Here is a 144179-nt window from a genome sequence, read left to right as displayed (position 1 = left end):
AAGACAACAGGTGTCTGTCACAGCATCGAGTCATGTCCATTGTGCATTCCGGCGGACTCGGACAATTCCAGCAGGATAATGCGACACCGCACACATCCAGAATTTCTACAGAGTGGCTCCAGGAGCAAAAAGTTTAAACACTTCCGCTGGCCATCAAACTCCACAGACATGAACATTATTGAGCATATCTGGGATGCCTTACAACGTGCTGTTCAGAAGAGATCTCCACCTACTCGCACTCTTACGGATTTTAGGGCAGCCCTGCAGGATTCATGGTGTCAGTTCCCTCCAAGACTGCTTCAGACATTATTCGAGTCCGTGCCACTTCGTGTTGCGGCACTTCTGCGTGCTCGCGTGGGCCCTACACGATATTAGGCAGGTGTACCAGTGGCTTTGGCTCATATGTCTCACCTAACTCAGCCACCTCAAATATCTGTGGAACAACAATAGATACTCAAAAAAATGGTTCAAATGGCTCTGAGCACTATGGGGCTTAACATCAGTGGTTATCAGTCCCCTAGAACTTAGAACTACTTAAACCTAACTAACCTAAGGACATCACACACATCCATGCCCGAGGCAGGATTCGAACCTGCGACCGTAGCGGTCGCGCGGCTCTGGACTGAGCGCCTAGAACCACGAAACCACCGCGGCAGGCTAATAGATACTCAAAAACGGTTTTCACCAGCATGAACGTACGGCAGGGGCTTAGGAAACCAAATACTATAAGAAATTTTAAAACGTAAACATATACTATTTCCAGCACAAACTTGTGTATTTTTAAACGAGCACCACCTATTACTTCGTATGAAATCAATAGCAAGAAAAATTACAAAAATAGTGGCGTTGATTGCATCGCAATACGTCAATTACGTCCCGAGAAATTGCGAAGCGAAGTTGACGCTTGAAATAAATGAAGCGCACAGCTAGGGTACGTCCTGAGACTCAAGCGTGGACGGTATGCTCAATCCACAAAAACAAACAAGTAACACGACCAACGCCAAGTTACGTTTTTCAAATCGTAAATGTATGTTTATTCTGGCGAAATGACAGCTAGAGCTACAATTAGGGATAACACACTTGAATTCACTTTGCTAAAGGCATTTACTAGCACCCTTTCGCCCACAGAAACCGTACTGTCCTCCACTACATCCAACATAGAAAATACACACACGTCTTGACAAACGAAACTGTGTCACGTCAACATATGTTCGAAGTACCCTCCATTTGCATCAATACAAGGCTGCAGACGGGTAACGAGAGAGTGATGCACAGATTGTAGAGTTTCTAGAGATATTGCCGCACGCGCCACAGTAACACTATGTTGCATATCCTCTACCGCCTTTGGGGATTCTTGATACACTCTGTCTCTCACTGTCCCCCCAGAGAAAGAAGTCCAATAGCGTCAAGTCGGGGGATCGTGCTGGCCATCGCACAGTACCTCCCCGCCCCATCCACCTATTTGGAAATGTCACATCTAGGACGTCTCTGGCAACTTTTGCTTTGTGTGTGGGACATCCATCATGTTGGAACCACATTGATAGACGAGTTTCCAATCCTAGATCCTCCATGAGGAGCGCTAGTGTGTGTTGAAGAAATGATGCATATAGCTGTCCACTCAATGTTCCACAGTAAAAATAGGGACCTACAATACAGTTAGCAATTGTATCGCACCAAAGATTGACACTCCACTGTCGCTGATGAGCATCTTGGCGAATCCAGTGGGGATTTTGCACGGACCAGTAGTGCATGTTCCGCAGATTCACATTACCATGATTTGTAAATGAACCCTCGTCCGTAAACAACGTATTGCTTAGGAATACTGGATCACCTTGCAACTGCTGAAGTGCAAAACGACAGAATGCAATGCGGGATTCAAAGTCATTCCCGAACAGTTCTTGGTGCAGTGAGATGTGGAACGGATGAAACCGATGCCGATGCAAGATTCTGCACGCACTGCTGTGGTTTATTCCTACACCTCGTGCAATTTCTCGTACACCCACCTGAGGAATGTGCGCTGCAGCAGCCAGAACAGCAATTTCGTTTCCATTGGCAGTCGTTGGCGTTGTACGTCGACGTTTTGTCGGAGCCCAGCTTTCTGTTTCCGTGAGTGTCTTGCAGATGTTGCTAGTGGTTCGACGTGACGGACACTGCGGATCTGGGTAGCGTTCAGCATGCAGTGTCACAGCCGCGGTTGCATTTCTGTCACATTCGCCATAAATTAAAATGATATATAGTTTTTCTTCATTACTGAAGGCCAGCACATCGACCAGATGACGGCAAATGTAACAAGCCACAAGAAAACATGTTTTAATGTGGCAACTTATGTGAATTACGTTACAGTATGAGAGCAGTTCAGCAGTCCAGATTAGGAGACTCTTGTGCACTGAAGGCAGAGCGGGCCGTGGTGATATTGGTATGTTTACGCCAGTGCAGACAAACCCTGCTCTGAGCACAGTACTACATGCGATGGATTGCGTCAAAAACTGTGACGCCACGGCTATCCTTTACAAGACATATATTGCAGAACTTACGAGGTTTAGAAACGTCAAACAAAGCGTGTTACCACAAATTGTACCTCTAGTTGTCATTTCGCAACAATAAACATTATGAACAGGACATTCATCATTCTGATACCGCATTATTTGACACATTATACAAGGTGGACCGGTTCAAGTAAGGTAAGCTCAAGAAGGGGCTAAACTGTCCCCTTTTAGGAGTGCAATCAATGAAATATGGGCCAGTGATGTGTTTTCAAACAATACCACACAATAAATTAAAATTGCACTGACGTAGTACGTCAATCACATCACGATTACCGGCAGCGCTAGGTGCACGCTCGAGTCTCAGGACTTCCTCTAGCTGTGCGCTTCATTTATTTCAAGTGTCAACTTCGCTTCGCAATTTCTCGAGATGTAATTGACGTATTGCGACGCAACCAACGCCATTATTTTTGTGATTTTTCATGCTATTGATTGCATACGAAATAATAGGGGGTGTCCATTTAAAAATACACAATTTTGTGTTGAAAATAGTATATGTTTACGTTTCAAAATTTCTTATAGTATTTGGTTTCCTAAGCCCCTGCCGTACGTCCATGCCGGTGAAAACCGCTTTTGAATATCTATTGTTGTTCCAGAGACATTTGAGGTGGGCCGGCCATTGCGACCGAGCAGTTCTAGGCACTTCAGTCCGGAACCGCGCTGCTGCTGCGGCCGCAGGTTCGAATCCTGCCTCGGGCATGGATGTCTGCGATGTCCTTAGGTTAGTTAGGTTTAAGTAGTTCTAAGTTCTAAGGGACTGATGACCTCAGATGTTAAGTCCCATAGTGTTCAGAACCATTTGAATTTGAGGTGGCAGAGTTAGGTGAGGCAACAGTTCATCCATCCTGGGAATCGAGAATCTCAACGATTTTCGCCTCTGTTCGATATAGATACTGGCAAGATACAGGTCCTAGGAATTCCAAGACCGTGTCAGAATCTCTACAGCAGTTCCTCAGACTAACTTGGACATATAAAAGGAAGAGAAGAAGGACTTTATTTATGTAGATGTGGAAGATCTAATGCAATATTTTTATTTACTTACAAAGACATGATTACAATTTAAATTTTGTGTTTGCATGCAGTAATGTTCGTCTATTACGCTTTTGACGGATGACTAGTGCAATGTATGTTGTAATTGGAAAAAGATATTTTTTATGTGATATAGTTACAATTTAACAATTTTCAATTTTTTCGTTTACCGTACCTGTAACGCGAAACCTTGCTTCTTGCCAAATTTCATGATTGTAGCGGAAGTATCCTGTAGGTTTTGATGAGTGAGTTTACCAGTATCGAAATATGCGACATAAATGGCCGTATCTTTTGACTGAATAGACTCAGAAGCTTAAAAGTTTTACACTGCCAAGGGACCATAGACCTTAATACGTGGCATAAACTTGAACTTGATATGTCCACTCCTTCTTGAGAAAAAGGGCGGACAGACAGACAGGCAAACGGGCGGACAACAAAGCCATCCTGTGAGGCAGTGGTCGTCAAACTGTGGATCAAGCATTCGTGCGGCCCGCGATCCACAGCCGCCTTTTATAATAATATGCATCTAGCAAATAATAGCCGTATCTCAGATCGTCAACCAACGTTAAGAGCCTCGTAAGACTGTAGTTTTCCTGCTCAGCAGGGTCAGTAATACTTCCTTAATTTTAATTGACGTTGGTGAGTTCGGACCTGAGCAGAAGGGTAAGTAGCACGACCAATGCGGTACTAGAGGATGTGAGAGAGGGAACGTTTTCTTATTTGACATGCAGTGCTGGCAACTCAAAGGCGTGTGTGTCTCGTATCGATCAGCTGCTATGGTATAAACTTCAAACAGAAAACACCTAAATGCGCGTTATAGAGACAGCCCCTTCAATTGCGGTACATATTTCGAGAAAGGAACTACGAAATTAAATTAAGACTGGTGTAATACAATAACAAAAGTGACAGTCGAAACATTTAAAAATCATTCTGATCGTGCCTCATATTGCATAACGATTTAAATATAAGTGCAATTATTGTTGTTAATCAATTAATGACACCCTCACAGAGAAACACTCCACCACTTCACCAGGCAATTATCGGGTCAGAACTTTGGGGTCGGTCGGGGGCAGCAACGTGAAACAGTCGGCAAGAGCTGTTCTGAATGGTGGCGACTTTTAACGATCAGTACTTGGGGGTCGGCAGCCACCATATCGCGCCCTTGTTGTAGCTAGTCTGTTGGGCGCCTACAATATACTATTTTCTGCAGATTATCAATGAATAGTGAGATCGGTATATGCGCGGGCTGGGACACCGCTCCGCAATGTGAGTATAGACTCCTGAGCTAAAAATTTTGAGAACCACTACTGTAAGGGTTCCGTTTTCACAGATTGAGGCATGGAACCCTAAGAAAAATGTAATGCATAAGATGTTTTCTTTCAAGAAAAATGGTGTAAAAGTCGGTATTGCGTACCTTTTTAACAGGGTCGTAACAGGAACTTTTTTGTTGTTGTTGTGGTCTTCACTCCTGAGACTGGTTTGATGCAGCTCTCCATGCTACTCTATCCTGTGCAAGCTTCTTCATCTCCCAGTACCTACTGCAGCCTACATCCTTCTGAATCTGCTTAGTGTATTCATCTCTTGGTCTCCCTCTACGATTTTTACCCTCCACGCTGCCCTCTAATGCTAAATTTGTGATCATTTGATGCCTCAGAACATGTCCTACCAACCGGTCCCTTCTTTTTGTCAAGTTGAGACACAAACTCCTTTTCTCCCCAATTCTATTCAATACCTCCTCATTAGTTATGTGATCTACCCATCATTCTTCTGTAGCACCACATTTCGAAAGCTTCTATTCTCTTCTTGTCCAAACTATTTATCGTCCATGTTTCACTTCCATACATGGCTACACTCCATACAAATACTTTCAGAAACGATTCCTGACACTTAAATCTATACTCGATGTTAACAAATTTCTCTTCTTCAGAAACGCTTTCCTTGCCATTGCCAGTCTACATTTTATATCCTCTCTACTTCGACCATCATCAGTTATTTTACTCCCCAAATAGCAAAACTCCTTTACTACTTTAAGTGTATCATTTCCTAATCTAATTCCCTCAGCATCACCCGATTTAATTTGACTACATTCCATTATCCTCGTTTTGCTTTTGTTGATGTTCATCTTATATCCTCCTTTCACGACACTTCCCATTCCGTTCAACTGCTCTTCCAAGTCCTTTGCTGTCTCTGACAGAATTACAATGTCATCGGCGAACCTTAAAGTTTTTATTTTTTCTCCATGGACTTTAATACCAATTTTTCTTTTGTTTCCTTTACTGCTTGCTCAATATACAGATTGAATAACATCGAGGAAAGGCTACAACCCTGTCTCACTCCATTCCCAACCACCGCTTCCCTTTCATACCCCTCGACTCTTATAACTGCTATCTGGTTTCTGTACAAATTCTAAATAGCCTTTCGCTCCCTGTATTTTACCCCTGCCACCTTCAGAATTTGTAAGAGAGTATTGCAGTTAACAATGTCAAAAGCTTTCTCTAAGTCTACAAATGCTAGAAACGTAGGTTTGCCTTTTCTTAATCTTTCTTCTAAGATAAGTCGTAAGGTTAGTATTGCCTCACGTGCTCCAACATTTCTACGGAATCCAAACTGATCTTCCCCCGAGGACCGCTTCTACCAGTTTTTCCATTCGTCTGTAAAGAATTCGCGTTATTAATTTGCAGCTGTGACTTATTAAACTGATTGTCCGGTAATTTTCACATCTGTCAACACCTGCTTTCTTTGGGATTGGAATTATTATTTCTTGAAGTCTGAGGGTATTTCGCCGGTCTCATACATCTTGCTCACCAGATGGTAGAGTTTTGTCAGGACTGGCTCTCCCAAGGCTGTCAGTAGTTCTAAAGGAATGTTGTCAACTCCCGGGGCCTTGTCTCGACTCAGGTCTTTCAGTGCTCTGTCAAACTCTTCACGCAGTATCTTATCTCCCATTTCGTCTTCATCTACTTCCTCTTCCATTTCCATAATATTGTCCTCTAGTACATCGCCCTTGTATAAACCCTCTATATACTCCTTCAACCTTTCTGCTTTCCCTTCTTTGCTTAGAACTGGGTTTCCATCTGAGCCCTTAATAGTCATACAAGTGGTTCTCTTCTCTCCAAGGGTCTCTTTAATTTTCCTGTAGGCAGTATCTATCTTACCCCTCGTGAGATAAGCCTCTACATCCTTACATTTGTCCTCTAGCCATCCCTGCTTAGCCATTTTGCACTTCCTGTCGATCTCATTTTTGAGACGTTTGTATTCCTTTTTGCCTACTTCATTTACTGTGTGTTTATGTTTTCTCCTTTCATCCATTAAATTGAATATTTCTTCTGTTACGCAAGTATTTCTAGCAGCCCTCGTCTTTTTACCTACTTGATCGTCTGCTGCCTTCACTACTTCATCCCTCAGAGCTACCCATTCTTCTTCTACTGTATTTTTTTCCCCCATTCCTGTCCCTTGTGCTCTCCCTGAAACTCTCTACAACCTCTGGTTTAGTCAGTTTATCAAGGTCCCATCTCCTTAAATTAGCACCTTTTTGCAGTTTCTTCAGTTATAATCTACAGTTCATAACCAATAGATTGTGGTCAGAGTCCACATCTGCCCCTGGAAATGTCTTACAATTTAAGACCTGGTTCCTAAATCTATGTCTTACCATTATATAATCTATCTGATACCTTCTAGTATCTCCAGAATTCTTCCATGTATACAACTTTCTTTTATGATTCTTGAACCAAGTGTTAGCTATGATTAAGTTATGCTCTGTGCAAAATTCTACCAGACGGCTTCCTCTTTCATTTCTTCCCCCCAATTCATATTCACCTACTATGTTTCCCTCTCTCCCTTTTCCTACTGACGAATTCCAGTCACCCATGACTATTAAATTCTCGTCTCCCTTCACTACCTGAATAATTTCTTTTATCTCATCATACATTTCATCAATTTCTTCATCATCTGCAGAGCTAGTTGGCATATAAACTTGTACTACTGTAGTAGGCGTGGGCTTTGTGTCTATCTTGGCCACAATAATGCGTTCACTATGCTGTTTGTAGTAGCTTACCCGCACTCCTATTTTTTTATTCATTATTAAACCTACTCCTGCATTACCCCTATTTGATTTTGTGTTTATAACCCTGTAGTCACCTGACCAGAAGTCTTGTTCCTCCTGCCACCGAACTTCACTAATTCCCACTATATCTAACTTCAACCTATCCATTTCCCTTTTTAAATTTTCTAACCTACCTGCCCGATTAAGGGATCTGACATTCCAAGCTCCGATCCGTAGAACGCCAGTTTTCTTTCTCCTGATAACGACATCCTCTTGAGTAGTCCCCGCCCGGAGATCCGAATGTGGGACTATTTTACCTCCAGAATATTTTACCCAAGAGGACGTCATCATCATTTAATCATACAGTAAAGCTGCATGCCCTCGGGAAAAATTACGGCTGTAGTTTCCCCTTGCTTTCAGCCTTTCGCAGTACCAGCACAGCAAGGCCGTTTTGGTTAGTGTTACAAGGCCAGATCAGTCAATCATCCAGACTGTTGCCCTTGCAACTACTGAAAAGGCTGCTGCCCCTCTTCAGGAACCACACGTTTGTCTGGCCTCTCAACAGATACCCCTCCGTTGTGGTTGCACCTACGGTACGGCCATCTGTATCGCCGAGGCACGCAAGCCTCCCCACCAACGGCAAGGTCCATGGTTCATGTGGGGGGGGGGGGGGGGGAGAGGGGAACTTTTTTATGGCTACTTAAAAGTCGCCGCCGGCCGGTGCGGCCGAGCAGTTCTAAGCGCTTCAGTCTGGAACCGCGCGACCGCTACGGTCGCAGATTCGAATCCTGCTTCGGGCGTGGATGTGTGTGATGTCCTTAGGTTAGTTAGGTTTAAGTAGTTCTAAGTTCTAGGGGACTGATGACCTCAGATGTTAAGTCGCATAGTGCTCAGAGTCATTTGAACCATTTAAAAGTCGCCATTCGTCTTCCAAACTATTACAAATACTCTGTACCCCTGGGTTTAGCCTCGCCATCCCCCCCCCCCTCCCCCCCCCCCCACACACACACAAAACTACCGTATGGACGCCCTCAGATAGTTCTCTAACCTTGTGATGTGTCCGTGTGCCATTTCCTCTACATGTTTGCATTGCTCTTTCCCTGGGATAATTTTCAACTCATAACTGATAATGAAAGAAATTTATTTGCGTTTGCTTCTTGGACCGCTTGCTCTGTGTTAATACGAAATGAAAGCATGCCATTACAAGTCTCCGGAAGGACTGTATTGTTGATCGTATCCACAGTTGTTTTAGCCATCGACAGCTCAGTAATAACGTAGATTCTAAAATGGGGCAATGAGAATAAGTGAACCTACGGTATATCACCTTTCTCGCTGTTACGAAAGGTTTACGTTATCTAGGAAGGTGACAGATACGCGCAAAACATGTCATTGGTTTTTTTAATTAGTGGCATTTCACTTTGCAACCAATTCAGCAGTTTTGCAGCACTCATATTAAAATGTTCTAACGACCGGAAAGAATTTACAAGTTACACGTAATTTAGAAAATGATGAATCTGCAATAAAACTTCCTCAGTATTGTGGAACAGGCATACATACTGGGAATTAAACTTTGCAATCCAAGCTGACATAGAAGCAGGATCGTCACGGCGTAAGTGCCTGAAAACTTCAGCTTTGCGACACTGTATGAAGTACTACACTTGTTTCCGTGAGGGTCCAATGTTAATACACAAGCCAGGAGAGTTCCACATAACTATGAAGGCCGAAGAAAAGTGTAACATTTCATCAGCTTTTTCTTCCTTTATTGTTCTTTCAGTTGGGATAAAACCGCGCTTCAGGATGACTAACCCAATTTAAACATCGCTACGGGACTTGAGAAATTGCGAGAAACTTAGTGGTAAAAGAAAAACAGCTGAGGGTTTTTGCAATGAATTCTTTAGTTATGTTGAACAGAACAATTTTCTCTCAGGAATAGATTTACAACGGTAATGAAACTGGACTGTAGTTGATGTGTACGGCCATTTTTACCTTAGTCTTTCGGACTGAAGCGCAATTTAATTTTGAATTATCCTTATTTTTCAGTTTATCCGCATGAACTTGAATAATAGGGAGCTTGTTGTAATTCAGAAGTCGCGCTCTTTTCGGAAAGAAAGAAAGAAGGAGTGAGGGGGGGGGGGGGGATTGTGGAAGGTGGGAGAGGGGTAACTCACTGTACATACTGAGAATGTAAGTGGGCCCATTGCTGTACTCTCTGGATATAACCATGTGTTAGTGATCAGAGCATGGATGAGAAATCACTTGGGGCGGCGTTTCTTCTACAGGATCAGCCCGTGGTAGAAGCGAATCATAGGCAGATCAACAAACCTTTGGAAGCCCTTATCTGCTGTGCACAAACACCCAGCAGCAGCTTGTTTCCTGCTACAATTCCTGATGCACCGCAGTTGTCGATGCCTTTGTGCTGCTAGAACTTCTTATCTGGATCGCCCTTTGGACGATCTTGTCGCTTGCCATCAAGTACCGCGCTTTCGAGTTGTCCACCGGCCTGGACAATGATATTTGCTACTAACTTGAAGTAAAATTGCATTTCCGCGCAGACGTATGACGTCACATGTTTAGAGCGCAATTGACCGTTGTCGGTTCTGTCATCCGCTGTTGCTGTCACCCTATGGGGGAAGTCTGGTGTACATCTTTTTGAGCACCAGAATCCACGTACCATTTATACCTTTCTCCTTTCGATTAAAATTATTAGGATGGTTAGTAACTTCTATGGGCTCTCCGTATAGTACCTGTTTGTGGTTGCCGGTACCCTAGTCTTACCCAGTCGTAGTTGGTGGTCTCCTGGTTGCAGAGCACGTTCCACAACAGCTCTGTCGCCTTCGTGCTCTGCTAATCGTTTTCCGACCGCTCTTTTAGTAGTAACCACGTACACGTCTTCACAACTGCACGGTATCCTGCAAATTCTTGCTTTTTTTCAGCAGTTTACAAGCATCCTTGTCTGACTTTAGGTGCACCTGTATTTTCCGTGCGCGTTTTAGATCACAGCGATATTCCGATTCGTCAATACCTTTCCTATCTGGTCAGTAGTGTCTTTAATAAAAGGCAGGAAAATCTTGGATTTTGCAGACACCCGCAGATCGCTATTATCTTATTGTGTCGTCTTAACGCTCTTTTTATCTCAGTAGAGGTGGTCGACGTGCAACTGGAATGTGTCACTCATCTTCCGCTGAAGAATGGATATTCTTCCTCTCAGCAAAAACATGTCCTCCGCAGACGGGGACGAAATGCTGGGTTTCGTCAGACCAGTACAGGATAGCCCGGAAAACTCTTAATAAGCGTGACATTTCCGGCCATGAAGGTTTACATTTTATAGTCGTGTGGGTTGCCTACCGAAACATTGGCGACGAGATTTTTCAAGTAAATCCGGTGCCTGTCAGTGATAAAGCTTTTGCAACAGCAATTGGCCCAGCAACAACATCTGCCCAAATCGCCGCGCGCAAAGCATCAGGAGCAGCTACAAGGATTTCGAAATGTTGCAGGATCGACGTCAAGAACAGTCGGAGCTCTTTTTCGCTCGATTTCAGCAGCATGGAGCACCGCCGTCGGTCCTGCGCTTTGGATGAGGGCACGAATGAGTGGGACGTGTGTAGCCTTCACAGTCGTTTTTGACGTTCCAAGTAACCTGCCGTAGCAATGTGTCCTCCGTGTTCTTATACTCATTTTCTTTGTTTATTGAGTGAACTAGATCCTTTTCGGAGCCTGTGTCTTTTAGATTTTTGTGATGAGTAAACGGCTCGTTGTGCTCGTAAGTTGCACATCGTTATCGCTAGGGAGGAATTACTGCAGTATTGTAGCTTCAGTCGCAGTCGTATAAAGCATGAGTTAAGGATTTAAAAACCACTGCTGTCGATTCGGTTGGTGCCTACAGGTCGCCGCGCCCACAGCTCTCCTCATCCTCTTCCTCCTCCTCCCCCCCCCCCCCCCAACCACCCACTCACCAGCAGTTTCTTAATTTTGTCACGGACCGTGGACAATAACACGCTTACTAACAAATTTTTTGGGAGGTTTCTCGTAATGGGGTTGGGTTCTTTTTGGGGGAAGAGACCAAACAGCGAGGTCATCGGTCTCATCGGATTAGGAAAGGAAGTCGGCCGTCCCCTTTCAAAGGAACCATCCCAGCATTTGCCTGGAGTGATTTAGGGAAATCACGGAAAACCTAAATCAGGATGACCGGACCCGGGATTGAACCGTCGTCCTCCCGAATGCGAGTCCAGTGTGCTACCACTGCGCCACCTCGCTCGGTTCCTCGTAATGGCTTGGCGGTTAACAGGTAATAACTCTGCTCCACTCCCGGCTAATTGGAATACTAGGCTGAAAAATAACGAACAGCTCGTACTGCACTACCGAGTAGCGAATAAAGATACAGTAAAAGTGCTCAGTTCCAAACTGCTTACAATCGTATGCTAATACAATAACACGCAGCCTTCAACATTCTATCAGTTTTTAGGGCTTCCTCCAGTTCCGTCACATACAGAGCGAGAGAAGAATGATCGGTTAAACGCCCCTGCACGTGCTGCAATCAGTATACGGGAGCGAGGCGTAGCAGTTTTTGGTATATTCCTCGATTCATCCCACTTGGTCCTCGAAACTTTGTTAAGTTGCCGTCCATGGAATAATTTGCGTCTACCTTCACTAGTTCATTTTATTCAGCATCTCCCATGTGCCAAACAACCCTGCGACCGTTCTTAACGCTCCTTCGTATACGATCCACGTACCCTGTTCTATTTGGTGCGGATCCAACACTCTTGAGCGATATTCTAGGATGGATCGTACGAATGTTGTATTGGTAATCTCCTTTGTAAATTCAGAATGAGATTTTCACTCTGCAGCGGAGTGTGCGCTGATATGAAACTTCCTGGCAGATTAAAACTGTGTGCCCGACCGAGACTCGAACTCGGGACCTTTGCCTTTCGCGGGCAAGTGCTCTACCATCTGAGCTACCGAAGCACGACTCACGCCCGGTCCTCACAGCTTTACTTCTGCCAGTGGTGCCAGATGGTAGAGCACTTGCCCGCGAAAGGCAAAGGTCCCGAGTTCGAGTCTCGGTCGGGCACACAGTTTTAATCTGCCAGGAAGTTTCCTTTGTAAATTGACTGTGTTTCTCTGTGAACCGTTATCTGGCACCTGCTTTACTAACCACTGAAACTACACCGACGGAAAAAAATCGCAACCCCAAGAAGGAGTTATTCGACGTAAATGAAAGTTGGCAACAGTGTTTCTATGTACTAGCTCAGGTGGCCAGAATGAAGCAGGCCAATACTCCGCAAAGCAGTTTGGGGCAGGACACTTATCACACCCTCCAGATGTCCCCGTTTTGATATCCGTATGGATGTATTACGTAAGCCACAGGTGCCCAATGGCTTGGTGCTGCAGGACACTGTTGTATAAGGAGACACTGAAAACCGTATTGCCATTGCCCAGGCATGTCAGTTGTGTGTTGACTGAAACCATTACATTTCCTGCAACTGTGCCATCCCTAGCACATAGTATATGAGGGTATCCGAGTAAAACCATTAGCCCCTATGTAGGATATTTCCAACTCTCAGTGAAAACGGAAGGATGCCCTGCAGTAGTCTTTTTCTGCTTCACTTTGCTGGTTGGCACATCAGGCAGCTGGACAAAACTTGCAGAACCAGTGGTCACCGTACATGTTGGTCAGTGGACTGACAGTACCTGTGGCACAAAGGAGCACAAGCCATTGTCCCCATGATAATACTGCTCCACTGTGATGGACTCCAACAACCAGTGGTGTGGCCTTCACGAAGCCTGCATAGTTGACACCACACCCTCTATTCACCAAGAGTCTCCACTCAAAATGACCCCTAAGCTGTGGCTACTCCATTCTTCTGTCATATAATCTTTTCCAGGGGTGCTGGTCTAGCAAGATATGCAGGAGAGCTATGAAGTTTAGAAAGTAGGGGATAGGTATTAGCAAGACTGAAACTGCTAGTACAGGCCACAATTTTTGTAGCTGAGGCTGGGGAGTCAAGCAAGCAGTAATTTCTGATCATACTCAGTATTTAGCTTAGTTTCTCACGTGCTTCTGCGAAGAAAAGAATTATATCTCTGTATTCTACATCTACATCTACATCTATACTCCGCGAGCCACCTTACGGTGTGTGGCGGAGGGTACTTATTGTACCACTATCTGATCCCCCCTTCCCTGTTCCATTCACGAATTGTGCGTGGGAAGAACGACTGCTTGTAAGTCTCCGTATTTGCTCTAATTTCTCGGATCTTTTCGTTGTGATCATTACGCGAGATATATGTGGGCGGTAGTAATATGTTGCCCATCTCTTCCCGGAATGTGCTCTCTCGTAATTTCGATAATAAACCTCTCCGTATTGCGTAACGCCTTTCTTGAAGTGTCCGCCACTGGAGCTTGTTCAGCATCTCCGTAACGCTCTCGCGCTGACTAAATGTCCCCATGACGAATCGCGCTGCTTTTCGCTGGATCATGTCTATCTCTTCTATTAATCCAACCTGGTAAGGGTCCCATACTGATGAGCAATACTCAAGAATCGGACGAACAAGCGTTTTGTAAGCTACTTCTTTCGTCGATGAGTCACATTTTCTTAGAATTCTTCCTATGAATCTCAACCTGGCGCCTGCTTTTCCCACTATTTGTTTTATGTGATCATTCCACTTCAGATCGCTCCGGATAGTAACTCCTAAGTATTTTACGGTCGTTACCGCTTCCAATGATTTACCACCTATGGCATAATCGTACTGGAATGGATTTCTGCCCCTATGTATGCGCATTATATTACATTTATCTACGTTTAGGGAAAGCTGCCAGCTGTCGCACCATGCATTAATCCTCTGCAGGTCCTCCTGGAGTACGTACGAGTCTTCTGATGTTGCTACTTTCTTGTAGACAACCGTGTCATCTGCAAATAGCCTCACGGAGCTACCGATGTTGTCAACTAAGTCATTTATGTATATTGTAAACAATAAAGGTCCTATCACGCTTCCCTGCGGTACTCCCGAAATTACCTCTACATCTGCAGATTTTGAACCGTTATGAATGACATGTTGTGTTCTTTCTTCTAGAAAATCCTGAATCCAATCACAAACCTGGTCCGATATTCCGTAAGCTCGTATTTTTTTTCACTAAACGTAAGTGCGGAACCGTATCAAATGCCTTCCTGAAGTCCAGGAATACGGCATCAATCTGCTCGCCAGTGTCTACGGCACTGTGAATTTCTTGGGCAAATAGGGCGAGCTGAGTTTCACATGATCTCTGTTTGCGGAATCCATGTTGGTTATGATGAAGGAGATTTATATTATCTAAGAACGTCATAATACGAGAACACAAAACATGTTCCATTATTCTACAACAGATTGACGTAAGCGAAATAGGCCTATAATTATTCGCATCTGATTTATGACCCTTCTTGAAAATGGGAACGACCTGCGCTTTCTTCCAGTCGCTAGGTACTTTACGTTCTTCCAGCGATCTACGATAAATTGCTGATAGAAAGGGGGCAAGTTCTTTAGCATAATCACTGTAGAATCTTAAGGGTATCTCGTCTGGTCCGGATGCTTTTCCGCTACTAAGTGATAGCAGTTGTTTTTCAATTCCGATATCGTTTATTTCAATATTTTCCATTTTGGCGTCCGTGCGACGGCTGAAGTCAGGGACCGTGTTACGATTTTCCGCAGTGAAACAGTTTCGGAACACTGAATTCAGTATTTCTGCCTTTCTTCGGTCATCCTCTGTTTCGGTGCCATCGTGGTCAACGAGTGACTGAATAGGGGATTTAGATCCGCTTACCGATTTTACATATGACCAAAACTTTTTAGGGTTCTTGTTTAGATTGTTTGCCAATGTTTTATGTTCGAATTCGTTGAATGCTTCTCTCATTGCTCTCTTTACGCTCTTTTTCGCTTCGTTCAGCTTTTCCTTATCAGCTATGATTCGACTACTCTTAAACCTATGATGAAGCTTTCTTTGTTTCCGTAGTACCTTTCGTACATGATTGTTATACCACGGTGGATCTTTCCCCTCGCTTTGGACCTTAGTCGGTACGAACTTATCTAAGGCGTACTGGACGATGTTCCTGAATTTTTTCCATTTTTGTTCCACATCCTCTTCCTCAGAAATGAACGTTTGATGGTGGTCACTCAGATATTCTGCGATTTGTGCCCTATCACTCTTGTTAAGCAAATATATTTTCCTTCCTTTCTTGGCATTTCTTATTACACTTGTAGTCATTGATGCAACCACTGACTTATGATCACTGATACCCTCTTCTACGTTCACGGAGTCGAAAAGTTCCGGTCTATTTGTTGCTATGAGGTCTAAAACGTTAGCTTCACGAGTTGGTTCTCTAACTATCTGCTCGAAGTAATTCTCGGACAAGGCAGTCAGGATAATGTCACAAGAGTCTCTGTCCCTGGCTCCAGTTCTGATTGTGTGACTATCCCATTCTATACCTGGTAGATTGAAGTCTCCCCCTATTACAATAGTATGATCACGAAACTTCTTCACGACGTTCTGCAGGTTCTCTCTGAGGCGCTCAACTACTACGGTTGCTGATGCAGGTGGTCTATAGAAGCATCCGACTATCATATCTGACCCACCTTTGATACTTAACTTAACCCAGATTATTTCACATTCGCATTCGCTAATAACTTCACTGGATATTACTGTGTTGACTAGTGTATGCTAATTACTCTAAGTTTTTGTGTAAATTTTAGTGCATCTGCACTGTGTGAGCTTATTTTAGAGTGTATTAGGAACCAATAGACTTGTACCAGCAGTACTTAGATTTCTTCCGGTGACTGCTTGTGTTACTGTTACATTCCTTGTGATATAGATTGATTAAAGATGGAAAGAGAATGTGCTTGCTGTGTGCGGGTGCAGAGGAAATTCGCCAATATCCATAAGCAGTTAACTCCAACTTGGCCACAGTTGACAGGCTTCATGCTGCTACCTGTGCTGCAGTGGTGTGGGGTCACTTGAGTCAAATGCTTTGGGTTTGGCTTGTGTTGGCATGAAACGAGCCTGACACCTGGGTTGAGAGGCCATTCTCGATTCACACAAGTGGCTGGTTGTTTTCGCAAAGAAAGCTGGCCTCAACATGGGTTGGAAGCACAGCTACCAGTTTACAGCATTGTTTGCATAACAAATTGCGATCCTCTGGTTTGGAGCCAAGTGAAAAGTTTAAACCAGAGACTCAGATGACACTGTGACAACTTTGGATGCAGGTGGAGAATTGTAGGACACCCCTTAAAAGCGGAGGCATGTACTACATGCAGGAAATGGCTACTTCAGCAGCAGAGTACACGTGAGTTTTGTGGGATAGAGAAATCCTTCCACAGGCCCAATGCAACACACATTATGATTTCAGACTGTGAAGAGTACTATCTCCATTAATCACAGAAGGTACCATTCATCACGGTATAGCGGAGAAAGAAAACATTAATATAGCATTAGCTAGCTGCAGGAGTGTCCATCGAAAGGTTTCACAACTAGCCTTGCTCATAAACAGTAACAAAGAGCACTAAGAATAAAAAGCTAGCTGGAACCATATGTCAACCGCACAGAAATTCTAAATTTCAACTGGAATACATATAACAAAAAGATAGGCAGAACTCAGGTCATGGAGGCATGTTTATCGCTGTAACCTAAAGAGATCTCTGCATATTCCAAATGCAAAATAATTTGGGTGATGATAAGTGTTGAAGGAGGATCAACCATGGCCATTGGATGCTTTTATACACCCCATACCTCACAACCAGTAGTGCTGCAACATTTGCGAGGAAATTTGGACAACAATTTAGTAAATTTCCCAGTCACATTATAGTATTACGTGGGGGTTTGTACCTACCAGTTACAGTCAAAGTCACCCACATTTTTAAAAAACTATAGTGTGTTACCCACTTTTGTTCAAATAACTTTGATTTCCTCACATGCAGATCTTTGGGGAGGCCGAAGAGAAACACAGCCCCAAAATGTGGCACATAAGTTGACCTCATGTCTCTTTTTGTGTCTCTCAGTCAGGAACTCAAAGTAATTTAGTGCTTTCTGGAAATTGCATGACAGTCAAAGGTTCCCTCAATTGAAAGAACTAAGGCAATATCTTTTTAGCATCTGTGTGTAATGCTGACCACACTCTTACTTAACAGATTGTAAGTGCCAAGCAAAGTTATGAGGGATGGAAAAGATCTGTTTGCTACAGATTCACTGTGAACCTGAGTGTGACCAAGGCCTTACAGATGACCAAAAACCGTATGAAACCAAAATCCACATAAGGAGAGCCATGTGCAAAGCTTTCAATGAATTCGAAAATAAAATTCTATCTACCAACTTGGCAGAAAATCCTAGGACACTTTGGTCTTATGTTAAATCAGTAAATGGATGGAAGCCGTATGTCCAGACACTGTGACCATAATGGCATCAAAATATAAGATAACAGAGAGAAGGCCACAATACTATATGACTTTTTCCACTACTGATAACTGAGGAAGATTGTACTGTGTTTTCACATTTAAATTGTAGCAAAAATGTCAAAACGACAGGTACTGAAAAATTAGAGACCACGGGAAAGGGAAGCACATGAAACCACTCAACAGAGGAAAAATTACTGGACCTGATGGGGCACCAATATGATTCCTCATAGAGTATATTAAATACATTGCTGCTCTTCCAGCAGCAGTGTACCTTAAATCATCTGAGAAGTGAAGTATTCCTAGCAACTGGAATAAGGCACAGATCTTTCCCATTTTCAGGAAGGGTCATAAAAACAGAAACACAAAACTATAGACTTATATCTTACACCATAGGCATGCTCTGTTCTTGATTTCTTGGTCACCAAGTTGAAGACAGCAGGGTGGAGGGCTTCTGGAACCCAGTCTGTAAAAGTTATATCGAGTTTGGTACAGTGGGTTCACAGGGACACGGGAAGTACCATAAGGATTTCCATGGGAAAGACAAAGCTGCAGGATAAGCAGTTGTGACAGTACTGACAAGATTTGTTTTGTGATGATTAACTGCTATGGTAAAAACTTTATGTACAGTCGCTTTGCTCAGTGAGCACTTCCCATAACAAGTAATTCACATAACAAGGGGAGCAAACTATAAAAAACTGACCACATCTGCTTAGTTTTTTTGTTTTGTTTTTAATAACCATTTCAAAAACCACCTTTTAAACTAGATCAGTCTCTTTGGCTGCTATGAATGGACTAGACATATACTCTCCTATGGCATACTGCTTTGTAAGGCAGAATCTCCAAAAAATGCCATGTTCAGCTATACTGGTCACAAGGCAGCTCTCATCTCAATTGTTGTATCTGTTACCACCACTGTGGCCTCCACTACAATGTTGCAAGTTCTTTGCAACTTCTCCTCACCTCAACAGCTTCTGTTAATCAACTGCCTTGTGATATTTATGAGTTCCAATTCTGATTTGTTGCCAACTAATACAAATGCTATTTTGTACAGCAGTAACAGCGACAAAAAATGATTTTAAAAGAAAATCTAGTGTGAGCCATCAGCATGTTTTTCTGTAATTTATTACCCAAACTGAGTAGTTACATTTTCATAACAACTTTTCTTTTAAATAAGATTTTTGAATCACTACAAAAGAATATGGAATGGTAAATTCTTAATTAGCAAATAACACCATGTTGCACAAAAAAATACATATACTATGTGAATTGGCATTATAAGGAACCAGAATTACAGGGACCTTTGATCAATAGAAGATTACAATACTAACTTCGTTTGATGAAATTTACGATTCCATTCTTTTTTCAGCTATGTTTCACCTAAAATTGCAAGTCTGAAATATAAGAACATAACGAGGTGAGCCTATGGGATTGGTGCACTGTATGGAAATATTTATTTAAATTTCACACTTTTCCAAGTTTTCTGTAATACTTTGGAACATTATTTTAATTTCTGATTTTAAGAGAAGTTCATTATCCCATAAATCCCATGTTCTATTTGACAATGAACAGCATATACTTCACACTTTACAGCAGTTTGGTTACAAAATTTCTCATAACATTTTATTGTTTATTACTGCAAGAACTGTTATAACTTTTTTAAAAGGAAACTCAAACTTTCAGGAAAACAGTGATATGAAAGAAAATATAAAATACTTACTATTTTGGTTATGTGGCATCCACTGTGATTTAAACAAAAAACTGTTTCAAGATTATGTACAATAACATATAATCATTTTATTCTCATAAATTTTACTAACCTCAAGAGGCTTATTTTCTTTGTAACTGTTCACCAATGTACACAGAAAACTACAAATATTAATTTGACCAACTGCTGGTTCTGAAAAAATCTAGAATTTCATGCTGTAATATATCATTTTTCATACAGCCAAAAGAAATTAGTCTTTGTAAATACTTGAGTGGAATAGTCCTTTTTTAGGCACAGAGTTGTAAGTTAGTCTTTGTGCTGTGGACAGAATGTGCACAAAGTATAACTTTTTATGTTGGAAACTGTAATTTCTATTGAAAATACATTTGTAATGTTTTACAAATTTGTTGATTGAGGACAGTGGTCAATAAGAAATCTGAAGACTCTCTTTAGCAATGTGCAGAAAACTTCTGCATAAATTTCATTATTTTGCCATGCCTGGATGCTAAATAAAAGAAAATGTGAATAAGTATTTGCACTAATTTTTGACAAACCTGGACCTTTACATCATCCGTCATAAAATTTTTGCTCCTTACGTCATTCAATTCAGAACTGTTTTTTAACATTGCTGTTTCCCTATCATTTAATTACACATTTACACAGCTGTGTGGCTTGCTGAAAAAATGGAATTACTATCATCAGTTTTGTAACAATGATTTTTAAATGGACATACAGAGCAGCATTGTTACAGCAGCTAGTTAAAATTAGTGATTTATACATAAAAAGTTGTAATTTGTTCAATAACACTTCCAAAAACAATGTTTAAATAAAATACTTTGAGTGCTTAAACAGCTGACAATATTTTCCATATTTTCAAAATTATAATGGGAAATAAAAATTTGTGATCTATGTTAAAGGAGACATACATTTTTAAAAAAAGGTAATTACAAGCTCCTGAACACTGTTGTAATAATTTGTAGAGTACCCAAGAATTTAACAACATTTTTTGAATGTTTGACAATTAAAGAGTATGCCTTTTCTTGTACAGACAAATAGTGAAAAAACTACAATTTTACACCTTTCTAATCTCACAGCTAGCACCATGTGGGCAGCCATGCTTGCACCTTTCAAAGTTATTGGAGGTACTGGAAGTGACAGAAATATGTGATGATTTTTGAACAAAAATAATTCCACTGTTTTGCATGTTTATTATTTATTATGACTTGCAAAAGATGGCAATTAATAAAAAACATTGCAAAAACATAAATGTAATCTTTTACAAACACAAAAATCACAAAACATTAGGGCTACATTATTTAAAGATCTCATTTAAGTGGTGGCCCTTCGTCACCATGCATTCCTCAAGTCTTACAGCAAAGTTGTCAAGCACTTTACTCAACATTTCATTTGATAGATGCAGTCACTTGGCTTGTAGCATCTCTCTCTACTAGTGTACAAAATTTGTTTGCATACACTTTCGATTTGAGGTAAATCCAAAGGAAACAGTCACGAACACTGAGGTCAGGGAACTGAGCAGGCCAAGCAATGTCACCATGCGAGAGATGATGCGGCTATGAAACTTTCTCCTCAAGGAACTCACTGTGACTTTGGATCTATGCAGGGGATGCTCGTGTAACTCTTGTTGGTTTTTGTCTGACCAATAGCAAAAATTTTGTTTGTTAGCATATCCCTGATGATTAGTGTATTCATGAGGCTTAAGCTTTTGAACAACTGCACTTTTATCTGGGTGAAAGTGTAGCTCCTCATGCAGTATTCTTCTCATTGAGCAGTTGGACATTCGAAAAGCAGCAGGTTGTCTATGCAAAGGTCTGTGCAGGCTAGTCAGCACAGCCTGTCTCATATACTCAACATCGTCCGGTGTTCTGACTTACCTTGGATGTCTTTCAGGCTTTTGTTTTAATGCTGAACCAGCTGATCTCAAGTTATTGACCCACAAGTTAATTGTGTTATGGAACGGAATCTGTATACTACTACTCACATGAAAATGTCTGCGAAACTGACATTGTGTGACAACAACAGACTCATTACCTTTAAAATACATCAAAACAATGAATGCGCGATTCTCACTGGACCACTGCTCCCTGGCAACTGAAACTGCCTCAAGTAGCCTTGGGAACAGCTCACTCACTCACTCACTCACTCACTCACCACCACCACCACCACCACCACCACCACCACCACCACCATGCGACTCCTATACTGTGCATAAATGAAAACGGTCAGGTATTTCTGCACCGCTCCCTGTTTCATGAATCAAACTTGCTGTGTAGAGTGCTAGTCAGCTATGCTGACCACTAGACTATGGGGATGGACACAACCAGCAACTGATATTGAAAATAATAATTCCACAATTGGGAAAGCCAGACATATTGTAGAATAGTTCATAAGTTTTGCAACTCATAACCTCATTTTTTAACATACTCTTCATGGAAATTACTAATATTTTTCAGGTTCATTTTGGCAACAGTTTAAAATCAAAGAATTAATTCTAGCAAAAAAGTTATAAGTAGACAGAGTTACTTACAAAATAGTCACCTGTACATCAATTCAATTCTTTCCAGGAACAAGACATCGTAAAACAGGGGTTTGCTCTTTAGAGGGATAAGGGATTGCTTCTCTATGCAAATTAAACTTAACCCACCCAATCTTTCCTGTGACTGTGTGGTAATTAGATAAGTGTTGACTGTTTTAAGAGCTGAAGAAGATCATTTGACTGAAAATGTAGTACCAGAAATATCATTATCAAATCTGAAAATGTAGGAAAAGAAAGACTGCTACTTAATGTAAAGAACACACATTAAGTTGCAGACAGGCACAATTAAAAGACGCTTAAATAAAAATTTTGGCCACAGCCTTCATCAGCAAAAGAGAAACACACACCAGTCATACAAACAAGCATGCACACCTCATTCACACATAACCACCAACTAAAATGCTGGAGTTGGCGGTCACGTGTAAATGAGTCGTGCTTGCTTGTGTGTATGAATGGTGTGTGTTTCTTTTTTGCTGATGATGGCTGTGGCTGATAGCTTTATGTAAGTATCCTTTAATTGTACCTGTCTGCAACTTAACGTGTATTCTTTACAGTAAGTAGCAATCTGTCTTTTCTCGCATTGTTGATATTCGTATCTGGAGCTTCCATTGTTTGATTTCATTATCAAAGTTGATAACTTAGACACTTCAATAAGCCCTGAAATCAGGACACACTCACTCAATAATGAAAACACCTGAGACATTCTTTGAAGAGAACTTGGATGAAATGTACTGTACACTTTTGTTTTTCAAAGCAACATTATGAGTGGTTCATAAATTGATGACAGTTTGTATAAAAGATAGTCAGGATATTTTAATTTATAATTTTCTCAGTGATAATAGAAAAGCAATCAAAAAATTGCAGAAACTTCCTGGCAGATTTCATTCTAAAAAATTCCAGCTTTATCAACAGAAAAGAACATTTTTTCTACCTACAACAGAATGTGATCAACTTTTTCAAAATAGAGATGACGATAAATGTCTATTTCTGTTTCTTCTGAACACATTCTCTTCACTCTCTGTTTGGAATTTGTATTGTAGGTTTAAGTCAATGACAATTTTCAAAAAATATCAGAAGTGTTTTCTCTGTCAAACTGCAGATGTTCTGAAATCTCCACAATCTTCTTGCTGCAAATACATGACATAGTTTTTCATCTGCAGTGTCTTATACAAGACATCTGTGTAAGCGAACAGCTTAAAAAATGTTACCAGCAAGAAAATTGACTAAAATTACTCAAGAAACCAGGAAAACCCTGAGACATCACCACTTCATTGCTGTCCCAATTATCACTGCTATAGAGAACAGTTATCGAGAATACTGTGAAAGAATTGTAGCAGTTTTACTCTGTGTTCTTTAACTGTGTGGACTACACTGGATGAGGACTTCCAACTAGTTTCCAAAAGTGATGGAACATTCTTTGAACATATTCCTGTAATGTGTAAATTCTTTTAGAAGACTTGGAAAAAATGAAGAAAGACCACTCGGAGTTACGACAAATATTTTACATGCTTTTATACTAGAGATGTTTTGTTGCAAAACCAAATTTAATACATGGGCATAGCAGAGAGTGAAGAGAGCCTTCAGATATCTTGACAAAACCTTACTTGGCAGGCCATTAATACGACCACTCATTACTGATGCTCCATCATAATTCTGGCCAACAAACTTCTGAGCAATGGCCAATTCATCAACTAAGCCATTCAGCATGAAAAATCGAAGAATTAGCATTGAGAAAACAAATCATTAGTACCTCTATCTGCACTGACATCAGTACAATAAAAGAATCTTTCATTCACAATGCCTTCTTGAACATAACACAGGACTGTTGACAGTTGTGATTTACACCATATGTTAGAAGTTTGTTCAAGCATAATGTCTACAAACTCTGCCCATTTTATTTCCTGTTTTGGTGATTCCTTGATACTACAGAAACAGCTTTAATAATGTCATTTCATATAACTGTGGAACTTATTCAAAATACCGTAGCTGTATTAAAGTTTGCCTCTAATAAGGGATCATATTTTTTCAAAACATTTATTAATGCCAGGTGATTTCTTTTTTTATCAGAAGCATCTGACTTATGATGTCCTCGAAATGGGAGCTTCATTTAGCTAAATAACATAATGTACCAATGTGTCTTTTACAAATTTATCTATTCCTTTTTACTTGTTTGTTGTGCTGGCTAGTATTACTTTGATGCTGTTCATTTACCAAGATGTCCACTCCGTTCTTCTCAAACATTTTTAACTGATTGAATGTGATTTTGCACTTACAAATGTCGATGATGACTAATTGATGTGTACTTTAATCTGAAACTAAGTTACATAATGGTGGCTTTGGGCTACCTTTTCTAACTACTTCCAATTACTCTTGAAGTGTTCTCATAAAAAAAGTATTAGCTAGCATCTCAAAGTTGCATTTACTTCCTTCACCAATTCTGAATTGGAAAGATAACACTAAAAACTATTTTACTTTTGTAAACAAAACTCATCACTGTATTTTAGATGATTACAAACATCTACAGTTAAAAGAAAACCAATAACACCTTAGGGAACATGTTTAGAATACATAACACCCACATGCTAAAGCATCCTTACTGATCAAAGTGAACAGGCAGGTATTTTCATTGTACACTATAAAGGAAGTGAAGTCACACCCCGTCCGGAAAACTGAACGTGCGTGCACTGTTCTGTCTTTCACCTCCTCCCCACATTTTCTCAACAATGTGTGGCCTTGACATTGCACACTTCCCCCTCCACAAGGCTCAGCCTATCTGCTGGTGGACAATGTTTCCATGCAGCATGTAGAGTGCATGTCTGGGTTTGTTTACTGCCACAGGTCACAGTCAGTCATACTTGTGTCCAGTAAAAGAACAGAACAAACTGTTGTTCCTGTCCCTCTGCTAATTGTCTTCCTAAGATTTCATAAATAGAAGTACTCATAAAATAGATCAATTTTTATGGGCATGCAGCACAGACCTACCACACACTGAATATATGCCCCTGCTTTGACATCAATACATTGTACAATTTTGGAACATGTTTTACACTCACATTATGACATATTTGGAGAAAGACATATGCTCCATAGGAATCAACATGTGTTCTGAAAACAACAATTGTGTGAAACCCAATTTTATCCGTTCATTCGTGAGACCCAGAAGGCATTAGATACCTATACTCTGGTTGTTCCCACATTCCTTGACTACATCCACATGGCTACTCTGCAAACCACTCTTAAGTTCCTCGTACAAGGTTCACTGAACCACCTTCACACTAATTCTCTATTATTCCATTCTCAAACAACGCAAAGAAAAACAAACGCCTATATTTTTCTGAGAACTCTGGTTTCCCTTATTTTATTATGATGATCATTTCTGCCTACTTAGGTTGATGTCAACAAAATATTTTCACATTTGGAGGTGAAAGTTGGTGATTGAAATTTCATGAAAATATCTCGCCACAATGAAAAATGCCTTTGTTTTAAGGATTTCCACCCTACATATGGTATCATATCCATGACACACTTTCTCCTGTTTCTCGATAATACAAAATGTGCTGCCCTTCTATGAAGCATCTTGATCTTCTTTATTAATCTTACCTGGTAACGATCCCACACCACGCAGCGGTATTGCAAAATAGGATGGACAAGTGTAGTTTAGACATTCTCTTTAGTAGATCTGTTGGATATTCTAACTATTCTGCCAATAAAACAAAGCATTCGTTCTGCCTTCTCCATAACATTTTCTTTGTGTTCTTTCAAATTTTAGGTTGTTCGTAATTTTAATTCCTAGATATTCCATTAAATTTACAGCCTTTAGATTTAATTGATTTATTGTGTAATTGAAGTTTAATGGATTCCTTTTATCACTCATGTGGATGATCTCACTATTTACATTATTTATGATCAATTGCCAAATTTCACACCATACAGATATCTTGACTTCCAGAAGGAGTTCAATATACAGCTCCATACTGCTGCCATACGAACAAAATACAAGTGTACGTAATTTCAGACTGGCTGTGAGATTGGATTCAAGAGTTTCTAGCAAACAGAACACAGTATGTCATTCTCAATGGAGAGAAACCTTCAGACATAAAAATAACCTCGTGTACACCCCAAGGAGTGTGATGGGACCATTACATTTCACAACAAAGACATATGACCTAGTGCATAACATCAGAAGTTCCATGAGGCTGTTTGCGGATGATGGTGTTGTATACAGAGAAGTCACAATGCTAGGAGAGTGTAGGGAAATACAACATGATCTGCAGAAGATGGATGCTTGGTGAAGGTATTGGCAGGTGACCCTCACCTCAAACAAATGTAACATACTGTGCACAAACTGGCAAAAAGACCCATCTTTGTATTATTACACAATTGCGGAATAATCACTGGAATCTGCCATATCCATGAAATATCTAGCAGTATGCATACGGGGTGATTTACAGTAGAATGACCACATAAAACTAATCACAAGCTTTAGCCCTCGTCACCAGTTTTGTAAACCCTCATCACCAGTTCTCCAAAGGTCTCACCAGTATTGCAGTGGAGGCTGAGTTTCCACTGTTGTTACAGTAGGCTGAGTTTGTGAGTTGGTGAAACAGTTTCTGGTGCAGTACACCACAATGACAATTTTGCCCTGCCACTGTTACACAGCTATATCCCACCAAGGTCAAGTAATAGGACAGGAGAACGAATGTTCTACAACACTCCCAACAAATTAGTAACAAAGACACACAAATGAGTTAAAAAGGTTTACTTATCTTTGTGAGTTGTTGAATAATGAAGTCTTCAACACTGCATGTAATGTAACACAAAGAAGGCCCTCAATGTCTAACTGCAAATAATCATACATAAAGTTCACAGTACCTAGCAATCCAATTCACAACAACTGTCTGTTCACTTTGAAGAGTTCACTTAATGACATTCGCTGTCGAAGTCAGCCCTGGATGATGACCTCTAACCAAGTGGGCAAGAGCTGCTCTTCTATCTTCCTAGTAGGATTTATCCGTTGTAGTCCAGTCATTGGCAGACTGTACTCAGCCAGCTATCGGCTGAGGCGAAGTCAATATCTGCATTCTCAGCATCACCCATGGCACTGGTGGAACTCACGCAATTGGACAGTCCCTATGGCACTGGCACCAGCTCGCATCTTTGTGCCTGTGGTGCTTTTGCCCTGGCTGTGTCTTTTTCAGATGACACAGCAGCAAGTAAGGCAGGTTCATTGGAAGAGGCCTCAGGACATTTAGTCCACCCACAGAGGAGATACCTTATGAAACCTTCATTCGACAAATAATGCTCGACAGTCTGGGATCCTTACCATGTAGCACTAATAAAGGAAATAGAGAAGATTTGAAGAATTGCAGCATGTTTCATTCTGCATTAGTGTGTGGTTTACTGTTAAAATTTCGAGCACATACATCCCTTGAAGAGTCAAGCAATATATTGCTTCCTGCTGTGTATATCTCGAGAAAAGTTCATGAACATATAATCAGAGAGATTCCAGCTCACACAGAAGCTTAACTACAATCATTTTTCCCATGAAATATTTGCAAATGGAAAAGGAAAAGGTGGAAGTGACTGAGGTACAGAAAGTACCCTCCCACTGGAGATGGCTTGGCAGAGCGAAGACACAGATGTACGACTTAGTCCATAAGAATACCGTGTATGAATCACAAGGTTCCAATTTCATGTTCTGGTTCAGCACTCTGTTTTAAACTACCAGGAAATTATAAAACAGCACAAACTTTGCAAAAGAATGAAAGATTTTTTTGTGGGTTATCTAGTTTTGTGGAAAGAACAAGCCACAAGATAATAAAACAAAAGTGAAGGAAGTGATACATTACGATGGACATGAGCCTGGGATACTTAGTGGCAACATAGTATTACCCACAGACGGCATGAACTGAATGAACAACATTCAGGAGAACGGCATACCAATGGGCTGGCTAAATGAAAGAAGATGAGCTAAGAGAACTTTCTATATCATGCATAAAACAGGAGACTGCCAAATGATTGCCTCACTGCAATCCTAAAAATTCAGCAAGCAATGAATATCAGTCTAATTTCTCACATTTGGACAAAAGTGGTGGATTACTAGAATAGAGGACTGAATCAGTCTTAGTTAAAGACTCGATTCATTTAAGGAAAGAATGTGTAACCAGAAATTTGACTCTAGTGGTGGCAAACATCTTCAAGAGAATGATAACAGAAGAGAAAGAGATGCGTGTGTTTTACTGATTCGTTTGTCATTGACAGAAGAGACAATAAGATCATTCTCATTCTTGGTCTGTGACAAAAAGTAAATATTGTGTGTACTGCGGGACAGAGATAAATTGACAGCGGCTCCATTACGCTATGGGGAACATCCACATGGGCACCCATGGGTTCAGTGGAGTTCGTGTAAGGCACCATTTGTTTTGTTTTAGGGTGCAAGAACAACTAAGGTTACGAGCCCATGTCAAAACTGTGAAACACGAAAACAAAGAGAGGAGTTAAAAACGACTACAGATCATTCCCAATTGATGGAATAGAAGACAGCTAAAAACAGGGGCACAAAGAAAGATCTATAAAATACGCCATATTGAAACAGAGGTCCAGAACTAAAATTTAAATGGCCTTTGCCATATTGCTACGATGGATAAAAAGTAAAATGTGGTCGATAGCCCACGCGTTGTTTGCTAAATGGCCAATGACTCAGACGGCAGACCCAAGTGGGAATGTAAATGGTTAAAAAATGGGCATTCCATCAAGAAATGCAAGGCACCATGATGGCCAAGGAGTATTTTACACTGGCTTCAGACCACATACACCACTTCATGACAATCATGTTTGCCAACGGCAGTGGCATTTTTCAACAAGATAATGTGCCATGTCACAAGGCCAGGAGTGTGATGGAGTGGTTCGAGAAACACATTGGCAATTTCCAACTGATGTGCTGGCCCCCAACTCACCAGACCAGAACCCTACTGAACATGTCTGGGATGTGATTGAATGTGGTGTCAGAGTTCATCACCCCCTCCCCAGAATGTACAGGAAATAGGTGCCTTGCATGTGCAGATGTGGTGTCAACTCCATCCACCAAGGCCTCATTGCTTCCATGCCATAACACATCGCCACCGTTATCCACGCCAAAGGTGGACATATTGCCTATTACGTAAAGTTAAAAATAATGAAAACATTCAATTCTGAAAGACTACAGCAGATAGGGCAGTAATAAGTAAAAGAATTACAAAAGAGACAGAAATGCGGAAGAAACTTCAAATAACTGAACAAAAAAGTATAAAGATTTTTTAGTTTTAAATTTGACAAGTGTTAACACATTTAAATTAAATAAATTCTGTGGAAGGAAGGTGTAGGTATATTACAAATGAGACACATAATTATGTTAAATTGAAAATCAAAATACAATGGTTGATTTAATTAGTACTATATGAACAACAAAACATGTAGATTGCAGAAAATGGTGTCAACAGATATTTTATTAGTGTACAACAAATTACAATGACAAATGTTAAAATGTCTTTACATCTACCTCCTAAATACAGTCATAGGTGGTACTAACAGGCTTAAACAGCACCAAACAAGTAAACGAAAAAGCTTGAAACTATGTCTTCAGTGCATACAAAGCACTTTAAATTGACTGCTGGAGCAGGTAACCAGAGTCATACCAGTGTCACTTTGTACATGTTTTGTGCTAAACTTTAACACGCATATTATTTGAACTTGATACGCACACTCTAGACAACTCCACAAAGGAAGGAAGGTTACTGTTCATGATGAGAGCCTCAGAGATGAAGCACAAGCTCAGGATGAAGAAGGAAACTGGCCATGTTCTTTTGAAACTAACCATTTCAACATCTGCCTTAAGAGTTAAAACCTATATTTCAATGATTTGATAGGGATTTGAACAGTCATTCTACTGAAGGGAAGTCAAGTGCCTTACCACAGTGCCATGTTGCTTCGGAGAGAGAACTCCAGCAATAATACAGAGAGTAATATTGGTACCCTCAACAGGCATGAGAGCTTTGTCAGCTATCAGGAAACTATACAAATTCAAACTGAAGCAGTATAGCAGTAATAACTACACCGCAATTTTTTTATAAGAAAGACTCAACATATCTTTATTTAGCTCCAACCGCAGAACAGGCAATTAATCATTTAACAAGCAGTAATAACATTAAAATATCTTTATTTTTATTTTACAATCTTATGCACAATCAACATTTTCTTTTTTTCTTCAAAAATTTAATAGATGTGTTATGCTGACTTTGATGCTTCTTCAAACTCCTAAACAAATTTAAATGATTAGAATCTTGAGAAGAAATATAACCCACTAACTGCAATGCACAAAATATAACAAACAATATCTTTCACTCAAAATTGTTGTTTCTTAATCCTCTGTTTGATTCAATGTTTATCTTCCTTCACATATCTTGCATCATTTACCAAGTCTCTGACTGTATGCAGTAGTTTCTCCAAACCTTGAAAACAAAATATTAAAGAAATCTGCTCTTTAAAAGTTTCTTGGTAAAAGAAAAAGTGAAGATGTGCCAAAATGAAATTGATAATGGTGAGTATGAAGACAGACCCTCTCCCACTCGAGCATGTGTACTAACAATCATCAATCCAGTTTCATGTGACAAAATCATTGTGCAAAACATTCTTGTTTCACTTGTCACTTCATATCTACGTAAAATCTCAGGACTTCAGTGAAATCATCTATAGTCTTCATCAGGAACAAGTGATGAAGACACTGGAGGATTTCATCAAAAGCTTGAGAATTTACCCAGATATAACACAAGTAAACCGACAATGTTTTATACAATCACTAACCCACTTTTTCATCCACACAACAAAATTTAAATGCTATTTTTGGGTATAGAACAAATTAAATCACACACTATGTGGTTCCTACAATACAGTAAAACACTTAGAAAATATAAGATAAATGAATATATCTTGGTATATAAAATTTCATTAATAAAAATGAAAATTCAATACAGAAAACTGTTAAAATCCTAGGGAGACAGAAAGACTGAATAGTGCTTACCTACAGGAGCAAACGTTCACAAAACTGCCAACAGAAACACACAAAAATAGATCAAAACACTGCTGCACCCCCCCCCCCCCCCCCCCACGGGGGCAGTGGGAGCAGAGTAAGGCACTCAAAACAAAGGGTAAGAGGGATCACATGTTATTTCCTAGTGACACAATACCGGCAGTACAAAGCTTTAAGTAAGTTGAGAAAGTTTATACTCCGCACAGTGAGAGAAGAGTTCTGACAGTTGAAGTGGCATTGGCACATGTGCTTTGCACATCCATGACGGACAACCAGACCGAGAGATTTTGTTTATGGTACTATTGCAACGCCATAGTGGTAGGTGACCCCCGGTTTCAGTCATTTTGTGAGTTTCTTGCCGTGAGAGTAGAAAATGGCTTCCTGTAGTGCAGAGAAGAGGACTTTTGAAAATGGAGCTATGCTGAAATCTTTAGTGTGCAAATTTATATACAGATTATGTGTTTAGTTTGAAAGGGGCAGGGACAATGGTGGGTCTTTGATACCAGTGCCTAAAATGATTGTCAGGGTGGTAGAGCCATTGAACATCTCTACAGCGCCAGTTAATAAGAGGGTCACAAACCAAAAAGAGGTTGCCAACTCAGATTGAAGTCCGATTATTGTGACACCTGGAAAGTTAAGAAAGAGATAGTGTCATGTGACTGAAACAGACAACTTTGACGAAAGTGATATCAGCAACATAGATATGCATACTAGAAGTGGAAGGAGTACCCGACACTTAAAATGTTGATGGTGTCACTGTTGGATAGCAGTTTGTTTACACGCAGAATGACAAGTTCCTCCATTGTAAAAAAAAAAAAAAAAAAAAAAAAAAAACACTTGCCCTCCAGTGGTTCTCAGTACGAAAGGTACTAATGGAATGCAGAGACACTGTAGCAAGGAGATGTTATTTCCTGTGCGAGTTGCTAGCAGTGAATCCGGAGAATGTAAGATGGGTTGTTGAAACATGGGTCAATGCGCATCATGCACGATACATCATGTGGACAGATGACATGTGCCAAGAGACTATGAGTGAGTCAGCTGTTATGGAGGGGTGACTAATTCTTGTTCATGCTGGCTCCACAAACAGTTTTGTTCCTGGTGCTATGGTAATGTTTCAATAAAAAAAATATAAATAAAAAAAAGAGAAAGAAAGGCAAAAACACGTCGATTGCCAAGAGGAAATGAACACAGATATATTCAAAGACTGGTTCGTTACTTGCTTGCTACCAAATGTCATTTCTGTTAGTGTTTTTGTAATGAACTCCATACCATTTGTACAATTAAATAAGGTACCAATGGCTGCTGCAAGGAGAGATAAAATAGTTAGATGGTTGAAAGACAATAAAACATGCTTTGAACACAATATGTGAAAAGTGGAACTTCTGGAAGTAGTGAAATGATACAAGCCACAGAAGATGCAGTGTGTAGCTGATACATTAGCAGAGAACAACAGCCATAAAGTTATATCTCTTCCACTGTACCAACGCCACTGAACTTGCCCAATTAAAAGCAGATGTCATGGAGCGAAATAAAACCTTTATGTTGCAGAGACAGAGAGGCTGCTAAATGAGGCTGTCACACAAATAATGTCAGAAAATTAAGATAATTTCACAAATCACATGTGGAAAGAGATTTCAAGCTTTAACACAAAAGGCGTAACAGAAGAATTCGTACAAAATTTTGTAATTTCTTTATCATACGATGACGACAGCAGCAGAAAAAGTATTGTAGTCTGTGTGTTTGTGACAATAGATGATCAATCTGATGACAATGCTCTTGTGGTTTCTGTTCTCCCACATGTAAAATTAAGATAACATCTTTATTCGATATTTTACATGTAACATTTGTACATTTTTCTGTACCTGTATTGTTGAATATATATTTGTGAGTGTTTGTGTAAAGAGGCAAACACTGCTAGGGGATGAGAAAAAACTTGTGATAAAGAAACACATCATTCAGTAGCATGCTGCCAACAAGAAAGCTGTAATGAATTCTGTGGCATTGTTAGGCTCTGAAGTTATGGCTGCCATGGGGCTGAATGGCAGGAGGGGACGGTCAATCACCCCACTCCCTGCCCCACCAATCACTTGCCCACTGCACTACCACATCAAATACCGGCAACTGTGCTACCAGCTGTCTGAGCTCTTCGCTTGCCATATGGAGTGTAGATGACATTAGATGCAGAAGGTGAATATAAGGGCAATCAAAAAGTTTCTGTTTGAGGGCACTGCTGCAGCATTATGCGATGTGGCATGACTCTGATGCTGGTGTGTAAGAACCAACACATAGGCAAGGGATTAGTGTGGCATTTGTGCCTTTCTGACTTGTGTCGAAACAGTCAAGCACCCACCCTGCAGTCCTGATCTCTCCCCATGCACTTACGGTGCCTTCGGTCCCTTAAACAAGGCTGTGAAGAGACGACGATTCTTGTTGGATGAGGCTGTGCAGCAGGTATTTACGGACTTCTTAACACTGCAGGACACGGTGTTTCACCAAACAGGCATCTTCAATCTGGAGTGTCGGTGGAATGATTGGCTCAATGCTCATGGTGATTTTGCCTGATTGGCAAATAGATTCTGAACTCTACAGCCTTTGAATGGAAATATTTTGATTGCCCATTACATAAAGGTTGAATTACAGTACAGTACAAGGTTTTAATTTTTTGAGGAGTTTCATATTAGTATATACTCTGCTGCAGAGTGAAAGTTTTTACGATTTCTGAGTCTCTAAATCCATTTCTGCCACTCTTCTGTACAAATAATCTCTTAATCATGAACATATGAGATCTGCACCTACTTACACTTTTAAGAGTCTTTTGAAATTTCAGAAATGGTGTTATAATTACCTCCTTTCATTATTCACATTCTTGGCCTGATGGTAAGTAACTCTTATAAAGAAAAATTCCTTCTCTCTACTGAAGATCCATTATTCGGAAGTTTAGGTTACTAATGTCATAGGGACAAGAATCGTGAGTGTTGAGTGGCAATGGCAATGGCAGCCAATATAAAAGAGAGACCCAGTCAGTAGTGTACGCCTAAGTAAAAATGACCCAGTGTAATATCAGTGCACAGAATAGCAAGAAAATGTTGCCCTCAGTGGAGAATGTAATTTGATACCTGCAGAAATAGCTACAACAGACGAGTACTGCACGCAAACGAAACTTCTGAACAGTACTTCCTGGAGATGGCACAGTAATCAAATAGTAGACTGTAATCTCCTTTTCAAAACTCTTTATTTTCAGTATCAGGTGGTAGCATACTCTCAACAAACAAAAACTCACAGAAACAATTACACTGAATACCTAAAGTGCCCTCAGATAATAGATGAGAAGACTAATTGGAGCAAAGTATCTAGGCCTTTAAAATGTTATGTAGATACAATCAAATATGAAACATTTAACTTTTGCAAATGGATAGAAATTGTCTGTCATAAAGTAAATGCACTACAGACTAAAAGAAAAACTAGTGCAAAATGGCAACTTGTCTCATTTCTTACAAACTGTTAAACAATTTAATTGTTTTAATTTGAGTTTCATATTTAGACTTCACTACTTACCTCTCATTCAATCAACTTTGTAGATATGTTTCATAGAGCTTCAAGAGCGACGGAGGAGTTCTAGGTGTGACTATCTGAAGAGCCGCCTGGAAATGTTTATGTGCAACGACATCTGTTTCCAAATCATCTTCTAGAGCTTTAAGTGCTGCCTCATGGCACACTGCAAGAACCTGTGAGAATAATTTTAAAGATATTTATTCAAAGGTTTTGTAGTTCATGCATTTAACTGTTGTGGCTATCATTTGTTTCCTGTGTATCTTATTTACAACAACAAAATGCACTTTGAAAAAAAAATAGTGGATTGGAAATTGGTTAATTTGCCTCATAATCCAGTGCACTACAATATGACTAGTGGTGACATGTATTTTGAACTTATTCTTTTAATAAATGAAACACACGCATGGATAAAATAAGTTTTGTGTTAATCCCAAAAAAAAAAAAAAAAAAAAAAACCAAACCTGTGTGTGACAGAAATTCTAACCTGTAAAATGGTAACTATACACTGATGAACTAGCTATTATGGACACTGGCTTAACAGCATAGTGGTCCACACAATGCGGCAGTGATTTTGCATGGCATGGATTTGACAACTTCTTGGTAGGTTTCCAGAGGTACGTGGCACCAGATGCCTGCACAAGACCATGCAGTTCCCACAAATTATGGCTTGGAGGTTCGTGGGTGCAGAGATGCCGCCCAGTTGTATTTCAGGTTCAGATCAGGCAAATTTGGTGGCCAAGACATCAACGTGAGTCCACTAACATGCTCCTTAAACCACTGTAGCATGATTCTAGCCTTTTGATATGGGCAGTTACCCTGCTGGAAGAGGACGCTATTCCCAGGAAAGACATCCAGCATGAAGGGATGCAGGTGGTCCAGAACTATGTTCAGGGACCATAAAAATTTGCATTTTGTTATAAATGCAAAACAGATGTGAATTCTGCCTCGCAATGCAAAAATGTGAAATTACTTAACAGACACTATCTTGTAGTCAACTGTATCCAGATGAACCATTTTATCAGAAATAGTTTGAAATAGCTTTATTTTGTGCATATGAATGTAAAAAACGTAACCAATTTTCAGTTACTGTATTGCACATCATCTGGCAAAGCCCAGTTTAGAAAGATAATGTGGATAAGATTCTGTTTGCAAAATAAAAGGTATATGAACACAACGACATACCAATGCACTTCATGATCTGGTGCCATGCCAATAGTGAGCAGCTGAATGGCCTATTTAAGATAAAAGCTGCATAATCCAATATACGTAGTATCAGCTGTGGGGCCTAACATTTTATAATACAGAAACACGTATGTTTATTCACTAGCTAAAGCTCAAAATATGGTAATGTGCGCACTTTTAACATGGAAAATTAGGTGAGACAGATGTTTTGAATTGTGGTTGCATCGAATACTGCTAGAGGGCAGCCCTGAACTATGTCATTAACAATACTCTGCTAATCTCAACAAACAACTGCACAGTAACTGTTTCCGAGGGCTTTGTGTTGTGAATTGCTCGTTTCCTTTTCTTATTTTGAAATAAGTGAAGCAACTAATCGTGGTCCACCACAGAGTTCAATTACAACTCTTTCAACACCAGAAGAGATCGACGAACCCTGTGACAATGTGTCATTTCTGCTATAGGTTGCTGCCCTACAAAAGGAAGGTGGAGTTTGTTTCCCCACACCACTCATCTCCCTCTGGTGGTCAAAATTCTAATTTATTTATGCTCATGGCCATCTGCCACTTTAGCCTACAGTGACCACACTATAGCAATTGGAAAACAAAACCTGTAATGTTTTTTCAACTGCATAGAAATTCTAACGTTAAAATAGAGTTACCCCCATTTTGTTCTACTTCTACACCAACTATCTTGTCAATTCTATCTGTAGCATAGTCAAGCACGGGTCACTTGGCTACGAATGCCCATGAAAAGTCAAACTATCAGTTTGTAGATTTTGTAATCACTGAATTAGGCAGGAAAAGAAAAATGATGTCCAAAACACCTTAAATCAGAGATGCTTTTAGTTCACTGGTGGGAAAATGTTACTGCTTTTTGACAGAACAGTCATTTTTGAAAGCTAAGATACAGCCAAAAGAAGAAAACAAAGGCCATTTTGGAAAAAAAAAGCTGTTGAAGTTTTCGCAAAAGCAAACTTTCCAGTCAAAGAGATCCCAATCAGCACTTTTTTCTAACAGCCAATTTCAAAAAAGTAAGGCTTTGTTTATCTTCACTTTTAAATTTGTAAGTCTAGTCAGAAAGAGAGAGAGAGAGAGAGAGAGAGAGAGACAGGCAAATTTTGACAAAAATATATGCAAATATTGCAAAAGATAGCTGTGAATTTTGTCAAAAATGGATGCTACATTTTCCGGTCCCTAATTATATCCAAAGCCCACAGTTATCATGGTGCCTTCAATTACCATGAAAACCCCCATAGCACAACACAGCCCCCCATTGGCATGTGTGCACAGCATTGACCATGCTTGAAGCTACCATTTGCCTGAATTATGGGCATATATGGACTTGACCATTGTTCTGCTGTAACAAGAAACATGAACCATGGACCTTGCCGTTGGTGGGGAGGCTTGCGTGCCTCAGCGATACAGATAGCCATACCGTAGGTGCAACCACAACGGAGGGGTATCTGTTGAGAGGCCAGACAAACGTGTGGTTCCTGAAGAGGGGCAGCAGCCTTTTCAGTAGTTGCAAGGGCAACAGTCTGGATGATTGACTGATCTGGCCTTGTAACAATAACCAAAACGGCCTTGCTGTGCTGGTACTGCGAACGGCTGAAAGCAAGGGGAAACTACAGCCGTAATTTTTCCCGAGGGCATGCAGCTTTACTGTATGATTACATGATGATGGCGTCCTCTTGGGTAAAATATTCCGGAGGTAAAATAGTCCCCCATTCGGATCTCCGGGCGGGGACTACTCAAGAGGATGTCGTTATCAGGAGAAAGAAAACTGGCGTTCTACGGATCGGAGCGTGGAATGTCAGATCCCTTAATCGGGCAGGTAGGTTAGAAAATTTAAAAAGGGAAATGGATAGGTTGAAGTTAGATATAGTGGGAATTAGTGAAGTTCGGTGGCAGGAGGAACAAGACTTCTGGTCAGGTGACTACAGGGTTATAAACACAAAGTCAAATAGGGGTAATGCAGGAGTAGGTTTAATAATGAATAGGAAAATAGGAATGCGGGTAAGCTACTACAAACAGCATAGTGAACGCATTATTGTGGCCAAGATAGATACGAAGCCCACAACTACTACAGTAGTACAAGTTTATATGCCAACTAGCTCTGCAGATGACGAAGAAATTGAAGAAATGTATGATGAAATAAAAGAAATTATTCAGATTGTGAAGGGAGACGAAAATTTAATAGTCATGGGTGACTGGAATTCGAGTGTAGGAAAAGGGAGAGAAGGAAACATAGCAGGTGAATATGGATTGGGGGGAAGGAATGAAAGAGGAAGCCGCCTTGTAGAATTTTGCACAGAGCACAACTTAATCATAGCTAACACTTCGTTCAAGAATAATAAAAGAAGGCTGTATACCTGGAAGAATCCTGGAGATACTAAAAGGTATCAGATAGATTATATAATGGTAAGACAGAGATTTAGGAACCAGGTTTTAAATTGTAAGACATTTCCAGGGGCAGATGTGGACTCTGACCACAATCTATTGCTTATGACCTGTAGATTAAAACTGAAGAAACTGCAAAAAGGTGGGAATTTAAGGAGATGGGACTTGGATAAACTAAAAGAACCAGAGGTTGTACAGAGATTCAGGGAGAGCATAAGGGAGCAATTGACAGGAATGGGGGAAATAAATACAGTAGAAGAAGAATGGGTAGCTTTGAGGGATGAAGTAGTGAAGACAGCAGAGGATCAAGTAGGTAAAAAGACGAGGGCTAGTAGAAATCCTTGGGTAACAGAAGAAATATTGAATTTAATTGATGAAAGGAGAAAATATAAAAATGCAGTAAGTGAAACAGGCAAAAAGGAATACAAACGTCTCAAAAATGAGATCGACAGGAAGTGCAAAATGGCTAAGCAGGGATGGCTAGAGGACAAATGTAAGGATGTAGAGGCCTATCTCACTAGGGGTAAGATAGATACCGCCTACAGGAAAATTAAAGAGACCTTTGGAGATAAGAGAACGACTTATATGAATATCAAGAGCTCAGATGGAAACCCAGTTCTAAGCAAAGAAGGGAAAGCAGAAAGGTGGAAGGAGTATATAGAGGGTCTATACAAGGGCGATGTACTTGAGGACAATATTATGGAAATGGAAGAGGATGTAGATGAAGATGAAATGGGAGATATGATACTGCGTGAAGAGTTTGACAGAGCACTGAAAGACCTGAGTCGAAATAAGGCCCCCGGAGTAGACAATATTCCATTGGAACTACTGACGGCCGTGGGAGAGCCAGTCCTGACAAAACTTTACCATCTGGTGAGCAAGATGTATGAAACAGGCGAAATACCCTCAGACTTCAAGAAGAATATAATAATTCCAATCCCAAAGAAAGCAGGTGTTGACAGATGTGAAAATTACCGAACTATCAGCTTAATAAGTCACAGCTGCAAAATACTAACACGAATTCTTTACAGACGAATGGAAAAACTAGTAGAAGCCAACCTCGGGGAAGATCAGTTTGGATTCCGTAGAAACACTGGAACACATGAGGCAATACTGACCTTACGACTTATCTTAGAAGAAAGATTAAGGAAAGGCAAACCTACGTTTCTAGCATTTGTAGACTTAGAGAAAGCTTTTGACAATGTTGACTGGAATACTCTCTTTCAAATTCTAAAGGTGGCAGGGGTAAAATACAGGGAGCGAAAGGCTATTTACAATTTGTACAGAAACCAGATGGCAGTTATAAGAGTCGAGGGACATGAAAGGGAAGCAGTGGTTGGGAAGGGAGTAAGACAGGGTTGTAGCCTCTCCCCGATGTTGTTCAATCTGTATATTGAGCAAGCAGTAAAGGAAACAAAAGAAAAATTTGGAGTAGGTATTAAAATCCATGGAGAAGAAATAAAAACTTTGAGGTTCGCCGATGACATTGTAATTCTGTCAGAGACAGCAAAGGACTTGGAAGAGCAGTTGAATGGAATGGACAGTGTCTTGAAAGGAGGATATAAGATGAACATCAACAAAAGCAAAACAAGGATAATGGAATGTAGTCTAGTTAAGTCGGGTGATGCTGAGGGAATTAGATTAGGAAATGAGGCACTTAAAGTAGTAAAGGAGTTTTGCTATTTGGGGAGCAAAATAACTGATGATGGTCGAAGTAGAGAGGATATAAAATGTAGGCTGGCAATGGCAAGGAAAGCGTTTCTGAAGAAGAGAAATTTGTTAACATCCAGTATTGATTTAAGTGTCAGGAAGTCATTTCTGAAAGTATTTGTATGGAGTGTAGCCATGTATGGAAGTGAAACATGGACGATAAATAGTTTGGACAAGAATAGAATAGAAGCTTTTGAAATGTGGTGCTACAGAAGAATGCTGAAGATTAAATGGGTAGATCACATAACTAATGAGGAAGTATTGAATAGGATTGGGGAGAAGAGAAGTTTGTGGCACAACTTGACCAGAAGAAGGGATCGGTTGGTAGGACATGTTCTGAGGCATCAAGGGATCACCAATTTAGTATTGGAGGGCAGCGTGGAGGGTAAAAATCGTAGAGGGAGACCAAGAGATGAATACACTAAGCAGATTCAGAAGGCTGTAGGTTGCAGTAGGTACTGGGAGATTAAAAAGCTTGCACAGGATAGATTAGCATGGAGAGCTGCATCAAACCAGTCTCAGGACTGAAGACCACAACAACAACAACATGAACTTGACCATTGTTCTGCTGTAACAAGAAATATTATTTATTGGACAAGGTGACAGGTTTCCACTGATCCACAGTACAATTTAATCCTGTGCCCACTGCTATTGTAACAGACAATGTCATTGGGTCAACATAAGAACACATAGGAGTCACCTGCTGCGGGCTGTCATGTTCAACAATGTGCAGTGAACAGTGTGTGCTCCAAAACACTTGTACTTGCATCAGTGCTGTACTCCGTCGCCACATCTGCCACTGTTACAGAGTGAGTAATTGTCTGACAACCTCGTTCTGTGATGAGGTTTGCACATCCAACACCTGGCCAACTACTCATGGTTTTATTGTTGTCGAGCCACTTTCCTTAGATGCTCACAACAGCAGCATGCAAACAGCCAACCCGCTTTCCAAGATGCTGGTTCCCAGGTGCCAGACTATAACAGTCTGTCCCCCCAAAATTGGTCATCTCAGTGGATTTCCCCATTTACAGCATGTATCATCAGTAGAACAAATCCCCTTCCATTTCTGCTTCATTTAAATACTTTCCTTAATGTCTTATGTGCCTGCAACACCACTAGGCTGTATTCAGTCTTTTGTGGACAGTTAGCATAGTGTTGTGGCTTATCAGTGTATATGGGCGTGCATTATTACCTCAGCTCCAGAATATCCTTCAGTGCTTTGAACAAGTTCTTCAACATTTACATCGGAGGCAACTGGTGTTCGACGTCCAAGTTGAAGCATGAATATCTCACGCCGAGTGTCAGCATCAGGCAGTGGAACATAAATAATACGATCGAGACGTCCAGGACGCAAGAGAGCCTACAGTCAGACATCAAGATATTAAGTACTATTGAATAAATGGAAGTGATACAGTACAGTTGTTGCAGAAATAATGGGAAAATCATAAATTAATTTTTTAAATATATTTGTTTTTAACATAATACTAAATTCTCATCTTCACACATTTTAAATCACACAGGCTCCCCATAATATTTTCTCCAGCAGTCACTTTATGCTTGGCAACACTGTTTGTCATATAAAAATAACAACAACAACAATAACAATCATAATAATATCTACATACGCTGTATTTCCAAGTCTACTGCATCTAAGTACTAGGTACAAACTTTATACATATGAATTGGAGCATATCTGAATTAGAAAAAATAACCTATCTTCAGGTTTTTAACCGCCTTTGGGACTTTTTCCGCATACTACGTCCCGATTACTGCAATTATCTCCTTGTGAGGAACACAATAGTTAAAAAGAAAAGACAAATATATCCACATCTATAGCTGAAATCAAGTTTGTTTCATTAGTAAATTAGGTGATACCAAAGACTTGTCCTATGTCATTTTGGTAGAAATTGTGCTAATTGTCTACAAAACATAAAACTCATGAGAGTAAAACTCACATGTGTTTCTATTCAAGGATAATCCTGTACAGCTTAAGTGAAGTGCAGGAGTAGGTCTTTTCTGGAACTACTTGTAAATGACTATGTCTTGATTAACACAAATAATGTTATAATTTTTATTATTGGTTCGCTAAAGTGTGCTTTTCCTACAGTTGGATTTTTTTCAAGATGCGCTATGAAGGCATGCGGTTAGAGATGGGAACCAAAATCGTACATCAAGCAGATGAACACCCACAGGTGCGAACAGCTTCACAACACATAACAGTTTACAATACTGAGTATAGCTATGTTCGGATCATTAAACTGAAGAGGTGTGGAGTGTTATGCTTTTGAAATTGATAGAGAATGACAAAGACAATCTTGCTGAGAGCACAAAGCAGTAATTAATTAATTACAAATCATTACAGTGTAAACAGTGGAAGCAGATATTCTCAAATTAATTAATTAACATATTAACCTACCACAATTTTTGGACTACAGCACATGCACCCTCATAACAGCCGGGTCATTTTGTGACTTGACTGGTACATCATACTGCAATGTTTTGACACCTGTAACAATGCTATTCTCAGAGTGAGGTGAACTTCCTGCCATGATTTAGCATTTATTTGCACCACAAGATGAAGATGTGCATTAAATTCTTAGTCAGTGATTAACACCAACAATACGAGAAGCTCATTCACTATTATATGATCTTGTAGATTGGTGTGGACAGAATGCACAGGCAGGTCCAAGAATTAGTCTCAGGTACTATGATACACACTTATGTTATTCCACTAGTAAACACAATGTAACAAAACTTTCTTCAGTGATAATTCATCAGATGGGAAGCACCCTTGAGGACAAAATTAACACTCTGAAATTACTTGAACCACCTAAATATAGAAGAATGACAAAAACATTTAGTCAGTTATAAGGAGGCCACTAGTTGAATGTGTTCTCTAAACCATGCTACAACCTGCCATTTTTCACATATATACATAATGGCAAGAGGTGAAAGAAATAAATGATGGAACAAACCCCAAGAGGATTAAAGCCTGGGCCTCTAGATTTGTGGAATGACATCCACCAGGTCACACTGAGGGTGGGGAAAGTGGTGTTGGCAGTGGGGGACACTATATAGATTTTATGTGAACAGTTGGCTCAAACAGATAATATCCCCCCCATGTCCTGAACATGAAGTTTCAAGAACAGATAATAACATTGGGGATTAAAGCCTGGGCCTCTAGATTTGTGGCATGACATCCACCAGGTCACACTGAGGGTGGGGAAAGTGGTGTTGGCAGTGGGGGACACTATATAGATTTTATGTGAACAGTTGGCTCAAACAGATAATATCCCCCCCCATGTCCTGAACATGAAGTTTCAAGAACAGATAATAACATTGGGGATTAAAGCCTGGGCCTCTAGATTTGTGGCATGACATCCACCAGGTCACACTGAGGGTGGGGAAAGTGGTGTTGGCAGTGGGGGACACTATATAGATTTTATGTGAACAGTTGGCTCAAACAGATAATATCCCCCCATGTCCTGAACATGAAGTTTCAAGAACAGATAATAACATTGTTTTCTTACAATGGGTAGGCATAATATTAAAACATTTAACATTATAGTGGAATGCCTTGAATGGAATGCAAACAATGTAGTGAGTAAAGCTAACAACTGACTGTTACGCATACAAGCAGGTAGTGTAGCACTATACACCAGACAGGTCACAGGCCCAAAATAATGACGTATGGGATTATTTTTTGGGGTGCACCTCATCAAACTGAGCAAAATCAAGTAATGCAAGTGTTAGTATAATCTGGCTTCTGGAACAAATTCACAGCAGTAATCAATCATTGTAATTAAGTGGTGTAAAATGTTATTTTTCTTGATGTGTGGCTACAAATAGCCTATGAGTTACATAATATGCATTTCATTGAACTGAACATTTTTTTTTTTTTTTTTTTTTTTGACAAGTTATGTATTACCTTTTACATGAAAACATGTTTAAGATTTTTTCTACCCACAGCCTTGAGGACCATTTCGCTTGGATCTATGAAAGGTACATTAGCATATGTGCCTTTCTTTGTAATTATTTATTGTTTATTCTTGTTTTTCTGACATGTTTTACATCCTGGATGATCTCCTCATTATGGATCTACTGGAACGGAAAGTACATCTAATCTAATCTATGTTGTTACATATCATCATCGTTATCACCACCACCACCACCACCACCAACACAGTTGTCATAAACTTTACTCCAATTACGTGAATCCATGTTGCATCTGAATATTTTCTATCATCATCTACCCACTTCCCATTATCTCATCACCTCAGTCTCTTATTGGCTCTTGGAAGCTTGAAAAGCACTTCATAATAGCAATAATTATTCCGCACCAAGGTGCTGCCTGATCCATTATTTTGTTTTCCTGTCTCTCCAGGTTATTTCCGATAAGTATCTCTCTGTTGCTTGATGAGCTACTTCAGTTTTCAAAAGGTTCTCTCATTACAAGTGCATTTCTCACTGCCATCACTTAAAATTAACAACACACTTTAATTGTAAGCCTTCCTTTTTACAGTGTTCATTGTAGTTTAATTTATCCTTATTGTGAATGATTTTCAAACCTACTTTTAAATTTGCACTAGGCAGTTTTTCTACTCATTGTTGTTGTATATCTGCACCAGAGGCAAACTTCTGAGAAATTCCTTGTGTGCAGTAGTTTTTAGGGATATTAATCCTTTTTAAGCTTTATTACAATTCCAAATTTGACTACTCTGGTGAAGTACAATGCATGCTGCAGCATTGATATGCAAATTCTTCAAGATACTAGCATTAAGTTAAATCAATGCTTTGTTCCTTGGGTCCTGTCAGTAGAGATTTCATTTATGAATCTCAAACAAAGGGACAATTCATATTCATTCCTACATTCTACAATTTAATTCACAATATTCAAATGGTGCTTTTCAGTTCTACAGCCAGCTTGCTGCTTTGCTTGATGACAATCTAATGTTTTTTTCTATGTGGTTGGCAATAATTTTAGTGAATATGTTGCACATACCAGAAAGCTGACTAATAAGTCTACAGAATTTTATGTCATTTCAGTTTCTTTTGCTATGAAGGACAATAAGTACAATATTGTTCCAGTTTTTGGGCAATCCTCTTTCCCCCCCCCCCCCCCCCCCCCCCACAGGAATTCTGCAAACAATTTTGTAATTTTGTTCTGTACAACTTTTCCTACAACTTAAATAACTGAAGCACCAGGTGCCTTCGCTTCCTTCCTTTGGCTTTGTACCTCTACATCTCTTCCAGTACTAAACTGAGAATGTCATTATTTTCAAGATAAATTATGTATGTTTCTTTTTCATCTTTTGCACAATATTTAAAGATATCTAAGAATGTTTGTACAGTTTTCTCTCTGTGTTAGTTACTGGCCATCATCCATTTTAAATGATAAAATATTGTGTCTAAAAACCAAAATTTCCTTTTTTGTATTCTTCGTAGTTTTATTTTTTCTACTATTTCTCTTATCACAGTTTTATTGCATCTTCTCTCACATTGTGTCAAACACACTTATGATTAGTTCTGTTTAAATCAACAAATTTTATCACGTCACATTTATCATTTGCCTGAAACTCGGACCTCAGTTTGTTTAGCTGCCTTGTTCTACTTCAGACTTTTTGTCTTTTGTACCTGCAACATCCTTTGCTGTTTGCAAAACTTCCTTTGTTAAATAACTGTAATACTATTTACAATAGATTACTACTTAGCACAGAGGAGGTGTTTAACTGCAAATAGACACTTTTAACAGACTTTTTTACTTATTACAGTGCGTCTCTGGACAGACAAACAAACAAACAAACAAACACACACACACACACACACACACACTCACACACATGGCCACTCTCATCTTCAGGTGTTGTAGCTCCACTGGGGAAAATGGTGATCTCAGCTGGCAGCTAGAGTGGGTAGTGGGGTACAGAAGAGGTGTGGGGTGGGAAGAGGGAGGGACAGAAGTGCAGGCATTTGGGAAGATACTCTAGCGCTGTCTGTGGGAGTACGCAGACATGGTGACGACAGGATGGTGGGTTATTAGGTACAGCATCGAGTGAGCATAGCATGGTGGGGCAGGGGAATGGAGAGCAGAGAAACACAGAGGATTTTGCAAGTGAGCTGGAGTGAGAGCAGGGAAGGGAATGAGGCTAACAAAGGTTGAGGCCAGGGGAGTTACAGGAAGCATCCAGATAACCTGGGCTGTGAAGCAGTCAACTAAGTAATACATATTAAGTTCTGTGGCATGCTTGGAAAATGGGGGATCCAGCTTTCTCTTGGCCATCCTTCTGCAACAGTAATTCATGCAGACAGACAGCCTGTTACTGATCATGCACACCTAGTATGCCATATAGAGACAGGTTGCTTTTACAGGTGACACTGACTTTGACAAAGTGAGAAATGCATGTGACAGGACTTGAGTAGGGGGTATTGTATTGTACATTACTGGGGGCCCAGAAATGACAGAGAGGATCTATCCCCACCGCAGCCACAGTGGTCCACAACCCCACGACGATTACCGCAGTCCACTTCACACCTCCGCCGCCCCATACCGAACCACTCTTTCAGGGTTATTGTGCAGTTCGGCCCCCAGTTGATCCCCCCCATCCACAGAGAATGTCTCACGCCAGACGAGTGCAACCCCTGTGTTTGCATGGTAGAGTAATAGTGGTGTACATGTACGTGGAGAACTAGTTTGCGCAGCAATTGCCAACATAATGTAGCTGAGGCGGAATTAGGGGAAACAGCCCGCATTCGCTGAGGCAGATGGAAAACCGCCTAAAAACCATCCACAGACTGGCCGGCTCACCAGACCTCGACACAAGTCCGCCAGGCAGATTCGTGCTGGGGACCAAGCGCTCCTTCCCACCCGGAAAGCCGTGCCGTCTAACGCACAGCTAACTGGGTGGACTAGAGTAGGGGGTAGTGGAAGAATGTACAGCACATGTCTTGCATCTAGGCCTTTTAAGGGGATAGGAGCCATGGGGCAAGGGGTAGGGAGCATGGGTGAGTGGCAATATATCCTAATTTATACTGTTATTCCATCTTGGATTTTACACTGTTTGTTAAGTTTATACTCCTTTTGTCTGTATCTATTAACCTTCACTTTCCAAGATGCTGAACTTCTTACTTAATTTAATCTTCTAAAGCAACCTACTTTTAAATACACTCTTTCTTCTGGAGAAGAGTGTGAAGGAAAAACATAACTGTTCTCAGCACATTCTACTAACATATATAGCTCAATCATTTCTGATATCATATCCAAAGTTTCTCAGTGAGGAACTTGTTCTGTACACAGTCTTTGTCCTACTCTGACATTAAAATCCTCTGATATCATTTCATAATGGGATTTGCTGTCATTTAACAGTTTCTGCGTTACTTTGCAGAGATCTTCTAGCTCCTCATCAGAATCTGAGCATGCTGATCCATGTACTTGAATGATCTCTATGGTTTATTTGTTATTCTGCATGAAATTCCTTCAGTATCATTACTAATGTTTTTAACTGTCTTGTTTACAATAAAGCTTGTCTATACAAAAGTTAAAAAACAAAGCATATTGGAATTTAATGTCTCATTGATATTGAAGCACTTTTCAACTGCAGAAGAAAGTGGGATGAATCCAGCTATTCTCTTATTGATAAAAAGGAAGTCATCACAGGTGGAGCCAAGCTTGGGTGGTACAAGAATTGGAAAAGAAGTCAACTGTGTCCTTTTCAAAAGAACCATCCCAGTATTCACAGAACCATTTAATCGTTCACTTTAATCTTGTAAAATATAAATCTAGATGGATGTGATTTCAACACCGAGCTTTCCGAATGTGAGTCCAATGCCATAATCTGTTTGACAGAATCATGTTTAATCTAAAGTGATGCATGTAAATCTCACAAAACCAGTCTTAAGATTATCAGACGTGAATTTAGGCACCTCCCAAATGTGTGCCCATTGTCATGAAATGACTAGGTCAGTCATGCATACTACACCACAGATCACGCACTGTGCACAGTACACGGACTTCTCAAGTACCTTCCTCCTCAGTAAGAGAGAAATGCCAACACAAAGAACAACTTTTTTATGGTTGCTGTCGATTCATATTGCTAAAATTTGATATATATAACTTCAAGTGCTAAAATTTTTGACTCAGTGATATTACTCACCTTGTCAATCCTGTCAGGGCGATTTGTAGCACCAACAACTGTCACATTGCCCAGAGGAGTTACACCATCCATCTCAGTTAACAGTTGTGCGAGAACACGTTCCTGTACATTGTTGCTGCCGCCACCATCTCCTCTCACACCACCCAAGGCATCCAACTCATCAAAAAACACAATCGCAGGCGCTACTAGTCGTGCTCTGCGGAAGACTTCACGAACTGCTCGTTCAGATTCTCCTACCCACTTGCTAAACAGCTCTGGTCCCTAAGGTAAGTTATAAATACAAAAGTATAATTAATCCTTTAGCAAGCCTCACACCATGTTCAATAATTGTATGCAGATATGAAGTTAAATTAATTCCTCATCACAAATCATTACAAAACCCTTTAATACAATAAACAGATTCAGAAGAATGGTGACAAAATTTCAAAAGTGAAACAAAATTATACACAAGCTGTACCTCTGGTGGACTATTTAGCAACATCATTGTACACTACAGAAATTAGAAGGCAACATTCTTAGATGGTATTGACAAAAAGTTAGTTAATTATAGGGGGAAAGCTAGTACATTACAGCATTCTGAACTCTGTAAATATGTGCTGGCAGCAAATGTATTAAAAACTGGAGGAAAGGCCAAGGTAATGTAAAAACACAAGGAAGGTACAGACATTAACTGTAATAAATACAGAGGTTTAAGTCTGCTTGATGCTTCTTAATATTTATACATCCAGAACTTTTAATGATGGACTAAAAAGAATATAATCATTAAGTAACAGATGGGTGTAAGACAAGGATTTTCCACCATGGAATCTCCATTTGATATCAACTTGTTGAATAGCAAAGGGAAGTTAATCAAGAAATACATTAGGTTTCCTGGACCAAGAAAGAGTTTCACTTTGTTAGTAGAGAAATGTAAGGGATCTAATGAAATGCAAAGGAGATCACTTAGGAATTTTACTGGCCGCCAAACATATTTATGAAAACATGACAACTGTGATAGATACTGATGGGAAATTTGAAGAAGCAATATGCAAACCCTCAAGGGCGGCATTCAGCAGCACCAGTCTACAATATGTGCATACTGGATTGTTGTAGTGTAGTGATTCATTTGTCATGGTCATCAGAGACCAGATGTCACCCACAAGATCTGTCTGTGAGGCCTGTTTTGACTCTGTAGAAAGTAAAAGTGCTGAGTTTAGAGGTAAACAGCATTTGCAACATTCATTCTATGATACAACCATGCCTCAACAATGAGTACATACTCCTATTGAACAACCTCAGCCACTTATAGAGGGTCGCACTGGCGGCCTGCAGGAATCTGGATGGAGGTATCGACGACTGCAACATGTGTTGAGAACAATGTATTGTATTGTGTGTTGCTGTTTTCATCAGTGGTCTTCGGGACATCCCACAACCGTAGACCAGGTTCCAGATGTCCAAGTAGTACAGACACATTTCAAGATTGATGTGTTGTGCAACCAACAGTGGCCAATGAATATAATCCAGGGAAATGTTGCACCTGCTGTGTCACCATGGACAATTCAGAGCTGTCTGCTTGCAGCAGGATTAAGATCATGGTTGCTACTGGCCAGGTTACCACTAACACCACAGTATTTGTAACCATGGCTACTCTGATATTGTCACAGATTTAACTAGAGAGTGGAATGGTGTTCAGTTGTCTTCAGTGATGGGAGTAGATTTTGTCTGTATGTGTGTATGGGGTAGACCCGGGGAGAGGCCAATTCCAGAGTGCATTCGCCCATGACACAGAGACACCATCTTACACTTCATGGTGTGAGAGGGGAGAAGGATACATCAGTTACAACTCGCAGTCACATTTGGTGTTTCTGCAGAGTAAAGTAACCAGTGCCCACTACATTGCACATATTGTTATCCTTGTGATACTGCCATCTCTTCAACAAGAATTTAATGTGCTTTTTCAGTAGGATAATGCATGTCCACGTACAGCTGCTGTGACACAACTTGCTCTTCGTAGTGAATAACAGCCTGAGCCAGCAAGATCACCAGATCTTTCACCAACTGAACTTACACTGAACACCAAAGAATCTGGTGTAGGCATGCGTGTTCAAATACAGATATATGCAAACAGGCAGAATACGGTGGTGCGGTTGGCGATGCCTATGTAAGACAGCAAGTGTCTGGCACAGTTGTTAGATTGGTTACTGTTGCTAAAATGACAGGTTATCAAGATTTAAGTGAGTCTGAGCATGGTGTTATAGTCAGAGCACAAGCGATGGGACACAAGGTCTCCAAGGTAGCGACGATGTGGGGATTTTCCCGTATCACCATTTCACGAGTGTACCATGAACATTAGGAATCCGATAAAGCATCAAATCTCTGACATTGCTGTGGCCAGAAAAAGATCCTGCAAGAACAGAACCAACAACAACTGAAGAGAATTCAACGTGACAGAAGTGCAACCCTTCCACAAATTGCTGCAGATTTCAATGCTTGGCCATCAACAAGTGTCAGCATATGAACCATTCAACGAAACATCATTGATATGGGCTTCTGGAGTTGAAGGGCCACTCGTGTACCTCAAGGGCTGCACGCCATATAGCTTTATGTCTCAACTGAGCCAGTCAACAGAGACTTCGAACTGCTGGTGACTGGAAACATGTTGCCTGGTCGGACAAGTCTCACTTCAAATTGTATCAAGCAGATGGACATGTACAGGTATGGAGACAACCTCATGAATCCAAGGACCTTGCATGGCAGCAGGGGACTGTTTGAGCTTGTGGAAACTCTGTAATGGTGTGGGGCATGTGTAGTTGGAGTGATATGAGACCCCCGATACATCTAGATACATTTCTAACACGTGACGCATATGTAAGCATCTTGTCTGATCATCTGCATCCATTCATGTCCATTGCGCATTCTGACGGACTTGGGCAATTCCAGCAGGACAATGCGACACCCCACATGTTCAGAATTGCAAGTGGCTCCAGGAACACTTTTCTGAGTCTAAACACTTCCGCTGGCCACCAAACCCCCAGACAAGAACGTTATTGAGCCTATTTGGGATGTCTTGCAACATGCTGTTCAGAAGAGATCTCCATCCCCTCGTACTCTTAGAGATTTATGGACCAGATCTGCAGCATTCATGGTGTCAATTCCCTCCAGCTCTACTTCAGGCATTAGTCGAGTCCATGCCACGTTGTGTTGGGGCACTTCTGTGTGCTCATGGGGGCCCTACACGATATTAGGCAGGTGTACCAGTTTCTTTGGTCTTCAGTGTACACGGCAAATAATGAAGGGGGTACTTACTCATTCTTCACAGCCTGCAAGAACCATTGCCAAATAACAACAAAAGGTGCAAGATGCTCAACACAACCTACTGCAACTGCCATTTGGCACCCTTGTGATTGTTTGCATGCAAGAACGCATGCCTGCACTGCCACACTGTGTACTGATGTGACTTTACTCCGACGTGTTTCATTTGGCCTGAAGTTTTTATCAAATATTATGAACTTCTTGTCATCATTTGTCAATAAAATAAGCTTGTCCTTGATGATTTTGCATCTTTTGCAAGGAGTGTAGTTTATCTTCTAAATTTTTTAATATTTATATAGCTGTTGCCATCTGAGATGGGATTCTATCATTAACACAGGGGCTGAGCTGCATGACTCAGCACTGATGAATTCTGTGTGTTACACTGATGACCTCATTCTGTGTTTTGAGAAGAGGACAAGGTGCATAGCATGACTTAACAAAGTATGTATCAAATATAACAGTTGGTTACTCAGTTGTTTAATCACCTATAGATCATTTAGAAAATATCAGATATGTCATCTCATTTGACAAAGGAAACAATTTTTAAAAAATTAACTAAGTCATACATACAGTAATATTATCTCTTGTAGCTCAAAATTAACATGTTGTGTTGTGAATTTTGCTATATTGAATAATCACTGCCTTTGTAGCATGAATTATTTAAGAGGTTTGCCTTAACTGACATTTTCAAAGATTTTAGTTTTCTCCTTAATTGCAAAAACAAAGAATATGGTGATCAACAAAGGAAGAAGACTGGAAAATATAAAGATACTTTAAGTTGTTATTAGGTATGTAAGAGCATTTCAGTATCTTGGAAGTACAATCATAAGGATCTGAGATACCTCCAGCAAGTGAAAATTTGCATTGCTATACTGAAGGAGACATTTAATAGAAAGAGAAGATTATTATGTGGCAAACTATATAAAAGTTTGAGAAAAAGTCTGGCTCTTGTTCCATGTAATGAATGCTGCTGTTTATTAGATAACTGCTGAAAGTTCTTACAAGAGGAAAACAATATATATTTTAAGCAAAATGCTGTCTAAACTGAAACTATCTTTAATAGTAAAATCTTAGCCAAGGTGAACCATTTTGGTTGAGATTTCTCTTATGACACCAAAAACAACACAAATTGAAAATAAACAAGTTTGACATGGTATGGGGAATAATTAATGGACAACTAAATTCAAAACATATACAAAATTTTATAAGTGGGTTGCTCTCCCAGCATCACTATAACACAGTATTTTGTGGGTTTTGAATAATAAACAAAAAAGATCAAGTGGAGAAATGAATTTTTACAACTTATCAAAAGAAACAAGATGCACAGGACCATGGCAAGACAAGGAAAATATGAGGACTAAATGGGCAATAGAGGGCCTGTACAGAAAGAAGAAAGAGAGAAAAACCTGCAGTAACAATGCTATTAACAAGGATAAATATCAAATTAGCATGCACCACCCTACGTTGCTGGTTAATATTATTGCTCGCTGACACAATTATCAACAAGGATACATGTATTACACACATACTGTAACTAGCAGGAAGCAATGGCAACCTGCTTCTGTTAAAATTTTAAAGAAAATCTGATTCATGCACAAAAGAGCTATGAAGCAGGCTGCTTTAAAGAATAGCTTTTCTGACTGTTCTTCCCTTTTTGTGACACGATGCCATGGGAGTGATATATGGCCTTTTATTGTCTATGAATACATAAATGATATGGTGCACAGTGCCAGAGGCTCCATAAGACTGTTTGGAAATGATGCTGTTGTGCATAGGGATGTTTTAGTTTAAAAAAGAAACTGTATCCAAACGCAGTAATACCTGCAGAGAATCGACACTTGGTTCCGGAAAGTTGCAGTTGACCTTGGATATAAACAAATTTGAGGTATTACACATACACAAGCAGAAAGAGCCATTATTGTTTCTGCTGATCAGTTGCCGGAAACAACAACCATGATAAAAATCTAGGAGAGATCTAAAGTGGAATAATTATGCATAATTAATAGCTCATTGGAAGAATGGTACACGCGTGCAATTCACCCATAAGAAAGGTAGCTTACAAATCCCTCATTTGACCAATTCTTGAGCATTACTCGGCAATTTGTGACCCTGAATAAGTGGAACAAATACAAGAATCACAAAGATCCAAAGAAAACAACCACATATCATTATTCATTCAGGAAGCATGAGAGCATCTCAGAGGCTCATCAAACTCCAGTATTAAATGCTGTAAGAAATGCACTGTGCATCATGGAGAAGTCTACTGGCAATGTACTGTGGATATATGTCCCTTGAAGAGTCAAGCAACATTTTCCTAACTTACTGACACCATGTACCACCATAGATTGGAAAATCTGAATTACATCCTCTGCCTGGGCTTCAAATATCTTTCAGTATCCACTGAAATTAAGAATACCCTACACAAAATCCTTTCCAAATAGGTATTCCACTGTTTGCCTTAAAAGTGAAATATCTGTCACATTGGTAACACCATATAAATGATCAAGATGCAGAACCTGTCTCATGCATCCTCCTATCACATCTTACCAGCCCTGTCAGTGACATATCTAATCCCAACAAAGCCAGGGTCCCTGAGAAAAATGCCATGTCATCAGCTCTGCTAAAACCATTACATAGTTTTTTAATGTGACAATGGTCACCATATATCCGCCACACCACAGCCTAGGGCAAGTTTGATACTCTAGTGACAGAGTACGTTGCTCAATAGAATATGGTTTACTTCAATGATAGTTTTATGAGATGTGCCTCTAGATCTTCCAGTCACCTGCCCTCCCTCCATGCAAAAGCAGCTTCTCTGAAGCGTACAGGTGGGAACTACCATACTGTGGCGTCATGCAAACCTGCATATATCTCTACCAGTCATTGTGCTGCACAACTATCTCCATTCCCAATCCCACCTCATTTCTTGCCTCTCATGTCACAAGCTCCTTAGGTATCTCTGCCTCCATCATAGTCAAATTTATTTGTCTATGTGCTTTGTCCACATTGTTTTCTTAACAGGAGGAGAGAGAGATTAAAGGATGGAAGCTTTGTGATGTTCTGAGATGTATGTGTCTACACTACACCAATCAATTAGCTACAAGGTGAGTGATGGCCTTTCTCCATTCTTTTTTGTGGTTTATATGCTGTAATTTTCATTACATTAATATTTAAAACACTTTATTCTCAATTCTAGCTTTCTATGCTAACAATTTGTTTTGTAATTTCAGAATATAAGCAACTAACCTTTATTGAGATGAAATTTAACTTGCTCTCTGTTGCAAGTGCTTTAGCAATCATAGTCTTTGAACACCCAGGTGGTCCAAACATCAGCACACCACGTGGTGGTGAGATACCAAGACGTGAAAAGGCTTGAGGATGACGCAGTGGCCACTCCACTGCTTGGCGAAGCTTGAGTTTCAAATCATGTTGGCCACCAATGTCACTCCACTGCACCTGTTCTAATGGAAGACATGCTGTAGTATTAAAGGCAACTTCACAGCAATGATAATCTCTCAAACTTTATACAAAACAGAAAATATATCCATGTCGTAATAATCAATAGCTCGAAGAAAATAGGATACTATTCCACAAATTTTCTTCAGTTCACAATGATAGTTACACTATGTTATTTTAGACTGACAACAAATGTTTATGTACAGACTGCTAAAATATGAACATCTACAGCAGTAGAACATACAGAAAAATGCATAAGAAGAGCTCATAACTTTTAAACCAGTCCCCTCATTGGGAAAAGCACACAGACAGGAATCAGCGCACAATAAAGTAAAACAATAGGTGCTATACATAAGGAAAAGTCACTGCACATACATATCTGGAAATATACAGTTTAGGAAACAAGTTGGAGAAATAAATTCCATAACAGTCTTTCATTTTACTTTTCTTTTTTACATTGTTCCCAAAGGATCAATTATCAAAAGAGTTTTAGCACCTAAGGCACCCTCTACAGCAACCCCAATTAACACAATCAATCGATACTTTATCAATAAATCTTAGCCACCTATTACTACAAAAGGGACTATATTGGTTTTGTATTCTCTTGCTACAAGCACCAACACAAAAACATTTTTAGGAGCTTATCTATTGCCCAATGCTTCAACAGAGTCAACAGAAGACAAATAATCTCTTTTCGGTCAAATAAACCAGAAGCATGATGGAAATAAAGAAGCACATTTACCCAGAAATATCCCTTTCAGGAATTTATACTCAGTATTTACTTTCCATTTTTTCTTAGATAATTAAATACCACTACAGTATTAACTCTTGCTGTACAATTACGAGTGGAATGGAAAACAACTGGTGATCCATTGTTATTTCTAAACCCATAAGTTTTTACCTATCTGGTGTCTGCACTGAAGTTTTCATTAGTCCAGCACATCACCATGTTTGCTCCATTTTTCTCTGTTTCCTATATTCTCTTTCCTGTGATCAGGGATTGCCTGAAAAGTTTTGAAACCTACATATATTCAGCACTTGTATTTTCTATTTACTTTGTCACATCAACACCATTTATTTGTATTGCAATAGTGTATAACTGAACATTTCCATGTCAGCACTAACATTAAATTCTTTTTATTGCAATCTGAAGCAGATGCAAAAACATTTGTTACATTTTGATAGCGTTCATAATAAAATGGAAAATTTTAAAAATCATTAATGTCTTATGTTTTCAATTCAGAGTGTGTGTGTGTGTGTGTGTGTGTGTGTGTGTGTGTGTGTTTGTGAGACTAACATACTATTCTGAAATTTCTGAAGTGTTTATTAATATACATCCATTTTTAGAATTTCATGACCCTCTAATAGCTTTAATGAATAACTGCTTTACTTGTTAAAAATGTGAGGGACAGTACGCATGTGAAATGTGTACTTCATACACTGAAAGTTAACAGTTTTTTATCAGTGTCTTGCAGTCATTACACCAGTGTTCTCTTCACTCATCCCTCCCTCTTGAACCATATACATCATCGGTTACATGTGAAAGAGGGCGGATGCAATGCGGTCTGGCTTCGCCATGGCTGCCAATGTGCAGAAGGCAAATACCAATGCTTTTGGGAGTGAAATGAAAGTCTAATTTTCTGGACCAATACAAACTCCAAGGCAATATTAAACCTGAAACTCAACTTGTTGAAAGGAATAAAATAAAGCTCAGCAATATTCTACATATAAGCAGAGACTCTGGATTTATTCAGGATAACTGCAAGTGTATGACTGGCAAATCATTATGTACTAATGCATTACAGCACATTGTCATGGCTGTCAAATTTCATTAACATGAAATATTAGGGAGTGCATGTTACTGACATTAGGAAAGTCCTCTAATGATACATATTACAAAGAACAAGCAGAAAGTCGTTTAGGCAAACAATCAAAGTGCTGTCAACATGCAAATGGGAAAGTGATGTGCCCATACCTTCAGTAAGAAGGACACTGCACTTTGATAACATGTCTCTAGGTAACAGCATAAGAGCCAGCTGATGAAATATTAACAAGCTACCTCGGCTACACATATTTCAAAACCGCTCCAACTGGTTTAGAAGCTTCCAGAAATTAGGAAAGCAGCAAGGAAAAGTAGAAGCTACACAACAAGACAGCCTGTGAACATGAAACTAATAGCCACTGGCACACTATAAATAAGGGATCACCACAAATCTGAGCAGCAGTATGGTACTCATCACAGCACAGGGGCAGTCGGGGTCAGAAGGTGCTCCTAGATACTTTGGAGTTCACAAGTAAAGCCTCGGTGTCACAAAGCTGAGCGCCTTGCAGCAGTAAGCAATCTGCAAGAATGACTGTATTCCATTTCACAGAACAACACATGGTTGCATCCCTGCTAGTTGGGGATATTACTTGAGCAACAATGAACTGTGGATTGGCTTCTTTGTAACATCATAAGAAGCAGTTACTTGAAATTTTCAGTGTAGATCCAAACCAACCGATGCAAGAAAACTGTGCTGCTTGATGAAGCCAAAGAAGGCAACTGTCATATGACAGGATGGCGAATGTGTAGTTTACACAGTATGAGTCCACAGTGAAATATCATCATGTAAAATGGCGCAGGTGACAGCAGGAGTGTAATGGATCAGACTGTTTACCTAGTGCATAAGGAAATTTATCTGCTGAACTCTGACTAATATGTATGTGTATAAAGTCATTAATGGTCTAACAAAACCAACGGAAGTAAAAGGCACACGGGTTGCATTTTCATGTACAAGGTCCATTCAAATGAAACCTGCTCAGTGCACCTACCTTTACCTTACGTGTAAGGCGGCGCCACGTAACTGCGGGTAAGGTGGCGCCATCTATTGGCAGAGAGACTGACACATGCACACCATTTGATGTTGCATAGTGCCAGTGTGGTTTCACACCCAAGAGAAGGTGGTCACACAAGTTATCGTCCACTACCGAACATGCAGGCCACAAGGGCCCACTGCTTGTCGAGTTCCTGGAACGGGGAATCACTGTTGATGCCCAGTGTTATAAAGCCACTTTACAGAACCTTAGACGAGCTAGCAAGTCAAAACGCCAAGGCATGTTGTCCAATGGCGTTACCCTCCTGCATGATATTGCCCACCTACACACGGCCAATGCAGTGAAGATGACCATGCAGCAGTTTCAGTGGGAAACACTGGAACATCCACCGTACAGTCCCGACCTTTCACAGTGTGACTTTCATGTGCTTGAACCTCTAAAACAAGCTATTTGCGGACATCGATTTGCAATGGATGATAAAGTGTGTGACTGGGTCCAGGTCTGGATCTGACAGCAGCCTACTAGCTTCTTCATGGATGGAATTGACCAGTCAGTGTCACAATGACATAAATGCGCCAACAGTTTTGGTGACTATTTTTGAGTATGTGTACTGTGTATAACTACATTTTTGAGTTAATAAAATCGTTACCATCACTTTACACTATTGACCGGGTTTCATTTGAATGCCCCTTATATATGAACAAAAAAGAGATAGAAACAATACTGCAATATTCATGGATGTGGGGCACTGTCACACAGTTATGTTTTGTCACAATTAAATGTTGATAAGCATTTGTTGTGACTTGCTACGTACACTACTGACAATCTGAATTCTGCCTAATGGAAGCGGTCCTTTTTGCAGCCATTTTCTCATTCACATATAACCAGTGCTGTTTTTCTGGGGGAACGCTGGCGGATGCGTACCCCTAAACTTTTTCATCGACAAAGTAATTTTTCTATGATGTTGAGAACTTGGAAGAGTGCCAAAGTTTTATTTCACGGATGTAAATTTTTTATTTAATTTTTTCGTATTGGTAACTGCAATGCGAACGATACCAGTACAGTTTTTGGTGGGAAAAGTGATGTCATTGACTGGAGGGTTGATTGGACTCACCTGTTTCATCTGAGGTGTATTATAGGTCAATTGAAGTGTTGTTGTTGTTGTGGTCTTCAGTCCTGAGACTGGTTTGATCCAGCTCTCCATGCTACTCTATCCTGTGCAAGCTTCTTCATCTCCCAGTAACTACTGCAACCTACATCCTTCTGAATCTGCTTAGTGTATTCGTCTCTTGGTCTCCCTCTACGATTTTTACCCTCCACGCTGCCCTCCAACACTAAATTGGTGATCCCTTGATGCCTCAGAACATGTCCTACCAACCGATCCCTTCTTCTAGTCAAGTTGTGCCACATATTTCTCTTCTCCCCAATCCTACTCGATACCTCCTCATTAGTTATTTGATCTACCCATCTAATCTTCAGAATTCTTCTGTAGCAACACATTTCGAAAGCTTCTATTCTATTCTTGTCCAAACTATTTATCGTCCATGTTTCACTTCCACACATGGCTACACTCCATACAAATACTTTCAGAAACGACTTCCTGACACTTAAACATATACTCGATGTTAACAAATTTCTCTTCTTCAGAAACGCTTTCCTTGCCATTGCCAGTCAACATTTTATATCCTCTCTACTTCGACCATCATCAGTTATTTTGATCCCCAAATAGCAAAACTCCTTCACTACTTTAAGTGTCTCATTTCCTAATCTAATCCCCTCAGCATCACCCGACTTAATTCGACTTCATTCCATTATCCTCGTTTTGCTTTTGTTGATGTTCATCTTATATCCTCCTTTCAAGACACTATCAATTCCGTTCAACTGCTCTTCCAAGTCCTTTGCTGTCTCTGACAGAATTACAATGTCATCGGTGAACCTCAAAGTTTTTATTTCTTCTCCATGGATTTTAATACCTACTCCAAATTTTTCTTTTGTTTCCTTCACTGCTCGGTCAATATACAGATTGAATAACATCGGGGAAAGGCTACAACCCTGTCTCACTCCCTTCCCAACCACTGCTTCCCTTTCATACCCCTCGACTCTTATAACTGCCATCTGGTTTCTGTACAAATTGTAAATAGCCATTTGCTCCCTGTATTTTACCCCTGCCACCTTCAGAATTTGAAAGAGAGTATTCCAGTCAACATTGTCAAAAGCTTTCTCTAAGTCTACAAACGCTAGAAACGTAGGTTTGCCTTTCCTTAATCTAGCTTCTAAGATAAGTCGTAGGGTCAGTATTGCCTCATGTGATGACGACATCAACATGCCGTTCTAAAAAAAATGGGATCGACAGGAAGTGCAAAATGGCTAAGCAGGGATGGCTAGAGGACAAATGTAAGGATGTAGAGGCTTATCTCACTAGGGGTAAGATAGATACTGCCTATAGGAAAATTAAAGAGACCTTTGGAGAAAAGAGAACCATGTGTATGAATATGAAGAGTTCAGTTCTAAGCAAAAAGAAGGGAAAGCAGAAAGGTGGAAGGAGCATATAGAGGGTCTATACAAGGGCAATGTACTTGAGGACAATATTATGGAAATGGAAGAGGATGTAGATGAAGATGAAATGGGAGATACGATATTGCGTGAAGAATTTGACAGAGCACTGAAAGACCTGAGTCGAAACAAGGTCCCGGGAGTAGACAACATTCCATTAGAACTACTGATGGCCTTGGGAGAACCAGTCCTGACAAAAGTCTACTATCTGGTGAGCAAGATGTATGAGACAGGCGAAATACCCTCAGACTTCAAGAAGAATATAATAATTCCAATCCCAAAGAAAGCAGGCGTTGACAGATGTGATAATTACCGAACTATCAGTTTAATAAGTCACAGCTGAAAAATACTAACACAAATTCTTTACAGACAAATGGAAAAACTGGTAGAAGCCGACCTCGGGGAAGATCAGTTTGGATTACGTAGAAATATTGGAACACGTGAGGCAATACTGACCTTACGACGTATCTTAGAAGAAAGATTAAGGAAAGGCAAACCTACATTTCTAGCATTTGTAGACTTAGAGAAAGCTTTTGACAATGTTGACTGGAATACTCTCTTTCAAATTCTGAAGGTGGCAGGGGTAAAATACAGGGAGCAAAAGGCTATTTACAATTTGTATAGAAACCAGATGGCAGTTATAAGAGTTGAGGGGTATGAAAGGGAAGCAGTGGTTGGGAAGGGAGTGAGACAGGGTTGTAGCCTTTCCCCGATGTTATTCAATCTGTATATTGACCGAGCAGTAAAGGAAACAAAAGAAAAATTTGGAGTAGGTATTAAAATCCATGGAGAAGAAATAAAAACTTTGAGGTTCGCTGATGACATTGTAAATCTATCAGAGACAGCAAAGGACTTGGAAGAGCAGTTGAACGGAATGGACAGTGTCTTGAAAGGAGGATATAAGATGAACATCAACAAAAGCAAAACGAGGATAATGGAATGTAGTCGAATTAAGTCGGGTGATGCTGAGGGAATTAGATTAGGAAATGAGACACTTAAAGTAGTAAAGGAGTTTTGCTATTTGGGGAGCAAAATAACTGATGATGTTCGAAGTAGAGAAGATAAAAAATGTAGACTGGCAACGGCAAGGAAAGCGTTTCTGAAGAAGAGGAATTTGTTAACGTCGAGTATAGATTTAAGTGCCAGGAAGTCGTTTCTGAAAGTATTTGTATGGAGTGTAGCCATGTATGGAAGTGAAACATGGACGATAAATAGTTTGGACAAGAAGAGAATAGAAGCTTTCGAAATGTGGTGCTACAGAAGAATGCTGAAGATTAGATGGGTAGATCACATAACTAATGATGAAGTATTGAATAGAATTGGGGAGAAGAGGAGTTTGTGGCATAGCTTGACAAAAAGAAGGGACCGGTTAGTAAGACATGTTCTGAGGCATCAAGGGATCACAAATTTAGCTTTGGAGGGCAGCATGGAGGGTAAAAATCGTAGAGGGAGACCAAGAGATGAATACACTAAGCAGATTCAGAAGGATGTAGGTTGCATTAAGTACTGGGAGATGACTGAAGACCACAACAACAACAACAACAACAACAACTTTGCATGTAGTCTACTTTTGTATGATAAAAGCTACTGTCTGCTAAAATTGTTCACAGTGATGTACAAAATGCTACCCAATAACAGATTTATGCATCTTTCAAAGGAATACTTCCGTGAACACTTTGCTTCCTCTTCTTTGTGGTTGATAACAGAATCCCACTTCCCTCAGTATTATGGTCCTCTTTCCATACACTACTGACTGACTTATTCAACTTTAGTACTTTCCGAGTTCATTTTACCACCTTCTACATTTGTCATCTTACTTCTTTGTCATCCTCGTAATTTATCAATTTAATGCCGTTAATAAGGAGCTGCCATACCTGTTTATGAAGACATTTTCTGTAACTACTTTCCATGCTTGTGCTGTGAGGCAAGAAACAAGCTCAATTTAAACTAGAATATGGCTTATTTCACCATATAACTAAATTAGTTTCTGCTAAGGCTATGACTGCTGTTTGCTTTGTTGAGTAATATTAAGTGTCCTGAGAAAGATTTGTGTGCATTGTCACAAAGTTAAAACTCCCTCTGCACAGCACACAGTATGGACATATCACTTCACTGGTCAATGTAATCATCAACTGATACCATTCCACGCACAACTGGTGAAATAGTGCAGAGACAGTACTTCCAGCATCTTTTACATCCATCCATCTATTCAAAATGAAAGGCATTTTGTAGCATGTTATAATAGAATTCAAGGCTGCTGCTGTTTCAATAACAAGAATTTTTGTTTATAGGGTAAAAGCACTCTCTTTCAATGTCTTATTAGCCTTCTGAATAGTATAATTAACAAAACTGTTGATACATCTGTCTCAGAATATGACAAATTTTTTATTATCTGTTGACAGAAAGAGGTGTGATTCCATGCACTGAAATACTAACTTGTCCTCTACATGTAAGTTATTAGTGTGTGGAATATACATTTAGTTGTAAGTCATAAATCAAAATTGGTATGTTATACAAATATTTTGTTTTATGTTCTTTCATTTCCTCAAAAAGATGACAGGCTCCATGAGACAACACTACATTATCAGTGGATGAGATGATGATGTGAGATGTGCACCACACCGCTTGTTTTGTGACAATTTATTCCCCAGTTAACAAATATCAAGTTAGTTTCTGCTGGCTTGTCAGATACAACAGAAAATGAGGAAATCTTTTTAATAGGTATTATAATCATAACAACAATTGTCTAATTAAGGGTGGAGTACCAGTTCTGATTTGACAAAGATGAGTGAGTAAGATCTTGATACAGAAATCATCATAATAATGATGGACTGTCCACGAGAGGCAATGTAATTATAAATCAATATAATTGTACTCTGATATTCATAATATTGTCATTATTCCATCCTGGATTTTTGAATGTTTTATTTCAATTAGTCTCTAATGTAATCTGAGGACTTTCTAAATGCAAATCTGGTTGATTTCCGTAATACATGTGGATACCTTCAAGGAGGTAGGAGAAATGGAGTGAAATTGCTGTTAAATCCCACACAGCGACCTAAGAGAATCTTGGTCCTCACAGATCAGAGATAGAAAAGATTAATATGATTTTTGGTAAACTGCAGGAGCATCCAAGGAAAGGTCCCAGAATTAGTATCACTTATTGAAGGTTATAATGCACATATAGTACTGGGAACAGAAAGCTGGTTGAAGCCAGATGTCAATGACAACGAAATCCTATGTTCAAACTGGAATGTTTATCGTAAGGATAGGTTAGTCGCCAATGGTGGTGGCATGTTTATTGCAGTAAAAAATTCGATAAAATCTAGCGAGATTCTCATGGATTCCAAATGTGAATTAATCTGGGTGAAATAGAGTATCAAAGAACGATCAAAAATGGTGATTGGATGTTTTTATAGACCACCTGGGTCAGGATCTGTAGTTGTAGAGCACTTCAGACAGAGCTTGCAGAATATCATCAGTAATTTTCCTGATTATGCCGTTGTAATAGGGGGTGACTTCGACTTACCAGATATAGATTGGGAGTGTTATGCCATCAACACTGGTGCCAGAGACAGGGAATCGTGTGGCATTGTTCTGGATGTCTTGTCTGAAAATTATCTTGAGCAGACAGTTAGAGAACCAACTCGTGAGGGTAATGTCTTAGACCTCCTGGTAACAAACAGACCTGAACTTATCGAATCAGTTAATGCAGAGGAAGGTATCAGTGATCATAAGGCTGTGGCAGCATCTATGATGACGGGTCTTACAAGGAATGTTAAGAAAGGTAGGAAGGTATATTTGCTCCGCAAGGGTGACAGGATACAAATTTCAGAATATCTCAGCAGTTAGCATCAAATATCCAGTGATGAGGACAAAGACATGGAGAACAAATGGAAAAAATTCAAAGGCATCGTTCAATATGCCCTAGACAAGTATGTTCTGAGTAAGGTTTTAAGAGATGGGAAAGATCCACCACGGTTTAATAGCCGTGTTAGAAAAGTGCTAATAAACAAAGAGCACTTCATCTCAGACTCATGAGAAGTAAAATCCTAGCTGACAAGCAAAAGCTGAACCAAGCGAAAATGAGTGTAAGGAGAGCAATGAGAGAAGCGTATAATGATTTTGAAAGTAAGACATTATCAACTGACCAGAGTAAAAACCCAAAGAGATTTTGGTCGTATGTAAAATCAGTAAGTGGGTCAAAATCATTTATTCATTCTCTCAGCAACCACACTGGCACCGAAACAGAAGATAACAGAGAGAAGGACAAAATACTGAATTCAGTCTACTGAAGTTGTTTCACTGCAGAAGATCGTAACACTGTCCCTCCTTTCAATCGTCACGGAAACTTCGAAATGGCAGATGTTGAGATAATTGATAACGGACTGAAAAGCAGCTACAATTACTTAGTAGTGGAAGGCCTTCAGGACCAGTTGAGATACCTATAAGATTTTATAAAGATTAGGCAAAAGAACTTGCTCCCTTTCTAGCAGTAATTTACTGTAGATCGCTTGAGCAACGAAAGGTACGTAACGACTGGAAAGAAGTGCAGGTCATTCCTGTATTTAAGAAAGGCCATAAGACAGATCATACAATTATAGACCTATATCGTTGACATCAATCTGTTGTAGAATTAAGGAACATGTTTCATGCTCAAGAATTGTGACATTTTTTTAAAAATGAACAGCTCCTCTATAAAAATCAACATGGATTCTGCAAACAGAGAGCCTGCGAAACTCAGTTCGCTCTGTTCTTCCGTGAGATCTACAGCGCAGTGGACAACAGTGCTCAGGCTGATGCCATGTTCCTTGACATTTGACACCATCCCGCATTGCTATTTAATGAAAAAACATACAAGCTTACAGAGTATCAGAGCTGATCTGCGATAGGATTCAACACTTCGCTCTTAACAGAACTAAATCCACAGAGGTAAAGGTAATATCCGGAGTACCACAGGGAAGTGTGATTGGACCGTTGCTGTTTTTTTATATATATATATATATATATATATATATATATATATATATAGAGGGAAACATTCCACGTGGGAAAAATATATATATATATATATATATATATATATATATATATATATAATAGAGGGAAACATTCCACGTGGGAAAAATATGTCTAAAAGAAAGATGATGAAACTTACCAAACAATAGACATATATATATATATATATATATATATATATATATATATATGAGAGATCTAGTAGAAAGCATCGGATGCTCTTTAAGGATATTTGCAGATGATCCAGTTGTTTATACCAAAGTAGCAATGCCAGAAGATAGTAAGAATTTGCAGAACAACCTGCAGAGAATTGATGAATGGTGCAGACTAGCAGTCGACCTTGAACTTAAATAAATGTAACATACTGCGCATACATAGGAAAAGAAGTCCACTACTGTACAGCAACACTATTGATGACAAACAGCCGGAGACAGTGTCATAAAGAGATGCTAAAAAACTCCACTGGCAAGTGTTACAAGACAGACATTGTGCATCACGGAGAGATTTACTATTGAAATTTTGGGACAGCACTCTTCAGGAGGAGTCAGACAACATATTACTTCCCCCCCCCAGATACATCTCGTGTATTGACCATGAGGAGAAAGTTCGAGAAATTAGAGCCAATACATAGGTTTACCGACAATCATTCTTCCCACGCACTATTCACAAGTGGAACAGGGCTGGAAGGATCAGATAGTGGTACCGAAAGTACCCTCTGCCACACACTATTAGGTGGCTTGCGGAGTATGATGTAGATGTAGAATGAAGCTCCTGGTTCGCTGTTAAATCGTAGTCCTTGAAAGGCAAGAATCCAAGTTCTGATCACATGCACTTCTTTTTAATCTGTCAGCAAAGTACACAGTCCTTGAAAGGCAAGAATCAAGGTTCAAGTCCTAGTTGTGTGCACTTTTTAATCTGCCAGGAAAGCACATGATTATTAAAAACTACTGCATCTTTTGGTAGGTAAAAGCACCTACAATGTGGATGGTTTTCTGCAGATAATGGACTGTAAGAAGATGGAGTAGCTCAGAGAGCAGGATATTACTTCCCATCAACAAGAAATGGAAACACTTACTCCCAATTCTAACAAAGGCTTCAATAAGTATAGGAAGGAATGATATCAATACAAAACCATGATGTTTAATGCCAGCACTACCATTCATCTCCACAAAAGTTGGAAAAATTATATCTGACAAAGAAACATCATCAACTTTTCTTCACATTTTAAGGACAAAAGACACATTTGCGAGATATCAGCCCCAGCAATCGATCCTGTGTGAAAATTTGGACCATAATTCTGATAGTACTGAGTTACGACCATCTGGGAGTAAAGCTTTTAAACTTCTGCAGGCACTTGTTGTTTGTCAGTTGCTCCACCCCATTGCAGCTGCCTCATGCCCAAGTGCAAAGTACTGTAGGGCTGAGTGACTACCACAACCTTCCTATTCATGTAATGCCTATCGAGAGAGAAGAGGAAGGGGGAGGTGGACTCTTCTGCCCAATGTTTTTCTAAACCTTGTTCAAGAACATGTTATTCCATGCAAAAAAAAATTAGAAAGTAATATGAGTATGTAACATGTCAACCTCATGCACATACACAGTCAATATTATTTTATCAGTATTCTCACGGTGATATTCTACAGCTACATATATGCCTCAAAATCAAAATTAATAAATCTAAGCATATTATGATATATCTAAAAACAAAGATGTAGTGACTTACCAAATGAAAGTGCTAGCAGGTCGACAGACACACAAACAAACACAAACATACACACAAAATTCAAGCTTTCGCAACAAACTGTTGCCTCATCAGGAAAGAGGGAAGGAGAGGGAAAGACGAAAGGATGTGGGTTTTAAGGGAGAGGGTAAGGAGTCATTCCAATCCTGGGAGCGGAAAGACTTACCTTAGGGGGAAAAAAGGACGGGTATACACTCGCACACACACACATATCCATCCACACATATACAGACACAAGCAGACATATTTAAAGGCAAAGAGTTTGGGCCTGACGAGGGCTGTTTGATTGAATCTGGGAGTTGGGCTGAAGGTGAGGCCTTTGGATAGGACAGAGGTTTCGGATTGGGAGAGAGGTTTGGAGGAAAGGTTAACTACTGAATTAGGGTGTTGTGGTGCCAGATTGTGTTGATTGGAATTTTGAGGTTTTGGAGGGAGTGGAGCTGGAAGTGGGAGACTGAGTAGATGTGAGAGACTGGGTTTGTGTGCAATGAGAGGTGGTTGAGGTTTGCTGGAAAAATTTTGAAGGGTGAGTGAGTTGCCCTTCCGGAGGTGGGAAACCAGGAGATTGGATAGTTTTTTGAGATGAAGGGTGGCATGTTGTTCTAATTTGCGGTTGGCCTGTAGGAGGATGCTCTGAATGGCCGGTGTGGATGTGGGAGAGGAAAGATTGAGGACTTTTATTAAGGATAGGAGTTGACGGGTGTGTTCATTGGCTGAGTTGATGTGTAGGTGAAGGATTAGGTGGGTGAGGGCAATGGATTGTTCAGTTTGGAACTGGTATAGGGACTGATGGAAAGAAGGGTTGCAGCCAGAGATGGGAACTTTAAGTGTGAGGCCTTTGGGGGTTATGCCAAATGTCAGACAAGCCTGAGAAAATAAAATATGCGAGCGTAATCTGGCTAGGGTGAAGGCATGTTTGCGGAGGGAATGTAAATAAAACTTAATGGGGTTGTTGTGGGGGTGTTGTGAGGGTGACATGGTATTAGAAGGTGGAAAGTGTAAGATGAGGTTGAAATGAAAATGAAAGATAAAACTATATGGGGAGAGATAAGGGTGAACTAGAAAGTAACTGGAGATCCGGTATGAAAAAAGGCGAAAAAGTGATGGTTAAGTTGATCCTGTGGTGAACTTGGGTTGGTAGACAGTGATGTGCATGAAGGTTAGGTGGTTGTGTTGCCGCTAACACACATAAAAGGACGGAGAAATTCGAGAAAATTTCGAAAAAACGTGTAAATGTATTAAAAGGAGTGGTGTTGTTGTGAAAGATTACGAAAATGGGGTTAACAATAGTCTGACGAAGAAATAATGACGTTAAAACCTGTGGGGAGCGGCTAAAAATGATCAGTGATGTGCGAAAAACGGAAGTGGAAATAAAGTGAAAGTAATTAGAACTAGCTGAAATGGTTGTTTAATCCGTGAAAGCAGCTGTTATTGAACTAGAAACGGTTAGCAGCGGTAGTGTTGAAAGCGGAAAATAAAAATTTTTTTGGTTATGGTTTGGAAGTGGGTTACGTATTATTGGGTATATATTGGCAGGATAAAATTGTATTATGGTAAAAAGGGGAAGGTGAATACAAAGTGAGACTACTGGTAAAAACAGAAAGAGAAAATAAGACGACAGGAAAGATTTCGAAATGCAACAGCGACAATAATAAACGTAATTGTTGGGTTCAAATTAATGATATGGTTATAATAGAGGGAAACATTCCACGTAGGAAAAATATATCTAAAAACAAAGATGTAGTGACTTACCAAATGAAAGTGCTGGCAGGTCGACAGACACACAAACAAACACAAACATACAGACAAAATTCAAGCTTTCACAACAAACTGTTGCCTCATCAGGAAAGAGGGAAGGAGAGGGAAAGACGAAAGGATGTGGGTTTTAAGGGAGAGGGTAAGGAGTCATTCCAATCCCGGGAGCGGAAAGACTTACCTTAGGGGGAAAAAAGGACGGGTATACACTCGCACACACACACATATCCATCCACACATATACAGACACAAGCAGACATATTTAAAGACAAAGAGTTTGGGCCAAATATGTCTGCTTGTGTCTGTATATGTGTGGATGGATATGTGTGTGTGTGCGAGTGTATACCCGTCCTTTTTTCCCCCTAAGGTAAGTCTTTCCACTCCTGGGATTGGAATGACTCCTTACCCTCTCCCTTAAAACCCACATCCTTTCGTCTTTCCCTCTCCTTCCCTCTTTCCTGATGAGGCAACAGTTTGTTGCGAAAGCTTGAATTTTGTGTGTATGTTTGTGTGTCTGTCGACCTGCCAGCACTTTCATTTGGTAAGTCACTACATCTTTGTTTTTAGATATATTTTTCCTACGTGGAATGTTTCCCTCTATTATAACCATAAGCATATTATGAATTATATATAATTATATATTTCCCTATTATATTCATATGATGAATTACTATGAAATGTAGCTAATGATTTTCATTTTACAATTTAATCATGCAAATCATATTGAAGAACAGTACATCTCCTGTAAATGTACTTAACTTTAACAGTGTCAGTTTTAAAATCCAAAGAAAACAATGGACATCACCGATGTCAATAATTAAATACCATTACACTACTTATGAAATACCATACTCTTTCATTTCATTCATTTACACTGCATCTGAGAAACATAATATAAAAGATATCTCTGACAGCAGCTGTAGGTTAGAAACCACACACTCTGACACAGTGAACAAAGCATGTTACCAATGTCGGCAACCCTCTTACTCATTCCATTATACTTTACTTCATACTCAGGCATTAAGCTGCTGCAGTGGGACAAAGCAAGTGACCATTGGTGCATGACAGTTGTACGTTCAGAAGGTCGTAACGGCATACTATCAGAATTATGGCTCAAATTTTCACTCAATATTGATTTCTAGGGGTGAAATCTTGCATGTGGGCTTTCCTCCTCTTAAAATATGAGGTCAAGTCCGTGACGTTTCCTTGCAAGTTGCCCTTGCAGAATCTGAATAAAGAATGTTCATATAAGCACATTATTTCATTCATTCCTGACTAAACATGGTTATCACAAATCTTTAAGACGTATTCAACAGCTGGTATGTTCTGCAACCACTTGTATTCACAAGTGTCTCTTAGGAAGCATTGCAAGTAGTTACAAAACTCACATTTGGCACTTGAACAAGGACCTCGCGTAGTGCACTCGGACGAACTTGCAAGAAGGCAGCAGCAATATCATCTTTCACTGGCTGTGAAGCACCGCGACGAGCAGCTGACAGCACTGCATGTGATGCTAGAGATGCCAGGTCGGCTGGCACAAACCCATGGGCAGCTGCTGCTGCATCACTCAGCACGTCATGGGTGACATCTGGTAGCAGGCGACCCAGGATATCCAAACGTGCAGCTGGGTTTGGCACTCCTACTTCAATCTCACGTTCCAACCTAAGGTGCAACAAGTTGAATGAATTAATCATACAGTCAAAACAGAAACATTCGTAACAAAGATCAGGTAATGTTCCCTTAAGTAACTTGTCATTTTGTTTTCAACTTCACATCATCATAATTACAACAAATATTACCAACAAACATCACAAACAGAAATGAAGGCAGAATTTAATATTCTGTTAACATTGTTATCATTAAAGGTGGCACTTCACCTTAGTTGGGTACATATGGGGGAGAATGTCAGCCCATATAAATAGAACCGTCCTAACATTCACCTCAAATGATGTAACCAAACAATAGAAAACATAAATCATAATGTGCAGATGGAGATTTGAACCACACTTCTCTCCAATACAAGTCTAGTGTCAGGTCAGTGACACAAATGTTCGATATATCACTCTTTTTTTATTCTATATTTCTGTGTCAGTTCACAAGTTCACACAAGTGACATCATTATTGATCTTGTCTTATTACCAGGCTGTCATCAAATGATTTATATAAGTTACTATGTAACTCACCAACTGGAGAGGCCCACAGAGACGCTCACAATGTAATTGTGGTTACTGTGTTTCCCTAATGCAGTACGCCTAGTCTGCAAATGGTTCAAATGGCTCCAAGCACTATGGGACTTAACATCTAAGGTCATCAGTCCCCTAGACTTGGAGCTACTTAAACCTAACTAACCTAAGGACATCACACACATCCATGCTCAAGGCACGATTCAAACCTGCAAACGTAGCAGCAGCACGGTTCTGGACTGAAGCACCTAGAATCACTTGGGCATGCCTAGCCTGCATAAATATTATTCTACAATAGAAATTTACAGGCCAGATCAACTTACGCAAAGGGTTTTTTATGTTATAGAAAAACACTGTTTCTCTCTCACTTACATTCAGTGGTGTTTTATTGATGACAGATTTATAATAAGAAATATTCTTACAGCTCACCTTCCATTTCATTGTAATTATGGACAAAGCAGTTAGGAAGTTCGTCAGTAATAAATGCTGATAGTTTTCCAAAGTAAGAAACGTGTACATGGTCTGTTAAGCAGTAGTTTCTATTGCAACAATCTACAAAACCATAACATGATGGTGCATTCTCTGTGACATTAGCAAGTACTTAACAGTATTCCATTTTTTTCTTGCATTGCAAGTGAGTGAGAAAAGCACTGCATGCTCATTGCACCCATTCTATTCACCTCATTTAATACTACCAAGGATGAATGTTTCTCTTAGCTATGTCATTGGGCACAGCATTTCACAGCATTCAAGGTAATAGATCCCATTTTGCAACAGGCCAATTTTTGTTCTGGAGGTTACCACCCATAGGTAGGCCATATGATGATGTCAATCATACTTAAAACTACTACACACAGAAATGCCATGTAGTGCCACTCAGGTCTCAGTTCCACTGGTGCTTTAAATAACCAAGACAATCTTATCAGTGTGGGTGGTCAACCTGCATAGACACAGCTGCAGATCCACAAGTCTGTGGTGCAAGGAGTCTTATGTTTGCTCATTAAATAGAGACACGGTAGTGAGATCCACTCCCGACAAGGAAGCATTATGCCTGTTGCAATAGCAGAAAAATTAGAGGCCACACTGTAAGTGCGTCAACAAATGCCATTAATCCTAGAGTAGTAGCAAAAAATTCTTCAGTAGAAAATATACTGAGATTAGATACCTTCATAGCTGTTAGCTTTTTCATTCCAGAAACTTACAATTTAATATCTGACGAGACCCAGTTCCAAGCATTAGATGGCTAGCCTAAGTAGTTTACAGTACTATTTAGTCAAGCGACTAAAAATGATTAAACCAATGGAAGCACCAAAATTCCATCTCCCATAAAAGTAACTGTAAAAGGAGAGCAAATTACATGCTCAAGGGCTAAAAGAACCCATTTTGTTGAATCCGTTGGTAACACCTGAAATAGCAATGAAGAAAAGAGATGAATGGCATTCCTGTCAGTGAGATGATTTTAAAATAACTCAGCACTCAGGTGGTAATGAACATTAATCCCATACCACTCAGAAACGTTGCTCACTAACAGGCAGCCAATGACATTTTTCAAATACCTGACTTAGCTAATACATATCTACAGTTTCCACTCGACACAGAATGCATAAAATCACCAACACACCTTTGGAGCTGTACAAATATTAGGTGACTGCTGCCTGGTGCAGTGAGCTTTTCAGCAGTAGAACAATAGATGGAACAACAGACACAAGCCTTTCTTCCTCGTGCAAGCTACTTGGAGATGTAATAGTAACCGGCACTACCAAGGAACAGCATTTACAGCTGATAACCTCACTGCTGACTGCCCACAAGCTCCAACAGCATTTACAAAAATTGTATCAACTCTTCAAAATGTTGCAGGCTACTGGGTTGCAAAGCAACATACAAAACTTTCAATTCTTTTGGAAAGAAGTAGAATACTTGGAACACTCTTTGGCAGTAAAGAAATTCACTCGACAGAACACCATTTATCAGCAATGGCTGACTCGCAAATTCCTCATAACCAAAGGATCTCGAATCATTCCTTGACCAAACAAATTACTACACAGTATTCATGCCTAACATCTGCAGCAATCACACACCCACTCACCTAACTTCATAAGAAACGGGTTTCAGAACACTTGCTGATTATATGCAAATTGACATGTTGTTGTTGTTGGTGTCTTCAGTCCAGAGACTGGTTTGATGCAGCTCTCCATGCTACTCTATCCTGTGCAGGCTTCTTCATCTCCCAGTACTTACTGCAACTTACATCCTTCTGAATCTGTTTGGTGTATTCATCTCTTGGTCTCCCTCTACGATTTTTATCCTCCACGCTGCCCTACCAACCTATCCCTTCTTCTAGTCAAGCTATGCCACAAATTTCTCTTCTCTCCAGCAACTGACATATCCTAAATTAAATTAGCTACTATGCTTGGTAGCCAGTCTAACAATTTATTTACTGAACATTCACTTAATACTAGCAACAGACATTTCCCAATACATCATCAGAACCATCCTCTCACACAAGTGCTGAAGAAGTTCAACACTCATGGAAATTCCTGGATGGAGTAATATGTAAAACAATGTAGCAGACCAAAGTGTGGAGCACAAAGACGTGTCACCGGAAACAGCATTCACACAAGCTTTTGAGCCCTTCTCTTTTTCTAGAAAAAGTACACAAATTCATACAAATACAACCACACAGACACCCAACACACATTCCCATTGCCACGGTGTGTATTCTTTCACTAGAAAAGAAGCAAGAAATCAAAAGCTAGTGTGGGTGCTGTTTCATGTTACATGGCTCTGAGCTCCATACATCAGTCGACTACAGGTGAGTGGTTGAATTACCTTATTTTAGAACAAAGAAGTTCCTTGCATAGCTGTAAGAAAAACATTTTCATTTAGCCACAGATCACAATCCCTTATTGTGATATTTGGGTCTCATTACAAGCTTCTGGAAAACATAGTCCAATGCTTGCAATATTTCATACAGTACTGAGTTTCATTTCTGCCCAACAACCCAGCACCCGGACGCTCATGCATGTGCTGCATTAAATCAACTGTAGGAGTTTTTTTTCCAAATCATAATGGCGAGCTAGAAATCATTATATAAATTCCCAGCTAATACTATTAGTCATACAACCTACATCCAGGATGCCACAATAACTGCAGGTCTGTACAATCTTCATGAAAGCTAGCTTACACTTGTGTTCACATGTGCAAATATCAACACGAGTTCATCCTTCTCGTGGAGGCAAACACTACCAATACAAACAGAAGTGTGATCCTAATAGTCACAGAATGTGAAGAATATCGCATATTTGTAGTGGTTATAAAGAATTCGCTAGGAGGGGTCACACATAAAACAGGTTTACTAGCTAGTCACAAAATCAACAAACATACTTAAAATCTAGCTCAAGCATCAAACATCAGCCCTCGCCCCCCTCAAGTATCCAGTCATGGAAAAGAAAATATGTGTATTTCATTGGATCATTCCTCGACATGAGATGTAGTTGGTGGTTGTGGACACACTCTCAAGCTATTCATACACAATTAATATGCATTCTACAGTTGGTAAAGCCATATTCAGGACACTAGCTGAAATAGTGGTTACTGACATACTAGTCATGGACAAAGGTCCACAACTTACATCTCATGAATTTGCGACAGGGATGGCAGCTCACATTCTGTGCACTGTTTCCACTTGCAGTCAAACAGCAAGGTGGAACATTTGGAACAGACTTTCAAAAGCCAAATGCACAAGGAATTATTCCACAGTGTAGGCAGAGTTAAACTGTGATTTGTAGTACTACAGGACTGAAAACCCAACTGGATGCACATGTTTCAGCATCATCCAAAGTGGATATCAAGCTCCATAATAACACAGGAGAAAGAGAGAGAGAGAGAGAGAGAGAGAGAGAGAGAGAGAGAGAGAGAGAGAGAGGTCAGTGGTGTGAGCTCCACAATGAGCAGTCCCAGGTGCAACAGGACCAGATGTACCACCACTATCTGGCAAAATCACCAAATCTATCACCACCAAAATGTCAGCTGTGGCGGCCACCACTGCACGATCTGACCAATATCCCATGCCATGACTGCAAACATCGACATTGTCTATTATTAGATGAGCACCATTGGTTCCAACAGTGTACCACCACTGTAAGATGACAGCATAATTGTGCGCTTGGTCAAGGATAACCTGCCAGAGGATGCTAAACCTCCAGTTTCCCCATCTGTCCCTCTGCGCTGCCCTAAGAACACATCTGAAGGATTTGGTCCTTCACATCACTTACAGGGAGGACGGATCTGGTGCCCCAAGTAGGTAATCAAAATTTCAGATTGCCTGCTCTAAAACACGACGACAAGCCACATAAGGAGATCACCACACTTAAACAGATGTTCCACGACAGGCATCATATCATTTGGTGGGTGTAGTGGATTTCGACTAAAGAAATTTACGAGCAAGTAACCACAGATGAATTCTTTTCGCATTACTGTTGCATAGTGCTACTTTCTGTTTATTCATACAGTGACTCCAACATCACTTGCATAATGGGCTTTGTGCTACGTAGAGGGCCAACACTGTGAACTCTACCAATTAGCACTATCTTGCTGTTCTCTATTATGAGCTAACTGCTGTGTGTGTTCCTGTTTTTCATGTGTCTGTATTTTGTTTCAGAGATTGAGCCTCAGTCAGGATATGACAAGTGATACGGGTATAACTTTTGGAAACAGCAGTTAATGGATACATTTTTACTGGTACTCACTAATTACTAAAAATTGTGTTTAATATGGTACTGGAAAATTCTGGATGAAATACAAAAAAAAATGGTAGGAGTAAAAGTGATTACTCACTTAATAGTTAAGGCAATGAGTGGTAGAGTGGTACATAAACAATGCTGAATTGTGGTACATAAACAATGCTGAATTCGTAGTTAAGCTTTTGGACAATGTCCTTCACCTGCTGCCTCTCCTTCCCCTAATCATAACCATTGCCGTACCCAACTTGAAAGCTAAAATGTAGGCTTAGTCTATGTTTTACTTTCAGATTACAAGTTCAATCATGTTTACATGATTGTCAGCTGTTCAACATCTCAATTGTGCTATTTTGTTTTTCTAATATAAGAATAGCATAATCCACTTTGAGAGTCTAGTTTAAAAATTATTACTTAAACAGCAGTGTTAATGGGGTGCAGTGGAGGTTATCATATGCTTGCACTGTTACCAAAATCAATGAATATGAACACTTGTTCATTTAGATCACTGTGATATTTTTCTGATTGTTTTCTGTAGGTCCAATCCTGAAAGAGAACCATTATGAATGTAGCATAAGCAAAGGTACAAATTAACACAGAGAAGCAGCTGTTAAAACTAAATCTGTACACAGTAATGACAATTAACTGCCATTGCTCTGCTATACACTATTTGTGCATGCGACCTTGCTGTTGGTGGAGACGCTTGCATGCCTCAACGATACAGATAGCCGTACTAGGTGCAACCACAACGGAGGGGTATCTGTTGAGAGGCCAGGCAAACATGTGGTTCCTGAAGAAGGACAGCAGCCTTTTCAGTAGTTGCCGGGACAACAGTCGGGATGATTGACTGATCTGGCCTTGTAACATTAACCAAAACGGCCTTGCTGTGCTGGTACTGCGAACGGCTGAAAGCAAGGGGAAACTACAGCCGTAATTTTTTCCGAGGGCATGCAGCTTTACTGTATCGTTAACTGATGAAGGTGTCCTCTTGGGTAACATATTCCAGAGGTAAAATAGTCCCCCATTAGGATCTCCGGGCGGGGACTACTGAAGAGGACGTCGTTATCAGGAGAAAGAAAACTGGCATTCTACGGATCGGAGCGTGGAATGTCAGATCCCTTATTAGGCAGGTAGGTTAGAAAATTTAAAAGGGGAAATGGATAGGTTAAGTTCGGTGGCAGGAGGAACAAGACTTCTGGTCAGGTGAATACAGGGTTATAAATACAAAATCAAAAAGGGGTAATGCAGGAGTAGGTTTAATAATGAATAAAAAAATAGGAGTGCGGGTAACCTACTACAAACAGCATAGTGAATGTATTATAGTGGCCACGACAGACACGAAGCCCACGCCTACTACAGTAGTACAAGTTTATATGCCAACTAGCTCTGCAGATGATGAAGAAATTCAAGAAATTTATGATGAGATAAAAGAAATTATTCAGGTAGTGAAGGGAGATGAAAATTTAATAGACATGGGTGACTGGAATTCGAGAGTAGGAAAAGGGAGAGAAGGAAACATAGTAGGTGAATACGGATTGGGGGTAAGAAATGAAAGAGGAAGCCGTCTGGTAGAATTTTGCATAGAGCATAACTTAATCATAGCTAACACTTGGTTCAAGAAGCATGAAAGGAGGTTGTATACATTGAAGAAGTCTGGAGATACTAAAAGGTATCAGATAGATTATATAATGGTAAGACAGAGATTTAGGAACCAGGTTTTAAATTGTAAGACATTTCCAGGGGCAGATGTGAACTCTGACCACAATCTATTGATTATGAACTGTAGATGAAAACTGAAGAAATTGCAAAAAGGTGGGAATTTAAGGAGATGGGACCTGGATAAACTGACTAAACAAGAGGTTGTACAGAGTTTCAGGGACAGCGTAAGGGAACAATTGACAGGAATGGGGGAAAGAAATACAGTAGAAGAAGAATGGGTAGCTCTGAGGGATGAAGTAGAGAAGGCAGCAGAGGATCAAGTAGGTAAAAAGACGAGGGCTAGTAGAAATCCTTGAGTAACAGAAGAAATATTGAATTTAATTGATGAAAGGAGAAAATATAAAAATGCAGTAAATGAAGCAGGCAAAAAGGAATACAAATGTCTCAAAAATGAGATCGACAGGATGTGCAAAATGGCATAAGCAGGGATGGCTAGAGGACAAATGTAAGGCTGTAGAGGCTTATCTCACTAGGGGTAAGATAGATACTGCCTACAGGAAATTTAAAGAGACCTTTGGAGAAAAGAGGACCACTTGTATGAATATCAAGGGCTCCGATGGAAACCCAGTTCTAAGCAAAGAAGGGAAGGCAGAAAGGTGGAAGGAGTATATAGAGGGTTTATACAAGGGCGATGTACTTGAGGACAATATTATGGAAATGGAAGAGGAAGTAGATAAAGACGAAATGGGAGATAAGATATTGCGTGAAGAGTTTGACAGAGCACTGAAAGACCTGAGTCGAAACAAGGCCCCGGGAATAGACAACATTCCTTTAGAACTACTGACAGCCTTGGGAGAGCCAGTCACGACAAAACTCTACCATCTGGTGAGCAAGATGTATGAGACAGGCGAAATACCCTCAGACTTCAAGAAGAATATAATAATTCCAATCCCAAAGAAAGCAAGTGTTGACAGATGTGAAAATTACCAAACTATCAGTTTAATAAGTCACTGCCGCAAAATACTAACGCGAATTCTTTACAGACGAATGGAAAAACTGGTAGAAGCGGACCTCGAGGAAGATCAGTTTAGATTCTGCAGAAATGTTGGAACACGTGAGGCAATACTAACCTTACGACTTGAAGAAAGATTAAGAAATGGCAAACCTACGTTTCTAGCATTTGTAGACTTAGAGAAAGCTTTTGACAATGTTGACTGGAATACTCTGTTTCAAATTCTAAAGGTGGCAGCAGTAAAATACAGGGAGCGAAAGGCTATTTATAAATTGTAGAGAAACCAGATGGCAGTTGTAAGAGTCGAGGGGCTTGAAAGGGAAGCAGTGGTTGGGAAGGGAGTGAGACAGGGTTGTAGCCTCTCCCCGATGTTATTCAATCTGTATACTGAGCAAGCAGTAAAGGAAAGAAAAGAAAAATTTGGAGTAGGTATTAAAATCCGGGGAGAAGAAATAAAAACTTTGAGGTTCGCCATTGTAATTCTGTCAGAGACAGCAAAAGACTTGGAAGAGCAGTTGAACGGAATGGACAGTGTCTTGAAAGGAGGATATAAGATGAACATCAACAAAAGCAAAACGAGGATAATGGAATGTAGTCGAATTAAGTCAGGTGATGCTGAGGGAATTAGATTAGGAAAAGAGACACTTAAAGTAGTAAAGGAGTTTTGCTATTTGGGGAGCAAAATAACTGATGATGGTTGAAGTAGAGAGATATAAAATGTAGACTGGCAATGGCAAGGAAATCATTTCTGAAGAAGAGAAATTTGTTAACATCGAGTGTAGATCTAAGTGTCAGGAAGTCGTTTCTGAAAGAATTTGTATGGAGTGCAGCCATGTATGGAAGTGAAACATGGACAATAAGTAGTTTGGACAAGAAGAGAATAGAAGCTTTCGAAATGTGGTGCTACAGAAGAATTCTGAAGATTAGGTGGGTCGATCACATAACTAATGAGGAGGTATTGAATAGGATTGGGAAGAAGAGATGTTTGTGGCACAACTTGACTAGAAGAAGGGATCGGTTGGTACGACATGTCATGAGGCATCAAGGGATCACAAATTTAGCATTGGAGGGCAGCGTGGAGGGTAAAAATCATAGAGGGAGACCAAGAGATGAATACACTAAGCAGATTCAGGAGGATGTAGGTTGCAGTAGGTACTGGGAGATGAAGAAGCTTGCACAGGATAGAGTAGCATGGAGAGCTGCATCAAACCAGTCTCAGGACTGAAGACCACAACAACAACAACAACAACAACAACAACAACAACAATCTAAAAGTTATGCAGTAAATTGACTGGGATGCTGTTATTCTGAAAAGAGCTGGCACTTCATCAATGAAATTACATAGATGCTGTTTCTTTTTATTGATCTCTTAGTATTTTCATGCTCACATAGTTATTCATCAAAGAATAATAGTTCTCTGAATGTAGAAGGTGCACAGGCTAGTTTACAATGGAAACTGTTACTTGTCATACAGCTTACAGAAAACAATAACCCTGAATCTAAATAATCAGATTAATTCTACAATGTGTGACTAATGAGATGTAGTCTTAATTTTTATTTGAACTGTTATAGATTCATATTTACCTATTAGTTCATTTTAATTGTCTGATGGGAGCATGTTGAAGACCTTTGCATGTAAATAGAGAGCCCCACCCGGAACGCAAGACACGAGCACAAATTCTACATGTGAGTTATTTTGCATCTTTTATTCTGGCTGCAAAAATAAAGCTTAAAATGGACTCTTATTTAAAGGGACAAATATCATTAAGGAATAAATGTATAGAGTAGTTAGAATTCATACCACAGTGCAGCATAACAACTGCTGTTGTGGTATAGTCTTCCCGTTCATGAATATTTTACAGTGGTATGTGTACAATGTCAGGCCACATTAAGTGCATTTTTCAAAACAGCCTTCTCAAGAATTTACTCTCTGTATAAAAAGGAACTGTACCTCCCTGGGCGACGAAGTGTGGGATCAAGATCATCGGGGTGTCGAGTGGTAGCCAGTACGATGACTCTACTTGCAGCAGAGTGCAGGCTGTCAAGCAACAAGCACAGTGACACGGATCCAGGTCCCCGCTTACGGCAAGTAACATCCACATCATCAATTATAGCAACATGTTGTCCTTGGGCAGATGAAAGAGCCGACAGCTTAGCTTTGGCATCTGATGTCAGCTCAGAGCTGTGTAAGTAAGTAACAGATGCACCACTGGAATTTGCAATTGCTCTTGCTATAAATGATTTTCCTGCACCTGGTGGACCGTGCAGCAAAACTCCTCGTGTAGGTCGCAAACCTAATCAACAAAAAAAAGTAAGAATATCATCTGAATAAGATACAAAAAAGATTAACTGTATTAAAGGTAAAAGTCACTTGTCACTTCTAGCTTCTAAACTGTCAGCTCCTTCCTCAGGGAGGAAAGAGGGATTTACTGGGGAAGACTGGAAAGAAGTGTAAGGACACTCAGAACGAATTTTGTCACCCATACTGTCAATTTTGATACTGATGTGAAATATGTCTTATAACTAATACTCACTTTTAACTGTGTACAAGAGTCCTATATCAAAACAGTCTTGAAGTAACAAAATATAATCAATATTACTCGGCAAAGGAAAGTAAAGACAAAGCAAAGCAAAGTAAAGGCCTGGCAATTGTGGGAATTGGGTACAGTTCAAATTCCAGTTCAGAGTAGTGTGCAGTAACCTGACTGTGGCAACTTGCCGTCAATAAAACTGAATTTCTTAGCGATGTGAAGGAGAAAACACAGTGCAGAAGGAAAAGGTGATGGAACATGCAACTGAAATGATAAAGCTGAGTACTAACGAACCATTAGTGTGTAAATTACAGCAGAAGGAACATGATGGTGAGATGAGTGGAAGTGAAGTATTTACCTCAAATAATATAAAAAAGCAAAGTGCATGCAATAAATATGCCACTGCAAATATGATACATGTGATATTAGGCAGCTCTTTCTGAAGCATTACAAGATAACAACTTCGCGAAACCTTGACAATTTATGACACACAGAATTAGCAAAGAAATTCTGACAAGGGGAGGTCATGGGATCCGGGATAGGAATTGAAGAACAGAACGAATGATGGTTTGCTTTAAGGTTGGTTGGTTGGTTGGGGAGAAGAGGTGTGGTTTAAGGCACCAGCTCCTACATCACCATAAATCCATTCACCCCAGTAGGTCTTCATTAAGGAGGTGTTGTCCTCAGAAAGCAGACAAGATGAGTTTATTTACCACGCATAAAATGGTCTTGGTTTGCAAAACAGTGCAATAGCCTATTGTGTACATGGCCGATAACTCACTTCATCACTTTGGTTATGAAATAGATGGCAACAAGGTAGAATACACCCGATATCCTATTTAATATGCACCAGGCACATGCAAATTTATTTATCATGTTATGATTTATATTTTTCAAAAAATTGGTAACATAAACTGTTCTTGTACCATGAACATTGTATAAAGGACGCTTTGCTACAGTGGCATTATTGTTCAAACTTCCTAGCAGATTAAAAGTGTGTGATAGACTGGGACTTGAACCTGGGACTTTTAACTTTTATGGGAAAATGCTCTACTGGGCTATCCAAGCACCATTCATTACCTACACCTTCACTTCAGCCAGTACCTGTCTCCTAATCTGCAATCTTCACTTGCCCAAGAAAGCCAAATGTCCCAGTTCGAGACACAGTCCGGCACACAGTTTTAATCAGCCAAGAAGCAAATCAGCACACATTCTACTGCAAAGTGAAAATTCACTCTCAAAAAATCACATAGGCTGTGGCTAAGACATTTCTCCACAATGTCCTTTCTTCCAGGAGTGCTAGTCCGGCATGGTATGCAGGAGAATTTCTGTATGTTTGGAAAGGAGGAAGGGAGGTACTGGTAGAAGTGAAGGTGTAGGCCGTGAGTGGTGCTTAGATAACACAGTACAGCACTTACCCACAAGTCCCAGATTTGAATCCCAGTCTGGCACATGCTTTTAATCTGCTAGAAAGTGTCAAATAATGTATGTTCTACTGTAGAGTGAAAATTCATTCAAAATCTGCAATACTGGTTTTTCTACATTAATTTTGCAGCCATAAGTCAGTCTGTAACCTACATTCAATGATCTCCTTCCTTATTCCTGGTCGTATAAACCAATGCATTCCAATGCCAAAAAAAAAAAAAAAAAAAATTAAATTATCTCACAGCCTGCATTAAACTCAAGACTTCAAGCACAGTGTCTGACACCACAAACACTGAGCTACTTCACCACGCCAAAAACTGGTTTTATTTTAATGGATAATAATTAAATTGATCTGGTCCACTTTCTGAGGGAACATCTCTCCCACAAAGGTCCACCAGGGTGAACAGCTGTAGGGGGAGATAACTGGCACCTTAAGATACATTATCATTCAGTCGGTTCATCGATCCCCAACCCTGAACCACATCCTCCTTGTGCGAAAAAATTGTCATATATCTGTAATTTGTTTTTAAAAGGTGCCAAATATATGAGTTATCATGTACGGATGAGATGACAGAGTTTCAAGAATGACATATAGTGATTGAGAGCTCCACTTGTAAGAACACCAGAGGGTACCCCGTTAACCACACCCCCACCTATTTTTCAGCTGTAAACAAAGCAATGCTGCCACCACAGACAGTTCTTCATTTCACTTTGCTAGGTAATAGCTATGCCCTCTCCCCCCATATCCTTTTTTTTTTGTTTTTTTAATTGTAGTTGTGTTTGAATCTGTCTAGTACATACAGACAGGCCACTAGCTCAGTTCAGAGATGCAAGAAGAAACTGATCATACCGTTATGAAGAAGCCATCCAAGTAACCACTTGCAGTGCTTTGGAGAAACAATGGAAAACCTAAATCAGGATGAAGCAATGGCAATTAGCAGTCTGCTCCTCCAACAAACTAATCCAGTGTCTTTACTACTATATCACCTCAGCTTATCCAATGTTCTACTTTCATTTTACAGGAACCACTACTTCTTATTTTAATGTATTTTTTCATATAGTTTAGGATCATAGCTAACAACTCACCGACACACACACACACACACACACACACACACACACACACACTTGTATGCCCGCTGAATAAATAATGGTGGCACAATGTCAATGTAGCTGTAGAGGTGTGTGTGTGTGTGTGTGTGTGTGTGTGTGTGTGTGTGTGTGTGTGTGTGTGTGTGTGCGTGCGCGTGTGTCGTGTTTATGTGCCTGTCAATAACTCAGCTAGTTGTTACCTTTACTCCTAAATTATTTATATTCTGCTAAAACTTTCCATACTACTCCAAATAGTTTCATCTTTTTAATGTTTTGAACTTCATTCTACAATATCTTCTTCTTTTTAAATTGTAATTTACCTTTTGTAAGGTACTATGTACAATTACTAACTGCAAGTACTTATGTCTTCATTCATTTCTTTTAAGCAGGGAATGGATGAGAATGAAATGTATAAGTTAACTTTCAAAACTGAAAACTGAGCCACATATTTTTCATCTAAACATCACTGTCTTGCCAAATTAATTGCTATTACATTTATTACACAGCTAAATAAGCTCCTAAAGATTTATGAATAGTTTACAAGAGTTAAAAATCAGTTAAAAACTAGGTGCACTAAACTTTGCAGAAAACAGTATGGACAGTATGTAAGAGTAACTTAGCAGATACTGGGACAACGTACTGCTATTTCAAACAACCTGGGCCTTGTATTTCCTGTGCAATCACACTTCTACTCCTTACATCTGAAAAAACTAATTATTAACATAATGTCTTCATCTTTTCTCATTCTATCGCATTTACTTGCATGAGGCAATGTCAGTTATATGTTGTTGTTGCAGTCTTCAAACTCAATACTGGTCTGACATAGCTAATTACATACACAGACAACAAAAAGAGGCATACCTGCAAATGGCTTAACATCCCCGAATGCTAGATTCATTAGCTCTGTAATCTCATTTACAATGTCCACCATGCCTCCTACATTGTCCACAGTAATATCCTGTTTGTCATCAGCTGGCAATGCACTTGTCCGCTGAAGAACCCATGAAGTGCTGCTGATCACTGAATAAACTTCAATGTCATTCATAACTTCCACACTTTTCTTTGCTTGGCATGACTCAGAAAAGGTTTCCGATTCTTCAATTTTCAGCCTAGAAATATCGTCTGCTACCTCTTCAATGTTTACATCACACATTTTATATGGTTTAATGTCAGTCACTTCAAATGTCAGAGGTCTGCCATAGTGTAAAATTCTTAGCCTGTTTCGTACAGAAATTATGCTGCTATTATATTGGTGATGAATCAGTAGTGAAAGGTCTGAAGAAGTTTCTATGTGAGTCAGTGGCTTGAGCCTAACTTCTTGGGCAGGCAGTGGTTTCACATTCAACTTCCTTACACAAATTTGATCACCAAATTGTCCTCTAAATATTTCCAACCCTGAAAAAAAGACAATGATTATAAACTGACATGCACAAAACAGTATGACATTTAAAAGCACAATTAAAACACATCACTGCAAGAGAAGCTTTTTCAGTGCTACCACAATCTAAGACAAACAGTCATGAAACTCTGTAGGGCAAAAAGTGCAACCTTTTGACAGCTGAAGCAACACTAGCACTACAATCAGCTAGCCTGTAGTTACAGAAGAATGGCACAACACAAATGGAGGGTTTCGTACTTTTAATGCTGTTACGTCCATATTTTTTAGCCACTAAATATGGTGGTGAATTTTCCAACATGAATAGGAAAATATAATTAAAGTAATATCCCATCTCCTGTTAATGTCAATCCATAACAACAAAAGGTCAGTGCAGTGTAAAACATATGTCGAAAATTGTTCAAGACAGGAAGTGAATTGTAACCAGGTATATTTAAGTTCAAAAAGAACTTTTTATGATTATATCTGCATGCTTGGTATGTACTTTCTGATGCTCTGCAATGATTGTGGCTCATTTCCAGATTCCAAACTCATTTTAATACATTCAAAACTAGACAAGATTTTTACATTCTTGGCACTTAGGTGCTATTTCTCCTTATTAATGCCCTTTTTGCCTTGTCCTTGTTTCTGTGCCTTGTGTGTACATATCACGTTTATTTTTCCTGCTTCCCACGTATCAAAACGCGTTGGTGAGTGCACTCACAAGCACTGCATCTAGCTACACTTGGTCCACAAGATAATGTTTCTGTAACACCACCATCTGAAGATGAGCCTGCAATGGCTCGGAAACATGTTCATGGTTGAATAAATCATAAAAAAGCAACTGGTTGCATATTTATTACCAGATAAATGCCAGTTTAAATCACAGTCGCAGTTTGTCATCCTCAACATATATTCTAAAATTGCTTTTCCCTCATCTACTGCACCCCCCCCCCCCCCCCAAATCTACTCCATCACAACAGCTATTGGCTGATGGACAACTCCTCAACTTACCCAGTGTAGCATTATTAAATGCAGAGTGAACTGTTTTGTCAAGGGATTACCACAGAACTCTCCTTTATGTCTGATAGCTGTAAAAATAATTCTCCAACCCATCTTGGTTTACCTTCTTCATTAACAGATATTTGTCACACATCCTACAGTGAGCTCACTCACCATCAACTGCAGCAAAGAGACATTCATTTGCAAATCATTTTTGCATCTGATTCTACCAGTATAAACTCTAGCACTACTATCTACAAATTTCCACGATTCAATCCAAGGTTTCATTCTCAGTAAAACAGCCAAATTCTCAGAATGACTTGTGATACCATTTTTGAAAGTTACAGGCCCTCTGCAACTGCACAATTAAAAATGTCAAACAGAGAAGGTCTTTTTTCTTTTTTTTTTTCTTTACAAAAATCTGCAAAGCTGTAAATGATTGCGGGCATAAGACTGCAACATCAAGCACCTCAACTCCTACTATTGAGTGACAAATTTAGGTGCTAATCTGAAACTGTGATAACTATCACTCTCATACAGCAACACTACGTCTTTCCAAGAAGTTGTATCAAAGCTGCGACTTTCCATTTCACACAAAATATTGCACTTAAACAAATTATTTCTGACAGTCTTCAAAAGATGAGAGTCATATAGGAAATAAATCTTTTCTTTCTCATAAGTCACAAAAGATTTCTCTTCACACACACCCAGATATTACCTCCACTCAATGAAATTTGACCCTTCGTCACACAGCTCTTAACAGTAATACCCATCTCTCTTAACTTATGTACTATTGAAAATATATCAGCAGGCACACATTCATTACAAAAATGTGATAATGATTGGTGCAAACCATTTATCACTACTATTACAACAGTGTTTGGAATTATGGGGTTCATGTCTCACCAAATTCTTCAAAAACCCAGTCACAACATCCAGTGAATCATCTTATGATAAATCTGACACTAATGTAATATAATACACATGCAAATTTACAGGTTTTTTAATTTAAGAAAAGCACTTCACCTTCTCTTTCAACAAATAAATTTTTTTTTCATTAATGCAAAATTTTAGTTGTACACCTTCCAGATATTTCTGTAAATTTCTAACTGATGGAAGATGAAAATATTCTGATAAATATTTATGTGCAAGTCAACTACAATACAGCATATTCACAGGACACATCTTTATTTTATCATAAAATCAAACCCAATGTTTCCTCTAACTTAGCTCAAAATAAGACATCAGGCTTTATTTCTAAGATGCTGACATCCTATGATCTTAATTATTACCTGCCTGATTTAGCCATTTCCTGCAATCAACATTCTTTTTGCAGTCCTTGGATGGTATATGTACCTTTTAAGCTGTCTGCATCTTTGATGCAAACAAACAATCTTAGCAGCTTTATGTTTCAATTGCTTCTTTATGTGATCAGCTGTTCCATTTAATTATTTCTTCCTCACATGAAATGAGTGGCACACCTGAATCAACTAGTGCAGCCTCTGTATTTGTGCATTTACCAATACACTCAATTCACCTCCATCAGTGACATCCACAGAGTACAATGCTTTTTGCTTTCTTTGTTCTGGCATAGTGCATCTGTTGGGTAATATGACTGAGGTTGATTTGGAACACCAAACGATGTTGGCACTACATTCCACACTACTTTCTTCTTGCCTGCATTCATGAACTGGCATATCTCAAAACAGAAAGCACAAATGCTAATATTCTGTACAGATACTGCAAAAGCTTCTTCATAAGGCCAGCCCTTCTCACATTTACAACTCACTTCTTTTCTTCAAGAGTTACAATAAACGGTTACTCTATTGGGGGAAAAAAAAGCATGCATATTAGACCACAAAACTTTTTACACTATCTGTAATATGTTATAATTATCTATCTATTCATACCCACACAATGTAGTCTCATGCGATCCAGAGCATCTCCTTGCTTTCATGAACATTTTATGCCATGCTAAATTCAACAGTCTTGGCTATTTATACATGAACACAGTAATTACTTGCAACTACGTGTTTCCTCATCCGCTCGAATACGTAACCACAAAAATATACCAGTATGTAGGCCTATACTTTTTTTATGAAATTGAAGTACGAAACTACGTAAGCCTTTTGAAAAAGTTTTCGACTGCTTGTCTGCAATCAGGAAAATTTCCATACATTTTTATACATTAGTAACATCATGAAATACTGATCAAGATTTTGTGGCCCTCATTAAGAGGAGAAGTTCTGGAGACACTAAGAGGAATGGAAATGTTAAAAATTTTCTCACATGCTTGAAAGTATGACTATCCATCCCAAAATGAGCATTTGTTATTCGTAACATTGGCTTACTCCCAACATCCTTCGGATTTTTGATTGTAGCTACAATTTATAGTGCCACAAAACACTCCGAAATACAACCACAATTTGAATGTGCTTCTCCCCTCGATATACAGTACACATACACAATTGTTTTAAGTACGTTGTGTTTATACAAGCCAGTGCCTTGGCAGTGTTGCAATAGTGAAGGTGCAGAAAATCTGTGGGAGTCTCGTGACTTGTATGTTAGAGCCTGGTGCTAGTGACAGGACCAACTGCTGTACAAAAAAACGAAACCAGACAGAAAATCCATAAAGCAAGCCTAATAAAAATAGGTAGAATAACAAAGGCATCCCAAACTGTTTTCTATTAATGAAACAAAACATTTTAAAGGTGTGTAGGTGACTGAGGATAAATTCATGGTCTAGGGGTACCATCTTCAGTTTGGAATCAAAACACCCTGAGTCCCCAGTTCACTCAAAGTTACTGCTTCAATTACGAATTACAATCGTTAGCAGTGGTGGCCGACAGACTTTCGGTATAAGGATTCGCCCTTGTTCTGCCAACGGCCTAGTCAAAGAGGGCAGAGAAGCAGACAGTTTCAATTCACATTACTTCCATTAGAGGCAAATCTGATTGCCCCAATGTATGGTTTGCACTTCCATGTCAGAGGTTCGAGACACTATAATTTCCTCAATTCCGCCTGCACAAATTTTTAAAAATACAGTTCCCAATAAATCCCTGTGGGTCAGCAGTCCAGTCTTCGTATGATTGATTTGGGCCCTTCTTCCGTTGTCAAAATTCTAACCTGGCCGCAATAAGACATGTCTCTGTTGAAAAATGTTCTTGGAATAAATATTCTAAGCAATTCAAGTTCCACTGGATTCAGTAAAGGCTCTAGTTTTTGTATTGGCTGATACAACAACATGGCCTTTTGTCTTCCTGTATCAGAAATATTACAGGTCAAAAAATGTAACTGCAGTCACAGGCACTAGGTGTCCCCTCGTCATGTTGTTTATTAAATGGTGGAAAGTCTATAAACACGAGTGGCGCAGAAGACATTCCTGCTAAAGTAACTAATGCTTGCACTGACTTTGATATAGCTGTTGTTACCCTGTTGATACTCATGCATATTTTTTGTTAAGAGTTGTAAGTGTTCCATGGTTGAAAAACCTGCACTCTCATCTAATTACAAAATTGTTCAAAGTCCAGTTTGCACGTCACAGGTCCCGTGCCATTGCAACTTTTATACAAGTAAACTACTCACGCTACTAATGGAGTTTATCCACAACAAGAGATTTGCATACCAGATACTACCATAACAAGAGATATACTGTACATACAAGATACTATTTAGTAACAGTGCAAGTTATAATAAGTCTGTATTCCTACCAAAGGCCAGCTGAAATTACTACTGACTTCAGTAGGTCATCAAAATACTGCAGAATATCCAGTTTGTGTTTTCATAGATAAATATAACTAAAAATGATAATAAATACAGTAATGAATAGCTTTGGAGACTATGCATGTTTTGGTTGGCAGGAGAGCCAACACCGTGTTACCAGAGGAGGCCGAAAGGCACGTGTTTTAGCTCACGCAGGCTGGCGTGAGGTCTGGAACAGGACAAGGAAATTAGAATTTAGAAAAAACGGACATAGCTGGTGGAATACTTAACTTTAATCCATTAATGGTGAACGTCGGTCTGGACGGTACATGATTCACAATATCAATAGTAACTGATAATGGCACCTTGCTAGGTTGTAGCAAATGACGCAGCTGAAGGCTATGCTAAACTATCGTCTCGGCAAAAGAGAGCGTATTTTGTCAGTGAACCATCGGTAGCAAAGTCGGTTGTACAACTGGGGCGAGTGCTAGGAAGTCTCTCTAGACCTGCCGTGTGGAGGCACTCGGTCTGCAATCACTTATAGTAACAACACGCGGGTCCGACGTATACTAACAGACCGTGGCCGATTTAAAGGCTACCACCTAGCAAGTGTGGTGTCTGGCGGTGACACCACAATGCAGCTGAGAATTCAAGTTGTCAAAATACATACCTAGCAGCTATCATGTTTGCTACCCACATTAGAGCTTTTTCTTAACATGTAATTGTTGTAACCTGTTGTAACCGCGACCAGAACGGTCGCGAAGTGGCCGAGAAAGGGCAGCAGGACCAAAAGGAGAGCGGCTCGCAAACAAACAAATGAACGGAAAGTATGGACATGAAACAATGACAGACGATGGAGATAGATCTTACGATGACAACATGCAAGAAGAAATGGAGTGACAGAGACACGCAATGAATCCAAGACATCCACTAGTAATGAGAACAAAGAATGATAAATACGCTGTCTGTTGTCGAGGCGATGTGTCAAGACTCATGCAACAATAAGACTCACTGGCTGAGCGAGAGGCAGGTGCTTAAATACTCTATCGGGGACACCGCTATTGGCTGCTGGAACCACGTGTTCCACTGTGGCGCCCTCACTTTAAATGTGGCTTACAACGCGATGGCGCAGAGACTTCTAGGGGTCTTCAACATCTATTATGTCTGGTGGGGATTCAAATTCCGCAGCGCGCTGTACCAGATCCCTCCCCCCCCTGAAACTTGCACGTAGGGGCAGAAATGCCACAGACGGTGCCGAGGTGGGCGGCAGTGGGGAGAGGAGCCGAGCTCATCAACCACTATTGACGGGGAGGGAGGGACACCCGAGGTATCCATGACAGCTGATCCAGAGTCCAGGGTGGGAGAGGGAGCCGCCAATCCACTCGGGGGTGGAAAGGAGCAGCGGCAGGCCCAAGGGGAGATGGCAACCAGGGGAGGGGTGGGGGGGCCAGGGATGGTGACTCGAGGACCACATCCGCACCCGAAGGAAGTAGGGGAAGAGGCGGCAGCGCGAGTCCCAAAGGGGCACGCGGGCGGAGTTGATTATGATGGCGGTGCTCCATCCCTTTCGACGTCTGCACCAACATCACATGTCGCCTATGGGCCGCGACGACAGTGGCGGGTCTCCAACCCACCTTGCACCCATATCGCAGGCCCACACGGCCGTGCCAGCGGCATACCTCTGCGAGGGCCGGGAGGCGGATGGTGTCAGCAAATGGAGCAGGGTCCGCGGCTGTCACCCATGAAGGAGCTTTACTGGACTGCATCCGTCAATTGGCATGGTGCAATAGGTGCTAAAAACCGGGTGAGGGCCGACGTGGTTGGGGATGTGTCGACCACCTTTGTCAACTGGTGTTTAAAAGTGCGGACAAGCGTCTCTGCCGCACCATTGGACGAAGGGTGGAAAGGGGGCTACGGATATGTTTGATACCGTTGGCCTGACAGAATTCGTGGAAGGAGGATGCCGTGAATTTCGGACCATTTTTGGAGACCAAAATGTGTGGCAGGCCCTCAGTGGCGAGAACCTGGGCCAGGGCTGTGAGTGTAGCCTCCGTGGTGGTGACTGCCATGTGGACAACATATGGGTATTTGGAGTAGGCATCAACGATGAGTAATCACATGGACCCCAAAAACAGGCCCACAAAAATCGATATGGATGTGATCTCAGGGTCGGCGAGGCACTGGCGAGGGTGTAAATGACTGAGGGGGGGGGGGCCTTGCCTGGTGACACGCACAGACAGTACACCCATACACCCACAGATCTGGCGCTCAGCATCGCCATCGATGCCGGGCCTATACATGTGCCGGTGAGCCAAAACTTTCATACAGGACATACCCTAGTGCCCGCGGTGTAACAAACAGCACCTGAAGCCACAATTCCAGAGGGATGACCACCCGATGGGCATCCAACTCCGTAGCCAACAGAAGGACATCATCGATCATGGAGAGCCTGTGGGACAGGTGGCACCAGGGACTGAAATCAGACCGCATCCGACAAGTAACATAGGAGGGCCACCCGTGGACCACGTATTGGAGAACCTGCTGCAAGACAGGGTCACGGCGGGTAGCCGCAGCAATGTGAGCAGCCATAAGAGGCAGACCGTCCAGCGCACCCTGGTGGGTGGAGTCAATGTGACAGCAGAGGACCTCCTGTTGGTCAAAGGCAGGATCGAGGCCTGCTGGGAGACGTGACAAAGCGTCCGTGTTAGCTAGCATGGTGGGCGGTGGGCTTATACCGGCTGGTGTAAGCATAATTACGTAAAAACAATGCCCAGTGCTGGAGACGTTGAGCTGTCTGCTCTGGAAGGTGAGAGTGGGGACCAAAAAGTGTAACGAAGGGTTTATGGTCCGTCAGTAGGGTGAACTTCGCCCCAAAGAGAGAGGTGTGAAATTTTTGGACGGCGAACGCGATCGCCAGGGCCTCCTATTCAATCAGGGAGTAGTTCCATTGTACTTGGGTCAACGTCCTAAGAGGCATAAGCGATGGGCTGTTCGGAGCCATCGGCATCCTGGTGCACAAGGATGGCCCCAATGCCATATGCCGATGCATCAGCCGCCACAACCAAAGGGCGGTCCGGACAGAAGGAAGTAAGGCAAGGGGAGGACTTCAGCATCGCCTTTAAATGGAGAAAAGCATGGTCACAGGCAGGAGTTCAATCAAAAGGTACCCCTTTGTGACGCAAGTGATTGAGGGTTCAAGCAACGGAGGCAGCCTGGGGCAAGAACTTTAAGTAATAATTAACCTTGCCCAAAAACACCTGGAGTTCAGATAGGTCCTCGGGAAGAGGAAGTGCCTCAATCGCTGTGACATTATAACCTGAAGGGTGAATGCCATCTTTGCTAACCCAGTGGCCTAAGTATTCCACTTCCAGTTGAAAAAAACAACACTTGTCCAGTCGACAGCATAAACCAGCAGATAGAAGAGGTTGAAATAAGGCGCTGAGGTTTTGCAAATGTTCCTGGCGGGAATGCCCGGTGACCAAGATATCATCCAGATAATTCACACAGGCGGGGATAAGCTGTGGAATCTGCTCCAGGAATCACTGGAAAATGACCGGCACTGAAGAGACAACAAAGGGAAAGCGCTTGTACTTACACAATCCGAAAGGCATGTTGATAACCGTGATGTTCTGAGAGTTAGTATCCAAGGACAACTGGTGGTATGACTCAGCCAGGTCAATCTTTGAAAAATACTCTCCACCGGCAAGCTTGGTGAGAAGGTCTTCCTGTCAGGGAAGGAAATAAGTGTCAACGAGGGACTGAGCATTGACTGTAGCGCCGAACTGTAGCGCCGAAGTCCCCACACAGTCGAAGGGACCCACTGGGTTTCCATATGACCACTGGTGGCGTCGCCCAGTCACTGTAAGTTACAGGCTCCAGAACGCCAATGGCCTGGAGCCAATCAAGTTCCTGCTTGACCGCCGGCCGTAAGGCCACCGGAAGGGGCCGGGCCCGGAAAACATGAGGCTGTGCATCCAGCCGTAGGGTGATGTGCGCCTGAAAGCCGGAAGCACGTCTGAGACCCGTTGCAAATGACAACGCAAATGTGCAGCACAGATCGTCCAAGTCCTGAAAAGGAACAGCCGGGGAAACAACCTTAACTTCGTCGGAAATTGAAAAGCTAAACAGTTGAAATGCATCCAGGCCAAAAATTTTCGAAGCCAACAGATGGTCGACGACAAAGAGGGTAAGGAGCCAGGGAACACGCTTGTACGTCTTACGGATGACGAACTGCCGACGAAGGGGAATGGAACTGTCTCTGTAGGCAACCAAACGGCGAGAGGGAGGTGACAACTCAGGAGAGCCCAGCCGGGTATATGTTGCCATATTAATCAGGGAGATGGTGGCCCCGGTGTCGACCTGAAAACAGACATCCTCAGTGAAAAGGCGGAGCATGAGAAAAAGCTTCCGTGCAGACAGGTCATCCTGTGGGATGACTGACTGGAGAGCATGGACTGTATCTTGAGGCCCAGGAGGGGCAGGACTGGAGCGAGTCGAGTGTCTACGACAAACCGATCAGATGTGGCCCTCCTCGTTACGCAGCATGCATGTTTTCCAGCGGTGGGGACAATCAGCCCGTGAATGTGCAGTAAAGCAATGTGGGCCAGATGGAAGAGGGCCATGCAACCGGAGGCACCAATGCCATAGAGACATCGGACAACGAGGGGTCCTGGCAGTGCTCGCCTCTGTCGGCCGGGCCACGTCGACGTCATTAGGGCGGAACCCGTCGTGCCACCACGATCGCCGCCACGTGCGGTTGTGCCATAAGACGCTCGTTAGCCGCTTGAGCAATTTCAAAGGAGTGGGCAATGCGGAGAATCTCTTCCAAGGAGGGATTGTCGAGTTTCAAGGCCGCAGTACAGACCTCAGGATTGGGAGCCAGCTGAACGACCACATCCCGGGTCAGGGTGTCCGCATACAAAGCCTTACACTGCTGATTGGTGCACGTAAAATCACATCGATGGCTGAGATCTTGCAATTCCATGGCCCAGGAATGATACGATTGACCAGGCTGTTTATGGTACTGGTGGAACTCCAGCCGCAAGGTGACCACATGGTGGCACTGCGAATAATAGTTTGTCAGCAAAAGGCATATCTCCTGTAAAGAGAGAGCCACATGATCAGAAAACGGTGCCAACTTGCTGAGAAGGAAGAACATGTCTGGGGAGGCCCAAGACAAAAAACAACGACTGCTGCAATGAATCGTCCGTGACTTGAAAAGCCATGAAATGTTGTTTTAGACGATATAAGTAGGTTTCCCAGTCCTCTTTAGCGTCATTAAAGGGTGGAAACGACAGCAGACATAGGAAAGCATCGGACAGCAAAGGACTCACAAGCTGTTGTGGTAATGCATCCCAGGCATCGACTTTGTCCATTAGTAACTGCAGCGACTGTTGTAAGATGTCTAACTGGAGCTGCTGCTGCTGCATGAGCTGCTGCTGTTGCTCCAGAAAACAGACCAACTTTGCCTCCATGCTACAAAATTCCGGAATGGTTGCAGTTACAACAGGTTACAACATCTTTGGCGGCGGGTGGTCGAGAAAGCGCGGCGGGACCAAAGGGAGAGCGGCCCGCGAACAAACAAATGAACGGAAAGGATGGACATGAAACAATGACAGACGATGGAGAGAGACCTTATGACGACAACACGCAAGAAGCAATGAAGTGACAGAGACAACCAAACGAACCCAAGACGTCCACTAGTAATGAGAACAAACAACGGTAAACACGCTGTCTGTTGTCGAGGCGATGTGTCAAGACTCATGCAACAATAAGACTCACTGGCTGAGCGAGAGGCAGGCACTTAAATACTCTATCGGGGGTACTGCTATTGGCCGCTGGAACCACATGTTCCACTGTGGCACCCTAACTCCAAATGTGGGCCAGGACGCGTGCGCCACCACACCCTATGGCACGGTGGTGTAGAGACCTCTAGGGGTCTTCAACATCCATGACATTTGGCAAGGATTCAAATTCCACAGCTCGCAGTACCAGACTAATAATGACATAAGGTTGAAACTGGTAATGCCCAGCAAATCAAATCTTTGCAACTGGAACTAACCTTCTTCCTTGAAGTTTCTATGGTTCCTAAGAACACCCCATTCATTATGAAGAAGATTCTAATAATATATGCTCTGATTTCCATCGTAATTTACAGTGATTCCCAATTTACTGCTTCGTGTCTAGTGCCAGCTTCTTGATGATCTTCACATCTGAAGCCCATTCTGTAAACTGCATAAAGAGGCAAAGTCTACAAGGGACTTATTTATGGGAACTGTATTATGATTGTATAAATTACAGTTCATCTGATACCGAGTTTTATTATTAGCCCCAAAATCCCATTAAGGAACAAATTTCCTAGGATATGAGGGTAAGAATTCCACAATTCTTAATGAGAAGTCAGCAAGACATATTACTTCATCACACAATATTTTTATTGTTCACTTTTGCTGAACAGATAATTTATTTACTTTACCTGTATTACTCAAGAACATGCTACAATGGAACAACCTGGAGTGACAGTTTGCAAAATAAGCATTAACATATCTCTTCACATCAACACAGCAAGAGATCCTATTAGCAGCCAAACAACCTGAACTGAATTTCCTGATTAGTCCATTTATGTGTCAATTCTGTTTCAGATTCTTATTCAACTGAACACTTTTACAACAGTGTTTGATATAGCATATGATAATTGATGCTTATTTCTATTGCCAAAAACTCATTGTACTCATTTGAAATTGTGTAATACAAAAAACACCACAACAGTAACAAATAATCAGTTTCCTGTGAACCAATTATAGGTCTCCTCAGCTGTCACCTGGTCTCTGTCTGATGTGGTTGATTAACATTACAGTTAGCTCTTTGCCTTCACAAATGTCTGCTTGTGCCTGTGTATGTGTGGTTGGATATGGGTGTGTGTGCGAGTGTATACCTGTCCTTTTTTCCCCCTAAGGTAAGTCTTTCCGTTCCCGGGATTGGAATGACTCCTTACCCTCTCCCTTAAAACCCACATCCTTTCGTCTTTCCCTCTCCTTCCCTCTTTCCTGATGAAGCAGCCGTTGGTTGGGAAAGCTAGAATTTTGTGTGTATGATTGTGTTTGTTTGTGTGTCTATCGACCTGCCAGTGCTTTCGTATGGTAAGTCACATCATCTTTGTTTTTAGATATAAATTTGTAAGTACTTTGACATGTCCTATACTCTTGCAAAAAGAGATCTACAGATGAATAAAGCTACTACTACTATCACGTTAGGCTTTAATTTTACAATATTCTGTTAGCTTAATGTGTAACAAATGTGCTGCACTAAATTTATTGCTGCCACTCTTGGTTCCCACCTGTTAGAGGTGGGCAAGCTGAGACAAGTTCATTATCACCTATCACAACAAGAGAGGTGACACACGAAGAACAATATGTGGCTAACGAATATTCAACTGAGGCCTATACAGTGTTACAGGAGGTCTATGGTGAGCCTACTCTTTCCTACAGACCAGCTCAGAGATGTTTTAAATTGCTTGAAGAGGGGATACAATCAACTTCAAAGGAAGGTGGACCCAGCATTACAGATACTGCTCTTACTGAAGAAAATGGCAGAGAACGTATGAATGGCAGCTAGCCCTAAACATACTAAAATATAAGTTAATGCCTATGAGGAGGAAAAACAAACCCCTAATGTTCGGGTACAGTGTTAGCAGTGTCATACTTAACAGAGCCATGTTGTTTAAATACCTGGGAGTAATGTTGCAAAGCAATATGAAATGAAATGAGCATGAGAGGATTGTGGCAGGGAAGGCGAATGGTCAACTTAGGATCATTCAGAGAATTTGAGGAAAAATGTGGTTCATCTGTAAAGGACACTAGTGTAACCTATTCTTGGGTACTGTTCAAGTGTTTGGAATCCTTACCAGGCATTCTTTTCAAGAAATACTATTGAGATAATTTAGAGAACTGGCATTTTAAGCTGACTACAGAAAAATTCTACTCCCAACAACATACATTTCACGTAAGGACCATGAAAATAAGGTACAAGAATTTAGGGCTCATATGGAGGCTTATAGACAATTGTTTTTCACTCATTCTATCTGTGAGTGGAACAGGTAAGGAAATGACTGGTAGTCACATAGGGTAACTTCCGCCATGCACCGTACAGTGGCTTGTGGAATATGAATGTAGATGTAGACAAAAATCAACAGTTTTGGTGTCACTGTAAGAGAGAATGGATTAATTACATTACAAACATCATCTGAAATACTGAAAATTTCATTAGGCACCACCCACATGTTGCTGGCAGGAAATTTACACACGAGACGTGTTGTGCACGGTGGGTTCCAAGACTGCTGATTCATGAGCAAAAGGATATTTGTGTGCAGGTCTGCATGCAGTTGAGGTTGTTGTTGGAGGAAGATCCAGAATTTCTTTTATAGATGATCTGTGTTGATGATAATTGGGTACATCATTTTGATCCTGAGAGCAAACAGCACAGCTCAATGTACAAATCTTCTTTCCTCTCATATTTTACATCACAATGATTTTGTTATGCGGCAGATTAATTGCACTTTTTTCCAAGTTCCTCCAACCTATCCCTCTTCCCTCCATAAGAAAGGAACACACAAAAATTCTGAAAGCTAGGTAAACCTCTTTTCAGTTTTTAATTGTTACTATTCATGGGAGCAATACCTGTAGTACCTGTAATGTTAACTTATGTAGTTAATTACTGGCAAACCATTCTGTCTTCTTGTAAAAATAAGTATTAAGTAATAATTACATAGATGGACATTTCTGCATTTGTGGCATCTCCCAGAAGTATCTACAATGACTGAATTTGTCAATTCTTTTCCACCTGACTTCATAATATTTTGTTTGTTCAGTACATTCAGAGATGAAGGATATTCTCTTAAACATGATAGCACATTCGAATGTCCAGCAAAAGTCAATACTAAAGTAAATACACTTAACTTTTTTTTTCAGGAAAGTGAAAACAAAAAGCTTACCACTCTTAGGATCCTTTATCTGTTACTTCTCACTTCTTTCACATCTAGTAATGTTTGTTAACATGGAAGATGCCAAGCTGCATTGTGGTTGAGAGACCCCTTGTAATTGGCTGAATAATTCAGTTCAAAGGTGAGAGAAACACAAGGGCATACCATCTCCAACAGGCCTGTGTCTAGCAAATCACCCTATTTTCAAACCAACTTTCAGGTTGATGATAGCTTATCTTTACCTTACATCACTACTCAATATCATACCTTATAAGAAAAAGTAGCCATATCAAGTTATTTTATGCCAAAGTAGCACTCATGCATCTCCATCTCAATGGAGGATGGCCATTCAATAAAGGGCAGTGAGAGTGGGAAAAATCATATCATTCACTATAAGAGTACACATTGCCAGGGTCGCACTTAGTGGACGTAGAACAGTAATTGCAGACTAAGAGGCTGCAGCACGCTTTTTGAAGCTTTCAAAAGGAGGAGCAACCACTTGGAACTGTACAGGGTCTTATTCCTCGAAAATAATGTGCATCATTGCATGGTGGTGACAGCACAGTGATTCCATGGGAAATTGTGATTCCAAACACTTTTATAGATTACAGTACAGATCTGTCAAAATGTGATTTTTTGTTTCTTCACAAAATGAAGAGAGATAACCAGTGAGGATCACTGTAGGCACAGAAGCACACATGTGAACCCTCAGTAATGTTTAAGATCCCATCAATAAGAAAATCATTAGTGATATATGTAAAGCATTACACTATTTAGAGAAGACATGCCTAAATTCCTGGGAATAACATATTGCATTGTGATAACTTCCAGAGATAGAACCATTTAGATGATGAGATACAAAGAGAGGTAGGAAAGGTAGAAGAACTTACAATGTTCAAATATCTATAGGTTGGAAATATGCCATTATGGATTGTGCAGGGTGAACACCAATAAAACCGACAAACTGCAGGGATGGATTCCTGACTGTAACTGGAGGATAAAAGGTCCCGTGAACATGTGTCCAGAAATTGACGGTGTGTGTGCAATGACAAAAAATCATCCAGGAACACAGTAAAGAGCTGCACTGCACCCACGTCATAACAGATGTTCAAAGCGGCCTCCTTTGGATTGCAGGTGACAGGAATAGTAGCGGCTGTCATGCAGCATACACATAATCATACTTTGGCTTACACCATGTGGGTGAGTCACTTGTCCAGAGCTTGTAGTAGGGTTCACCTCAATATCCTGTAGATCCTGGTTCTCCAAATATGGTGTACACACAGTCTGCCTCCCTGCACATCCATCTGTCTGAAAGGACCCAAGACCACACAAACATTCAAAAAGAGCTTGAAACGTTGTGTGATGGGGTTTGTGTCTGTGAGGGTACTTGTTTTGGTATAGCCATGCTGCCTCTCATCCGTCTCCATCTGCTTCTCCGTTCACAGACACCATCTTGGCTCGTTCCCGTCATGAATGCAGGACCGTTCTGCTGCTTACTGTACGCCGTCTCAATCACACAACCCGCAACACGCAAGGTTAGTTCGAATGGCTCTAAGCACTATGGGACTGAACATCTGAGGTCATCAGTCCCCTAGACTTAGAACTACTTAAACCTAACTAAGCTAAGGACATCACACACATCCATGTCCGAGGCAGGATTAGAACCTGCGACCGTAGCAGCCTTGTGGTTCCAGAGTGAAGCACCTAGAACCACTCAACCACAGTGGCAACACACAAGGAACCCACAACACATGGTCAGAGGAAATGTTATTCCTCAGCACCATCTACTGTAGCAATGATGTGTTCCCAGACACAAGGTCATCGGACTCTTTTCCTCCATTACCAGTCAGAAATGTATCCCTGCAGTTAGTCAGTTTTATTAATGTTCATCCTGTATTTGAAACAAATAATAGAATGTTATACATTTTACAGTGTAGGTGCCATTTTACACATAAAATAAGATTGTTGCTGGAAATATTATTCCATCTTGTTAAATGAACAAATAAAGTAGTTTTAAATTATATGAAGAAAATAAAATTTTCTATATACCTTCTTTTATCATTAAAACTGATGTTACAGACTTTTCTGAAGTAGGCCAGGCAATTTTCACAGCAGAATTCCCTTTTGAACTGATAATTACTGGATCACCAATCACCATACCACAAATCTGAAGAGCAGACTGTGACAGAAGTACTAATTTCTCACGTTCCTGAGAGGGCAAATTTTTCAACGATTCTGTAACAAAATGCATCCAACATAGCTGATTTTCTCTATATTCCTATTGTATCATGCTAAATATAAAATGACATCTCTAGCAAATATTACATTTGTATCTAGGTTTATTAAGAACTTAAACAACCACTTCCCCACCCGTTGCAGACACTGAGTAGCTAATAGGTATGCAAAGCAATATGATGAACATAGTTAACTCTCTAGAAGATTCAAGAAACTTTTCTGGTTTTACGTGCATAAATACACATCACATCATTCAATGGATACATAACGAGGATCTATCTCAAACTGACAGTCATTAGACATAAATGGTTGTTAAAGTATAGCAGTAGATCATGGAGTTGGCCAGACTCTGGTCATGCTCAGATGCTAGTCTACTCTGTTTTGACATATGAAATTACACAACTATAATTACTGAGAGCCCCATCGAATAAGACTCTGATGTCACCAAGTAATATTTGATTACTGTAGTAACTTCCAATGAGCATGTTAGTCTCCAACAGCAGCAATGGATCACATTGCAAGGTGCCCCTTCATCTCATTATAAACTCTTACTGAATAAATGTCATACATTGTATATACACATCAAGCTAATCTTTCTCAAGTGATCAGAGAATTCTAAGCTACCTGTCCCTTTATCCTCTCACTTCTACCCCTTTTACCAATGATTACAAGGAATCCTTCCATCCCGTCATCACCAGACTCCAACAGTATAGGATGTTAAATGCTAATGGTTGTAGTAGCATATCTGCTACTGACAAAGCTGGGCAATGGCATCAGGTAATTATAGGCAATATTCAGCACATACATCAACTTTTATGAATAAATATAAAAATAAAAGTAAAGATGTTAACGTATTTTTAATGAAGCACATTTACAGGCCAGATTGGATGCCGCAGTAAAAAAAAAAAAAAAAATAAAAAAAAAAAAATAAAAAAAAAATACAATTACAATAAAAAGCAATAGCCCATCCACATGAATTTCCCATATTTCCCATCACAATATTTCCCCAAATTTCAACAGTTCAAACATTTCAAATTACACATAATTTGCTTTTATTACAAAATGGCAACTATGCCACATTCATTGAGAGCAGTGATGCCCGCAATTTTTATTACTGGGACATTTTCAAACATCAGCTTCCTTTTAACAATGTGATAAAGTATTCAAATTAATGATATGAATTAATAGAGGGAAACATTCCACATGGGAAAAATATACCTAAAAACAAAGATGTGCGGATGGATATGAGTGTGTGTGCGAGTGTATACCTGTCCTTTTTCCCCCTAAGGTAAGTCTTTCCGCTCCCGGGATTGGAATGACTCCTTACCCACTCCCTTAAAACCCACATCCTTTCGTCTTTCCCTCTCCTTCCCTCTTTCCTGATGAGGCAACAGTTTGTTGCGAAAGCTTGAATTTTGTGTGTATGTTTGTGTTTGTTTGTGTGTCTATCGACGTGCCAGCACTTTCGTTTGGTAAGTCACATCATCTTTGTTTTTAGGTATATGATAAAGTATTCATTTACTTATTATTGGTTCAGGTAGTATTTTCCCATAAATATCATGCCAGTCTCCACACATGAATGCAAATATCACACTTGAAGAACTCTTGAGTGTTGATTCCATGGAAACCTCAAATTTCCTATTGATTTCTCTAAGCTATAAAGCAGAAGGTATATGATCTCCACACACTCTGGCACCAACTGCCATTAAAGTAAGTGACAGTGAATATTTTCATTCTCATTGCAACTTACCAACTGATGGCAACTGTTCCAGTGTGCTATACAAAACACCATCCATAATGTAAGCATGATTCCATGCTTCTGGTGCCTGAGGGCACGATCCATTTAGATGTGTAGCATGATCCTTTTGAGATATAACTGCCTGGCAAACTTCACATTTCTCCCACAGAGATGTAGACTTTCTAGTGGCAGATTTGCGCGACATACTCGATACCTAAAATAGCCTTTTAAATTAGGCCCAAGGAAGTCTCTACAGAAATCAGTTAAGCACAGTTCAATTTTATACTTTACATGCTAATTGCAAGAAAAGACAGAATAAACACAGTATATGTTACAAAAAGTTATTAACAGAAAACTTTTTATTGTTTTGTGTTTTCAGATTATCTGAAAGCCCAATAAGGCAACTGAAATAGGTCTTACACAGAAATTTAATTTTTGTTCTGACTGAGCAACAAAGACATTTAAAGTAAATGATAAACTTTACTTCTACTTCCTCAGTCATAGGTTCATATTGCGACTCTACATCCATCTTTTTGTCCATCACTTCATCTGAGTACTATTCTCATATCTCCTCTATCTACAGCCATTATCTTACTATTTTTACATAGTGTACAGTCTATGTGATCACTCATCTTTTTAAATTCATAAATGGATTATTGCTTAGCTGTTAGCTGTATTTGGTACAGGCCTCACATACTTCAGTAATAATCACGGATGAATTGTACAAGTGTTTTGCAAGCAATCTACTTTGTGGATGGAATCTTCCTAGTATCCGACCACTGAACTGGTTTGCAAGCGGCTCTATGTATGACTGAGCCTAGGTATTCTAACGAATGAAATAAAAACTGGTTTTTATTAATAAAGAAATAGTGTCAAGACAGTGTTCATTCATTCATTTCTGAGAAATGGTGTCAATTATGAACTAGGCTATATGTTTGTTCCATTTCCTACGCCTACAAATTGCAGAGCTGATCAAATGCATCTGTGCCTCACTGATGTTATAATCATGGGGGACTATGTTTTCTTAATTTTGTTGAGTGCAGAATTTTACATTTCTGAACATTTAAAGGAAGTGGCCAATCTGTGTACATACTCACTAGACATATCTGCATCATTTGTTAAAATTCTGAGCTTGTTATTAATATTGCCCATAATGTCACTAAAACACAACATGAAAATCAAGTGTCCCAACAAAACTCCCTCTGGCACATCTAAAGTTACTTCTAAATCTCGATCCAAGATAACATGTTGTGTCCTCCCTAACAACAAATCCTCAGTCCAGTCACAAACTTTGCTTGACAGCCCATACACGTGTACTTTTGATAATAAACACTGGTGTTGTACTTAGGCAAATACTGCATCTAATTGACTGCCATGATCCATGGTTCACTGCATGTCATGTGAGAACAGCATGTGTTGGTTTTTGTGGGAAAGATGTGTTTAGAATCCATGCTGGAGGTTATTCTGTTCGAGTCACCTCATTTTGTTTTGGCTTGACTATGTTCAAAGATTCTAAAACAGATGGTTATCAACAATACTGGATGCTAGTTTTGTGGATCAGTCCTGCAACCCATCTATTACATGAGTGTTATCTGTGCTTTCTTCCAATTACTGGGCACAGTTTTTCTGTTTGTGGGATCTACAGTATACTGCATTATGGTCAAAAGGGGAGTGGTAGCTACCTCAACCATCTGCACAAAAATGCACTTCAGTTCCCACAGAATGTGCAACCACCCCAGTTTCATCAAGCAACACCATCTCCAACCAGCTATTAGCTCTACAACCTGACACTAGACTGTCATTAAATAAGTACATCCACATGGACAAAAAATGCTGATATAACTCCAAGAAAAAGACAGGAAATTTTAATTTCACAATCTCTTTTCACTTTAAACTTAACTTTGCTCCAGTCTTTAGAAAAAAGAATTTTGTGTGTCACAGGATGTCAAAGGACAACTATCTACTTCAGACGAGTGTTCACCCTCATTCTTCTCCTGCTCTACTTTCCCTCGTTTCAAGCTACTCCATGGAACCTTAGTCATAGCAGTCATAAGGTGAACTTGATTCACTACTTTGGATAAGAATGGAGGTAGCTGCTATCTTGCACATGCATGCTGTCACAGTAATAAAGGGTGACATTTAACAGAAAAATGTTTTTCCAAAGCTACCTTGGTGTTGAGCTACATCTCACGGAAACTCTCATCCATGTAAAATCAACCGATAAACAATCATACATCCACATCAATGGCTCTGACCACTTCCACACTATTATAACAGCCACTTTCCTGAAGCTTTGGCATTCATGGCCAACATATCTGGCACAAAATCAAATTTCTTAACACTCATACAACAGCCTCTCCCAGGCTTTCCTCTCCCATAAATATACCACAGATCATGTGAAAAAACAATTCTATCTTTTAGCATTCCCCTCTTACATTCCAACAAAAACAGCTCCAATTTCCCAAACACTCGGAAGCACTCCCTAGTCTTCCAGTGCTACTCAGATCTCAAATGCCTCAATATGTTACACTGCCAAGCCCATGTCTTTCTCAAACCAATCCCTGAAAATGAGATAATCTCTCCCTTTCTCTCACTTCCCATCTTCTACCTAACCCATGTAACACCTTTGTCCAATCATATAACATTCACAAGCAACTACCATGTCTCACAATTTATACCCCTGTAAGTGTTCCCACTGTAAAATCTCCCCCAAGCACTCACCCACTGCTACTTACTCCAGACCTATCACTGATGAATTCCACAAAAACCAGGGTAGAGCATCATGTCAAACCACATATGTTATTCACCAACTAACATGTATTCACTGTATGGCTTGATATATAGGACTGATCACTATTAAACTGGCTGAGCATATGAATGAACACGTAACTTTCCCCCTTAGGACAACCAGTACAAAAAAGTAAAACCTACAGATTGACTCGAGGGAACAACGTGCTTGTTACACCAAAAGGGTCATTTGGATACTAACACCCAGTACTAGCTTCCCTGAACTTTGATTATATAAAATTGCTCTTCAATACATCCTCCCAATCCTCCACCAACCACAACTCAAACAGCCCCACCAAGTTTCCCCAACTGGTAGATTATTTTTTTATTGGTAGTTTTTCTTTATTAACCTTATAACCTTTTTATCTGCATCCATCTCTCTCTCTCTGTGTTTTGAGTATGCCCTGCACCCTGCTTTTTTTGTGACAAAGTTATGGGGAAGAACCACAATTCTGATGGATAGTTAGTCTAATAAGTGAGAGGCAAGTGAGTTTTGCAAATGAAAGCAAAGGCGAGCTATCAAACATCTTTCCATTCACTGGAAAATGTTGCAATCATACAGTGACTTGTCTTTGGCAAAACAATGCATTCTAACTACTTTTGAAAAAATTCATGTTCACACAAAAATTCTATTTCATATTTGCAAATTCACAACATAAAACAAGATTTTATTCAGTTTTCTTATATTTTTAGCACATTCATGGTTGTGAGAATGATAAGTCTGAAGCATGTACTAACTGTTCGAAAGTCTCTTAGAGGGTAGCGATACACAGAAGTCGACCTCCATCAATGAGTGGTCAGCATGGCTGAAAGCCATGTGAGGGGCTCGTGTTCGATTTCTGGTTGGGTCAGACACTTCCTCCACTCGGGGACTGGGCGTTGTGTTGTCAATGCCATCAACACCCACGTCGCCAAAGTGGCATCAAATAGAAAGTCTTGCATTAGGTGGCCGAACTCCCCAACAGAGGAGTCCTGGCCAAAATATGCCATATACACATTTTTATAGTAACTACTTGCTGCAATGTTCATACTAACAAATGTGCACTATAAAAACAACACTGGTACAATTAATCTGTGAACAGTGAGCAGATGACATTCAAGTCAAAGTTAGTGCAATACTCCAGAAATGGGCTTTAGCGGCCACTAACACAATCCAGTATTGCTGTCATATGCAAGGTCCTAGTGGACAAGGTATCCTGCCGCATTCCACAAACATGTTATGAAGAATCAAGCACCAGTGTTGTGTGGATTATTGTAACTGGGTCTTGAACATTGTAATGTTAGTGTTGATAGGGCTGAAGGGAAGGGAGAGGACAAAATGTGACAAGCTTAACCCTTCTATACAATGGGCAGATCACTGTCTAGTCACCTCATACCCTAGTTCCTTAAAACACTGTGAGGAGGTTTGGAATTTAATTCAGGACATTGGCACAAGTGATGATCATGAATTTACTGCAAACAGATCTTTTGGCAACTGACATGTCATCATCAATGGCTGACGAAGACAACAGATTGCTAATTGAAAAAATAATATATATATAACATCACGTAGGAAGTTACAGTGCGGAGATTATAATTTGGTACAGTCATGACGTTACCACAAGAAGCAACAAAATAATTAGTTAGGAAATACTGAACCTGCTGATTTCGTGCTTCAGCACAGCACTACACTCTTGAGGATCAACCCGTAGCCCAAGGTGAAAACCAAACAAATAAGTTAAAAAAGGGAAATAGAAAATTATGTCAATCTATATCTGTATTATGATAACTAATGAAAATGGTTGTGAAGGAGTCTTTATTTCATGGTACTATAATAGCCTATAAAAATAGAACTGAGGTATTAGGAGACATAAAAAACTAATTTTTAAGAAACGGCGTGAGTAAAAATAGGTTCCTTGAGGGGGAAGGACAACGATGAATATTCTTCACGAATTTGGAACATAGTAAATAATCTATGGGCACCTGAAGCACAGAAAACGGAACACATGACGCAGTAGGCACCTCACGGATTCGTTCCAGTTACGATAACACAACGCAAAGGCACTTACAGTTTATTCACAGTTTGTTTGGATGGGATTTATAAAAGTTCTAACATCACTCATCATTGAACTGAAAGACTTATGGCTTAAAACTCCAAAACTAATCAGACGCACTTGACATCCCACTCGCACGTGTTTTTGTTTACAATTTACATCTTTCGAGGATTTCACGTAAACACAATCGACCAAAGTTTGTACACACGTGCAGACCAAGGATTTTAGAAAAATAGCGCAGACGCGGATCTTCACGCAATAGAGGTGATGCCACTCCACTGGCGCCCCCGAAATTGGATGTGGAAACACCCAGATTTTGGTAGAGTCGTTCGACTTTTTGCCAAACGCTAAAATTTTAAATAGTTTTAGCTTTGTGTCATCACTGCCCTTCTGGCAAATTCGTACTGGTCGTCATGCCACGTGAAAATATTCCACAATGCGTTTCAAATGGTGGCATTCACACAGGCTGCCGTCACGTCACTTAATTTCAAGGTTTCTCTGGTAAAAAGTTTTAACTGTGTGTTTGTCTGCTAACATCGGAAATTAACTTATTTTCGCCGCGCTCACTCATTTTATAATAGTTTATTTTGTTCTTTTGTGTCTTCTTTATCTAATATTTTTTTTGTCCTCGGCGTTGTGGCAAACTGCAAATGTTCCATGGCGCCTGGGTATATTTTTCATTGAGCGTTCTTCGAAAAGCGAAGTCAGATACATGTAAGAACAAAAACTGTTTAGGTTTTACAATAGCAGATCAGAGCTGACAATTTTATATAAATAAGAATAGAAGCCGATGAAATAATTTTTAAAACTAATATTTTAAGAGAAAAATTCCCTCTAATGAAGGAGAAAAGTACAGTTGTTATGATGTTATTGGTTACTTAATAAAGAAACGTAATGGATAAGATAAACAGGCGCTATTTGTTCCCTTATAAATATTGTTTAAACTGTTTCTATTTATGTATTAAGATAGAAAAAAATGATGCTTTGTTGTTTCACTCCTCAGCACTTTAACACACAAAGCTGATGGAGGTCAGACGTTATACAGTTAGCTTTGGCCATTAACCTATGTGTCCCCACTCTTGTGTACATGCAACACAAAGTTTTCAGCAATTTATTGTTTTTACGAGGTGTTAAATTAAATGTGAAATATGCAAAACATTGACAGAGAACTTGCGAATGCTTTTTGGCACATGCATAGTGCCTTGTGTATAATAAGTTCACTGTGATAGCATTTGGTGGAATTAAACTTCGCATTGTATGTACACAATATTGCAAAGAAATGCATTAATAAACTTTATTGCTGTTAAGGCCCAACCAAAAGTAACAATCTATCTGCTCAGATGTCTGTGCACATCACATCCGCACAGACAGATTATTGTGAATGAACAGGAGATCTGCACAGATATGAGATATGCGAAAATCTGGTCGTTGGAGTTGGGGGTTTGAGCGAAATTTTTCAGATCAGTGGGTTCAAATCACATCTGCATAGACAAGCTGGACAGGAGATAGCCGCAAATCTGACGCGCCAAACGTGTTTGAGTTAGCTGTTTGTTCATGCTTGTGATTCTCGTATGTGTGTGCATACTGAAAAGTGAATTTTAAAGTGGCAGATACACATCAGTGCCTTCATTGCCGCATTTATCGAAATGTGTGGGAGTCATAGGTGCTAATGGAAAATTTAGAGTAGGGAATACAGTAATAGAGATATGAAGGCAGTTGTTTGTACTTTTTTCATAGAAAAATTACGAGCGTTTGTCCCTACAGCAAACAGAGAAGCGGAAATAAAAATATAAATTTGATTCAGACTAGTTACTGCAAAAGGTTTAAGCAAAGAAACAAAATTTATTTGATCTGTGCTGGCAGATACTTTAACTCAGTATTGTCCTATGCCATAATCATATGTGACAGGGTGGCAAAAAAAAGTAGGACTGGCCATGTATATAAGACTATACTGCGTTTCAAACATGTCTAAAACTGTAAAAATATTTACTGTAGGTAACCTGTTAGAACTGAGGTGCCAGTACAGTATTACTTGTCTTCACGAACTTATTCTTCAGGAGAGTGTATGTAAATACCTTTGCATGTGTTATGTATGATTTCTTTCTTGTTTCGAAACTGCAGTAGAAAATTCTAGATTCTTTTAGTTCCTTCCTGGCGCCAGGACTTTTAATATTATCATCAGCTGCTCATGTAGAGAAATTTCTGTGTGTATACAAGTGTTTTTCCACGTTATAGTAGAGTTATGAGTGTCAAAAGATATTTATACGTTTCCAAATCCATCTGCAAAGAGCTACACCAGTCAAGAGGTTCCCCCTGCACCCCGTGAAATAAATTTCTGTGTGAAAACTGTCATTTCTTAAGCAGACACTGTATGGGCCATTTTGGTTAGCCTCTCTGTTTCTTTCATATTTATAATTTTTTTCAACAGGAGTTGCAAATACAGACCATAATAGAATTCCCTCCATTTCTGAATAAATGAAATAAACTTTGAGGTACAAGAGTGGTTGCCTGCCACTGAAATTTATTTTCTACACCGACAGATGGTGGGTGAACAGTATAATGGAGCTTGTTTCATGTGAGCACACTGTATTTGCAGCGATACATTTCATACACAAACTTTTACATGGATATCTATGCAGATTGTTGCATTTGGATGGGCTTTCAGTTTCTCAGTTCTGATGCCATACTCCAACTTTTCGTAACATCACTTTCACTGTTCGGTACTGGCATACGTGAACTGACGTGACATGACATGATGGACACTGTGAATAGACACTGACATGGCAGTTGCATATGTGGCGTGGTGTGTGCGATAGCCATGTGATTTGGTCTTTACCTCACTGTCAATTACTTGCAGTTTTAATTGGTTGTAACGTAGTCTACTCTACATAAACTTGTGCCTTCAATATGACAACATCACGCAGCTGTGAAATAGATCCCAGGACTTGCAGAATGGATGTCACATCGCACATTACAAACAAAGCTGTTTTACTCTCTAATACATCGTTCTACACATTTAATGCTTGTATATCAACGAATCACTGATACATTCCCATATACATAGCAACAAATGCAGTTTTTACAAGTGTCAAAAATTACTAAATGTGAAAACAGAACATTCTCCAGATGTCAAGTACATGGCAGAATATGCTTGTAGAAAAGTGCAATGTTATGATTAACACATGTGCTCATGAAAGAAACAGTAATAGTATTCCCATTTAAATAGCCCAATATGGAATTTAAGCAAATCACTGGTTTGTAATGTTATTACACAGTCACTTAATTCATAGGTATTTCATAATCAGTTTCATCAATATAAATGGTAAGATGTAAAAAGATATCTGGTTAAATAAACAACGAATTTCTAATGAGCTATTTTGGTAGATTCATTGCATGACTGTACATCTAGAAGCAACTACCCAAAGTGAATTCTTAGAGATTAGAAAAGACGGCAAAAAATGCCCCTTGTGAACACAACTTCTCTCTAAGTAACGTTTTTAAAAGTTTTGCGGCAGGATAAGGATTTTCATATCATTGTCTGATTGTGTCAATATTATACTTACTATACTTTCTTGCTCATTAAAACCAACAGATTAAAAACTAGAATCAGGTAGCTATAAATATAACAAAACTGTAACATCCTGATTTCCGTACATAGGAGATATTTAAGGGAATTTAATATAAGGAGTCTTTGTAACAGCAATAGAAGCCAAAACAATTATTTTTGGAATTTTTGTTCGTTTATCTGTCTGTCTGTCTGGCCATATGTTCGTATGCACATCATGCATAAACTACTCCACAAAATAAGATACAGTTGTCACAGTTGTGTTGTTAGATTTCTAACTTAAAAAACTGGTGCAAGTTCCATCTTTGTAAGCCGCCTAGAAGCCGAGTTTTCTATACATACGTAGTGGTTTTGGGTCAGTATGGGAAAACCAGAATCAATAGGAGATACAGGGAACCTGTCTTATGTGCTTTTTTATGAAAATATTTTGCCACAATCAAATTTTTGGTCAAACTCGAACTGTACGAGAAAAATGAGTAAAACTGCCATTTTTAAAATATGGATCAACTCTGTTATGTGCAACGATCATTTCATTATATTGAAAGAAAACAAATCAGGACAGCAGTAGTTTTACAAAATTAAAGTACCCAAACCAAGACAGAAATGATAGAACCTATAAAAAGAAGTATTTTGGAACGTTTTATTATCATAATTATTATGTTAACAGTTTAATCCCGTGATCCACATGCATTCTTCAATTCATTCTCGAATTGCTATAATTGTTATGGTGATAAGTTTGTTGAGTTGACGCTACTATTATCGTTGATAAAATGTCAAGCTCACACAGAAAATCTATTATGGTTGATAAGTTTATCGAATTGACACTAAAAATCACTTTTGTGCATTTCTTCAGAAGTTTTCATGGTGTCTTATCGACATAAGTGAAGCGATGCAAGTGTTGCGATTTCGAATTAGTGTCTTCTTTCAGTCTTCAGTTTATTCTTCAACTGCTGTAACTATTATTGTTGATAAGTTTGCTGAACAGCAATAATGGTTTCCCAAAAATGGCCTAACCTTTGTTCTGCTTCTGCTCAAGCCAAAAGAGTGCAACTGAGAAGCTTAAGAGAAAGGGAACCGGAGTATGAAGAGCGTTGAGCATCGCAGCGTTCTAGAAATGCATTGTATCGATCTCAAGAGACTTCTTGTGTACGCGAATCACGTTTGAATGCTAACAGATGCCGAAAGACTGCTTCGCAATCTGTAGAGATTTACAGTATGTGGAACGTGAACGTCTCTTGAGTGCAGGCCGATCTCGCTATACTGCAGCACGAAGTGCGGTAGCTCAGAACGAACGTGAGATTCGTTATCCTCTGATCGTAGGCACCATAGGATTTCCCGATCCATGGAGACGAATTCCGAACAGGAACTGCATTTGGTCGATCACTGCAGCCGCCACGAAATCTCACGTTCTATTGAAAAGCAATGGGAAAGAGAAGCATCATCTGCTGATGTGGCCGTCATATTTCTCGGTTTCTGGAGACAGAAGAGCAGCAAGAGCTTCGTTTGTCTGCTGAGCATAATCACAGAGAAAATTCATGGTTTTTGGTGGCAGATGAGTAGCATGATTTGTCTGATGCTCAGATCCGCTACCATGATTGACAGCAAGCGACTGTCCATCACTTGGAACAAGAAAGGAGTTGCGCCATGTCATCCTTAGGCTGTCAGTCAGTGAGATGACGAGTCGATGGTATACGATCCTGAGGAGGTGCCTTGGCTACATAGAGGAAAAAACCTGGTTTTGACTACGATTCAGCAATAAAATATGGCGTTTATTCTCAATTTGGCTCAATGAACGAAATATGCACGCCTTTCCGAGCTTTGAAGTGGCACGGAGTACCCAAGGGAATACGTTGTTCATCTGGCAAAGATCGCCTTCAAAGAATACAAGGCTCATCAGAACCATTGAAAGAGTAATTAAATGGAGAACATCTGCTATCGAATACTTTTTGGAGAACTTAAGGGCCTACAACAACGCTTTGTGCCTAGCTTTAAGGGCACAGGGCCAAGTGTACTATTTGATTGGCTCTTTGTTGCTGACAGATGTTCCAAGGTTTTTACAAATTTATTTGGTAGCTAATTATCAAGACCAGGCAAATGTTAGGCAACAACATACATCTAATTTAAACTCAGCTTTGTAAATAAGCCTGTAAAAGATGCTGTACAGTGTGAACCCACATGCCCACAGCTTTAAAGTGGCACTTCAGTCAATTCCAAACGACGAGCGCAACAATTACAAGTTTGTAATTACAGCTGAAAGAAGACCAAGAGTATCTCAACTGGGTCGCTATAATCCACCAACAACAACGAAGTCGCTCTCCTGTTGATCGACCAGGAATGTGACAGGAAATACATTGTGTTATGTACTCGTGATGATCGTCTTCAGAGAATCAACGAAACGCACAGCACTTATGAATCGTTCCAGTATCCTTTAATGTTTTGTCGAGCTGAAAACTGCTAACTTTGCTAGGTATAATATTGATCCTCCCACGGGTGCTCCAAATTTTAACAACAACAAAAAAACTTCCGCAAGGCAGTTACACAGTATTTTTACCAGATATGTGAGAATATATCAAAAAAGAAGGTTGTATGCATGGAAGAAGCCTGGCGATACTGAAAGGTTTCAGATAGATTATATAATGGTAAGACAGAGATTTAGGAACCAGGTTTTAAATTGTAAGACATTTCCAGGGGCAGATGTCGACTCTGACCACAATCTATTGGTTGTGAACTGTAGATTAAAACTGAGCTTCAGAAAGGTGGGAATTTAAGGAGATGGGACCCGGATAAACCGACTGAACCAGAGGTTGTACAGAGTTTCAGGGAGAGCATAAGGGAACAATTGACAGGAATGGGGGAAAGAAATACAGTGGAAGAAGAATGGGTAGCTCTGAGGGATGAAGTGGTGAAGGCGGCAGAGGATCAAGTAGGTAAAAAGACAAGGGCTAGTAGAAATCCTTGGGTAACAGAAGAAATATTGAATTTAATTGATGAAAGGAGAAAATATAAAAACGCAGTAAATGAAGCAGGCAAATGGGAATACAAACGTCTCAAAAATAAGATTCACAGGAAGTGCAAAATGGCTAAGCAAGGATGACTAGAGTACAAATGTAAAGATGTAGAGGCTTATCTCACTAGGGGTAAGATAGATACTGCCTACAGGAAAATTAAAGAGACCTTTGGAGAAAAGAGAGCCACTTGTACGAATATCAAGAGCTCAGATGAAAACCAAGTTCTAAGCAAAGAAGGGAAAGCAGAAAGGTGGAAGGAGTATATAGAGGCTCTATACAAGGGCGATATACTTGAGGGCAATATTATGGAAATGGAAGAGGATGTAGATGAAGCTGAAATGGGAGACACGATACTGCGTGAAGAGTTTGACAGAGCACTGAAAGACCTGAGTCGAAACAAGACCCTGGGAGTAGACAACATTCCATTGGAACTACTAACGGCATTGGGAGAGCCAGTCCTGACAAAACTCTACCATCTGGTGAGCAAGATGTATGAGACAGGTGAAATACCCTCAGACTTCAAGAAGAATATAATAATTCCAATCCCAAAGAAAGCAGGTGTTGACAGATGTGAAAATTACCGAACTATCATTTTAATAAGTCACTGCTGCAAAATACTAATGCGAATTCTTTACAGACGAATGGAAAAACTGGTAGAAGCCGACCTCGGGGAAGATCAGTTTGGATTCTGCAGAAATGTTGGAACACGTGAGGCAATACTGACCTTACGACTTATCTTGGAATATAGATTAAGGAAAGGCAAACCTACGTTTCTAGCATTTGTAGACTTAGAGAAAGCTTTTGACAATGTTGACTGGAATACTCTCTTTGAAATTCTAAAGATGGCAGGGGTAAAATACAGGGAGCGAAAGGCTATTTACAATTTGTGCAGAAACCAGATGGCAGTATTAAGAGTCGAGGGGCATGAAAGGGAAGCAGTGGTTGGGAAGGGAGTAGACAGGGTTGTAGCCTGTCCTCGATGTTATTCAATCTGTACATTGAGCAAGCAGTAAAGGAAACAAAAGAAAAATTCGAAGTAGGTATTAAAATCCAATAAGAAGAAATAAAAACTTTGAGGTTCGCCGATGACATTATAATTCTATCAGAGACAGCAAAGGACTTGGAAGAGCAGTTGAACGGAATGGACAGTGTCTTGAAAGGAGGATGTAAGATGAACATCAACAAAAGCAAAACGAGGACAATGGAAAGTAGTCGAATTAAGTCGGGTGATGCTAAGGGAATTAGATTAGGAAATGAGACACTTCAAGTAGTAAAGGAGTTTTGCTATTTGAGGAACAAAATAACTGATGATGGTCGAAGTAGAGAGGATATAAAATGTAGACTGGCAATGGCAAGGAAAGCGTTTCTAAAGAAGAGAAATTTGTTAACATCGAGTATAGATTTAAGTGTCAGGAAGTCGTTCCTGAAAGTATTTGTATGGAGTGTAGCCATGTATGGAAGTGAAACATGGACGATAAATAGTTTGGACAAGAAGAGAATAGAAGCTTTTGAAATGTGGTGCTACAGAAGAACACTGAAGATTAGATGGGTAGATCACGTAACTAATGAGGAGGTATTGAATAGAATTGGGGAGAAGAGGAGTTTGTGGCACAACTTGACAAGAAGAAGGGACTGGTTAGTAGGACATGTTCTGAGCCATCAAGGGATCACAAATTTAGCATTGGAGGGCAGCGTGGAGGGTAAAAATCGTAGAGGGAGACCAAGAGATGAATACACTAAGCAGATTCAGAAGGATGTAGGTTGCTGCAAGTACTGGGAGATGAAGAAGCTTACACAGGATAGAGTAGCATGGAGAGCTGCATCAAACCAGTCTCAGGACTGAAGACAACAACAACATGTGAGAACAAACATATCGACTTACACCGATTTAGAAGCCTTTTTAACCAATTTTTAGTAGAGGTATATGCAAAAACTGAACCTGAACAGTTAGTATTCATCACGGTTAGTACTCATCACAGACAATTTCATGTGAAAAATTCCATCGACCTTAGAGAAGCATTACAGCAAGATTCTGAAGCTGAAAATTTGGGTGGGATGGTGATTCTCCCTTCCATATTTACTGGTGGTCCCAGGTATATGGTAGAGCGTACTCAGAATGCACTTTGTTATGCTAGAAAATATTGCGGCGCAGATTTGTTTATTATTATGGGCATCAGCCCAAAGTGGCCGAAAACAGAGAACAACTTGCTTGCCGGCCAGCCGTCCCACGATAGGCACGACTTGATTCCTCGAATACTTCAATTAAAACAGAAACGCTGATACACCTCCTTAGAAAAGAAAAGATATTTGGAGCAGAGTGGCAAAAGCATGGTTTGTCTCATTCACACAACCTTTTGTGGCTCGAAGATAAGATTGGGCCCGACGACATTGATCGAGTCATCAGCACCGAAATACCCAATCCCAACACAGACCCCATTCTGCATAAGATTGTCAGTACCAACATGATGCACGGTCCATGTGGCTCATTAAATAACAGTCCACCTTGCCTGAAGAAGGCCGTTGCATGAAGTCATCAGCACCGAAATACCCAATCCCAACACAGACCCCATTCTGCATAAGATTGTCAGTACCAACATGATGCACGGTCCATGTGGCTCATTAAATAACAGTCCACCTTGCCTGAAGAAGGCCGTTGCATGAAGAGGTTTCCGAAGAACGTCGTTAACGAAACTTTTTCTCGCGAAAATGTTACTGGTAAAAAAGAGTATCCCTCGTATCGCCGCCGGGAGCCTCAAGACGGCGGTTTCACAGCTGAAGTTAATATGTGCTGTGAGTGTGTAGCGGTAGACAATAGGTGGGTAGTACAGCATTCACCAGTACTTTCAAGTGCGTTTGAAGCTCACCTGAAAGTCGAATACTGCGCTAGAGTAGAGTCGATCAAATTCATTTGCAAATACTGAGTACAGGAACTGACCGTGCAACGTTTGGTTTCGACACTGCTGATTGTGACGAGGTGACCAAAACTCCGTCAGGTTGCTATATTAGTACCTCGGAAGTAGTGTGGCGGACACTGGGTTTTCCAATTCGCGAACGGCACCGTACCGTTATATACTTAGTTGTTCTTTTAGAAAACGGCCAGCGAGTCGGTTTCAATCCTGAAAATGTGCAGGAATGTTTAGATAATCCTCGCCGTACCACACTCTTAGCTTATTCCAGTGACTGTCGGGAAGATAGTTTGGCTCAAATTCTTATGTACAACGATGCGCCATCCAACTACATTTGTGAAAAGGACCGTTTACAGCAGAAGCCGACGCGGGCAACCAGTGGAAAGTTTTCCAGGCGTTCATCAGGACCCCGTATTAGGTGGAGTGCACACTGTCCATCCAAGTAACACTGAATGCTATCACTTGCGCCTTTTGCTGCATACAGTCCGTGAAGCCACATATGGCATTGAACGTTCAACGTTTTATGCAGCTTTCAGTGAGCTGCGTCTGCCAGATGATGAGCGAAATTGGGACGAAGAGCTCGAAAACCCCATAATCAGTGGAAGTCTCAGTCGATGGCGCCATTTGTTTGCAGTTATGACCGTGTTCTGCAGACTTTCCCATCCTGTGAAGTTGTGGGAGAAATATCAGCAACCTCTATTAGAAGATTTTCTTTTTGCAGGTAGGTGCATTTATGAAAATAGTGCAGCAGAATCTGATGAGAGAGTTGTCGATTGTTGCCTTTGCTCGCTTCAAGATGTTATTTCCATTGGTGGTAATCCTATGAGCCGTTATGGTCTCCTAGAACCGCAGGGAATCGCTGACTGTCCGCCAGTTGGTCACGAGTATGCTGCGGAGACAAATTATAGTTCTACTGCAGTGGCTGAGATCGTAAATAGTAATATTGGGACCCTTTCCGACGATCAAAAGTCAGTGTATGACAAAGTATTACGGAGTATTAATCAACAGCAGGATGAAACCTTTTGTCTTTGACGTCCCTGATGTATAGCCAAAACCTTTTTGACTCAATAACTACTGGTTGAGACCAGGAGGCAAGGGAAGGTAACATTAGCTGTTGCGTCTTCTGGGATTTGCTACTACCTTACTCCCTCGAGAGAAAGCTGTGCACACCATATTCAAGATACCTTCGGACCTAGACATAAATGAAATCCCAGTATATGCAGTATCCCGAAGCAGCGACAAGGCGAAGATCCTTGCAGAGTGCAGCCTAATCGTTCCAGACGAATGCACCATGGCACACAAAAAGCCATGCAAGCAGCCAATCGCACTCTGCAAGACATCCGGCGAAACGATCGTCATGGGGGCGTCACTGTTTTATTTTGTGGTGATTTCCGAGAGACTCTACCCGTTATAACTCGAGGAACTAGAGCAGATGATGTGAGCGCATGTCTCAAACGCTCCATGCTCTGGCCTCGGGTATAGAAGCTGAGTCTGATGTAGAACATGTGGATTCAGTTGGGTGGCAATCCGTGTGCGCAAGAAATCTCGAACGTTTTATTAAAAATCGGCGAGGGCCCGAAACGAATGGGTCAGTGCCTCTGCCAGAGAGCCTTTGTCTAATTGTTCCTTCGGTGGAGAAACTATTTCATTTCGTTTATGGACATGTATCATAATAAACACGTCGCGAATATTCTCGGCTTTGTGAACAAGCAGTACTGATGCCCGAAAATGATGAAGTGGCTGCTACAAACTATAGCAGTTGCGATAAGCGGGAAATCCGGGTTAAAGTCCCGGTCCGGCCCAAGTTTTCATTGTCGTCATACCATTATACGTCTGATGGTTGTTCATATTCGCAACTGCAACTACATGTCATGTATTTCATAATGGCTGTAGTCGCCGCAATGCCTGTTCCTTCAGACATGCATGTATGTCCTAAGTAACATTGCAATGTAATTCGGAATAACACAGGCACTGCACTATCGTACGTGAATCCACAAAACACCCAAAAATATATTAGTAAGATCCCATATCTTATAGTGGTCAAACGATTTGATTTTCTGTTGCTAAAATACTTGTGTCTGAATGGGTTCCAGATCGTTCGCAAACAGTGTATTCGCCACAAACAGTGCATTCGCCTTTTTTTTTTTTTTTTTCTTTGGCTCTGGAATATCTGGTTGGCCAGGTTCTTCCTCAGGATCCTCGTTGTCACTAAACTGAGGTTGCGGTCCTGATCCGCGTTCTGTTCTATTTCGGGACAAAGAATGTCTTTTTGTTCCCTTTTTGAATAGGTTCTGATGTTTTTAAAAAGATAATCTTTCCGTTGTCTTGTCATCCCTGCTGGAATCATGGCTCCATGAAACCCAAAGGGTCCATTTTCGTCGGGAAAATCTGGTTCACAAATTCATTTCCATTAATGTCCATTTTACAATGTAACTACCTTTGCAGCCGATGATGAACTCTAAGTGGGTGTATTTAATTATGTGAGATACTTTGTTAGTATTACTGTTTTTCAAGACATTTAGCTAGTCGTATATATTCACAGCAACTTCACCTTTTACATTATTTTCTAACAGCAGCACTAGAGTTAAGATGTTTTGTAGGTGAATGTTTTTGTTCCTACAGTAATGTCAGCTGTGGGCGAGCGTTTTAGGGCTGCCAGCTGCAAAGTGCTAACATCTTTAGGCATTTATAACTCATTTAAAGAGGGACCACTAGTCTTGTTTGGCATTGTTATATTCAAAAAAGTTCTTTTATACAAAGCTACTCAGAGCTCCTTAAAACATCTATAAAACTGAGGAGATACTATTTTTTGAAGCATTGCCTACACAGCTGTGAGATTTAGAAAAAGGTGCTGTGCTGTTGTCTGGCCAGTTTTATTTCCCCATAACGACAAGAGGATGGTATTTCAAAACATTGTCACTGATTGCTTTTAATGATATTATTGACTCCTGTTGGATTCAAGCAACTTTAAAATCAGCAAGAGTGTGTGCACAATGAAGTAAATTACAACAATATACAAAAAAATGAAACCTGAAGTTTTAGACATTGTCGAGCGTTTTTGCTTGTACTGAAAATTTTACTTGTCCGACAAAAGGTCCCTTTTCGCATTCCGTCTCACAATTTATGTAATTACTTGGACGTAGGTTTCATTGTTTTATTTTTGGCTGAAATGTGTAAGGACACAATAAATTAATAACTGTCAATCTTTACACTAGTTGGAAATTTTTAGACTTTCTTTCAGTGATAACTCGTAGAATAATTACGGATCGTTTATTACAATATGGACCCACTTGTTTCTTTCTGTAATCCTAACTACATTTCTCAAACCTTTGTGTAGTTTTCAACTACAATTTTTGGAAGTCACTCTTTTTTCTCTCATAAAGTTCATCTTCTCGTTTCAGTCATGTTTCATTTGGATCTTTTCCAGACTCAGATTTAAAAGGCTTTGGAAAAAGTTCTTGGAATTGTACTTTCACCTAATTTCGTTTGATCTCATGGATACTTGTGCTCATTTCTTCACAAACTTTTTAATGTATCACTTGTTGTGCCCTCTTCTTCCAAATACTCGTACTTCTCATAGACAACGAGTGTTTTGGAAATTATCCAGCCTTTCCACAGAACTGCCCTGTGTAGTGTCTCTATCTATCGAGAACCAGAGTACCATGGTATAGTTCTTATCGCCACTGTAACGAAACCATTTATCAGACATTGCATGTCTCACAACAAGCGAAGTCAAAATATTTACCATTTATATTTTCCTTAACATAGTACCATACGCTAGTTGCAGCACTGACGCTTCTCATGACTCATGCTTGTGTGAAGTCGGCTGTGGTTGTAGCCTGGCAGTTTGGTTTCGGAACACTATGAATCTGATTTACAACTTGAAATAAAGATTTATTGAAAATACTTGAGAATTAGCTTCAAGCAGTCAGATTTGTACAAATATTTGCAGAATAAAACATAATTTAAGAAACACCAGTCTTTCTCTTCGCTTTAGTTAGTTTCATGTTCAACAGATCATTTGCATGAAAAATCGTAGTTATGTGAAACGCATCATTTTACATTCATATCAGAAATTAATTTTTAAATACTCCTACATGCTGAACATTTATAAGAACTTTTTTTAACATACAGATCTAAGTTAGTAATTCCTAATTTCTATTCACAACCTTTCACACATTACAATAATAGAAATTCTTCTAAACAATAGAAGGAGTTGTCCAGGAGAAACTTTTTCTGTTTGTTTTCAAATTTTACTTGCTGCCCGTCAGACATCTTATATCTCTGGTTAAATGATTAAGAATTTTAGTTGCAGTTTTGTGCACCCCTTTTTGTACTAAAGACAGCCTTTATGTGGAGTACTGAAAATCATTTTTTCCTCTGGTGTTGCAATTATACAAATCATTCTCCCTTTTGTCCGCCCCAATAGCTGAGTGGTCAGTGTGACGGATTGCCGTCCTATGGGCCCGGGTTCGATTCCCGGGGATTTTCTCCGCTCAGGGAATGGGTGTTGTGTTATCTTCATCATCATTTCATCCCCATCCGGCGCGCAGGTCGCCCAATGTGGCATCGAACGTAATAAGACCTGCACCAAGGCGGCCGGACCTGCCCCGCAAGGGGCCTCCCGGCCAATGACGCCAAACGCTCATTTCATTCTCCCTTTTGAACTACAGTGGATTATTTACAACAGGTTTAATGGAGAAACCAATATACTGTCAAGCAGTATTCAAAATGCTCAACTCCTTAAACAGATGTTTACAAAATGATCGTGGTGAGAGCCACATATTATTCTTACAGCACATTTTAGAGCAACGAGTACTTTCTGTTCTAAAGATGGTGACAATCCTGTGATTTTTTTGCAATTCAGCTCTTCCATGGAGGCTCTACTCCAGTCACTCCAGCAACAACAGATGAATAAGGTCATGTTGAAGGCTTATTGGCTACATTGACCCAAGCTAAAGCACTGGTTGTTCACCTGCCGCCTTCCCTCCCCCCTCCAACCCCCAGCCCAGATGAGTCTGCAGAAGACTGGGACACTTGCGTTAACGGGCTTCGCCAACATTTCGAGGCTGACAAGGCCGGTCTGTAAGGCTCTTCTTGTTGTGGATACGTCCTCGTGTGTATCACTTACTGTGCGAGTTAACTCCCTTGTAAGAATAGTGCCACTTTGTATTGACAATATGTGTCGTTCACTGCCCTCATATCATGGTAAGCACATGCGTGTGGTCGCTGTCCTTCTTTGATTCCACCAATGTCGCAAACAGCAGCAGCAATCGTATCACACTTGGGCGGCCTAGCTTCACAACCTCAGCCGCAACTGCCGGTTCATCTCAGGAGTTATAACTACAAGGGCCAAAGTGGGAATACTCTACGGTGTCCCACAACAAATATCGCATTTATTCAACAGAAATTGGGCAAGAAAAAAAAGTGTTGCAATATTTTGAGACCTGAGTTTCTCCTGGCGTATACAACTTTCAACTTCCCTCGTTAACAGGGGTGGAGGTTTCTGTTTAAACTCTGTTTGGAATCCGGCTCTCTCCCTTGTCAAAAAACAGAGGGACAGAGTCAATGCTACGTCACCTGCGAATTTATAGTCTCACTATCGATAGCTCTGGCTTTGGTCATCTTTGGTGCCACTGGTGTCCAGTGTGTGTGTTATCTTTCCTGCTTCAGTCCGAGAACCGAGGTTTTAAATTTGCACGTACGCCGCCTGTCCGTTGCAGTTTGCCTTGAAAATGGCGGGGTGTTCTCCCGCCGAAATATCGGCGGTCGCTGAAAGTGCTACCTGGCTGAAATCCCGGAAGTTATTTGAATGTTGCAATATTTATTGAATGCTCCTTGTACATTACAGGAAAGAGATTTTTTCTTTTATTTTCTTTCTGTGTAAACCGACGCATGAATATTTACTGTATAGTGCAGTGTCTCTGTTTAAAATTCACATTATACAAAATCCCTTCAGACATGCATGCAAGCAAAAAACAGACATTGCTGACGATTTACGGCTGCTGACGAAATTTAATTTGTGAATTGCGAATCCAAAATGATTTCAGCTGTGCTATTTATTGGTGACACGTGAAAATTTGTGCTGGAGCGGGACTCGAACCCGAATTTCCCTCTTATCGCGAGCGGCCGCCTTATCCGTTTCAGCTACCCCTGCCGAGCGAAACCTGCATGATTCACCCTTGTCCACATCTCTTAACGTTCGCACACACACATGCAATATGTGATTGCCGCAACAGCGAGGGACATTTAAGGTGTCGAGGCATGTAATACTTATTATTTTATTGTACAGTGTCTGTGTTTTCGAGTCTCATCATACAATGTTCCTTCGAAATCGCATGCATGTGGTTACGGCGACTGCTCGCGATAATCGAGAAATCTGTGTTGAATCCCAGTCCGGCACAGATTTTCATGTGTCACCAGTAAACAACACAGTCAATTTAGAGCTCATATTCCCAAGTGAAATTTCGTTATACACTCCTGGAAATGGAAAAAAGAACACATTGACACCGGTGTGTCAGACCCACCATACTTGCTCCGGACACTGCGAGAGGGCTGTACAAGCAATGATCACACGCACGGCACAGCGGACACACCAGGAACCGCGGTGTTGGCCGTCGAATGGCGCTAGCTGCGCAGCATTTGTGCACCGCCGCCGTCAGTGTCAGCCAGTTTGCCGTGGCATACGGAGCTCCATCGCAGTCTTTAACACTGGTAGCATGCCGCGACAGCGTGGACGTGAACCGTATGTGCAGTTGACGGACTTTGAGCGAGGGCGTATAGTGGGCATGCGGGAGGCCGGGTGGACGTACCGCCGAATTGCTCAACACGTGGGGCGTGAGGTCTCCACAGTACATCGATGTTGTCGCCAGTGGTCGGCGGAAGGTGCACGTGCCCGTCGACCTGGGACCGGACCGCAGCGACGCACGGATGCACGCCAAGACCGTAGGATCCTACGCAGTGCCGTAGGGGACCGCACCGCCACTTCCCAGCAAATTAGGGACACTGTTGCTCCTGGGGTATCGGCGAGGACCATTCGCAACCGTCTCCATGAAGCTGGGCTACGGTCCCGCACACCGTTAGGCCGTCTTCCGCTCACGCCCCAACATCGTGCAGCCCGCCTCCAGTGGTGTCGCGACAGGCGTGAATGGAGGGACGAATGGAGACGTGTCGTCTTCAGCGATGAGAGTCGCTTCTGCCTTGGTGCCAATGATGGTCGTATGCGTGTTTGGCGCCGTGCAGGTGAGCGCCACAATCAGGACTGCATACAACCGAGGCACACAGGGCCAACACCCGGCATCATGGTGTGGGGAGCGATCTCCTACACTGGCCGTACACCACTGGTGATCGTCGAGGGGACACTGAATAGTGCACGGTACATCCAAACCGTCATCGAACCCATCGTTCTACCATTCCTAGACCGGCAAGGAAACTTGCTGTTCCAACAGGACAATGCACGTCCGCATGTATCCCGTGCCACCCAACGTGCTCTAGAAGGTGTAAGTCAACTACCCTGGCCAGCAAGATCTCCGGATCTGTCCCCCATTGAGCATGTTTGGGACTGGATGAAGCGTCGTCTCACGCGGTCTGCACGTCCAGCACGATCGCTGGTCCAACTGAGGCGCCAGGTGGAAATGGCATGGCAAGCCGTTCCACAGGACTACATCCAGCATCTCTACGATCGTCTCCATGGGAGAATAGCAGCCTGCATTGCTGCGAAAGGTGGATATACACTGTACTAGTGCCGACATTGTGCATGCTCTGTTGCCTGTGTCTATGTGCCTGTGGTTCTGTCAGTGTGATCATGTGATGTATCTGACCCCAGGAATGTGTCAATAAAGTTTCCCCTTCCTGGGACAATGAATTCACGGTGTTCTTATTCAATTTCCAGGAGTGTATTTAAGGAGCACCTGTAGATCGTCAGCAGGGCCTGTTCCTTCAGATATGAATGCATTTCTGAAGGAACATCATATAATTTGAATTGCAAACACAGATACTGTAAAGTAATATGATAAATACTACATGCCTCGAGGAGCCGAACGACGACCACAGTGAACATCCCTCCCTGTTGCAGGAATCACATAATGCGTGTGAAAAAACATTTGGAGATACGGAGAAGGGAAATATATGGAGGTTCGGGTCGATCCAAGAGGCGCTCATTGATAGCCAAATTGATTAAGGCGACCACTCGCGATAAGCGGGAAATCCGGTTTCAGGTCCCGGATCAGTACAGATTTTCATGTTTCACCAGTAGATAGGAAAGCGTAAGTCAATTTAGATAAAAAAACTTCGTCACATTTCATATATGAACAGGACAAGAATAAATAATATGAGAATTGTCTACTACGGCAGGTTTTATTCTGATCTGTCTAAAACTAAACTCCGTCTGTCATCGGATGCGGGTACCGACGGGGATGAAGTAAGCACACAATACCCCTGGCCGTCGTGAGTTTTCGTGACCTGTCTGATTAGCCTAAAAAATGCTAAATAAAGTAAAATTCGTAACAGGGAGGAAATAAAATACTTCAGATTGGTGCATCGTTGTCGCAGGAACTGTTGTGTAATACAATAGTGTAATCAATAAGAGAGGAATAAGTCTGTGTTGAATTCTCGAAGAGTAGTTTTGCTTTAGAACGCAACTCTGAGAAATAACAGCTGGAGGTATTCGGTCGTCAGTTTAATGTCAGAAAGTGAGGTTTCCAGTGGTATGTAATCTTCAGCTGGGCGTAGATAAGACCATATTTTCGGTCGTAAATTTGTCCGTGGGAGGTCCGAGCACAGCCTGCGGCAGACGCACTGGCTATGGAGTCTTGCAGCTCCATACAACAGGCTAGCGGCCCATCAAGCGGATGTGGTGGCGGCCGGAGCAGCTGGGAGGGCCGCGGTGGGGAAGACTTTGAAAGCTAAGCACTCAAATTATTTCCCAACTGGTGAGCAGTCTTGCACCACCTCGGAACAGAATGACCGTTAGTGACAGAGACCCAGTAGATTCTGCTTGACAAGGTGAAGTAGTGGGTATTAGTGATTGGACAGAATATAGCGGCGACTGACTAGTATGGAAGTTTTCAGTACTGATATGTACTCTATGTGGATGCACTGCGCACAAGAAATGGTGGTGAAATCTCCTAGCATTGTTTCCATAGGGCGAGTAAAAGGTGAGCTAACTGTGCTCGGCCGGCCGAAGTGGCCGAGCACAGGTTCGAATCCAGCCTCGGACATGGATGTGTGTGGTGTCCTTAGGTTAGTTAGGTTTAACTAGTTCTTAAGTTCTAGGGCACTGATGACCACCGCAGTTAAGTCCCATAGTGCTCAGAGCCATTTGAACCATACCTGTACTCGATCTGAATGAATCAGTTTTGCGTTAGCAGAAGAGCCAACACCGTGTTACGAGTGGAGGCCGAAATGCACGCGTTTTAGCTCACGCAGGCTGGCGTGAGGAGGGAAGAAGTATACTGACGTGAGGTCTTGAACATGACAAGGAATGAGAATACAGAAAGCGGACGTAATTAGTTTGACAGTTAACTTTAATCCATTAATGATGAACGTCGCTCTTGACGGTACATGATTCACAATATTATCTGTTCAGAATACATTCTTGAAGATAGTAATTATAGTAACTGCATATGGCGCCTTGCTAGGTCGTAGCAGATGACGTAGCTGGTGGTGAGTGTTTAACGTCCCGTCGACAACGAGGTCATTAGAGACGGAGCGCAAGCTCGGGTTAGAGAAGGATTGGGAAGGAAATCGGCCGTGCCCTTTCAAAGGAACCATCCCGGCATTTACCTGAAACGATTTAGGGAAATCACGGAAAACCTAAATCAGGATGGCCGGAGACGGGATTGAACCGTCGTCCTCCCGAATGCGAGTCCAGTGTGCTAACCACTGCGCCACCTCGCTCGGTTGACGTAGCTGAAGGCTATGCTAAACTGTCGTCTCTGCAAATGACCGTGTATGTAGACAGTGAACCATCGCTAGCAAAGTCGGCTGTACAACTGGGGAGTCTCTCTAGACTAGACCTGCCGTGTGGCGACGCTCGGTCTGCAATCACTGATAGTGGCGACACGCGGGTCCGACGTATACTAACGGACCGCGGCCAATTTAAAGGCTACCACCTAGCAAGTGTGGTGTCTGGCGGTGACACCACAATCAGTACCTACGGGTATTGATCAGACTCACGCAATGACAGATTGGGGAGAGAAGCAACTGTCTCCAGATGTCAACCCTGGCGGGCAAAATGTTTTAATTTCTTCACTAATGGATATATTAAGTGACCTCACGCCCAGACTGCAAAAGGACACTGCCAATTTGAATTATAGTTTGTGAAGGAGAAGCCAGTTTAAAAACAGAGTTTGAAACAGTGATTAAAATTGAAAAAAATTGAAATAAATTGTGCGCAAACTTATGTTTCAAACGAAATTTAAAAGATTAAATCTGAAGTAGAATATTATACAGACAACCGTTTGCCCAGTATAGAGCACAACTAGAGGAGCATGTTAATTCGAAGTTGAAAAGTATTACTTCAAAGGTAGACTCAGAACTCAATGGTGTGCACAAAAACAGCATAACATGCGCCAGCGCTTCTAAGCAACTGATCACAAAACAAGTTGGACACCTATGAAGTAGTCATGGCACTTCCACGGAACAAACAGAATTAAAGCAAGCCATACATGAGGAGGCTGTATGTAGAGAATTCATTAATGTAAGTGATACTATTATGCATGGTCAGTGTACTAATTTTAGTAATCATATAAAAGAGATGAATCACAGGCTGGATGCTGAACGAAAAGAGAGGGAATCGTTTTCAAAACAACAGCTTGTGCATAATCAGGTGGAAGACGAGAAACTCGGGAAGACTGACCAAGGTGTCTTAAAGTTCTTTAAAAGTGTAGTACAGTTCTTGGCTGTTACCTCGGTGGAAGTGGCCTTTGTTTGATGTTGCAAATTCAGTTATTTCGATCCACAAGATAGTGTGCATCCAAAATTACCATATAGAAATTTATGGACATGTTGCTGGTGTCTTGGCCAGCATAGGAGCAAATATCGTTCAGGCCTTTAGAAGGGGATGCAGTCTGCGGGACGGTGACCCCTGCAACTGACAGCTTCTACGCCTATGTCCACCAGTAGGGGGGATAGCTTTGATGTGGAAGTTCTCTGATTCATGTGGAAAATTGATTACTTTGTAGTACGTACGCTGATTTCAGCGCAAGATTTAAAGTTGTCGGTACACCATTCGTTGTAGCAAGCATAAGATGACACCTAGAGACAAATTTCTTGCTTCTTTAGCTACAAATTTCACTGATTTCGGCACAATATTCGCTCCTTCCACGCAAAAATGATGTGAAACTTCGATAGTTTGAATTATCACACGCCGCCGATCTGTTAATGTCACGAAAATATTTCACAAATGAACCCAGGCTAACTAAGAACAACATCGTTAGAGTCTGCACATGCGTTTCGATGCGGTCTGGTGGGGAGTCGGCAGCTCGGTCCTGTAGTGGTGGTTGCACGCGAACCATACGCAACATTAGGGGGAATGCTGGTGCTTCCTCACGTCATTCCCGAAAGACGGTTGCAGCTGGAGGCTCCTGCCTGCTTACTGCGTCCAGCAGATGGCGCAGGACACTGCTGTTGATGACAGTTCTGTTTTTCTGTCTTGAAATGTGGTGTGCGGGTAGGGTACTGACCATTACCCTCGTAGAAAAAGCCATATATCCCCACCGTATGTGTTTGTTGCGTTTTTTGATGACTACGATTCGACTTGCAAATATGTTCAGAATGGTTCAAATGGCTCTGAGCACTATGGAACTTAGTTGCCGAGGTCATCAGTCCCCTAGAACTCGGAACTACTTAAACCTAACTAACCTAAGGACATCACACACATCCATGCCCGAGGCAGGATTCGAACCTGCGACCGTAGCGGTCGCGCGGTTCCAGACAGTAGCGCCTAGAACCGCTCGGCCACTCCGGCCGGCTGTAAATATGTATTAAGTGTCAATAAAATTCTTCTGGTTATGTACTGCATTGTCAATGTGCAAAACTCTCTGACGTTCCGGCCACTGTTGCAAATGATCTTCTTCAGATTGTTTTTGCTAACTGCCGAATGAGAAAAGTTTTGGTTATCATATACTGGCGGAAGAAACTGCTATCGTAATATTGCTGGGTATTGAGGATGAGAGGAAGGGGTGTTAAGACGTCTTACAACTGCTTTGTGGAGGAGTTGGGTTCGATTCCCGATACTGCCAGGGATTTTTCGTTGTATATACAAATGGAGTTACAACAAGTAAGAGAAGGTGTGAGTAAATAACACCGTTCACTCACTAACAAGAGAAGAATAAAACAGAAATAAACACAGCTTCAAGGAATAGGCTAGTACTGCCGCTGGGGTAGTGATCAGCAAAGTCCATGGATAAAATCTGGCTGCCTGATTCCGAATAGTAGAAATCTCAAGAATGTCTTCTTCCAAGCAGAGTTGAAGGCCAGATGAAAGCTATCTGAGTGATGCTGTGTCGAGGTGACAGCAGTAACATAACCGCTGGCCGGAGTGGCCGAGCGGTTCTAGGCGCTACAGTCTGTAACCGCGTGACCGCTACGGTCGCAGGTTCGAATCCTGCGTCGGGCATGGATGTGTGTGATGTCCTTAGGTTAGTTAGGTTTAAGTAGTTCTAAGTTCTAGTGGACTGATGACCTTAGAAGTTAAGTCCCATAGTGCTCAGAGCCATTTGAATTTAGTAGCATGACCCAGGACGAGACTCCAGAGTGTGAAGCTGTGTGCAGTTACGGAGACCTGGCGGCCTACCAACATACCCACCATTGGCGAGTCTGCGGTGGAGAGGCGCAGCATGGTTGGGACAGTGTCAGCATGTGGCTATTTCATGAAGGTGGCCCAGCAGGTGTTGCTAAGATACCGCAGAAGCAGCTGTATGGGGATCCAGGCCTGCTCTCTCTGGCTGGGCGGCACTGCACATGAGCTGGAAACTGCTGGCCACAGGCTGTGTGACATGTGACCTGCAGCTGCATGGTGGCATGTGCCAATGTGTAGGCACTGAAGATGCCACATTCTTGCCCCTAGAATGCCTCACTGTGAGGGTCCACGGCAGTGATGAGGAGGTCCAAGCCAGTGGCACAGCAACGAGGTCGGTCAAGGAGCTGGGTCCAGACGTGGCTGACCTGCATTCCAGCATTCACTGTGCGGGCCCCTGGAAAAACCAGAGGCAGAGTATGTGCCTCCAGGCCGTCTGCATAAGCAATCCCCCAGATGGCACAGGTGAGTCTAGTTCTATGGGTGTCTCAGTAGACGACAGTGACAGGGATGGCAACCACAGCTGGGACGGCAGGAGGTGCGGCGTCCATGGTGGCGACCACAATGATGGTGGTGCTGCAAACTGCAATGACGGAGGCTGCAGCGCCAGGGGCTACAGTGGATGGGCTATGGCGGCAGAGGGTGTGGCACCCATGGCCAAGGCGACCCAGGCTCCGATAGCTGTGGTTGTGGCAATGGCACACACGATGTGGGAATCCTGCTGGCAGTGCCAGACAGCTGGTATGAAAGCCGCTGTGGATTACTGCTGGAGTAGAAACCATCTGCTTGAACATGCTCTGGAACAGAAAGGTCTGCAGCAGTATCATGGGTAAGGTGAGATTACAGCTGATTATGGTGATAATGATGTCCTGACCTGTCCCGAATAATATAGATTGCTCTGCCCAGAGGTTTGACTATAATCCTACATTCCCACAAATTCCCCTGAAATAATCCTTGGCGCTGGCCTAGAATTTTGAGGGAGATGGAGGAGCACTCAGAGATTACACATGGTGGAGGAGATACAGAGTAGTCCAGTGAGACATAAGGTGCAAAAGTTCAGCTGATGAGTTATCCCCTTGAGGCTTCGTACGATATATCAGAACCAGATCATTTCCTTTGGAGTGGGACTGTCTTAACTTCGACACTTGTGCCCTGAAGGTGCAAAAATCATTCTGCTTCGCAGTTAGTTTGTGGTGAAAAGGTTGCTCATCTGATGTGCGTGATGTCATTGGGCTTACAGAAAGACACGAATTCTCTTTAAGACAGTTTTGGGCCATTGTCTGATAGAATGGTGGATGGTAATCCTTCGCAGCAGAATATACTTGCTAAAACTCGGATCGAGGTGGCCAATGTTGTGGAATGCTTAGGGATCACAAAATGAAATTTAGAAAAGCGACCACTTCGATAATCAATCGTGAACCCCAAAAAGGCCCTGTAAAATAGACGTAAATTCATTGCATGGGGATGTCTGGCTGGGATCAATGGCAAAACTGTTGACGAGGAGGAGGCAGGTTATCTGTGCATTCCTTGCAATGCGTAATCATGCGTGCGATGTCCTTGGTGGTGGTGGTAAGTTCCTGTGGGACCAAACTGCTGAGGTCATCGGTCCCAAGGCTTACACACTACTTAATCTAACGTAAACTAACTTGCGCTAAGGACAACGCACACACACTCATGCCCGAGGGAGGACTCGAACCTTCGAGACGGGGGGGGGGGGGGGGGAGCCGCACGAACCATGGCAAGGCGCCACGGACCACACGGCTACCCTGCGCGGCGCAATGCCCTTGTCCATCCTCAGCCACGTGCGGTGTCACCTGGCCAACTGCTTTCTACAGCAATACCTCAATGTCTTTTACACAGTAATTCCAACACCTGCTGCTGCAGAGATGCAGAGCACAGCTCCATTTTAGACCGAAAAAGCGTCCCACTGGGGAATACAACGCTGAAGAGACTCGTTGGGGAGCCACATCTTATCCATGGGCCAGCCTGGCTGAATGAAGTGGCGAAGGAGCCAGAGAGTACCATCTTGCCCCATGGCCGTAGATATTCAGTGGTGGTCAGTCGGAAGGGTAGCTACTGTGGCTTCATTGATCTGGTCAATATGAAAGCAAGTTTGCTCGGAAGAATCAAATTCTGCATCTGATCTGACAGGAACATGAATTGCAGTATTTGCTTTGGTATGGTGTGCCATGGGGCGATAGAGATTATTATTATTTGGCAGGGTTAGTGCCCAACGTCTGAATTTTTGTGCTGTATGGTTGCGTACAGGTCTGGCTGGGTGGAATAAACTGGTGGAAGGATTGTGGTCTGTTAGCAGAAAAAAACATCCATCTGTAAAGGTACTGATGAAACAATGAAAGGCCGCCTGGGGCTTGGCGATTCTTTGGAAGAGCGAGATACCAAGTAGCCTTCAGTAGTTTGGCGGTAGGGCAAACGCCATGGGAGTCTATGACAAGACTGAGGTATGCTATTTTAGTACAAAAAAAATAGCATTTCTCCTGGTTGCACCAGAGTCCCGCGTCAGCGAGGGTGTGGAAGAGGCATTCCAGGTTGCAGAGTGTTTTCTCTGGAGTAATGCTGGAGATACCACCCACATAATTAGAACAGGAAGGCACCTCCGACGTCAGTTGCTCTAAAAACCGTTGGAAGATGGCCGGAGCAGAAGTGCTGCCAAAGGGTAGACACTGTTATTGGAACAGCCCAATGTGAGTGTCAAAGGGGGCTGCACTATTTGCCATGACGATTTTCAGGAAGTTATGGCTATAAATGTGAACGAAGTTGCGAATTTGATAAATGTGCTCAACCTCTGTAGTATCGATACAATCATATTCTTTGTAAGACTGTTTGAGACCAGAGATGTTGGTCAGAGTGAGTCAGAGAATAGCAGTAGCAGAGTATGTTGGACAGTCTGGCAATGTGCTTGGTTTAAAAATGAAGCTGGCCTGCCGCGTAGTGGAGGAAGCGTTATTTAAATAGGATTTTGTAGTAATATGTTTGGAGGATAAGATTGAGCAACTGAGATTATATCAACGAAAGAATGATAAAAGCCAACTTTTAAGGTGATCCATTTTTTTAAAATATTTGTAATTGCATAACAAGTTGTGTACTGTGAAGATTTATGAAAATTGGTATGACATCGTCTTGCATTCCACATCGCAAATAGAAAGTGATACAGAGCAGCCGAGAGTTCCTTCAGCACAGGTAGGCCAATAAATTTAATTACCATCAAAGTTCATGTCCACTGTAAAGCACAGTGATTGACAGAGTGTATTTGTGAAAAGAATATCATATCAGTTCAGAGGCTTAATACCAGTAGAAGATTTCAGTAAACTGCTACATTGTGAATTTTGTAACTGTTGTACCAAAAATTCAGGTGCACTAATTTTTATGTTCAATTGCTGTTTAATTAAAATAACAGTTCTTGTATAGAGATTGTTTACAAGACTAAAGATAAAGATTAGCAATATTCAGGGCCAATATTTTAATCTGAGTCTTTGACCATAGTTCTGTTGTCCTGCACCGATATTTTCATATTTCGATACCAAAATAAGTTTTACAGATTTCTTAGATATCAGTTTGACCCTTATGAACACCAGTTTAAAAGGATATAAGAAACTAACAAGCGCTGATTAAAAGGAAGGATTTCATCGCGTCATCCAACAGGAGTTGCTGATAGGCGGCCTTGAGTTGTTTCTCCGAGAAGAACGCGCTTCCTTGCAGTTTGTACATCACCTGTTTGCGGCGAGGGAGCGCGTACATATCGGCGACAGACTGGGCATTCACGGTGGACTTAAAATCTTTCCAAACGCGGAATTTTCCACTGGGTTTTCTGACGACGACAAGGGGTGACGCCCATTGGCTGGTAGAGACAGACGTGAGAGCCCCAGCTCCTGTATCCTCTGAACTCGAACTCACGGCCAGTAGTGTACTTTATTTCAAGTTAGGGAACTGTTGAATACTCCAGTGGATTTAAGAGTACTTAACAGTATTTTTCAGTATTCGAAGCCTCCTCCCGAACTGCGTGGGGGGGGGGGGGGTCTCGTGCTTTGATGAATCACGGCTGTGCAATATCTTTCTAGGTAATGCGGGCGCAAAATTATTTTGCCGTACCTAGGATGTCCTGAAAACGATAAGGTATTTGTCTCAAAGGTTCGTAGTGCTGTCATGGGGGCATGGGGATCGATCGTTGCCATATTTTCCGAGGTTTGGAGGCCAAAGATGCTAAAGATGTTAAAGCCAAAAATGTTAGGATTGTTGTAGGAGTGAAGCACTGCGACTGGAATTGCCTTGACTGTAGATCTACATTGCATCCGAGCACGGCAATGCTATCCTCATTGCGCCTGTGTTGGAGCTTCGAGCCACAAGATGCCGAGCCTTACGAACGTTCACGTATTGATTAATGTAACAGAAGCCCCAGTATCCGGCTGGAACTGGACGCCCCAGTTCTGAACATATAGCTGAAGGAAAAGTTTCTTTGGCTTACATACGAGCACAGAAGGGCGCTGCGAGTGACAGGATGATTCGTGTATAGTGGAAATGCTATAACAGGTTTGAACCAGTAAAGACTCATCAGAAACCGAATGGTTCAGGAGCGTGGCGTCATCGACCTGTTGGACGTCCATTGCTTCAGAACCGTAGGTGGCCACATTAACAGATGGGCTCCGTAATTTCTTTCAGCAACTGCCTTGAATGCGGCCAATATGTTTGCAAAACGAACATTTGGTTCGGTGGAAATGACAAGTGCGGGTAATTCCGTGAGCCACTGTCTATAGAACTGTGTATGTGACACTTCTGTCTCGTTGAAGGACTGTCTTCAGTCGTCGTTCGTACCGTTCTTGCAGGATATTTTATCCGGCCGCAGCGATGTCGGAGATTTGATGTTTTAGCAGATTCCTGATACTCACAGTGCACTCGTGAAATGGTCGTAAGGGAAGATCCCCACTTCATCGCTATTCCGGAGATGCTGTGTTCCATCACTCGTGCTCCGACTATAACACGACGTTCAAACTCACTTAAATCTTGATAACCTGTCATTGTAACAGCAGTAACAGATCCAACAACTGCGCCCGACACTTATCGCCTTATACGGGTGGTCCATTCATAGTGACCGGGCCAAATATCTCACGAAATAAGCATCAATCGAAAAAACTACAAACAACGAAACTCGTCTAGCTTGAAGGGGGAAACCAGATGGCGCTATGGTTGGCCCGCTAGATGGCGCTGCCATAGGTCAAACGGGTATCAACTGCGTTTTTTTAAAATAGTAACCCTCATTTTTATTACATATTCGTGTAGTACGTAAAGAAATATGAATGTTTTAGTCGGACCACTTTTTTCGCTTTGTGATAGATGGCGCTGTAATAGTCACAAACGTATAAGTACGTGGTATCACGTAACATTCCGCCAGTGCGGACGGTATTTGCTTCGTGATACATTACCCGTGTTAAAATGGACCGTTTACCAATTGCGGAAAAGGTTGATATCGTGTTGATGTATGGCTATTGTGATCAAAATGCCCAACGGGCGTGTGCTATGTATGCTGCTCGGTATCCTGGACGACATCATCCAAATGTCTGGACCGTTCGCCGAATAGTTACGTTATTTAAGGAAACAGGAAATGTTCAGCCACATGTGAAACGTCAACCACGACCTGCAACAAATGATGATGCCCAAGTAGGTGTTTTAGCTGCTGTCGCGGCTAATCCGCACATCAGTAGCACACAAATTGCGTGAGAATTGGGAATCTCAAAAACGTCGCTGTTGAAAATGCTACACCAACATAGATTGCACCTGTACAATATTTCTATGCATCAGGAATTGCATGGCGACGACTTTGAACGTCGTGTACAGTTCTGCCACTGGGCACAAGAGAAATTACGGCACGATGACAGATTTTTTGCACGCGTTCTATTTTGCGACGAAGCGTCATTCACCAACAGCGGTAACGTAAACCGGCATAATATGCACTATCGGGCAACGAAAAATCTACGATGGCTGCGACAAGTGGAACATCAGCGACATTGGCGGGTTAATTTATGGTGCGGCATTATGGGAGGAAGGATAATTTGCCACCATTTTATGGATGGCAATCTAAATGGTGCATCGTATGTGATTTCCTACGTAATGTTCTACCGATGTTACTTCAAAAAATGGTTCAAATGGCTCTAAGCACTATGGGACTTAACATCTGAGGACATCAGTCCCCTAGACTTAGAAACTACTTAAACCTAACTAATCTAAGGACATCACACACATCCACGCCCGAGGCAGGATCGAACCTGCGACCGTAGCAGCAGCGTGGTTCCGGACTGAAGCGCCTAGAACCGCTCGGCCACAACGGCCGGCCGGATGTTACTACAAGATGTTTCACTGCATCATAGAATGGCGATGTACTTCCAACGTGATGGATGTCCGGCACATAGCTCGCGTGCGGTTGAAGCGGTATTGAATAGCATATTTCATGACAGGTGGATTGGTCCTCGAAGAACCATACCATGGCCCGCACGTTCACCGGATCTGACGTCCCGGGATTTCTTTCTGTGGGGAACGTTGAAGGATATTTGCTATCGTGATCCACCGACAACGCCTCACAACATGCGTCAGTTCATTGCCAATGCATGTGCGAACATTACGGAAGGCGAACTACTCGCTGTTGAGAGGAATGTCGTTACACGTATTGCCAAATGTATTGAGGTTGACGGACATCATTTTGAGCATTTATTTGCATTAATGTGGTATTTACAGGTAATCACGCTGTAACAGTATGCGTTCTCAGAAATGATAAGTTCACAAGGATACATGTATCACATTGGAACAACCGAAATAAACTGTTTAAACGTACCTACGTTCTGTATTTTACTTTAAAAAACCTACCTGTTACCAACTGTTCGTCTAAAATTGTGAGCCATATGTTTGTGACTATTACAGCGCCGTCTATCACAAAGGGAAAAAGTGGTCCAACTAAAACATTCATATTTCTTTACGTACTACACGAATATGTAATAAGAAATGGGGGCTCCTATTTAAAGAAACGCACTTGATATCCGTTAGACCTATGGCAGTGCCATCTAGCGGGCGAACCATAGCGCCATCTGGTTTCCCCCTTCAAGCTAGACAAGTTTCGGTCTTTGTAGTTTTTTCGTTTGGCTCTTATTTCGTGAGATATTTGGCCCAGTCACGATTGGACCACCCTGTATATGCGTTGCCGACCGCAGCGCCGTATTCTGCCTGTTTACATATCTCTGACTACACCAGTTTCTTTGGCGCTTCTGTGTATAAGGAGAAAGAAATTACAGGGTGGTCAGAAAATGTCTGAAACGTTTGTATAGATGTTGCAGAGCAGGATGTACTGAGACATAGATGTTACGAAAAAAATTGGATATGTTGCGCCGTTTTCGAGTTATTTAGCATTGAAGTTAGCCAATCGGGTCGTCGCGCGCAAATTCAAGTTTCATTTAATTGAAGAAAGCATTCGTTGGCCAACACCGCCGGCAGGCCGCTTGAACATGAACGCGCGGCGCCCCGATTGGCTAATTTCAATGCTAAATAACTCGGAAACAGCGCTACGTATCGAATTTTTTTCTTAACATTTATGTCAGTACAACCCGCCCTGCGACATCATTAGAGGTGTGAAACTTGGGAGAAATAATTTGTCTGATGGTTTAAATGACCAGCTATCGTAGCCGGCCGCGGTGGCCGTGCGGTTCTAAGCGCTTCAGTCGGGAACCCCGCGACTGCTACGGTCGCAGGTTCGAATCCTGCCTCGGGAATGGATGTGTGTGATGTCATTAGGTTAGTTAGGTTTAAGTAGTTCTAAGTTCTAGGGGACTGATGACCTCTGATGTTAAGTCCCATAGTGCTCAGAGCCATTTGAACCATTTTTTTTTTTTGAACCAGCTATCGTAGTTGAAACTGACTGCCAGGAGAAAAAAACGAAAAGGCAGGTATTCACAGTGCAGCACAGCATTTTCTTTCCGGCAGTTGGTTTTGATGGAAAATTTGTATACTAATATTTAAAAATAGCCTATGTCAGCTCAGAATGTTTATTAGAGTCTCGTGTAAAATTTTGAAATAAATCGGCCAAGAACTTTTGGAGGTCTTTGCTAACAACGATATATCCAGTGGCGTCCAAATGTTTATTAGAGCATTGTGTAAAATTTTGATCAGTCGAGGACTTTTCGACGTTTTTGTTAACATCGTTAAACAACGTCCAATTTTTTGATAGTTGTATTAATGAGAGAAAAATCTATTTTTATCAGTACCACTTCTCACGAAGTAATGTTTTCGGTGTCTGGCCGGGCGGTGTGGCCGTGCGGTTCTAGGCGCTTCAGTCCTGAACCGCGTGACCGCTACGGTCGCAGGTTCGAATCCTGCGTCGGGCATGGATGTGTGTGATGTCCTTAGGTTAGTTAGGTTTGAGTAGTTCTAAGTTCTGATGACCTCAGAAGTTAAGTCCCATAGTGCTCAGAGCCATTTGAACCAATTTTTTTTCGATGTCTGTAGCATAGTGGCCAGACAGGAGTCTCAAGAACTTTTTGAAGAAAAAAATAAGGGTCGGAGAAAATGATTTGATCTGGTTTTCTTTATACTAAAACTGTTTCGAGTCAACTACAATATAGTACAAAAATTGAGATTTTTTTAAAGAGAAAAGACCACTTCTGGCCGTAAAGGTTTAGAGCACTGATATGAGTCAAAGTGTCAATTGAAAAGTATCGATGAAATAGGTACCGGTTTCGAGGCGAGGGTAATCGACAGCAAGAAGTGTCAATACTTTTTCCTGGCCCCGTGCAACATTAAAGCGGCCCTGGTAGCGAGATGTTTCCGGAGTCGTACACAAAGAAAGACACAAATCGCCCAGTTCACACATCGCTTTCACATTAATTTTCTTTTCTGCCCTCTACGCACTGGCGGCAGGTGCGGCGATGTCAGCGGGCCTGTTTCGTTCGCAGCTAATGGCCGCAGTAGGTGCGGCAGCGCGAGTCCGCCAGACGCGTGCGTCTGTGCCCGCGTGTAGGCGACGTGTGTGACGAGCCGGCCGGACAACAGAGGGCGTGTCTGCCGCCACGCCGGACGGGCAACGCCCGCCGCTCCTCTCTTGTCCGCCTAACAATGCTCGTTCGGTTATCCCACAGGCGCCGGGCCGGGCGAAAGTGCCTCACGCAATTCGTGTCACCATTATGTCTCGCTCGTAAGCGTCTTATCTCCGCTCTGATTACGAGGAAAATGACGTTGCGTTGGCCAATTTAGATCGCATCGACTGAGAGATACGTCGTCCCCCATGAACGGATTTTACTTAGCGGCTTAGCTGTGAGAATTTCTTCGGTATCACCGTATCCATCGACTTCATGTGTTACTTCATCATGCAAGTTGAAAACTGAGTACACCTGGTACGAGCTGCCGGGGAGGGAGGTCTGAAAATTTATGGGAGGAAACAAAGCACAATTTTTTATAACATGAAACTTAAAATCATTGAAATATTGTGTTTATTAATCACCAAACATACAATGCTACCACTTTATTTTAGGTACTGACGACTTACAACATACTCTATCTGATCAAAAATATCGGGACACGTGTTAGTGGACACTAACATGAGATGAACCCGCCCTTCGCCTTTATGAAGGCATGAAAGGTGCTAGGAGGTGTCTCAATATCTGTGCAGAAATGGCACCCCATCTTCCTCAAAAGCAAAAACCACTGGTCGTGGTGCTTTATTTAATTTTTATTTATTCATTCTTCACAACAGTAGACTGTTCTCTAGGCAGCTAACACACATTCACATTTTTGTAGATTACTAATAAATGAATGCATCAATTATTTATTCCAGGTACTTATAAACATTTCGAAAAAATTGCTAATTTTTAAAAAATGCTAACAATACAGCTACTTTCTGCCACTATAAAATTAACGTAAAAACCACTAAACCAGTAAACCAACTACACTACTGGCCATTAAAATTGCTACACCTCGAAGATGGCGTGCTACAGACGCGAAATTTAACCTACAGGAAGAAGATGCTGTGATATGCAAATGATTAGCTTTTCAGAGCATTCACACAAAGTTAAAAAAATGGTTCAAATGGCTCTGAGCACTATGGGACTTAACTTCTAAGGTCATCAGTCCCCTAGAACTTAGAACTACTTAAACCTAACCAACCTAAGGACATCACACACATCCATGCCCGAGGCAGGATTCGAACCTGCGACCGTAGCGGTCGCAGGGTTTGAGACTGTAACGCCTAGAACTGCTCGGCCACACAAGGTTAGCGCCGGTGGCGACACCTACGACGTGCTGACATGAGGAAAGTTTCCAACCGATTTCTCATACACAAACAGCAGTTGACCGGCGTTGCCTGGTGAAACGTTGTTGTGATGCCTCGTGTAAGGAGGAGAAATTCGTACAATCACATTTCCGACTTTGTTAGAAGTCGGATTGTAGCCTATCGCGATTGAGGTTTATCATATCGCGACATTGCTGCTCGCGTTGGTCGAGATCCAATGACTGTTAGTAGAATATCGAATCGGTGGGTTCAGGAGAATAATACGGAACGCCATGCTGGATCCCAACGGCCTCGTATCACTAGCAGTCGAGATGACAGGCATCTTATCCGCATGGCTGTAACGGACCGTGCAGCCACGTCTCGATCCCTGAGTCAACAGATGGGGACGTTTGCAAGACAACAACCATCTGCACGAATAGTTCGACGACGTTTGCAGCAGCATGGACTATCAGCTCGAAGACCATGGCTGCGGTTACCCTTGGCGCTGCATCACAGACAGGAGCACCTGTGATGGTGTACACAACGACGAACCTGGGTGCACGAATGTCAAAACCTCATTTTTTCGGATGAATCCAGGTTCTGTTTACAGCATCACGATGGTGGCATCCGTGTTTGGCGATATCGCGGTGAACGCACATCGGAAGCGTGTATTCGTCATCGCCATATTGGCGTATCACCCGACGTGATGGTTTGATAGTTGGTTACGCGTCCCGGTCACCTCATATTCGCATTGACGGCACTTTGAACAGTGGACGTTACATTTCAGATGTGTTACGACCCGTGGCTCTACCCTTCATTCGATCCCTGCGAAACCCTACATTTCAGCTGGGTAATGCACGACCGCATGTTGCGGGTCCTGTACGGGCCTTTCTGGATACAGAAAATGTTCGACTGCTGCCCTGGCCAGCACATTCTCCAGATCTCTCAACAATTGAAAACGTCTGGTCAATGGTGACCGAGCAACTGGCTCGTGACAATATGCCAGTCACTACTCTTGATGAATTGTGGTAATGTGTTGAAGCTGCATGGGCAGCTGTACCTGTACACGCCATCCAAACTCTGTTTGACTCAATGCCCAGGCGTATGAAGGCCGTTATGAGGGCCAGAGGTTGTTGTTCTGGGTACTGATTTCTCAGGACCTGTACACCCAAATCGCGTGAAAATGTAATCACATATCAGTTCTAGTATAATATATTTGTCCAATGAATACCCGTTTATCATCTGCATTTCCTCTTGGTGAGGCAATTTTAATGGCCAGTAGTGTATTAACACTACTGTTAGTGCTACAGATTTTGTTCTGTGTATGTTCATTCATTAGGGAGCATTTAAATTCTAGAAGTTTGTTTCCGCTCCTGAATCCACTTTCATACTACCCCGGTGAACAGCCATTGTCTGCTGAATTCCTTGGTCGTAAGGCAGCACCTGAGCAGCGTTTCCACTGTAACAAGTGATTCCACAATTTACTGTAGTGTCTTAGAATCTACAGTTCCGTCGTCACTTGCATCAACGCAATGTAAATTCTTGCAAAAACATTTCGTTCAGCGATCGCAGATCGCAGCTGCCTTCACTAGATTTGTATACACTGAGGTGACAAACACGTGGGACAGCGACATCGCACATATAGATGGTGGTAGTATCACGTACATGAGGTGTAAAAGAGCAATACTTCGCGGAGCTGTTTCTTGCACTGAGGTGATTCACGTGCAAAGGTTATTATGGCCACACGAGGGAAATTAACAGACTTTGAACGCGGAGTGGTAGTTGGAGCCGAGGAATGGGACATTCCATTACGGAAATCTTTGGGAATTCAATGTACCGAGATCCACAGTGTCAAGAGTGTGCCGAGAACACCAAATTTCACGCATTACCTCTCACCATGGACAACGCAGTGGCCGACGACCTTCACTTAACGATCGAGGTCAGCGGCGTTGTCAGTGCTAACAGAGAAGCAACACTGCGTGAAGTAACCCCAGAAATCCATGTGCGATGTACGAGGAACGTATCCGTTAGGACAGGGTGGCGAAATGTGGCGTTAATGGGCTATGGCGGCAGACGGCCGACGCGAATGCCTTTGTTAATAGCACCACATCGCCTCACCTGGGCTCGTGACCATATGGGTTGGACCCTAGAGAAGTCGACAACCGTGGCCTAGTCGTACTAGTCCCGATTTCAGCTGACAAGAGCTGATGGTAGGGGATCGAGTTTGGCGTAGTCCCCACGAAGCCATAGAGCCAAGTTGTCAACAAGGCACTGTGCAAGCTCGTTGTTCCTCCATGGTGCGGTCTGTGTTTGCATGGAATGGACTGGGTCTTCGGTTGTGTTTGGCTGCTTGCAGACCGTTTGCAGCCATTCGTAGACTTCGTGTTCCAAATAGAGACGGAATTTTTATGGATAACAATGCGCCATGTCACTGGGTCACAATAGTTCGCTATTGATTTAAAGACCATTCTGGAAGTCCGAGGGAATGACTTGGTCCTCCACATCGCCAGACATGAGTCCCATCGAACATGTGTGGGGCATAATCGTGAGGTCAGTTGGTGCACAACATCCTGCACGGGCAACACTTTCGCAGTTGTGGACGGCTATAGAGACAGCATGGCTGAGTATTCCTGCAGAGGACTTCCAACGCCTTGTTGAGTCCCTGCCACGTCGGGTTGCTGCACTATGTCGGGCGAAAGGAACCACCCCACGACTTTTTGTAGTATTCCATCTAGCCTGGACGGCAGCACGCTCTCATGTGATTGGATGCCTCGTGAAGTCTTCTTTGGCATTCCTGGATACTGCGGCTGCAGTATACACCAAGATCTGCCACGGTGACTACTTCCTTAACGCTGTTTTGGGAACCAGCATCCTTAATACCTGACGACCAATATCTGCTGCGTCTTCATAGAGCGTGCAGCTCAGCGACGTGCGTCCTGCAGAGCCCATTCTGCCACAGGCGCTACTATAATCGATCTCTTTTTATTTTCTACAGATGTGGACAGAACCGTACCACGGTGATCCTGCACCTCTCACAGACCTGATAAAGCTGCTCCTCCCCCCCCCCCCTCCCCCCCCCCCCCCCCCCCCCGCCACCACGCACCTCGCCAACCTATCCTAACCGTAAAAACTACCTTTCAGCAATTTTCTTGTGCGCAGCTATAATAAATTTACTTGTGCGCAAGTATAATAAATACAATGCATTACTTAAAAACATCACTCAATTCCCCTACTACCATAATATTTTTATTTCACTAAGTACCACAGGAGCCATAAAGACCAAAAGCACTGAGTTGGTGCATAAGTTCGTAGCGTTTTTCCATAAGTTTAATGAACACAACAGATAACGTAACAGAGAATTTAGCTACCAGTGACATATTCTCCTCGACTATTTACAACAGTGCCCCCAACGTTGGGGTAACTTTTCGATTCTGCGACTGTAGAAATCACGTGCTTTCGAGGCGAAGATTTCATCGAGCCATGTTCGGAGCACATTTTCACCCGGAAAGGTAGTTCGTTGAATGTTGTTCGTTAGCGGGAAAATCTGAGGACACCATATCAGGTGAATTAGGCGGGTGCGGAATGACTTCTCAACTCAACTCCTGTATAATGTTTGTTGCCGGTCTAGAGGAATACGGGCGGCCGTTATAATGGAGTAGCATCACTTCACTCAGTCTTCCTGGTCGTTGTTCTTAGATTCCACCTACAAGACGTCTCAGTCGTTCACAATAAATGTCAGCAGTGTTGGTTACACCTCGGGGAAGCAATTCGTAATATACCACATCGCCGCTGTTCCACAAGGTGCATAACATTATCTTTTGCGGATGCGCTTAGGTCTTTGTATGGCGAGTTGCTGCTTCGATTGAGTTCAGCCATTCCTTTTTTTTTCTTATGTAGCTTAAAGACATCACTTCTCGCCGCCAGTAAAGATACAGGATAGGCATGGTCGGTGTTGTTTACCAGCCAGTTCATATCGAACAGGCAGAGATACACTTACGGTCACCCACTGATGGTTCAGATGGCTCTAAGCACTTAACTTCTGAGGTCATCAGTCCTCTAGACTTAGAACTACTTAAACCTAACTAACCTAAGGACCTCACACACATCCATGCCCGAAGCAGGATCCGAACCTGCGACCGAAGCAGCAGCGCGGTTCCGGACTGAAGCGCCTAGAACCGCTCGGT

At 41.2% G+C, this 144179-nt stretch overlaps 1 protein-coding gene across 8 annotated transcripts; it reads right to left on the bottom strand.

Annotated features, from left to right (window-relative positions):
* Positions 1 to 30460: 30460 nt before the first annotated feature.
* LOC124619641 (ATPase family protein 2 homolog) lies at positions 30461 to 107724 on the bottom strand. 8 transcript variants are annotated; one of them, XM_047146164.1, is made up of 11 exons: positions 107433 to 107724; positions 102652 to 102863; positions 100716 to 100901; positions 84472 to 85005; positions 80514 to 80856; positions 70361 to 70634; positions 54881 to 55090; positions 48344 to 48604; positions 41386 to 41553; positions 34906 to 35075; positions 30461 to 30772 (listed from the first exon to the last, which is right to left on the bottom strand). In XM_047146164.1, the coding sequence occupies exons 2-10, from the start codon at positions 102842 to 102844 to the stop codon at positions 34917 to 34919; spliced, it is 2328 nt and encodes a 775-aa protein (XP_047002120.1). In that variant the 5' UTR covers positions 102845 to 102863; positions 107433 to 107724; the 3' UTR covers positions 30461 to 30772; positions 34906 to 34916. The 8 variants fall into 8 exon arrangements, with proteins under 8 accessions (XP_047002120.1, XP_047002122.1, XP_047002123.1 ...); XM_047146166.1 differs by having other exon boundaries at positions 102652 to 102853; XM_047146167.1 differs by having other exon boundaries at positions 102652 to 102889; positions 107475 to 107724.
* Positions 107725 to 144179: the final 36455 nt, after the last annotated feature.

The sequence above is a fragment of the Schistocerca americana genome, chromosome 6 (assembly GCF_021461395.2).
Source record: "Schistocerca americana isolate TAMUIC-IGC-003095 chromosome 6, iqSchAmer2.1, whole genome shotgun sequence".
Classification (NCBI taxonomy): domain Eukaryota; kingdom Metazoa; phylum Arthropoda; class Insecta; order Orthoptera; family Acrididae; genus Schistocerca; species Schistocerca americana.
Note: the sequence above shows the minus strand (reverse complement) of the source record. Positions and strands in the feature narration are given on the sequence as shown.

Excerpts from the sequence above, each read along its gene's own strand:
- LOC124619641 (XM_047146164.1), bottom strand. The coding sequence starts at position 102,844 with ATGTCGCGCAAATCTGCCACTAGAAAGTCTACATCTCTGTGGGAGAAA. Across the intron at positions 48,605-54,880 it reads TAAATTTCATCTCAATAAAG|GGACCAGAGCTGTTTAGCAA; the intron begins GTTAGTTGCTTA and ends AACTTACCTTAG. Across the intron at positions 41,554-48,343 it reads GCCCTGACAGGATTGACAAG|GCTCTCTTGCGTCCTGGACG; the intron begins GTGAGTAATATC and ends GTCTGACTGTAG.